Source organism: Fundulus heteroclitus, chromosome 12 (genome assembly GCF_011125445.2).
Source record: "Fundulus heteroclitus isolate FHET01 chromosome 12, MU-UCD_Fhet_4.1, whole genome shotgun sequence".
Classification (NCBI taxonomy): domain Eukaryota; kingdom Metazoa; phylum Chordata; class Actinopteri; order Cyprinodontiformes; family Fundulidae; genus Fundulus; species Fundulus heteroclitus.
In genome coordinates, this window is record NC_046372.1 from 31362376 (window position 1) to 31506554 (window position 144179).

General features: G+C 38.9%; 3 protein-coding genes and 1 long non-coding RNA gene across 6 annotated transcripts in view; 2 read left to right on the forward strand and 2 right to left on the reverse strand.

Annotated features, from left to right (window-relative positions):
• Nucleotides 1-1169: 1169 nt before the first annotated feature.
• Nucleotides 1170-94789, reverse strand: LOC105926805 (GDNF family receptor alpha-2). Of its 2 annotated transcripts, XM_036144440.1 has the most exons (9): nt 94099-94789; nt 92510-92854; nt 74441-74527; nt 50877-51255; nt 30225-30337; nt 27322-27462; nt 16545-16696; nt 16298-16336; nt 1170-2282 (listed from the first exon to the last, which is right to left on the reverse strand). In XM_036144440.1, the coding sequence occupies exons 1-9, from the start codon at nt 94148-94150 to the stop codon at nt 2160-2162; spliced, it is 1431 nt and encodes a 476-aa protein (XP_036000333.1). In that variant the 5' UTR covers nt 94151-94789; the 3' UTR covers nt 1170-2159. The 2 variants fall into 2 exon arrangements, with proteins under 2 accessions (XP_036000333.1, XP_036000334.1); XM_036144441.1 differs by lacking the exon at nt 16298-16336.
• Nucleotides 94790-104346: 9557 nt separating this feature from the next.
• bco2l (beta-carotene 15, 15-dioxygenase 2, like) lies at nt 104347-133130 on the reverse strand. 2 transcript variants are annotated; one of them, XM_036144443.1, is made up of 12 exons: nt 132938-133130; nt 120144-120321; nt 118613-118824; nt 115259-115374; nt 115016-115118; nt 113882-114022; nt 108839-108999; nt 107924-108094; nt 106574-106711; nt 105753-105935; nt 105519-105629; nt 104347-104903 (listed from the first exon to the last, which is right to left on the reverse strand). In XM_036144443.1, exons 3-12 carry the CDS (start codon nt 118800-118802, stop codon nt 104787-104789), a joined length of 1431 nt encoding a protein of 476 aa, XP_036000336.1. In that variant the 5' UTR covers nt 118803-118824; nt 120144-120321; nt 132938-133130; the 3' UTR covers nt 104347-104786. The 2 variants fall into 2 exon arrangements, with proteins under 2 accessions (XP_036000336.1, XP_036000335.1); XM_036144442.1 differs by lacking the exon at nt 132938-133130 and adding an exon at nt 122016-122091.
• Nucleotides 126210-132468, forward strand: ela3l (elastase 3 like). Its single transcript, XM_012863348.3, has 8 exons — nt 126210-126319; nt 126589-126677; nt 126896-126993; nt 127298-127426; nt 129986-130122; nt 130441-130586; nt 130947-131099; nt 132414-132468. The coding sequence occupies exons 1-8, from the start codon at nt 126280-126282 to the stop codon at nt 132429-132431; spliced, it is 810 nt and encodes a 269-aa protein (XP_012718802.2). The 5' UTR covers nt 126210-126279; the 3' UTR covers nt 132432-132468.
• A 4452-nt stretch (nt 133131-137582) lies between the features above and the next one.
• LOC110368591 overlaps nt 137583-144179 on the forward strand; it is an 8428-nt gene continuing 1831 nt past the window's right edge. Inside the window, exon 1 of the long non-coding RNA XR_002428212.2 lies at nt 137583-138064. This is a non-coding gene — a long non-coding RNA (uncharacterized LOC110368591). The remainder of the gene's footprint in view (nt 138065-144179) is intronic.

Consider the following 144179-nt stretch of genomic DNA (forward strand, 5'->3'; position numbering starts at 1 on the left):
TGCACGATGTTCTAATTGCGGTTGAAATGTTAATGAGTAAGCAACCATTTTGAGCTCTTATTTTTTTGAACAGAAAGGTTGGGTCAGGAGCCCTGGCTGTTTTTCTTCCCGATGTATTTATGGCACTCACCAACGCGGAAATACGTCATGTTTACGCCGGGCACATACACGCACTCGGGTCAGTTTTCCACATCATGAATAACTTGAACCTGACAAGTAGTTATTTGCATGTTGATTGGATTATCAATTGGATTATCAATTGGCATAAACCACCCCTCTTGATTTTGCTTGGGACTAAATGTGGATCAATCCCAGGTTTCTGTCTGTGTGACTTTATTTGCAGGAGCTAGAACAATTTTGATTTTCATGACAAGAAGTCTAACTTTGAAGTCTGGCCCTGCTACTTAGACATGAAAAGTTAGGATTGTGGTAACTTTAGATCCCCTATGCGGTATGGGCGAACTCAACAAACTTCAGGCAAATCAATCAAAACATCTAGGAGGATTTTGATTTAGCTGGAAACAGCCAAAACAAGATCAATATTGCAAATTTAATCCAAGATGGCTAACTTCCTGTTTTTAGTAATGTAGTGTATGGGTGCCTACACTACATTAAGTTCTGTCTCAGTCTCATTAAGTTTTGTAAGTGTGCAAAACTTCATACCGCTACAAAAAACATTGAAGTAAATGTTTTGAATATTGCAAGAAGGTGCCGTGGAGTTATTTTAGTAGTGACTTTTGCAAAACCAATAATATGCTTACATTTCAGGCACTGATTTGTGTACAAAATGATGAGTTTTTATGTTTAGGCCTCCAAAAAGTCAATTTATGTGATGGAAAAATTCAAATTAGAACAAGCCACCACTGCACTTTCGCTGTTCAGGCCTAATTATAATAATATAATGTTTTTCTTAATATAATGGACACTTTATCTGAAATAAAGGTTGATAATAAATCAGAAATCAACCTAGGACTTTATCCGTCCATATTTGAATTAGAACCTGTTTAACAAAACCCAATTTGTTTTCTTTGCTAACCCAGCTGCTTTTAGAGTGTGAAATATACAACACAATCTTTTGACAAATGGAAGGACTCTGTGCATTAACAATGTTTAAATGCTCACTATAAGGACTCACACACACTCAGTAAACATGATAAGCACACAAGGACTTATGGCTTTTAAAGACTGAGTTCATTTAATCTCATCGCTTTACATATTCATGATTAAACTTTAATAGACAAATATAAATGTAGATAATGAAGGCCTTCCATCAGTACCAATACTGAGCAATCTTAGCATACAATAATGTCCTTTTCAAAATACTAGATATCATCAAGTTACATGACAGAAAATGCTGTTTATATACATAGAGGCAGGATTATACACATTTGCAGGTGGACGTATGGCGAACACCCACAGTCAACAACATTACCTTAAATGAGCACAGAACCATTAACTTTTAACATTGTCAGCTTTACTTCTTTTTGCCCTCAGCTTGAGGATTATACTGCGGCACCCAAATGAAAGCTCTGTATGGTAGATTGATTATGGTCACAGATTATACCAACACATAGAACACTAAGAAGGCTTTACAGTCTGTAAGGTTTACACTAGAGCTGAAAAGACAGAATGTAACCATCCCACATCCACACCTATACATTTGTGTTCTGGTCTTTCGTTTGACGATAAGTCCCAATTCAAGGCAAAAAAGACAAATATTTTTGTATCCTTTGTTACATACACCTCATGGTCCTCTTTTTTCGCTCTGCAAAAATTCATCTTCTTTCGGTCCTTTCTTCTTGACATCTTCATTTGTTTTTTCCTCCCTCTTTAAGTGAGAGAGTGAAGAAGTCTAAGCAACAGCTCCAGTTTCAGGGAGTCAGCGAGTAGCAGTCAGTGAGAGGTCTTCCCTTTGCTGGCCTTTTGTACCAAAGGTCCTTTAGAAAGCCTTTGCACTGACAATGTGTCACATGAACTTCACACTCTCAGTTGTACATTTGAAATAATTTCCGCCTTTCCTGTTCGCTTTTACAAATTTCATTCAGGTTCCACTGTCACCAGAGATTTGGCCTTCCTATTAAGAGTCTCAAAATGACACCTCCTGCTTTTGGGATCAGCTTGTGGATTCATGACCTCTTTTTTTCCTCCTCCTGGCGGTTCTACAAGACAAGCTGAGCCAGAATCAGAGCCAAAGCTGGGCTAGGAAGCAGAGCCAAGATGTTGGCACACAGACAGGTATAACGATCCTCTCCCAGGGCCAGGCCACCGTTCCTTCCACTAATCTGTGTAGATAGGAAGACACAGAGAGGAGGAGAGATGTGAAAAGGTTAGACATGACTCAGACATGTGTTCTCTTTAATTCCTGTTTTGGCAATTGATAAGGGAAAGGAGAAGATAGGATGGAGTAGAAAAAAGAAACAAGTGATTCAGACTGAGAAGTTATATCTATTCATGGTTGATCATATCTCACATGGACATAATTTGTTTAATTAACTAAATTATTTTTTAACATGAAATTCAATGCTTTACAAACATTTTTACTCTCACATAGATTTCTACTATTTTTGCTTTTTGGCAACATTTAAACATTTAAGATCATAAAACAGATGTTATTGTCAGTCTAAATGAACCTGAATAAAAGCAAAATGCTGTTTTCAAATGTTGATTCTATTCATTAAGGGGAAATAGCTTTCTAAACTAACATGGCCCAAAGTGAAAATATATTTGCCCCACATATAAAATTGAGATTAAATGGTGATTACCCAGATCTTTTGGTTCAACATCACATGCCACACCCAGGCCAGTTTACTTCTTGTAAAATCAAGAAATAAATTCAACAGAAAATGCCTGACGACATAGAGTATAAGATTAAAAAAGAAATACTTCATGATCTCATATAAAGAAATTCTACAACAAATAAACAAATCAATTAACATTTATCATTCTGGGAAAGGCAAGATAAAGGTTTCTAAGGCTTAGGAACAGCAGGGAAGCACAGTGAGAGCAATTATCTACCAATGGAGAAAACATGGAACAGTGACCTTCCCCTCAGTGCCTAGTCTACCAAAACAGCTACCTCGAAGAACAGAGAAACGTTGTTTGTTCTCCCAGGGGTGCGAGAGCAAATTTAGTTATTGCAGCTTGCTTTTGACAGAGGTTTTTTTTCCTTGTAGGGTGTCAGGCAACTATTATATACAAATGTTGCAATAGGTGGGAACTAGAAGACTTTCTAAGAATTTTGCATGTGTATTCTCATGACGTATAGAATATTCTGGCTAAAAAATCTTTGTTCCTTTGTATGCTACCTTGCGTTAAGAAGACTAATTTATCTGTGCTTGCTGGGTATGTATTGGCCATAAGGCCATACAAGAACATAGAACAAGATGTAAAACACTGCAGGATTCATTTGCCTCAGTTAAGGTGGAGGAGTTCAAGTCTTAACAATGAGAGGCAAACAAAGAAAAGAAAAATAAGAAAAATTAACACCTTTTGGTCATCATTGCTGACCAAAAGAACACAAGGGGCTTTCTAACATTTGCTTAAAGATTCTGCTTGATCCACAAAAATATTCAGTTTACTGCCAACAAAAAAGTGGACTTTTTGGAACGTATATTTACAATTACATCTAGCTTTAAACTAACACCACATTTTAGAAAATGACCATACTAGGCGGCAGTGTGATGGTCAAGGGTTGCTTTGCTGTTTCTGGAGCTGGACAAGTCATTAGCCATGTTTCCATCCAATTGTCATGAGGATTTTAAGTGAACTTTCAAAATGTTGCAGGGGAAAAAAAGAAAGAACAAAAGAAAATGTGAGTTATGCCTGTTTCCATTTACTGGCTTGGAACAAAGTAACCAGGCTATGCAAAGCGTAAATTTGTCAGAAGTTGTCGTCACGCATGGCTGTTAACCAAGAAACTACAGGTTGCAAACTAGCATGAGCCACACTTCTGAGAAAAAGGAAGAAAAGTTTTCAGGAATGTTACATGCAGTCCAGAGAAGAAGAGAAAGAAATGCCATTTGATATGTGTTATGGGAATATCCAGGAAGATGCCGCTGGTGGAAACAGCTGATCATGTGAGGTAAATGTTCGCTATGTGAGAAATTTTTTGGCAAATGTGTGTTACAGGAGCTGGAGCGGGGGTAAGGAGAGGTGTGGCTTGTCATAAATCAAGCCCTACCTGGTGATAAAATGTCACTTATTGCTCCTTTAAGGAATTTGGATGGCTGTCAAATTCCAGTTTTAAATCATATTTAAGTGCTGTGGCAATACCTTGAACAGGATGTTGACAGCTGAAAATCATCCAATGTGGATGACTAAAAATTATTCAGCAAATAAGGGCCAAATCTCATCCACAGTGGCGTAGAAGACTCATTTCCTGTTATCAAAAAAAAGCTTGATTGCAGTTGTAGCCGCCAAGGATGGGACGGCCAGTTATTATATTTACGGGTAAGTCACTTTTTCATAAAAATTAAATGTTGGTTTGGACAGCTTTGTTCCCTGATGAATGAAAAGAAAACTTCACTCTTTGTCAGATAAAAAGCAATTCATTGAAAATCTGAAACATTTGGGTGTGACAAATAAAAATCAAAAACAGAAGAAGAGGGCAAAAAACTTTTACACAGCACTGAATATCTCAAGCCTCTGCAGCTTAGCATGATCCTTTCGTTTTTAAACAAATTGGCAACAAAGGAAAGCGCCTTGTGTGCATTTTGATTTTCCAGTTCTTTTAGCTTGTGCCAGGAAGTCTCCAAACAGTGTTTAAAGCTTTCATCACTGACTTTATTTACAAGCAAAACACGCTGCGATGCCAAACTTACATTACAGGAGCCAGCAACAGCTCAAGAATTTTCTTTTCAATATTTCATAAGGTTTACTTTACAGGATGTAGTGACTGGGAAAAAAAAAAAAAAACACTCAACACCATTTTATTTGACGCAGAGCAATCAAAGCACTTTCCGCTTATGTGCATGAGAATATTGTTGTTGTTTTTTGTTCTGGGTAGAAACTAGGAAGGTATTTTATAACATTGTTAACGTTAATGCAGAGAAAACTCAGAATGAGTTGAGATATTAAATTCTTCGGCCTCTGGAGTTTCTCTGTAATATCCACACAGCAGTGGGCTCCATTACGTGCTTTTCCATGAAGCTGTTAGCATTTTGAATATGTTTTCCTCCCATTTTCAGGGATTCTTGTAATATCAAACATTACCATGTGTCTTCAAGTTAAAGAAGTCCTGGTCAATTTGTTGAGGCACCATTTTCAGTCCAACAGAGCGTTACAGCAACACATCATAAGGAATGTGAAACATTTACTCCTTCTCCTCCTCCTCCTCCTCTGCAACCCTTGCAAAGATTACACTGGTCCATTTCTCGGTACACAGAAAGGAAAGAAAGAGGAAAAGGCTTTTATCCAGATGTTATCAACCCTCGGATCCTCTTACAATACAACAAGATAACTCCTAAATGAGAGAATAAATAATGATCCAAAAAAAATCCAATAACTGAATTATCATAATAAATTCATTTTCAGTAAAGGAGGAAATGGAGGTATTCAAAAAAGATACTCTTGTGTCAGTATTTGGGCTTGTGCATATAGGTGTATGTTAGTGAATAAGATAATTTAATTCAGTTGAAACGGAAAGGCCATATGTCCATATAGTCATATACAGGTCTCTCTTGAACATTAGTCCTTGGATCTCAATGGGAATACCTCTATAAATAAAGGTAAAAATATATATATATATATAATTTATGTAAATTCATTTCAAAGAACTATACATCCCAAGCATTTATTTTACATAGTTTTGATGATTATGGCTTACAGTTAATGACTTCATAAAATTAATTTTCTCGGAAAATTAACATTATCAGATTTGAGCAGTTGCACATAAAAAATTATAATTCAAAAAATATCTGCCTATTGAAAAGGATGCTGTACAGTAAATGCTCTCTTTAGTTGGTCAGGAATCCTTTTACATGACTGCATTGTGATCTGGAGGGGATCATTCATTGGCACTGCTGATGTGTTAAGAAAGTTGCTTTAATAGTGGCCTTCAGCTGATCTGTGTGTTTGGCTCTGATGTCTGTAATCTTTCTCTTGACAGTACTCCATAGAATCTGTGTTGGGTTTGGGTCTGGCCCGTTTGACAGCTAATCAAGCACAGGGATACCATGGTCATTAAACCAGGAATTGGTACTTTTTGCATTGTTAATAAACGTCAAGACCTGCTGGAAATTATTATCTCCATTAAGGTTGTCAGGAGATGGAAACATGAAGTTCTCTAAAAGTTTGGATGTTGGACTTTATAAAACACAGTGATCAACACCTTTTGATGTCTTGGATCCTTAAATCATTACGGCACGTATAAACGTCCCTCCAGCAACTCGGATCCGGTACCTCTCTGTGTTTCCTCCGGATTGTGAGAAATTGATTTCCAAATGAAATGCAAAATTTACTTTCATCTGAAAGGACTTTTGAACTGGGCAACAGTCTGTCATGGACTGGTATAGGAATGCCCTAACATAAGGAGCTGGACAGCTATAGCCCATGTCCTGGTTATACCTGGTCATAGGGCGACAGTGGCACAGGAGCTAGGGGTCTGTCCTGTAATCGGTGGGCTGCTGGTTCAAACGCCCACACTGGCTGTCTTAGTTGTTGTGTCCTTGGGCAAGACATTTCACCCGCTTTGCGTGCTGGTGGTCAGAGGGCCCTGTGGCATCAATTGTATGGAAGACCCGCTTCTGCCAGTCTGCTCCAGGGCTGTCCTGGACATTTACATTTTCCATCTGTGCGTAAATGGTAAATTAACCATTTACATCTGTGTATGCTGACTTCTAAAGCTTTTGCTCCAGCTACAGTCATCTCAACTGGTGAATCTCCACCAAAATCTTGACAAAGATCCTCTCTTACATATGGTTATCCCTATTGTTTGTGCATGTGTTTACACCACACCTTGTCCTCCCACTTAACTTTGCATTATTTCTTGGATACAGTGCACTCTGAACAGCCAGATTCTTTAGCAATGACCACTTTTAGCTTACCCCTCCGTGGATGGTGTCGATGGCTGTCTCCCAGACAACTTTCAAGTCAACAGTCTTCCCTGTGATTATAAAGGTGATGACCAGAACATCCTCAAAAGTAAAATTCTAAATTTCTATGGAACCTTAATTTTTTGGTTTTCAATACCCTCTTCTGTCATTCCACTTCTGTGTTATCGAACTGCATCGATCACAGACGATGCACACAGTGGTGTCTTCAGCATTTTCAGGTTTTTCACTGCCACTGTAGGAAATCTCGCAGTGGCCTCTGGGTCTTCTTCTGTGTGCTCACAAATGCTGGAGAAAACTAGGAAGGGTGGAGAGCTGCTTCATCCCTTCAGTGAGTTTTTTTTAACACTTTCCCCTGGTGTCTGGTTCTTAGCCGCTAGCATTGACACCTGTTCCTGGGTATATTCTAGCGATTCCCTTACGGCCTGGAGTTCCTTGTGCAGAATTTTTTTTTTTTACCAGGGTTGGTCTCGCAACAAGGCTGGTAAGCTTTTGGTCATTGCAGTTTATTGTCCCCCCTGGGAAAAAATTATTTTGCAGCTAGGCCTTCTTGTACAAGCTTACATATGTACATCACAACATAGATTTGCAACATCATAAATACAAACTGGTAAGAATGAATAAAGATTCTATTAAAATAAATCTAAAAAAGGAAAATCAAAAAATTACTCAAGCTTGGAGACCTGATTGGTGTAGGTACAAATGACTTCTCCCGTCTGTTGTTTTTTATCCTAGGAAGCCCAAACCTTTGCCCAGAGGGAAGAAGCTGGAACTCCACATTGAGAGGGTGGTCAGGAAACAGTAAAATCAACTTGGCTTTCTGAGTGATACGACAAATACAAATTTCATTCAGAAAAGATTGGGCAACACCGATTGTGTTATTTGCTGCCTAAACTATTTTGTTTAGACTACATTCACTTTGATGTTGGACTGGCCACCAGTTTTTTCTGGTTTTCCCATTATGACTCTAGTAGATTGTCAATGATTTCCTTGTCCAGGTTGTTGTTGATGAGGGAAAAAAAACACAGTGGTTAATATTTTAAGTTGCATTCGATATTTGGCTGGTTTTATTGACTTGTTTTTACCTTAACTGGAGAGCTAAGATTTTTACCTTACACACCACTCAGGTGAAAACTCAGCACATTGCACTCCTGTGAGAATCCATTCTCTTCACTACTGAAAATTTTTTATTTTTCTGTGATGTTCTAACTTATTGAAATGGACTTGTATTCATCTCTAGAGATATGCACATGAAAATAAGTAAAAATGTTTATTTAACACTCCTTCATCCACCTTATTAATATTTCATATATAAATGACTTAAAGCCAAACCCTATTATAAAGGGTTACCAAAGAGGAATGTATGCAGGGACAGCACTGGGTAACTTGACAATGCACCAAACACATCCTCAACTAAAAGCCAATTAATTAGCAGGGGCAGTGATGTGTGGCAGCAGCCTGTTGACATGAGTCCAGATCTCTGTCTGCAGCCAATATTCACACATCCATTCAGAGGCTCGGGAGAAGGGTAACACACACACACACACACCCACACACACACACACACACACACACACACTAACAGATTAACGGGTGACTGAACACGAGCAGGAGATGCATGCAAACACTGTGACAACACAAAGCCAGCTTCATTCGTTCATATTTCAACTACCACAGAAAGATAGGGGGTTTAAAACATTCACAAGTGCATGAAAAAAACTGCTCAGGTTGTATATGATTTTTCATTGAACCAGCTCCTCCTGTTGAGATCAATTTTTATTGTCAATCAGTTCATTTTCAAGTTTACAGTAAACAGGGCTCCATCTCCCAAGGCAAGTTATTGGGTAATTGAGTTATGTAGCATCTGTCCACGCTCTGTTCAATTCGGCTGAGCTGTAAATAAACAGAGGTTACATGGGAAAACAGACAGCTGCAGCTTCTCACTGATTCTGAGAGCATAAATTATGTAAAAAAAAATGTATTCAAAGCCATTAGGTTTCTGAGATTTTATCTGATTTATGAAGAAATTACAGATCATAGTTTCTTAAATATTATATAAATACAACAAGATTTTTTTTTCTTTGGGGGTACCCAACTTTCCTTAAACTCCATTGAGTTTCAATGTAAAACATCTATTCAATTTAGTTTATTCAGTTCAGTTTATTTACACCATCAATTTATCATAACACCAGCTTGTGGCACTTTACAAGACAAACAATAAATACCCCATTATATATAAAATGGCCTAAATTCTATTCAAATTAGGCCGATTAATTCCCATGCAACACAATATTGTAGTCAGCTTCAGGTATTAGAATTCATTCTTAGTTATATCCAAAGGTGGAAATTAGTGCCTGCTATTGGCCAGACCAAATGTATGTTTATGAAGTAGCAGGTATATTTGATCAACTCAGCAGACAAAGTTTCAGATTTACCGTTTAAACAAGGGAACAGAGTTCAACTTCTTATTTAGCTGACTGTTCCTGCAAACTCCTCTTTGTGCAAAGACGGCCAGCAGAGACAATCTTTTGGTGCCATTTTGGAAATAAATGATAAAGCTTAGCATGTTCTGCAAATAAATGTTGTCATCATTATTAATATTGCATAACAATAGTGATGAAATGTGGACATTTTGCTTTCATATCCTTGTACTGGACTCTCCTTAGACTGTTAGGTACATAACAAACACATGTGGTAATATTTACTTATAGTACCAAATTACTTTTAACTGGAAGGAAACTGTACAAAAGCATTTAATCAAGTATATTAATCTCATTCGATATATTTCTATGGATTTTTGAGCTTTTATTCATTAACCAAAGGATTATATAAACCTTTTGCATAAAACAAGGCATTGATATTTGTAAAATTAGGAATTCCGTAAAGTAAAATAAATTGACAAGAATCTAATGTCCACATGTATATTATGGTACATTGGGCCAATTCTGTTTTCTATGTGCTTCCAATAGGTAAAACTATCAGACAGCATGGGATACATTTCCACTGTTATGCTGATGATACTGAGCTCTGTTTATCCATCCTGAAGAATCCAATGTATTAAATAGATTACAGGCAGGATATTCTGCTCGGGATATGTCATATAAATCTCATATTAAACAAATTTCTAGGATTTCCTTCTTTCATCTCTGGAATATTACTAAAATTAGAAATATCCTGTCCAGGAGTAATGCTTAAAACTAGTTTATACATTTGGTACTTTGAGACGGGACTATTGTAATTCTTTATTGTCAGGAAGTCCAAAATATGCCGGCAAAAGCCCCTATCCCTCACTCTGCTACGTTCTACAACTCTGCTAATATCCAATTTCCATTATTTGATGTTATTTCAACTTTTAGCTTTATGTTCTCTCTTTGTTTGTTTTTTTCATAGTCGCTATATCTGACCTGGCGTTCTGTTTTGCCATGACACCGTCGTGGAGGGGATCATTGGCTGCACTACTGCTGTCACCAACTTCATTTTCTCTTTCTCTACATAATTCAATTCAATTCCACTTTATTTATAAAGCGCCAATTCATGATACATGTCATCTCAAGTCACTTTACAAAGTTAAATTCAATCAAATTATACAGATTGGTCAAAAAGTTTCCTATCTGAGGAAACCCAAGAGATTGCACCAAGTCTTGACAAGCAGCATTCACTCCTCATGAAAGAGCGTAGAGCCACAGGGACAGTCGTCTGCATTGTCGATGGCTTTGCAGCAATCCCTCACACTGAGCAAGCATGAGGCGACTGTGGAGAAGAAAACTCCCCTTTAACAGGGAGGAAAATCTCCAGCAGAACCAAAGAGCCACATACTTTTTCATCCTTTAGACTTGAGAACTGGCTCAGAGCTTATCTGCTTAACTGTGTTTCTTTCCTTGACGAAGCTACTAAAGGAACTCCTACTGCCATTACATTTTTACTTTGCTCTCACATAGAAAGTGCTATGAGATCAGTGCTTCCATGCTCTTTTTCTGTGTATGATCTGTCTTCTCATCGTGGCAGATGGCCATTCACACTGAGCCTTGTTTGGTTAGAGGTGTCTTCTCATTAAAGGGGAGTTTTCCTCTTCGCTGTTGCTACATGAAGCTCGGTTTGAGGGATTGCTGCAAAGTCAATAACACAATGTAAGCAAGTTGCTCCATGCTCATCCAGCGAGAGTAAAGGCTGCTAGTCAACTACTTGATACAATCTGTTGTGTTTCCTTGGATCGAGAATTTTTTGACTAATTTGTCATTATGATTCAGTTGAAATAACTTTGCAAAATGCCCTGAGATGATGTGTTGTGAATTGGTGCTATATAAAGAAATGGAATTAAAAACTGAATTATGTTCTTACATTTCCTTTACTGTATGTTTCTTTTTATTCTTAAGAGTAGGAGATGACAAATTTCTCAGTGAGCAAACTTTTTTTTTTTGTTACCAACAGAAGATTTACACAAAAAGTATGTTAGGATATTACCTTGAAAGATTTTTGAGTTTGTGGCAGTTTTTTGCAAGCTACTGTGGCTTGTGTAAAAAAGTAAAAATTTCCATCCCTGATCATAATACAATAGTCACTTTGGGAGATTATTTATGAACTAACAGTATTGGTTTACAGCTAACAGTAATCTTTCTAAGGAAGATTTATACAGTCCAACTATAACAATGTTGGAGTCTGTTGGTAGGCTGGTTACAGATCAGGAGTTGAAGGGTTTCACTTAAGATGCATTTATAGTTATAAACAAAAGAAAAAAAAATAGTCTGCATCAGTGTTTGAAGTTTTTCTCTTGCAAAAAAAAGAAAAAGACATAGCACAGAAATTGTGCGAGTCTCTTACACGTGAAAAATATGGAAAAAAAAAAGACAACGGAACAAGAAATTGAGCTTTACTCTAAAGTCTACAGCTAGAATTGTAACTTTTTTGCTTTTTGTATATAGATCATTAAATTATGACATATAAAAACCTTAAAGTGAACTCTGTCCAGCAGGAAAAAGAGGCTTAGTCATGCATGGTGGAAATCAATTGAAGCTCATTTGGAAGCACCCTTAAAATACTCAAAGGACCGAGCTTCAGCCCACATGTTTACTTTCTAAATGCAAAAGCCAACAACAACTGACACTGACATTTGAATAATTATGCAACTACATTGGCTGAAGATATTGTAAAGCATATAAAGGAGCCAAATGACTGACATGCACAGCCCCAGGCTGCAAATTAGCATGTACTCTGTAAAAAAATGATAAAGTCTATCCATCCATCAAACATCTGGCACGTTCTTTTACCCATATCATTTGTTGTCATGTGTACGCATACAGATGCCTTGTGTTATTACATTGTGCTTGCTGGTCGGTGTGAGATTTACAGCTTTGGACAGGCTTTCTTTTGCCAAGAGGACTCATACCATAACAACACTCCCCCAATTTATCTGCCATGGAAGTTTGACAAGTTTTAATTGCCAAGGCATAGTTGTCTGAGAATGTGGGGCCGCCCAAAATGTCCCTACTAGCTCCCTCTCTAATTATAAACTTCCTGCTTGAGTAATCACACGTCTTATTGTTTCCTAATTACCATTTTTACAATAAATTAAACACCATGCTGTTGTGAGACAGGCACTGAGCAGTGCATCAATACTGACACACACACACACACACACACAACCCTTTGCAGTAAGCGCCATCCATTCTCACTCTTCCACCTTGTCTCCAGTACATTTTCCCCAAACATGCATGCTGTTATTGTTATCGGAGGTGCTTGTTCATTAATTCTCATCTTTGCAAGGTTTTTAAGGTTTTAATTTGCTGTCGCACCAACAAAGAGGGTTTGTGTATAAAGTGAAACAATGAATGCCTCAGGTGAAGTGTGACCATTTAATGACTACGATGTGATATGTCTTAATGGGAGTCAGTCATTCAACAAACAAATTTGCATTCATCAACACTTCACACTGCTTGGATTTGGATCTGTAACAGTCACTGAAAAAACAACAGACATGAACAATAATAACAGCAGCAGAATGCTTTACAAAGCACCGTTTTATTGCACGATGTCTAATTCTGCCAAATTGGGTAAGAGGGACCCCTGCAAAGGTGAGCTGCGTCGTTAGTCAAACACTTGACGCCTGCACTACACATCTAAAATACAGCTGTGAAACACGACAATATTTCATTGTAAGAACGAAGCAAGACTGTCAGCCAACTCCTCATTGGCCTAAAAGTGCAGGTTGAAATATTTTTTTTCCCCGCGCAACAGGAACAGAGTGAGCAAGAAAGGGAGGCTGCTACAGACAATGAGCTGTTGTCATTTTCACATCTGTTTGGTGTGTGTGTGTGTGTGTGTGTGGGGGGGGGGGGGGGGGATGACGTTCAATTGTATTAAAACAAACATTTAGTTATTTGTGCAATAGTGCAATACGGTTTCGATTTTTCCTTTTCAGAGAACCCATTTTTAGTCGGTTTGATGTCTTCAAAGTAGACAGAATTAAGCTGAGAGCAAACCCTAAGCCACTATTTTAGAACCTATGAACCAGATTAAACCCTGTATCTGGCTTTTCTTTTTTACACTTTATATTCTTTGGCAGAAAATATAATATATTTTATTCAAATGTCATACATCATTTGACCAAACAATCTCATTATAATGTGGCAATTACATATGCCAATTGCTTTGATAGGATCACCATTGCAATGTAAACAGTGCTTCTTTTTGAAACAAAACACTGTATAACAGATTCATTGCAAAACCATACCATACAATACCATACCATACCATACCATACCATACCATACCATACCATACCATACCATACCATACCATACAATACCATACCATACCATACCATACCAAACCAAACCAAACCATAACCATAACCATACCATACCAAACCAAACCAAACCAAACCAAACCAATTTACTTATAAAGCACTTAAGAAAACATAAAATCTGCCCAAAGTGTTGTGAAGCCAAACATGAAAGACACACATAGAATATAAGAATACAGAAAATCTATGAACATTAATAAGAGAGGAGCAACAAACAGCTAAAACTGAAGGAACAAAAGATGGTATAAATTATTGATCAAAGTCATTTTCTAATATTGCTTCCAAGGCTTGAGAGTAAAATTTAGTTTTTAATTGAGACTAAAATTTATCAAGTGAAGTTGCCTGCCTTGATGTGGAATAGCAAAGCTTTCCATGGTTTTGGAACAGTTGCTGCACAGATCTATTCATCTCTGAGTTTGAATCAATTATTTGTAAAATGTATTGACATCTGCTGTGCTTACACGCATAAATAAGATCAGAGACAGATCAAAGGTGCCAAAAGTGTTAAGATATTTAAAAATAGACAGAAAATAGCAGAAAAAATATAGAAGTTAACTTGAGGTGAAGAAATACAAAAATGACCATTGTGTGGTGGCCCCTGAGGGGTGGCCTGGTCCTGGTGGTTGGGGGGATGGGGGGGGGGGGGTCGGTAGAATTGCCTCTGTAACCTCACTTAGCGTCTCTTTGTGTCACATTGCTCCTCTGTTGCATCTGTGCAACGGGATATCATGTAAATCTGTCGCTCGGCCGGACACATTTGCATTCAAGGTGAACACACCTTAAAACATTTATTATTGAGAGCATTTTCTGTAAATAATATAAAGATTCCCCTGCAGTAGATTCTTTTTGTACATTTCTCCACTTTTTATGCATTATTCAATTTGTTTCCTTTTATTTATTTATTCCCAACAAAATTATGTTACTAAAGCCGTACCTTTAACATGCCGGGCTGCTGAGACACATTAATTTCCCCCTATGGAGATGATAACGTTTATCTTATCTACATATTAATAATTGTAGGAATTGCTGAAGAAGTTTATATGCTCATTTCCTCCACTGTTTAGGTGGTGGATCAGCCAAACAGCTCTCTCTGTTTCCACCATGTTCCTTACCTAAGACACTTTTAGACTTGCTAAAAGTCCTCCTCACTACTCCTGACTTTTTTATTTTTTATTTTATTTTTTTACTTTAGGAGCTCTCTTAAGGACTAGGATGCTATGTGAATAACGTATTGAGAAAAATTCAAAGAAAAATATTAGAATAGTGAGATTCTGAGATTTTTCCTAAAATGACGTCAAGAGCTTCTTTTAATCTTGACATTGTTTGTGAATTCCGGCACTGGATGATTCAAAAGGAAATGGGAGACAGGCTCAATGTGGTCAAACACAGCAATACGGGGTATTGAAATAGATGGCTCCTAAGTGATGGGGGAAATGAGCGTCTCTGATTTTGTAACCAAATTAAAATGAAGGAAAATATATTACTCACTTCACGACAGCCTTCAGGGGCAGGTTTACGACCAGTACCATTAGAACAGAAAAAAAGCCTGCAGGGCTTATGAAAGTTAGAAGTAATTAAATCAGAATAGATTCTGATCTCACAACTTTTGCGGACTTCTGTTTAACTTGTGTTAAAATTTTATTCTTTAGTTAAAAATATAGAAAATATCAAGAGGTTGACAGTGATGAACTGTGAACTCTGGTCAAAATAGGCCAGTTGCTTTTTCCTTATAGCCATCTCCTGATTTAGGAAGATCATCAGACGTCTGCCTTACTTAAATGGCATGTTCTTTAGTCTTTCCTATTTTGAAGAGGGACTAACAGAAGTGAACCTTAGTTTTTGTAAAAATCTGAATATATGTACTCAAAATAAAAGTTGGGATTTATCTAAAATTACCTGAATCTACCTGAATGATGGTTACATATGTTTTAAGGCTTTTTGAAGAGGCCTGTATCTCTGAAAAAAAATTCTTGCAGAGGAGTGATGCACCTGTGTAGACACACCTAACAACAAAAAAAACTTTTTGCATTAAAACTTTAAAAATGTTTTATAGCTTAATTAAAGAAAATTCTACCTTATATGAGATTCCTTCACATCATTAAACAAATTTTGACATGATACAAACAGAGAAAAAGCAAAAGGAGGTTGTGATTTTAATTACTATGGGGAAAAGGTTCTCCATTTCAACATGGCCTTATGTCAAGTAATAGCCCCTAAACCCAATAAGTAGTAGGGCCACCATCAAGTTTTTTGGTTACTAACAATGATTCTTTAACATTGATTATGCAGTAAGGTTGGACATTCTTCTTCAATCCTCACTGGTAGAGAGCAGAACATTTGGACTCATAAATTATAGCAAGTCCATGTCCTGAATCAGCAAAGCATCCCAAGACCATCACACCATGATGTTTGACATGTATGACGTTCTGCTTCTAAAATGCTGTCTTACCTTTACACCAGATGCAACGGAACGGTGGTCTGATGGATCCTGAGGATTTGGGAAGGGGGAATGCATTTTATTTATTTTTTGCCCTTAATAAATTTAATGATCATTTGAAATTGGCTTCTTGTCTTTGGTCAGCCTAGCTTTGGATTTGAAACATTTAGGTTCCAGTACTGAAAAAAAAAATCTGTATATGGGGGAAATTCTTTTTCATGGCACTTTAAATTGCAGCAACCAATACAAAAATACTTACTGGTGGGAAAGAGGAGGGGTTAGGGTTAGGGTTTTCTGAGATGCCGTCTATCCACATGTTCCCCGCTTTCGATGTTACTGAGGGCTCAGAGACAGTCACATTTTTGATCGGTGTGTCGTCCATCCCATAACCATAAGCCTGGATAGCATTTCCTGCAGGGACAGAGAATAAAGTAATTTGTTTTTGACTACCATCCCAGCAAGAAGCCCGCTAGCAAACGGACAGTTCTAAGTCATCTTCTTGGTCCCCTGCCCAGTCGTTTGCATCCCAGGGAAGGAGGCTGGGTAGAGGAACAGATTGAAAAATAAGAAGTAGAAAAAAATAAGGACAGCAAGTTCAAGATTGTTATTATCTGGCTTGACAGGTGTGTGCCAAACCAATGTACTTTATGTTCGTGTTGGCTGGCCCTCTTTGGCATCCCGCAGGCTTCGGCATCTGTACTTACTCATTTATAAATGTTTACTTGGTCAGCTTCCTCGCTACTTACAAAAAATATATTTCCCAGAAATGTGCTTGTTCCTATCATCTTCGTGCCACCAACCTATTTTTATTGTCAGTTTCAAAGGTCCGATATGAGCTGGGAAAGAGGGGTTCTCAGTTTGCTGCTCCTTCTCCATGGAACCTTCTATAAAATGACTTAAAGCTGAGGGAGCTGGTTTCCTTTGAATCTTTTAAAAGACTTTTAAATGACAGGGATGCTGTCACATTATAATGCAGTTTTAACTGATTCTTTTTAAATATATTGTAAAATCTGTTGCTTCTGACATTTGATACTTTCACTAATTGTTTCTTTTGTATGTGTGGATGAATGTTGTAACTGACATTTAACCCTGCTGCCTGTCTTGGCCAGGATGCTCTTGTAAAAGAGATTTTTTTTAATGTCAGTGAGACTTTTCCTGGTTAAATAAAGGTTAGATAAATAAATAAAAATAATGACATCAGAAAAACGCTTTTGAAATGGACAGTCATTTAAGATTTCAGTGGCAAACAGAACACAAGTACAGGCTGTGGTTAATAATGTAAGATATTATTTCCACAGCCTTGTGTGTTTGACATGTTCTTTTAACAAGTAATTATCCTCCTATCAGATAATCCTGTGGAGGGAAAATTGACACGTTTATCGAACACAAACAAATATGGCTCGCGGTCATGGCTCATTACAAAATAGCTTTTATGTAATAGCTACTCTGAAAATTGTAACAAGCCACGAAAAAAGAGGATTCCCACACTTAAAATGATGAACAGTTTTTGTTTTGTCCTAGCACACATGTGGAAACCGAATTTACAGAAAGGGGCACATCAGTCAGATTCAGTCAGAGACCAGTACAATTATACAAACAGTTGAGTATATAAGCTGGAAGATACACTGAACAGACGTGTTTGTGATTGTGTATGAGTCTGTGTAGGTCTGCAAAAATGCGATAAATCCATGTACTATCAGCCACTCCAGCTACATATAGTAACGTGGGTCTGAGTACCTTTTCATTGTTCATCCATTTAAAATACAAAGCCCATTTCCTTTTGCTCAGCCAAAAGGAAGGCAATGCATGAAATTGCTCGGCAGCCATCTTCTTTATAAGGTCATCATGCAGAGATGAATTTGAATAGATTTATGTGACTGATCAAATTCAACACATCTCTAAATAAAGGACAGATGGCATTTGTTTCACCTCCATACAAAGAACTGATGAGATAGCTTGGTAATTCATAGAAATAATCCAGTGGCCAAACAGGCACAAAACACCTGACCCACTATCTATTAGGCTTGTTTATTAGGTTCCCCCCAGCTACTAATTATTACAGTGCATGGTAGAATTATCCATTGTGACACTACAGTCATATATGCCAAAATATATTATTGGAACAAGTTTTATAAAATTAGATCTGAAAGGTTTAGCAGGCATTTTTCCTTCAGCCCTTTTTACTACCCATTGACTTTTTTTTAATTGATGTCCACAGATTTTACCTGTCCAATTTGGCTTAGTTTGACCTATTTTGCAAAGAATAATGGGCACAAATTTCAGTCTGCACATGTAACTGCAGCAAAAGATGGTTCTACAATGTAAAAAACCTCAGGAGCTAAATGCATGTGATTTCCACACTTTTGAGAGTTCATATTTTTCAAATAATCTCTCCAAAGGTCCTTTTGAATGACTTGAATTGGCTAGATGGAGGCACATCACCCTCCACATCCTTCCTTAAACCTAAACTGTGAAGCGCAGGTTCCAATGAGCTGTGAAATTTGCTCTGATTGAGGTTGAATTATTTAATGATTATGGAAAAGAGTTTCTTTATCCATTGCAGTGTTCAGTCTACAGATATTGAAATGAAGAGATAAGATATTGTAGAACAAGAAAAATAGGAATTAAAGACGGGAATCAGTATTTGGTCTCTTTTTTTAACTCTGGCTTTTTATAATGATTTAAAATTTAGTTTGATTTTAATAACTAGTGGGTGTGAAAAAAAAACAGAAACCTGCATATGGAAACATCTTTTGTTGAAAAGCAAAATCTTTTGTACCTTTTGTAATCCAGTCATGTTTTAACCACTCCACCATTGTCAAATACTGCTTTTTGTCCATGGGCCATGAAATGAAACAACAAAATGCAGTTACCTTGAGCTGCTGTGTTTGGTTCTGTTTGATTTTTCGAGAAAATACAAAAATATACATTTTCATTTAACCAACACTTCTTTAAATTAAGACATAAAGAAGTTAGGTGAGATGGATGTTAACAAGACCATCGGCGTGAAATCTTCAGACTCTGGACGATTAATTGATCTGTTCAGGGTCACATGAGGAGCAACTGGAGCCGATCCCAGCTGTCATCAGGCCAGAAGCAGGATTCACTCAAGATAACTGCCGGTTTATTACTCCTCTAATCGATTAAGAGGCACCAATTAACACATGTTGTTGGACTTAAAGTAATTGGAGAAAATGCTTGTGCAGTGAAAACATGCAACTCAACATAGGTCATCATATAAAGCCAAAATATTTTCCAAAGAGATAGGTAGAGTTAGTTTACTTGAGTAGGCTGCTGGTTAAGGAATCAATGAAATGGGCGCTCTAATGTTCTGGGTGCTACACAGACAGAGTGTAAAAGGACTCTTAGTTTACAGTCAGAATTAAATTGCCTAAAACCAAACTTAGGGTCATTTAAAATCTGTATCTATAGGGGTATAAGGAGCTCTTGTGACATGAAACAAGCAGTTGGCATGACTTTGTCCAACTAAAGGAGCATCAAAATACGCTACACCACCTGTGAAAAACTGTTTGAGTTTTGGAATATTTTTTAGGTTTTGAAAGAGGGACAAAGTGGCAGTCAAGGATGTTTTGCAAACAGTCTAATACCCTTGTCACAATGTTGCAAAACAGTTTTTTATTTCAATGTCGCAGGAAGACATTAGGATGCCATAGGAAAATAATGCTCCAGCTCTGCCTGACCAGTCCTGTTGCACTGTAGCACACAAGTTAAATATTGTAACCGCATAAACAACACAGCTCTCACATGCCACAGGTAGTTTACTAGACGTGAGAGCTACAGAACTGACACAGCTGCCAATAAAAAACACACATCGAATGAGCCAATAACAACATCACCAAATCACATGCTATACTCTGCAGACACTTCACTCACCTCAGTACACTGGATGTTCGAAACATAAAGTGACATGGATGGCCCAACTTGCTTCATGATTAATTTGGCTGCTAATTATTTGACCAACTGGGGCCACTCATTGATCACCCACGTTTCGTTCTCACATAGTCAATTCTTACACCGTTTCTTTAAAACACAATTTATGATTGCTTGAAACTAGGGCTGGACGATATAGAAAAAAAAGCATATTGATAAAATATAAATCATATTGATTGATAACAATAATTATCAACAAATTCAAAACATATTTTAAGTGCAGCCCTGGCCATTTTATGCTGTTGCTTAGCAACCTATATTTACATACAGAACACACAAACACTCAATTCAAACTTAACCCTTTATTCAACCAACGTTTTACCAAAACTGCAAGTATTTAAAAAAAATTAAAAAGAACATGTGATCTCTGAAGTCTTTGAAGGGGCGGAGCTTGGGGTCGGAGTGTTCCTGGTTCTGCGTTGCAGATTGTTTAGGAGAATGCAATATTACCCTACATGATAGGCTGGAATGCAAAAGGAAGGAAAATGTGCTCTATTGAACTTTTTATTTAACTTTGTTTTTCTATCATCGACATTAGTCTATCAATCGATATACAGTATATTGTTATTGAATTATCATTCCAGCCCTACTTGAAACCTTTTGTAAATATAACAAATCTACAATATGAATGTTATTTTGCATATAGACTTCTTTGACATTTTAACATGTAATTCATAGCAGCAGTGAAGGGCTAGTGAACTTGTATAATTCTATACTGGAAGGGGATTCATAAAAACTAAATATTGTGATCTATAACAACTTTACTTGTGAAAACACAGCTACTTTTGGTGTTGAGACCATCTTAGATGGGGTACTTCTACAAACCTGCAAAACCAACAACAGGATCCTCAATTGTAATACATTAACATTTGATTCTCGAGAACATTGGTTCAATTATTTAAGAGTTGTTTCCTTCCATTAAAGTTTATATTCTATAAATTCTTTTGAGGGCTGATAGAACCCAGGGAAGTAATTAGATTTTTTTTCCCTGGCATGGTCAGGGATAAAAAGGCGGTGATCATTAGATAACTATAATAATGCCTCTGGTCTGAGTGGTGGTTTAATGAGATTTAAGGATGTTAAATTAACAGCATGGCAGAATTTACCTGCAGAGAACTCGCACTGAATATCCAAGTGTGTGTCTTTTTGAAGGAAATAGAAAGAGACAGTTGAAAAGGCTCTTTAAAAAAATAACAACTGTATCAAAGCAGCCCTCATTTCAAGAAAATTAAGACACTTTAGAGCCAAACAAGATAAGAGCATCAAGTGTACGATGTGACCTTTAGAGTGTGCAACCTGTTTTGTAGATAAAGAAAGGTTAAACGAGTCTAATGTAGTAGGAAGAATGGGAATGACAAGATATGAAAAATAAAGTCACCATGCATAGGCAACCTGTCATATTTGCACCAGTCATGCATAACATAATGACAGCATCTGAAAGTTGAAGCAAATAATGCTGATTTCTTTCTATGATGGCACCTGTTAGTAGGTGGGCTATATTAGGCACCAAGTAAACATGTGATTAAAGTTGGAAGAAGAGGAAATGGGCAAGCATAAGTATTTTAGACAGTTTGACAAGGGCCAAATTGTAAGGGCTGGGTAACTGGGTCAGAGCATCTTAAAAACTGTAGCTGTTATAGGGTGTTCCCACCCTGCTGTGGTCAGTATCTATCAAGAGTGGTCCCAGGAAGGAACAGTGTGAAATCATGGACAGGGTCATGGGCAGCCAAACCTCGTTGATGCACAGGGCAGGGAAGCCTGACCCATATAGGCCGGTCCAACAGCTGAACTACAGTAGCTCAAACTGGTGAAGAAGTTGAAAAAAAAAGTCAGAATACACTGTGAATTTGAATTGTCTATGGAGTGGCAATTAAGCTGCCCATGCTGATCAGCGTGACTAAGCCAAACTGTAAACTGCCTTTAAATGTAAATGTGTGCATGGATGTCTATCCTGTTTGTCTCAAACTACCTGCCCAGGGTGTGCCTGGTCCGTTGTCCAATGATCATTGAACACGGGTGCTAGTAGGTCAGACTGCCATGCCACTGAGGCCCCCCTCAATAATTCAGAATCTTTATGTGTAAAAAGAGCATGTGTAACATTAAAGTGATATTATTATGGGACCATACCAGCAATATTTGAGCAACAGTTACATAAATGTTGTATGTGCAATACGGTGTATATGGCTTCTCAAAGTTGTAACTCTCCTGCAATGGTATTTTACATGTTTGAAGTAAATCCAGTTGGACTTCGGTGGAGATCAAATTTATTATGCTACAGAATTAGATGGTTAGGGAGGCAAGGCTAAAGAGACATTTACTGAAAGCCACACACTTTTGTGTGCAGTTGAAACGCAAGGGGGGTGGGCAGTGTGGTCAAGTTAAAGGACACTTAGGACTTTGAATATGAAAGCGAAATGGATGTTACCTAAAATCTGTCTGTGTCCCTGTTACCAGTTCCTGTGGGGCCGTAATTAGTGTGACACACACGATTCTAACATGTTTTTGTCATGTAGGGAGCTGCATTTGTGCTGTATGGTGTTCGCCACTAACTGAACTCCTCTTGCTGTTTTAAAGGTTTGTTTCACATATTTTGTCATGAAATAAAAATTGGTGCTGCATTGCTTAAATGCTCATTTTATTATTATTATTATTATTATTATTATTATTATTATTATTATTATTATTATTATTATTATTTACTGTTTAAATGTGTGCTTTTTTGCACATTTATACTGTTTTTGACCATTTCATAGTTGTACATAATACCAGTACAACTCAATACTTTAAATGTATATTACTTTGGTTGTTTGTAATATATATATAAAAAAACTATTATATTAACCCGGTTGAGACGAGCAGCCACAGTGAGAGCTACATTTGTGCATTATGGTGTGTCCACTAACTGAATGCATCTTGCTGTTTTAAAGGGCATTAAATGATCAGTGCCACATCTTGCGTCTCGTCTCTGTGTTCTGGCAACCGCCATTACAAAGACAGGCAGCTCAAAACATCCAGAGCCACAGTCATTGAGCTGTTTTGTAGAGCATTTTTCCTCTTGAGTTGATCAGAAATCAAAATAACATCTTCCTTATGGTCAGCAATTGGCCTGTTATGAGTAAAAGAAATTGGTGAACTCAAAAACAACACAAGAACTGGCATGTAGCTTGTTTACTTTTTGATAAAATAAAATTAAAAAAAAATCCAACCACCAGATGGTTGCAAATAAATTGAAACTACTGGTTTTAAAAGGGGTAGAGGGAATAAGAGGAGAGAAAGCATCTTGTATTACACATAAATGGTTTATGGTATATTAGAATGTCAGGCAATAATTTAGAAGAACTTATTTTAACTTAACTTTTCTGTTTTTTAATAAATTCTATTACAAACCACCCAAAAATATTAACACATTTTTTTTGCCTGGTTATTGCAGCTTAGGCTAAAGATGTTTTTTTTTCTTGCATAAAATTTGATTGCAATTGGCTTCCAGGTTGAGAAAGCTTGTTGTGAGTTTTCCTGTGAGGAATCGTTCCTGGTGAAAGTGGAGGTTCAGGTCCTGTTACCCTCGACTGCAGAAACGAGATGCTGCATTTTGTGTTATTTTTCAAGACGCCTCCTCAGCTCCCAGCTCTCATCCCTCAGCCTGCACACTCAGCTAAAACGGTAACCCAGCAATCTATTGAAATGGTCTGAAAGCATTATCCACACAATGGAACATGTTAAAGCCAATGGTGTCCTGATAGGGCTGATGACACAGCTCGCTATGCCATAACAAGGAAGGTGTGAAAAAGGCATGAGGATATCTGAAAATAACCCCTCTGTTTTGCTGCACCCTGTGTTATGTTTCAGATGTACAAATGATTTGTATCTTACTTCAGCTTTCCCTACCATTTTTTTCATTTCCCCTTTTCACGACGACGCTCTTCCTACAAGGATGAGCTCTTTTAGATTAAAATGTGAAAATTACATGCAAATGGTTTCTTTTCTATCAAAGCCTGGGTCGATTTTGCCCACAGGAGCATGAGAAGTAATAAAAAATACTTGCCTTTAATAAAACTAAGTGGGTTTTACTCTAACTTTTGCACTGGATAAATGGGTGTCTGTGCAAAACTTTAATCAATCTACTGTATGTTGCAAATATGGTTTTATTGGGACAGATTGTGCACAGATTTCCACTTAATTAACCCAAACATTTTTTCACATTCTAATCCTATTGGCTTGATTTACTCCATAGTCAAATCAAATAAAGTCAATTGTTTTATATCTAAAAATCTTAGGTTTTGGAGTCTGGTTTTTCTTTAAAATGTGCGTTATTTAACACAGCGACTGTCAAAATTCACACTCCAATCTGTCAATCTGCACCCGGTCCAGTTGTGCAAACGACATCTTAGCACAGCACAGCACAGTACTACAACATTACATATTCAAAGGAAATTGATACATTTTTCAAGCAGGATAGCAACTGTTTTTGTCCACAAAAGGTTATTCAGGACCATAAAGAGAACAGTTATGGGACAAATTATCAATGAGCCATATTAAAACAGCTTTGACAGACTCAGCAGATTGAGATGCACCCTTAATGAGGAGCTTTGTAGCTGTTCCACAAACCAGAAAACCATAACAAGTAAATAATAAAGCTGTTTTAGGTAAGGTGTTGTTAGCACAACATACCAGCTTTGTAAAAACAAGAGATACATTTTATTAAAAAAATAGTTATGATGATTTAGAGGTAAATGTGTTAGAGCTTTACAAAAACCATCAGTTAACCCCAATAAATTCAGTTTCTCTTTGTATCTAACTCTTGAAATTGTATAAATGTATCATATTATTAAATGCTTTTTATTGTTAAACAGTTTCCTGCATAAGCTATATTTTGAAAATTGCACACAGAAAAAGTGGAATCTGTAAAAAGAACACTTATTTAAAGGGACCTAGATACTGATGGGTGATTTGAACCTAAATCTGTGTCACAGTATGCTGTGGTATTTATGGCAGTATTGTAAAAATTGCCAATATACTTAAAAAGATTAACTATAATGTTTTTGACAGCGCATCTGTCACTGCATACATTTAGAGCCAAAAAACACAAATACTCCTCTAACACTAAAACCTCATTAAATAGGCTACTGTTGTACATCAGCTATCGTAGTCCTATTTTAGACTGCTTTTCAATAGTTTTGCATTTGACAAGGGTCAGTGTTACTACTTGGAGCATGAGGCAGTACCTGCCCCGACGTTGTCATGCATACAGTAGAAGTACGAGGCCATACAAACTGAGTATCATTTTGAGTTGTTGCAATGATTGCTACAAATTGTTCATGCAGCAAAAGTAATGTTCAAAACTATACTTCCCTTTGTTATTGTTTTCAAATATCATTAGTTTATTGCAAAGGTGGGTAATCCAGGTTCCGAAAGTAAAAGCAGGGCCAGGGATTAACTCCAACCATTTGCATTTACAGCTCCACAGCAAAGATGAGGACTCATACAGAATACCCTTATAGAGTAAGGGCTCTTTAGCCAAAGTGGAAGTGCGTCAGCGGTCGCCATAAGTGCTGTCCAAATAGTGCAGTCAGTAAGGAAGGAGGTAGGAAAGGTATCCTGTATGCTCCCTCCTATGGCTAGTTTTACCTAGGAAGCCTGCTAAGAAGCCTTAGTTTATCACACAATCCTTTGTGTGACATGATGTATCAGCACAGCTCCCTCATGGAAATAAATAAAAATGTCCGGAGAGCAGAGAGCGCACACTTTGTAGTTCATTCTCAGAATGCTGTAGGCCTGAATTTGACTCACATCATCCATGTGCGTTTCCATCACGAAACGACGTTGGAGTTAAAGGCTGTCCGAACTCGGCCCAGCAATCTGAAGCACCTTTCCTCCACACAATAGAGCTCTTATTGTTGACCCCGTTCAAGGAGTAGGAGCTATTATTAAGGGTATTCAGATGGAGCCCCAGAATAAAATCACCTGGTTAAGTGAACGGGATGAAAGAAAACTAGGAAGGGTTTTCACATTCTGAAGCCGGATTCATCCACCTCTTTTTTATTGTTAATCAACATGAATCCAAATACTTAATTTCCATAATAACAGTGAACAATGTGATAATTACCTGTCTCTAGCTCACTAAAAGAGGATAGTGGCAATTCTTTTTTCACACCTGTTTTTGTCTGACTTTGGGTATCTGCAAGTTTTAGCTAATTGGTTTGTTGCTAGAGTCTTATTTAAAATGTCCTATAATATGAGAGAGTTCAGAAGTCAAACTATCTTTCTCCCTTGGGATACATGTTCTTAGACACAAGGATGAGCTGCACTATACCAAAAGAATCAATCACCAATGAAAAGTCCCAGTAATATTATTATTATTATTATTATTATTATTATTGTTCTTGTTGTTGTTATTAAAACTATTATATAGCAGCATCAGTTCATTAATATCAGTTCAAGAAAAGGTCATATCAAAACAATGCAGATCAACATAAAAAAGTAAAATATTTCCATGTCCCACTGTCCACCCCCCCCCCCCCCCCCCCAGTTCACTGCTGTAGTTCATGAGAGACCATGGATGTAGCTAGCCTACTTGTCGTCTTCCAATCCCAAACCATGCACTCATTAATGAGTTTTAGCAACACTGTGGCTAACTAATGTTTGTATCTGTTCATTAAATCAATTGGAGCTTCTTATGGTTAAAAACAAACAATTATGGGCATGAAGTGACATTACATTGCTTATAAGTTTCAAGCACATTTTGTAAAAGGGATTTGCTCATTGCTAGTCATTCTGGACCTTTGACCTTGTCAAAACATCAGATTAGGCCGCCTTGCCCCGACACCTGTAATATTCCCTGGCTCCGCTATTCACAATATTCGCAAACACTGCATCTTGGTGAGCAAAAGGAAAAAGCAGAACTTGACATGAAGTCATTAAAATTGCATTAGACTGAAGCTCATGGGTCCTATAGCTCAAGCACGTTTGCAGAAGTAACTACTGCATCACATACTTTGGCTCTCATCACTTTTACATGAATGTTGTGAACCTCGATCAGCAGCAAAATTACATGTCAGCTGCATGCAGAATGTGCCAGGGTGGCTTACTTAGGCATGTGTTGTCAGTGAAGTACTGCAGGAAGTTCTTGCATTCCTCCTCTTTGTTTCCACTGCCCGTGCAGTCACACCACGGAGAGATGGTCCAGTTGGTGAAGCTGTTGTCGACATAGTTGGGGGTCATTTCCGTCCCTGCATGGGAGTATTCCCACGTGAAAAAAAACCAAAAAACACATCCCCGCATGAATAGTTGTGGTCACTAATGGACAGTAATGGACTACATTTATTGCAAGTTATATGTAAAATAGGACACAAAATATTAGTTGCATGGATGGGTTTTCAATGCTGGAGTTTACAGGAAACGTTCTGTAATGCTTTATTTAGATATAAAGAGGCCATTAGGTATACAATTGTAAAGTAGTTGCTCTAGGGAGTGTATGCCCTGTTAGAATCCAGCACTCCTGCTACTAACATTTTACTTTTCAAATGTCTCTCTTTGAGTCAATGCTTTCAGCAGGAGTCATAAGCATTAGATGCACTTTGTGTAATATTTTATAGGAAAACCCAGGAAGCACTGTGGCATAACATCACTTCAGCCTACATGATGTATGACATATTGCGGTGAGACACAGCTGTGTACTGCATTATGGACACTTCAGCAACCATTAAGCAGGGAAAAAAAATACTTTTTATGTAAAATTTGCATTTACAAATCTTCTTAACCCATGCAAGGTCACATAACATCACCTTATAGATGCTCTACCCTGCAATGAGAAAATAGTCTGTCACTAGTCACATTATTTGCACAACATTTATTATGCTCAAACAGATGGTCGTCAAGTGTTTTAATTAACTACACCCTTTCTCACTGCCTCTGCTTCTTAATTTACTTCTGATAGTCAACTGTTGTCCAGTGTGCTGGCGAAGATATCAAACATGGAGGGAAAAGTCTACTGTCTAGTGATAAAGGGAGACTAGCCATGTAATATTTTATTTCAGGCTCTCATAATCACGCTTTGTTTAATCATGAATAGTGCCTCGCAAAATATTCATAACCCTTCAACTTTTCACCTTTTGGAAAGATGCTACCACAAACTTAAATGCATTTGTTGGAATTGTATGTGCTGTAGAGAACAATTATGAAATGGATACTGTGAGAAAGGATATACCGTTTTCCGATTAAAAAACAACAAAATCTGAAAAGACTCTCTAAATCAATGCTTTGATTTAGTTTTTGCAAGTAAGACCTTTGCACGTCTATAGACTTAATTTCCTTGTCTTTGCAAAATGACTAAAATTGGACGGAGAGTTTCTTGAAGCTGAGCCACAGATTCTCAACTGGATTCAGGTCCAGACTTTTGACTGGACCATTCAATTTGAAAGCTGTTCCTTTTCAGCTCTGATTATATATTTAATCACTTAGTTTTGTCCTGCTAGAGAGGGAACATCTGCCCCAGTCTTAAAAGTCTATTACAGCCTCTGAGGTTAACTTTTAGGACTGTCCTCTTTTCCACCGTTATATCAGCTGTAGCCAGCCCACTGTCCCTGTCGAAGAAAGGCATCCCCACAACCTGAGGCTGCCACCAGCAGGATTCTTGTTCAGGATGACGTATTCAGTGTGATGTTTGGTGTTAATTTACTGCCACAACTCAAGTTTGGCAAGTTGGTCAAAATTTTTACTATTTCCATTATGATGTCATCTGACCAGAGCACCTTATTTCAAACATGAGCTGGTTTCCTTGTTAGACTGGACTGCACATAGGACCTCCGTTTAAGAAGGGGTTTTCTTCTAACCACTGTTTCATAAAGGCTAGTGTTGTGCTGTGCACAACTAAAACATGTCATCAAAATTTCTCCCATGAGCTGTGAATTTTTGCAGCTCTGCCAGGGCTACCAAGGGACTCTTGGCTACGTCTCTGATTAACGCTCTTTTTGTCGGAACAGTCAGTCAATAACTTTCACTTGCACAATCTCTGAGGCCCGGCACAGCTAAACACTTGCCAAAGTGGGCTGGGTTTAATAGTTAGTTGACTTCTGAAGGCCACGGGTTTCATAGAGCTTTATTTAGGAGTATCAGAGTAAAGGAGGATGCATCCAACTAGACGCCACCAATGCTGATAATGAAAGCACATAAGCCCCTTTTCCATCGCCACTCAGAAGCCTGGTCCTTTTGAGAAGCTTGGGGCTTTTCAAATCTCTGGTAGCGTTTTTCATACACATTTACCCAACTAATTTTACTTTTCTGGGGTTTTGATTCCTCAAGCCACCCAGTACTTTGCTCCGCTTTCTCTGGGCTTGTTGAGGGGGGCAGGGTTGCGTACAGCAAGAAAAACTGTCCGAGAGGTAGCATCGGAGTGGTACTGCAGTTTTCCTCACAACTTCCCCAGATGTCATAACCCATTTTACATAAATGGCCCTTAGCAGATGGAAACACAGAAGCCCCCCCCCCCCAGCCCCCCACCCCTTTGGTTTACCCTGGGAAACCTAAGCCTGGGGCTTTAAATCCTGGGGCTTTTAATGGAAAAGGGGCTATACATTATAAAGCTTGAAAAAACATCTGAAAACCCATCTTTACTCTTAGGCTTTCAGTTCCAGTTTTTGTGTCTTATTTGTTTCAAGTAAATTGGAATAGTTATTTCAACATTGTTCCACATATTTTATCTCAGGATTTTTTTTTTGGTATATATACATTTTTTGACTTGTTTCATCTTGTGTTTCAGCCCAACCTGTGGTTTTAGATGTACTTTTTAAAATAAACTGACACTGATTTATGTTTCAGATTTTATCATTTTCCTTGCTCGTTACAGTGATGCACTACTGAGATAATGTCTCTTTAAAATATGTAAAAGACATTTTTGTTTACAACTTTTGACCCTTTATCTGATCTAAGATTTAACTGAGACGTTTTTATCACAGATTTTGAGCCACCATGTCAATCACAGCCATGTTCTCACCAATAAGCCTTGCGTAAGAGTTCAGACAGGCCTGGTGATTGTCTTGGTTGGGACAGGTTCCCACACTGTTCGGAGTCATCCAGCAGTTTGTTATGTAGTCAGCCAGTCTAGACCTAAAGAGAAAAAACAATGGCAGGAGCTTGAGTGCAGGAGAGGCAAACACAAACAAATGTACAATACTGAGTTGAATCCTAGACACCCTTTTCCATGAAGAGCAGCTGCCAGTTATGGTTAGTAAAATTAGAAGCAAAATCTGTTTTCTGGTTGCCACAACAGGTGCTCTGAAAAGACACCAATTCTCACCCGATGTGTCATATTCTATCAAGCTTACGAGCTATCTTCATATCTTTCCGTCGCAATCTCAGTTGTAGTATCTACATGCATCTGTACACAGGTGAGGCTGAATGAAACATGCCTTCAGGTTTCCTTGCTATCCTGGACGTTGTTCAGGTAACTTTATTTTTACCTGTCGGTAAATTTACTCTGAAGCAAGACAAAACATTCAGCATGGAACTTCAGCTCTAAAACAGTAAAACATAATGAAAAGAGATACAATTGTTATGGACATGCGATAGAAAAGATACGCATAACATTATGACTCAACAGATAAGCAATGTAAAACCTTTAAGTCAAAAGAACTTAAATATAACAGCTATAAAATCATAGGTTGTAATATTAGGATTCAAGCATCATCTTTCAAATTGGTACAAATATCTACACTAGGGCTATTCAACTAAATTGCTTCGGGGGCCACAGTTACTGAAGGCCAACAGCTCGGGGGCCAGACATTCAGCAATTCAAGTCATTATGTAAAAAGAAGTATTAAAACAATCTGTAACGTTTTAAGTTTTTTATTTTTTTATTTTACTGCATCAAATCATAACTGCAATAAACAGAGCCCAAATGTGTAATTCAAAGAAAGACGTCAAGTGTTGAAAATGCTTATTGGTGTGCATTTTCGTACACGATGTTGTCGGCTAAAACCTGTTGCAGTTTCACCTTTTTCTGTTCACACAGACAATAATAGAGACACAAAGCGGTGTTTCCATCTCAATTAGTCGCCTTAGATTAAAATCTAGTAGACAGCAAAGTTGCAGCTAATACAAAAACATTATAGCTGATATGGTAAACTCTTCAAAACAATGTTACAACACCGTAACATAGTGTAGTGACTTAAAGGGCACTCCTGAGAGAGACTGTAGTGTTATCAGGCTTGGGTTGAAATGGGACTGTTCACTTGTTCAATATTTTTCAGATCTGTTGGTGTAGGGGTGCTGGAGGGCCGGGGTTAAATAGAGACAGCACCATGAGTGAAGTGTCTGTTTCGTTTAGTGACACCCTCTGTTTGCTCTGCTTTCAGGTCAATAAATATGCCTACTGACAGCTCTTTGTTGGGCAATAATTGATGTGCAAAGAAAGGCAAAACATGTCTTGATTTAGAATACCCGACATGGCTTTCTACATGAATCTTACTCCAAGACTTAATAATGCCAATGGCAGTTTCTCTGTTAGCTGTGAGACAATCCTAATTGTGGTCGGCTTTAGAGAAATATTAAACCAAACTTACAACTGGCCACCAGAGGGTAATTGATTGTTCAACCACGCAGTTAGTGTGGGCCATGTTTCAGGGATTATTACAATGTTTGATTATTTATAATTTTATTTATTTATGTATTTATAACAAATAAGTCATTTGTGGACCGGTTTTGCATTCACTCCTGGGCCGGAAGTGGCCCACGGACCGACAGTTAAATAGCCCTGTTCTATTTAGCTCATTTGCAGTATCAAATCTGTTTTCATAACACTGTCTTCTGCATGTTGGGACAAGAAACCTTCGTCTGAACGTAGAGAGAAGGGCTGCATTCGAAAGGGTCTAATTAGTTACGATTCTTCAACCAAAGCGGAATCGCGTCAGCGGTCGCCATGCTAAGTGCTGTCTGAATAGTGGGTTAGTAAAGAAGGAGGTAGGCAAAGGAGCCTGGATATGCTTGTGATCATAGCTTCTTTAGCATAGGGAACTCGTGATGTCCCTTACCGCCGCCAAGTGGAGCTATAAGTATTCCCACAATCCTTTGTGAGATAGGACATATAAGCACAACCCACCTGACGGATATTAGCAAAAATGTCTGGAGAGAAGAGAGGCTGTAGGCCCAGATTTCACTCACATCATCCATGTACATTTCCATAACATAATGACGTTGGAGTTAAAGGCTATCCAAAACCTGTACCGCAGTCCAAAGCTCCCTTCCTCCCCATGATGGAGTTCTTAGTGTTGACCTTGTGAAAGGTCAAGTTGCATGAGCTAGGAACAGGAGCTAAGAGCCATAATTAGAACATTTTAGATGCAGCTTAAAACTCCAAATGAAAAAGAAGGAAGTCATTTCCCAAAACAGGTTCAGCTATCCATAGTGCCTGTTTCATATACAGGGATGCTGGACACAGCTGAGGCTCACCAATCAACCGACTACATTCTTTCCAAACTGTCTCCCAAAATTCACTCTCATCCACAAGGCAAAAAACGGTTGAGAAATAAGTTGTGCCTCAATGTGTTTGTGATAAGAGCGTTAAGCCTGTGTGGGCCCCCAGGGTGGCATTGCTAATCCACTTAGCTAGGTGTAGGGGTAAAAATGTGTGCAAAGTTGCCCTGCCTGTGCTGGTTACATCACTGCTGCTCACAATTAGTGCACATTTGTCACTTTTCTTTCCATGTGTCATGAGTCATTCACCCTGGCCTGGTGTGACCACCTTTTTTTTTTTTTTTTTCAGCCTGAAGTCCAAAGGCACTTTAAAGCTCCCCAGGTTGTTTTACCGTCAGTTAACAGGAGCTCTCAGACATCTTTGTGGAAACAAGAAAAGGTTTTAGGGATGGGTTTAGGTGAATTATGTTAATTAACATCATTCCAATGTTACTTCAAATTCAGTGTCAAAAAAATGGATCGCCAATCTAAACGTTTTAATAAAAGGTTTTCAGGTTTACTTTGCAGAGGAGAAGGATGATCTGCTTACATAAAAAAAAAAAACCTCTGGGTGGTAGTAACAAATGCTGAAAGCTTATCCGTGTTTGAGTTGACGTTTTTTTTTGTTTTTTTTTAGCATACCTGACAAAGCAGATTTGCTTCTTTTCACTTGTAACCGTTGCAGCTATCCATATCAGACACTTAACTATTCAGGCTTCTCTTATATATGTCCTGCCGTTGCTCCTGTTTTAGCTCAGTCTTTTGCTGTGCAGCCAGAGCATTAACAATGTAGAACGGAGCCTTTGTTTGTGTCTGTTTTGATGGTTTATTATGTAAAAATGTCCAGAAGATATTTGCTTGAAAATTCACAGAAAAGACGTCAAGTCCTTTCGATATATCAGAGCAATAGTAGGCAAGTAAGAGGGGAATAAGAAGATATTCCAAGTCTGACACAGTCACAAGCTAGTTAGTGCTGAACACTGGCTGGTGAGTTTACCACATTCTGTTTAAAACATTCATAATCAAAAAGCACCAACAAAGTGCTGATGTTGCAAGCGACAGTGCATCATAATTCTGTAAAAAGACAGAATATTAATGTAATTTACATATGCATGAAGCTTTGTCTACATATGCATTGCATCATGGAGACAAGGCTCAATCACCTATTCATCATTTTTCCACCATTTTCACGAGTTTCTGTCGTAATTGGAGAAGATGTAGAAGGCATTGCAATGATTGGAAGACTGTCCCTGCATGCTTATCAGCTAACATACAATCTTTTGCTTCAGTAGGAGGTACGCTGTTATTTAGAAATGTTACAGAAACAACATGTGCACACATAATATAATCTGTTAGAGACCAGCACGCTATTGCCCAGTATTTTATGTGGACCAGTATGAGCATTTGGCTAAAGGGTAGTAAAATAACAGTCCTCATGTCTCTGCCTGTCAATGTCTTTTTATTTATTTTTTTAAGTCACTGCTGGAGAAGCTTGGACAGTCCAGCAATAACCAATACAGACAGCCTGACGACATGGCAAGCTGCTCAAATAGCATGCAGAGAAAACTGGACACATACTTGGGTTTGTTGCCCTGTTGTTACTAATTGACCAAAAATCATTCTCATCCCTGGTGTCCCTGGCATGGAACGCGTCTTCCTGTTTAATGGATTAAAAACACCTGAATACAGGTTTGAAAAAACACAAGTGGTCAAACCCAAAAATCATAACTGACTGTGAAAACGTTGTGTCACTTTTTCTCCAGACACTGTGACATTGATTTGCAAAATAAATGGAAATGGAAAGTAAATGAACACTTACTTTCCAACAAAAAGAGAGTTTAGGACCAGTGAGCTGCAGTCCACTCTGTTCTTTTGACTTCATGTGAGAAGCTTCTGATGCTATTAGTGATTCAGGAGTGGCCTTAACACCAGGGGTTTGACAGTTGATACCCATATCCTGCTTATGTCTGTGTGTGCTGGCACAGTTTTTCCTTCCACTCAATTTACTATTAACTTGCTTAGATATAGCTCACTGTGAGCACCCAGCTTCTTTAATAATTACTTTTTGTGGCTCACCCTCCATATGGAGGGAGCCAATAGCTTTCTGCTGGACAACTGCCAAGTCCCTAGTCATCGCACTAATTCTGTGGGCAATAACATAACCGTTCTCAAATAAAAAAACTTTTTCATTTGTTTTGTGTATGTTTGTCAAGTAAAATGAAACTGAATAAATGCCCAACATATATTGTGCAGTGTGTATTAAATCTATATTTAAATATGATTCCCCTTTTTTAAATCAAATTACTGGAAAAAAAATGATACAGTGGTATTCTAATGTATTGTGATGGACCTGAAGAAGAAAATGTGCCTGCATGTTGTTTGTTAGAGACCAAAATGCTATCTCACTGCATTCTAAGCATGTATATAAAAATGATATACATGCTACATCATATAGCCTTGGGCAATCCACCCAAAACTGCCACTCATATCCATGTTAATTACTTCATCTCCAGCCATTATTTACAGATAAACCCAGATAGCCTATTGACATAAGTTGAAAAAACTGGACATATGCTTCGCTCTTCTGTCTTGTTGCAAATACTAATAGATGCACAGATGTGCATTCACTCATACACAAATATAGTGGCATAGAAAACTAGAATACACAATAAATTATACAATAAAAAAAGCATAAAAGTGTTCCTCTCAACTCATGCTCTCCCTACTCAGAGCCCCTTTCTCACTCATCTGCATTCAGAGTAAAAAAGCCACTTATGCCAACAGTAATGCAAAAGATGATAAAAAATGTAGAACAGGCAGAAGAAAAGAGAACATTTTTGCTGTGCCTAAACAAAGCAACCTTTAAAAGCACCTTTTTCCCATTTTTCCTATTATAAAGGGGAAATAAAACTCTTTAACTTTTGTGCGAACACAGAATGCAAATGTCAGATTTCTGCTGGCACAGAATAGACCACAAAGGATTAAAGTAACCGAACGAGCACAAGTTTCCTTTTAGTCGCAGAGCTCTTTCCGACAATGACGGCTTAAAAACAGTAATTTAAAGTTTAGAGAGGTGTCCTGCGTGTTCAGACAATGGCGTTCCAACACCAGGATTCGGTGCATTTCATGGCTTCCACGGACTTTCCATTATATCTCGGCAAAGCGCCTCTTGCTGCTGAAATTACAGGCTGTCTAGCTCAACGGAGTTTTATGGTCATTTCAGCCACTCAGCCCCCAGGGAAGTGGCAGGGGGAGCCCCCACAGAGGTAGACTTCTTTCAAGCAACCTGACACTTTAAACACAGTCATCCGGGTGAGCGCTGAGTGCCTGTCCATCGTGCTTGGCAGTAATAGAAAACTAATGGCTTTTTCTATGGATTCTTATTCCTATCACTGGATGGCCATGACAAACAATGCAACTTAAATCAGATGAGTGTCAGTCCTGGAAACCATTTCCTCAAGATGGAGAAGAGGCAAGAAGAAAAACTGTTATCAGACATCATTTAAAACAGTTTATTGGGAGCCTTTTCTCGTTTGGAGACCTTCCTTCCATCTACTTTCCAGAAATATGAGCTTTTCTGCAGATGATAATATCGGTTAAATGTTAAGTTGCAGCTGCTGAGCCTTATCGCTGAGCCTTATCACTTTTCTCAGTCTTCAATCTAAAGACACTCTACAACTCATATCTCATCTACATCAGGCCTAACAATATTCCCCCAGACAAAGAGCTGCACAATAGCACTTCCATGAAACAAATGGAAAAGAACAAAGCGGTTTTGTTTCCTGTCTGACCTCTTCCACATCCACTTCCCTTTCTTTCTTTTTCGTCTGTTCTCCTCTGACCTTATCTCTCCTCGCCTCCTCTAGGCTCTCCTCTGTTGTTGTCACTTTCGCTTCAGATGCTCTCGTGAATTTGACCCCAGTTTAGAAAACATGACCCAGTGGCCCCCTGTGTCCTTTTGTCACTGAATGTCAAATGGCAAAATAAATAATGGGTTGAAAACAGCTGAGATTTGATTTTTACTCTTTTTTGACATTGTTTTCCCTACATCCTGCATCGCGCTTTAATATGTCATAAACAATAAAAATCCAACTATCCTGACAGCATCGCTCTGACCTTGTCAGAGGAGCTTTTTGAGACTTTCGACAGTCTTCAGTGTCTTTTGCTCTATTTTTCCGCACCTGCGTTGTGGCTGATGACTCTGTGACTTTGGTCAGAGGTGACTGTGTTTTATCCAAAAGCTATTTTCACTTCAATGTTTCTGGACAAAAAACTGCCATCTTTGGCATCTCTGAGCTCCCTGGGATTCCCCGGTCAATACTTTTAAAGGGCATTGCACACAGAAGGAATTCAGTCCAAGAAGAAGACGGTTTAATGTATATCCCGACGTTTTCTTCCCGTACCCAGCTGGACCCAAAAGCAAATAAAAATAGGCTAAGTTTACTTTGTCATTACTGTAAAAAAAATTTCAATTAAAGAGTAACATAACAATTTCAAAGGGAAATTCAACTACATTTCATTATTTATTTATTTCAAAAAAATACTTTGCATGTATTCACAGTAAAGCTGGTGTCAGGCAGTTTCTTATCTTGGCTTCAACTCTTCTGGGAGACTTTTCACAAGTCTAGGAGTATATTTATGGAGCGTCTGGAGTGTTGCGTCTTTATTTAACTTGCTTTGTGTAATGTGCAGTCATGTTTGGTACTGGAAGGAGTTATCCCTAAAATGTTGCCACAAAGTAAAGAGCACCCAGTTATCTCAAATGTTTTGGTATGCGGAAGCATTAAGAGTTCCTTAGACTGGAGGTAAGGAGCCTGATTCCCTAAAAACAGCCCCACACCTGTGAACCAAACTTTACCCTTTACTCAAAGCAGTCAGGCAATTGCTGATCTCCTGGTACTGTAACTGCCAAACCCAGACTTGTCCATTGGACTGTCAGATGGAGAGGCATGGTTTGTTGCTTAGTCATCACTGCATCGGAGAGCTTGCACTGCATTTGGAGATGTAAGGCTTGGATGCAGTTCCTCAGCCATCAAGACCCATTTTCTGAATATCTACGCACTGTTCTTGAGCTAATCTGAAGGCCACATGAAGTTTGAAGGTCTGTGGCGATTGACTCTGGATAAAGTTGATGACCTCTGCGCACTCTGTGCTTCGGTATTCTTTGTGCACCTTATGTGACTTTAGGTGGCCTGCCACTTTGTTGCTACGTCGCTGTGGTTCTCAGTCACTTCTATTTAATATAATACCTATAACAGCTGGAACACTTGGAAAATGTAGCGACAAGGACATTTCTCAAATGGGCTTATTGCATAGGTGGATAGCTTTTCACAATACAGAGCTTAAATTCAGTGAGCTCCTCAGAGTGAATTATTCTTTCACAAGTTGTTGTAGAAGCAGCCTTGGTATGATGAAAAACAAATGTTACACAGGAGTATAATTAACTGAATTGTGTGAAATATCACATTCTGTCATGCACAAAGTATGGCTGCTGCTTCTATTCCACCCCTAGTTCGAATAGCAGGGATTTTTTGGTACTGAACAAAGTCACTGTCTCTTAATTTTCAAGTTTACTTCATGTGTGTCCCCAAGTGGTCAGGTAACTAAGCTGAATGAATCTAAAAGTGGGTCATACCATAAGTTTGACTCTCAGTTTCAAGTCATTGCCAAGGTGAGTGAATCATCATCAGCGCAGAGCCATTTACATCCGGTTGCATAATACTAAGTAATATCACCGTGTCATTGCAGTGACATTTGAATAGCAGTTCTGCAAATGCATTTGCAGTCGCACACATGTTTAACAAACATTTTCTGACATGTCCAAAACATCTGTGGCAGCCCGGCTTAGCTGGCGATCATACTGTGCTTGCTAGAGTGGTAAAAGCATAGGAACGTGATGATGCTGGACTGTTATTTTTCCAGTGCATCATGTCTAATAGATAATGAACATCATAGATCATTTGGCTATGCAAAAGAGCACACTGGCCGGTTAATTGTGTAGCCAAGTGTCCCAAAACACACCTACTGATGTTATAGAGACGAAAGTCCAAGGGCTGAATGGCTAGCTTTGTAAAAATAAATACATATTTTAAAAAATCTGTGTATTTAAGGCCTTTCTGAACTCCCTAAATATCCTCAACAAGACAGGTGTCTATGAAGCAAAGTATAGGAATGCAGCTAATGGGTGATATTCTCTTGAAAGGATAGGACAATGTTCCCATAAATTATGTATAACATTTACCAATGAAATAACTCTTAGTTACATAGATAACATATATAAAAATATATCAACATGTTAGACACTTTGAATACTACAGATTTCATTAATGTTTTAATCAAAATAATAAAAAATGAAAGATGAGGCCCCATTTGACACATTCACAACCACAAATTGACCTTTCTGTGGATAAGTAAGAAGCGCTATTGATAATGTTTCATTAATAATATATATGGAAGCACTGAAAGAAAAGACCGTAATGGAAAGTCCACGCCTAGTCGGAAGTTATTGGAATTTTCCACAAGGCCATGTTTCCTTTGCGATTACAGTTAGGAAAGTAAATAGGCATTTACTAATCTGTGTATTGAGATGAAAGGCACGACTCTTTTCCCTGCCTCATTCCTCTAACTACTTCAATTCCACTATCATTCTTTTTTTTTTTCATTTCATCCCTTTATACCACTCACATTTGTAGCCCGCAAGCTAAGCATGTCTCCAGTAAAGGCGATGCCCGATTAAAGCTGCTCACTGCAGAACACTGAAGTATGTATGAGGAAGAAAAAAGGTCACAATTTGACACACGATTTGCTTCAAAAACACAGAGCTCAGCACCAGTAAAAAACAACAAAAATTTAAACAAAACACTTCAGTACTTTGTAATGTAACCAGTGGAGGAGAAAGGGTTCTGGCACTGCCTTGAGCGGAGTCCTTTAAAGGTAAGAAAGGGAAACATCCTGTTTGTATGAGTGATTTTATTTCCCTGTCTGTTTTTGGGTTATTTTCATATTAAGTCTTGAGGCGTTTGGGGTGGGAACAATGGCAAAAAATAGACTTTGATGCTAATTTGCGGGACAGTTTGACCTGTCCTAGTTTCGTTAGGAGGGTATTTGTGCCTCAAGTTTGAGGTTTCTATCCATGAAGGCTGCTGAGTGGCTGTCGGGTTTAAACTGGAAAAAATATATATAATAAGTATAGTACAACAATAGAGCTGATTACTATGTTATACATTTTTTCTTTTTTTCTAATCAAGTTTAGAAAGATACTTTACATCTAGATAGATAGAGAAGATAGATAAGATAGATTACCTCTGATTAATCAGGAGTTTTTTTAATTGTAATTAAAACTCTATTTTTGCTTTTACATTTTTCATTTAACCCTGAAACCATCACAAAACTAAAACTGTGTGTGTCATGGTGTTGGACTTCTACTCTCATTTACATCAAGGTCCTACTTAACAGCTAAAAGTTCATTTTCTATTAAGATCTTGAAACATTATGGTAAAAGTACAAAAAAAAACAACAACATATTTTTCTAAAATGTTTTCTTGCAATCTTGACAACTTTGTTAAATTCAATTATTATGAAGATGAGAAGCAGCCATTGACATCCATTAGTCTGGAAGAGGTTACAAAGTAATTACTAAGGATTGAGAACAGTGAACCACATTGAAAGATATCCAAAACAGAGAACAGCAACGAACCGTTCCAGGCAACCAAAATTACCCCAAGAGACAAATCAACACAATCAAGACAAATCAACCAGGAAGTCACAAAACTGATATCAGCAACATTTAAAGCATTGTAGGCTTACACGAAAGAAAATGTGCAAAAATCCAATCCATGGGGCGACTTTGATCCCTTGTTTATAACTGAAGAAACCTTTTGTATAAGATGTGAAACATCTACAATTAACAAAAGAAAAAGCCCTGTTGCCTTTGAGTTAAGCACTTACAATTGTCTTGTTCTGGATAACTGTGAACCTGCAATGTAAAACCAACCCATTTCAGACAAAGAACATCATACCCACAGCTACATGGCTGCTCTGCTGGACTAGTAATAATTGATAGAAACAATTACTCTACCCCATCAAAAAATTCTATTAGAAAAATGTCCGCGTGTTGGTTTGTGTCCTTTAGCTCAAGGTTACCAAGGTTATGCAGAAGGACAAACCACCAAGTACACCTCTACAGGGCTAATAAATGACACAAAACCACAAAATTAAAGTTTCTGATGTAACGTTGATGAACTTTAAACCAAAATCTAATAGATATGGTGTGACATGACCTTCAATAGGTGGTTCTCGCTCCAACATGGCTGAATAAAACAATTCTGCAAAGAGAAGTCGGCCAAAATCCTTCAACAATCATGTAAAAACTTCTTGGCAGCTATTCCCCACCCATGATAGCAGTTGTAGCAGCCACAGGCAGAACAATCAGTGATCTGGTTTAGGTAACAATAACTTTTTTACACATGTTTAGGTTGGATTAACAAACACTTTTTTCCACAGCTATGATGCCACCTGTGCAACATTTTCTTTTATATCTGTGCAACATTTTCTTTGTGCAACATTTTATTTTATATGTCTGTCAGTATTATGATTCTGATGTAAATGATGTACATTTTTACATGCGACAAAAAGGTCATCCCACAACAAATAATATCTCTTTTATAAGGATATGAAGCTAAAATGGAAAAGTCTTTGAAAATGTAAATACTAACCCTGCATCTACTGTTTAAAAGCAGAAGAGCAGACTGCTGTGCATCAGAATAATATTATATAAAGATGGTGCTACAAGAACATGTTTGTGAAAGTATTTATGATAGATGGCTTAGAGATAATGAAAACCAAATAATCAGTGTCTCTGAAAAGTTTAACACTACATAGACAGTCTCTAAAAGTAGAATGGGAGGCAGATCTTTTAGTCATCAGGCTCCTGTCCTGTGGAACCAACTCCCAGTTTTGGTCCGTGAGGCTGGAGGACATCAGCGTCTATTTTTCTTACTCTGCTGAGTTCTCCTACCGTTCTCCAATTTGCATTGTTTGTTGTTATTTCAACTTTTAACTTTTTGTTCTCTGTCATTTTTTTCTTCTTAGTTGGTACACCTGTTCTGGCGTTCTGTTAGCTTTGACATCATCCAGGTGAGGCAAATCATCCACTATTACCATATAACATAGAAAGGATTCCTGGATCAATGTGTGCTTCTGTGCTTTTTGTTTCTCTGCTCTGTCTTCTCTAACCCCCAGTTGATTGAGGCAGATAACCCTCAACTGGAGGTTTTCCTGCCTGTTAAAGGGGAGTTTTTCTCTCCACTGTCGCTTCATGCTTGCTCAGTATGAGGGATTGCTGCAAAGCCATTAACAATGCAGAAGACTGTCCATTGTGGCTTCACACTCTTTCAGGAGGAGAGAATGCTGCTTGTCAAGACTTGATGTGATCTACTGGGTTTCTTTAGATAAGAAACTTTTTGACCAAACTGTCTGGATGATTTGATTTAATTTTACTTTGTAAAAAGCCTTGAGATATCATGCGTTGTGAATTACTGCTATATGAATTGAACATAACTAAAAAAATGTGCATATAAATTTTATGTAATGGCTATATTATGATCTACACAATCATGGGGTAGACTGCTGACTTGTCATTGACCCCCTCAACAAGGAAGGTATGCTACTGTACAAAAGGTCATTGCTAAAGAAACTGAGTAATGTATGCAATAATATTCTTAGAATAGAAAGTTGAGTGGAAGGAAAAAGTGTTGTAGGAAAATATGCAGCAGCAACAGAAATAACTGCAGCCTTGAGAGGATTGTCAACAAAAATCAATTCATGAATTTGGGAGAGCTTCACAAGGAGTGGACTGACGCTGGAGTCAGTGCTTGAAGAGCCACTAACCACAGACAAATGATACACATATGACACATTTCCTGTCCCACTCCGGAACCAGAGACATAAACGTATCATGTGGGCTAAGGAGTAAAAGAAGTGGACTCACTGATCAAAAATCCTCTTTTAAGATGAAAGTAAAGTTTGGAAATTAAGGCCTTAAAGTCTACACAGGAACAGTGGAGAGGAAGAGCAACCATGTTGACTTCAGTACCTCTGAAGTTCAGTAAGAAGGTTCCACAGTCAGGGATGGTCAGGGGGCCATATTGGTGTTGGCCCTCTGTGTTTTCTGAAGTCAACTATCATATTTTTTATTATCTGCCTTGATTTCTAAAGAGTATCTGAAGAATCCACTTTTGTTGATTCACAACCCCAACTTTGAGAACCAATGCACTGGACCATAATCATGCTTTGATTTACAAAGCAGTCCCCTCTTTTTGAAGTAATACGTATTTTATTATCCAATGAGGACTTTCCCGTGAAATCTACAGGGCCAATTTTTGGTTGATTATCAATAGCAAACCCATTTTTTAGAGTCCCAGCCATGCTGTATGTCAGACCCTGAGGTTGGGGCAGAATTAGCAGCCTGGGAATACTTCAAGGCTTCTCACAAGTGAAAAGTACAAACATGTCTGTGTGGAATGTATGTGAGAGCGAAAAAGTGATAAGAAACTGATGATAAAAGTGTAGCAGTCTCCAGATTTCTTTCAGCTTTATCACAGAAGCTATACAGAGTAATGTCATCTGGGCCAGTCTTTCTCCCCACACCGTCCCCCCTCAGTGGGGACTTAAGTTGTCAGATACAAGAGAACGGACTGTTGAGTGCGGGCAGCGTGTGTGTGTGCGTGCGCGCGCATGTGTGTAAGTAAGAGAGAAATACCCAATGAATTTTCAACAAGCACCATCAGCCTGGTCCTGTATATCTCCCAAACTGGGTCAGCTTACCTGTGTGCTCATTGATTATTTCTCACCTACCCGCTCTGAAAACCAGAGGCCAAATAACTTAATCAAAGAGCGCTCAGTGATCGTGTCGAACGGGGGAAATGAATCAAAGATAGAAGTGTTGCATTGATCTCCCAGAGAATCAATATAGCACAAGTACGAATACAGCTCAACGCTCTTTGGGTTTGTTTTTATCGGGCATGTCTTTCGCAAACCGACATGGGAAAGGATGGGGAGCGTCTGTGCTTTCATGCCCAAACACTCATTCGTGCACAAAAACACGCACGGCCAGTTCTGACAGAAAAGGGGAAAAAATAAAGGCGAAGATAAATAGGGAATTGGACAGTTGCAAACAGAGAAATGCTTTTTAGTTTGTGTAGGATTATGGCAGGCAGCGCTGTTGTAACTGAAGCAGAAGTACAACCAGGTGTAAGGAAAGTCTGCTGCTCCATTTAATACGTGTTTTCTGTCCATCTAGACTCCATGGTATGCCAACAATCACCTCCACAGAGAACCAGGAGAGAATGAAATATTCTAGTGCAATATGCCACCCAGGCCCTCGCCAAAATTATATAATTGAAATCTTTTCAAGTGTTTGCTCCATCTGGAGCAATCTAAACCTTCTCCAAAGGGTGAAATCACAGCCAATTTGGCAATCAATACTCTCAAGGTATACCAAAGGCCTTTACTCTTTACTTCTGTTAAGATGGTAAATAGAAGCTTTTTCCAAGTATGAAAATAATGTAAATAAAAATGGGATGAATGCGACAATCAGTCTGGGACATAGAAATCAGACAGTTTCCTCTTAATCTTGCTCTGATCTGTAATCAGCGAGTCAAATACTGAAAAATCTAATTTTCTCTCCTGTTCAATAAATGCACCGAAAACTATGAGGTCCCATCGTTTTCAGTCATTGAACCCATCGACCGACATGATGTAATTTGACGCATTTTTAAAAATGTAATTAAATTCAGATACATGTCTGATGCATAAATGGGACTAATCGTGTAACTCTGGGATATTGTGGATTCACAGTTTATGTCTTTATCAAAGATTCTGACGCACATGTTTTACTTTTAGGGGTTCGAAAAAAAGTGACTGGTCAAAAAAAAAGAAAGAAAGAAAGAAAGAAAGAAAAAAGAGAGAGAGAAAAAAAAACTGAAAGAAACCGTGCCGGCCACAAAAAGTTTGATCAGTGCATCTCTTCAAGTAGGTATGAATTTTAAAATCGGTTTCCACCGGGGAGGCTCTGGGCTTAGTGCAACCCCATCTCTACATGCATGTGTTGCACAGAGCAGTAATGTACTGTATAAAATAGCCTGTGGCGTCTATCGCAAATACCCATAGCTGTTTGAACAAACCACTGACCTCCAACTGACTGCAGTAGCCCACATTGATTCTGAGTACTCCCCCCACCCACACCCCATGTTCTCCTCTGCCTCTCTGTCTCATTATATCTCCCTTCCTCTTCCCATTCCCTCTCCTATCTTCAGTAATCTGTTGTTCTCAAATAAAATTGGTCTGACAAGCTGTGTATCCCCTTTTTTCTACTCAGACAGGTGTCTCTAGGGGCAAGTAAAGGCCTGTCACTAAACAATCCCCCTCTCTGCTTATACCATCTGAGACTTAAAAAAGGGGCCATAGAACGTTTACACAAATCTTGTACGTTACTTTGCTGAAATTTAAAGTTAAATGATGCCCTATTGCTTATATGATCCTGATTGTTCAAAGACCTTTTTTTTAAATTCTGCCTGTTTCTAAAACAGGAGTTTACAACATGATGAGTTGCTACAATGCCTTGTACAGGTGTTAATATCCCCTAATTCTTTAACATTTTGTGACAGAATAATCCCACATTTCATTGTACTTAATAAGTGTTTTATGTATTAGGCCAACTGTAAGTGTTGAATTCATTCAGTTCATTTATACAATTCAATTCACAACGCATGTCATCTTAAGGCACTTTACAAAAAAAAACCAAAAAACAATTGTACTGAAAAGTGTGCATATTTATTCAGCCCCATTTACTCTAGGACGAACTCTTGGGACACCAAGTCCCTTCAAATATCCCATAATTAATACATAGGATATATACTGTATGTAGGATATGTTATCAGTATAATCTGTTCTTTGAGTGTGCGTTGAAACAACAAATATTGTGAATTGGTGACATATAAATAAACAGAATTAAATCTTAATTGTTTGTAGGAGAGAAATAGTGATCAAACAGCATGATGAAAACCAAGGGAGAAATTACAGGGAGAAATGATGTCTGAAACGTGTGGTAAGCCCACTCTGCAGTCTGCCACAAGTCATGCAGGGCAAAAAGTGGAAGACGTCTGGATGTACATTGTCCAGATGAGACCAAAACTGAGGTTTTTTTGGTCTATCAAAATGCAACGTATGGTGGGAAACTAAAACCCTTAAAACACAATCTCGAACATAAAACATTGTGGTGGCAGCATCATGCTGTGTGAAGGCTGTCTTCAGTAGTGACAGGTCAGACATCAGAAATGATGGGAAAATGGATGGAGCTAAGCATAATCCTGGAAAAAAAACGTGTTGGAGGCAGCAAAAGACCTGAGATGTGGGTTCAGGTTCATCTTCCAGCAGGACCACGACCCGAAACATGCTGCCTGAGCTACAATGTAGTGATTAAGATCAAACCAAATTCAGAAGTTAGCATGCTCACAGAAGTTATGTGTGCTCTTAAACCAAGCTGAGTGAGTTTAGGCTATTCATTTAAATATTACATTTCATATAATAAATATAATAAATAGTAATTTGAATCTCTAGGAGTCCAAAGCTGATAGAGACATACCCTGAAAGACTTGCAGGTGGAATAGCAGCGAAAGATGTTTTTGTTAAGTATGGACTCAGATTGGCTGAATACCACTGAATGCCAGACCTATTCAATTATCATATTGTTCACAAAAAAAACAAACAAAAAAACAATAACCCCATAATACATTAAATGTAGTGATTGTTACATTAATTACTTTTCAGTTTTTGGTGTAATAACACTTTTGCAAGGCACTATAGAAACAATTTCAAATCTGGTAAAATTAAGAGACAAAAGCCTGGTATGAGTGCTATAAAAGTGTTGATTGTAAACACGAGTTGAATGATAAAATCATGACCCTCAAAGCAGCTCAACTCAGCTCATTGAGTCTAAATTGTGGTGAAATTCCCTTGCACAACAGCACCCTTTGCTACTGAAGAACACGCAAAAAAGATCCAAATTGCATTCAAGCTCGAAGTGGTCGATCTAGAGCGGCTCCTGAGTGATTGTTGGTCCATCGGTGCACGGGCAAGTCTGTCTCGGCACGGCTTGAGCCTACACACACACACTCATCGAGCTGTTGACCTCAGCGGGGCCACAGATAATGAGCTTTAACGTTCTATTTCATCTTTCTCAATAAGGAGGTGCACTGCAGACACCGCAGGGCCTAAAGGTCAAAGAAAGCAACTCGGACTGAAAAGAGATAACACAATGCAGGCAAGCAGGTAATTATTGAGACAATCATAAATTGTAGGAGGCCTGATAGAGTTCCATTACTTTGGCTGAGAGGAAGGTGAATTTAATGTTGGGGCAGAGGAACCATTAACACTGAGGGTGCTACTCTCCAGGGAAAGCATATGAGTGGACTTAGAGAAGCACCTGCCTGAACAAATGGCTGCAAGACACCAGTCAGAATGTTTATGTACAGTGTGTAAACCGAATTTGAACATACAAAAAGACTAGAGAAAGCAAATGATGCTTTCTGAAGAGGAGGCATTTTGCAATTCTGAGGCAGTTGTTGATGGTAAAAAATATATATCTATAGAGTGCCTTGCAAAAGTATTCACATGACTTGAACATTTCCCCATTTTGTCACAGTACAACCACCACAATGTGCACTATGTGCTAGAGCAAGGGTCACCGACATGGGGCCCGCGAGCACCAAGTAGTCCCTGAGGACCACATGTGGTACCCACGAGCCTGTTCTAAAAAAAAAAGCACAACCCACCAGTGAGCTGCATCTATTTTTTTCCATTACTCTTCCTGTTTATTCACACTAGCATTCATATAGATTAAAAAAACAACAATATCTATAACAAAGCATGGAAATATGTTTATTTTACAGTTTAAAAAAGGTTGGTGACCCCTGTGCTAGAGCAACACAAAGTAGCACATATTGACAAATGACATAATTGTTCAACAAAGATTTGAAAAGTGTGGCTTGTGTTTGTACACCCCCCCTCCCCCAAAAAAATAAATAAATAAAAAAATAAGATAAAATCTCCTATTGTGGCTCTAGCTGTAAGTTCAGGGCCACTGTTTTGCTGAACCTTGTAGGGTAGGAGAGAAATATTACTGGCAAAAGCTCACAAAGAATTAATGTCCAGTCAAAAAAGCACGTAGACCTGTTCAAGACTGCCGTTTGAAAATTACAGTGTCCTGCCAAGCCTCTAAGTTCTCTGACAGATAACATTCCTGTGTCAAGCTGACCCAAGCTTTTGTGCAAAGATAACAAAAGTGTGCATGACTTTCGAGGAGTTCAGTCTAAATTTCTTGGAAAAATCCCATTTAAAGTGCCAGAAGACGAAGATGGAGCCAGAAGATTGGAGTTAAGCATGGACTGAGTAGAGATTGGTCAGAATGATTCACAGACATTAATGGGATAATTTATCATAAATACACCCTCTTGAGATTAGAGTTTTGGGAATTTTTTGGGGGACTTTGACGATTTCTAAAAAGTGTATGTTTGTACGCTGTAATAAAATCCTTGTCGGCTTTCAAAGAGGGAACGAACCAATGTCGGCCTGACTGTTTCTGAAAGATATTCTGCACTGCTGCAAGTCTCGTCCATTTCCCAGCCTCCACCCGTCTCTTGCAGACTTAAAAGGCTTTCCATAAGGACTGCCCGGCAATTAGCTCCACACAGTTTCACAACAACTCAACACACCAATTTGCCTGTTTCCACTGAAGAAAATCATCCCCATCGCATGATTCCACTCTTCCCATGTCTCACGGTGGAGTGGGTGTTTTCAGGGTAATATGAAGTGTTAGCTTTCAGTTCCTAGTGTTTTGCATAAGGGCTAGATTTGTGACTCATCATTATAAGTACAGGTTTGTACTTATAATGTCAAAAAGTCCAAGACATATGAATGGTTTTGCAAAGCACTGCAGCAGCTCTTTATTAGCACCCCTTGTAAGGAAAATTACTCTTTTTGTGCGGCAGCATAATGTCAAGGCAACTTTGGAAAAATACAATGTCATATATACAGTCTTCTCATGTTCACTGCCTTTGTATTCCTGTGGCCTGTTTGTCGCCACAGTGCCCCAGTTCCTCAACACTTGACGAAGACCTTGTTTGACTGGGCGACATCTGAGCGGGTATGGTTCTCTGTTTATACACTCTCATCATGTATATTATGAGGAAGGCAGTTAGTCTTAATAGTCTTGCCCAAGGACCAACACTGGATGATGTTGAAAACCCATGATATATATGCCCCATGCAGGATTTGAACCCAGATCTCCCAAATGGGAGTGAGTCACCCTACCAGCTGAGCGATCCAGCTGGCTAGCTAGCACAGAAGCACTGATCATGGCAGCACAGGAGCAGGCCTTGAGAACCAGAGCAATAGAGGCTCAGATCTACCATACCCAGGTGCAGAGTATGCAAAGAGGACCCAGAAACCATCCAGCATCTCCCAGCAGGGTCTAAGATATTAGCAGGGAGGGAATACATGGAACGTCATAACCAAGTGTCTGGTATAGTGTACAGAAACATCTGTTCACAATACAGACTGGAGACCTCCAGGTCAAAATGGGACTCACCTCCCAAGGTGGTGGAGAATGACAGAGCTAAGATCCTGTTGGATCCTCCAGATACAAACAGACAAAATGGTAATGGCCAACCAACCAGACATTGTGATCATTGATAAGCAGCAGAGGACAGTTGTGATCGATGTGGCCATCCTGAGTGATGGAAACATCAGAAAAAAAAGAATATGAGAAACTGGATAAATACCAAGGGCTCAGGGAAGAACTAGAAAGAGCCTTGAAAATGAAAACAACAATAATGCATGTGGTCATCTGAGCACTCAGGGCAGTAACCCCCACTCTGCAGAAGTGGCTTCATCAGATACCTGGAGACAGCTAAGATCCTAAGAAGAACCCTCAGGCTCCCAGGTCTCTGGTTGAGGACCTGAGCTTGAGGTAAAAAGGCACCCACCCTGTGCGGCGTGGTTTTTGTATTTATTCCTGTGTAATAAATATAACTATAGCGTTGTAATAATTTACTTTTTTCAAGTTCATCATAGCCTCTAGAACTTCTTATAAGTTATCCATGACTTCTTGTTCCCTGGCGTCTAAATAGGACATGGCAAAGAGGTCAAATTTCTTATCCATTCTTCAAAATCGGAAAGAAAGTTAACACGCTTTTTATAAATGAAAGATTTGTGTTGATCTTCATAAGACAGCAGGTGACCATGCAATAAAATAAGTTTTTATCCAAACAGTTAAATTAAAACAAAAAGACATCACTCAGAAAGACGACAAAACACATGATATATTTTGTTATTATACATGTGTGCTATATTTAATTTCCTATGCCTACATGGAGACTGGACACTGCCTGAACCTCAAATGTCACTGGTAGCAGCTTCATCCTCTGCCACTAGGAGATAAAAACATTTGTTGAAGTTTTACCCTTATGTTAATTTTTAAATCTTGGATAATGTTTTTAGTATTTGTTTTCCTTGATCTAACATTTGGGTAAACTCCTTTAGTCTCAGATATCAGCTCAAAAAGCTCCTGAGATCATTGAAACGTAGCTCATTTTTCAAACTAAAACGACAAGAAATTGCAGAGTGTCAGAAGCATCATGAAGCCCCCTGATGGTCAGTGCTGGGACATGGTTCTCGAGTAAAAGATCTTGACAGCTGGTTTGGCTCCAGACACTGTGTTTCACCTCCTGCGAGCAGAACTAACACAAGGAAACATGTCACGGCTGGGTAGGTGTGAATTGAATCTGGCTGCTGGAATCCAATAGAGGGCCCATGCAGCTAAAGTGATCCACTAATGTTTTGTTCAGCTTAATTGAGCGTTGTCCCTTCAACTCAGCCTCACATCTTCATCTTGCATCTAATAGCTGCTGCTTTCTAAACGTCTAATTACCCAAAGTTACAATGGAGCAATTATCTAACTTTATGATGGCATAGGGGGCATTCAAAAAGTGCTATTTCATTGTTCTAGTAAAATGTAAAATAAAAATTATTTTAAAACGATAATGAACCACTTTTTTTCTACACCAGAACTTATGGATCAAACTGAGAACTTAAGCACATAAAAACAGACATAAAGCCACATATTTTCACTTTACTTCACCTGCAGAAGGTATCCGTGCGACAGACCCTCCGTAGCTCCAAACAGTTGGGCTTCTCCTTATCCCTGTAAGAGCAATCAGGAACTATTGTCTGCCTGCGTCTCTCGGCACAGCCCTCAGACTGGCAGGGACAGAAGATCAGCCGGTGGCTGAGCCCTGAGGGCACGCGCTCTATGAAGGCCCTCAGGGTCTTGTGGCAGCGCTTCTTGTTGCAGCTCTCCCCTTTGTTGGTGTCCTCCTTGCTGCAGGTGGTGATATAGCTGCTACGGTATCGCTTGCAGACGGTGTTGAGGTTGCAAGCTTTAGTTGCGTCAAGGCAAGGGTTGCAAACTTTCTCCGCTTCAGGACACTGGAAGGGTTTGGGGATCGATGACTGCATCCCTAAAAGTAAATACAAGGAAGGGAGAAGACGAGTGAGAACATACTGTAAGTAATGTAAAAGAGTCTAAAGGAAAAGGGAGATCATACTTAGTTGCAGCACTTCTGCACTTCTGTCAATGGGTAACATTACTGTCAATAGAAATATTCTGAGAAATAATTTTGTGTTTTAGTTTGCTGAAATGTATAAGAATCAAAATTGCCAGAAGTAAACACTTGGAATACATTGCTGTGTGCAATGAGTGTCACAAGACAACATCCCCACGCCATTACACCGCCAGCCCCAGACTGAACTGTTGATAAAAGGCAGGATGGATCCATGCTTTCATGTTGTTTACGCTCAATTCTGACCCTACCACCCATTTCAGCTGAATCTGGGACTCATCAACTCCGACAACGTTTTTCCCAACCTGTTATCGTCACATTCTGTTGAGCTTGTGCGAACTGTAGCCTCAGCTCCCTGTAGCTGAGAGAAGTGGCACCCCATGTGGTCTTCTACAGCCGTAGCCCACCTGCTTTGAGGCGCAATGTGTTGTGTGTTTAGAGATGATATTCAGCATACCTAGGTTGTAACAAGTGCTTATTTGAGCTCCTGTTGCCTTTCCATCATTTCAAACCAGCCTGGCCATTCTCCACTGAGCTCTAACATCAACGTGCTGTTTTCATCAACACGGCCGACGGTAACTGGATATTTTCTCTCTTTTGAGAGAGAAAATATCCAGTCTCTGTACAAATTTCACAAATCAAATTAGTATTAAAGAATCTTTAATATATTTGTAATATTTCACTCTAGATTTGGCAAGTTTATATGTTAAGTTTGTTTTATCTTGTCTATTTCTATGGTTGTCCTAATACTAACTAAAATACTGTGAAAATGCCCCATTTTAGTGTTTTCACAAACAGCCTAAATGTTTCATGAATCTAAAACTTTTTTTGGTTCTTAATCTTTGTTCAGTGTAGAAATATTCAGCTCAAATTTATAATAATGGCTTAAAGTAAAACAGCAACTAGATCAGTGGCGACTGGTGATAAAACGTTTTTAGGGGCTGTGTGGTGCAAGAGGTCACATGCCTACTTCTGGGTTTTTAAGTCTGGTGGGTCTGGTCCAAATTCCTTTATCTGCTTTTTTGTCCGTAAAGCCTAACTTATAATTTTGTTAAAAAATGACCTAATTTTCTTCCGCTGCACCATCCTCTCCTGTGTTGCTGTTGTCTGTCTCTTCAGTTTGTATTTGTACATTCTGTCTGGCGCATCTAATCATTTGACAGTGGTGTGACTTTGACAGATATCATGAATTAATCAGACTGAAGATTGACACAAACTGGCTAGAGGAGAAGCTTTAAGTAACCAGTTAGAGACCAGCATGAAATTGCATGGAAGCCAACGTTTAAGAAGATCATCAATCCTATGCAAAAAAATAAAAATAAAAAATTAAATGGGAATGCTGAAAAATCAAAAGTCAGACACATTTTATGAGTGAACAGATATGATAAATACTGTTTATCTCGTAATTTAAGTTTACTGTGTCTATAGTATTTGTCTGCAGATTTTATGGGGACGGCGCCCTAGCACCACTTATTAAGAAGCTGCCACTGAACTAGACAGCACTTTGTGAAACAGACCATAAGGTGAAAGGAAATATTGTGAGATCTCTTTACGTCCCTACCATATTGATATAATTTCAAGCCGCTAACGTTGCAGTACTTTAGCAAGCACAACCTGTGCCCTACATTGCTGCTGAGTTTCTGACTTATCAACATTGACCTCACATGATTTCACGAATCCCTGGTAGAGAATCTGCAAGCTCACCTTCGCCTCTCTGCTTCTTCAAGTAGCTGTAAGGCAGCAGAGGGATGCCTGCAGCCAGGCCCATCCACTCCAGCAAAATCGATCCAGTCTGTTTCAGGCCTTGAGTGATTTATGAATAAATTAAGCTAAGATTTCAGATTAAATGTTAATGAATTATTCATTAAATGTAAACAGCTGACGTGATTACCATAATATCGGGGTATTATCAAGTTGTCAGAGAGAGTTACTACATATCATTACAAATAACATTTACATTTTTTAATGTTTCGACATAATGAAGTTAAGGAGACAGCTTCTTTCATTTTTCATTTGTTTTCTAGAAACAATGGAAAAACAGAAGACCTTGGAGATGGAAAAAAACAGCTTACTGTGTATAGCGTCGACACAAAATACTGTTACAGCTGCCCAGGACGCGCTGAGGTCAGCGAGACATTGTAGTAACACTTACAGTGTCGTGTGCATCATTGTCTGGGTGTCTAATGCCCAAGATCCAGTTGCACTTTCTTTTTTTTTAATTCTCGAGCGACAACAAAAACTGAAATATCTCACTTGCCCATCCAGCTGCTTATCATAGCTGAGAAAGAAGGTCAAGTTATTAAATATGTCTGGATGTTCCAAGATGCTGTGCCGCCCCGGTAATAAGAGAAAAAACTTTTCTCGTGAAATATACTTGTAATAAAGAAGCTTCGTGTTCACTGGTGGCACCCCTCTCTTGCATTCAGGCTATATTAGAGAAGTTAACCTCCTTTCCCCTGTAGATAATGATATTTCAGAGGTCGTGGCGGCACGGTGACACTCTGAGAGATTCATCTCTTATTCAACAGAACCAATCTCCCTCCATGTCTATCAGATGGCCTGGAGCAGCAAGAAGACCATCTTTTTTTTTACAGAGGCTGTGCAAGAGGCACAGGATTGTTTCCCCATGGTACATTGCATGTTATCAATCCTTGAAATTGGGCGTGTGAGCGGATCAAACCCCAGCAGAGGGATAAAAATAAGCAAATAAGTAAAATTAATGATTTTGTGGTTTCAGATTAATTCAGGGGAGGCAAAACTTACAGCCCCTTAAGACTAACAATATGTCAGACGCTCCTCCTGGAGGGAAGGAAGCACATTTAAACGACCTTCCCTTTCAGTATTGCTTTTTTCAACATGTCTCAAGGTTAATTTAGTAAGAACACTGATAAGCGGGTGGGATATAAGTAATATGTCTTGAGCGTCTTTGTTTAAACGTTATTTATTTATGTGATTTATGAAGCAGTGGATTCACAAATCTCTGCTTCAGAAATCCCTGTGTATGGAAAGTGAGACTTGATAGGCTCTGTGTTTGAAAACAGTCATGACCACGCCCAGATTTCGCCATTTTATCAGTGGCCTCGGCCACAGAACCTGCAGCATGGACGAATGAAAGACAGCAACAAAGGTGACAGTCTCAAAGAGGTTTAATAATGCAAAATCTGAAATGGAGTTTTCCATACAAAATACATTTTCTGCACACTGTGTTATATCTTGCTATTTTAATGGTAGGTCTGTCAAAATAGGGATAATGCTTGAGGAGGTCCTGTTGCCCTCTAACAGCCCTCAGTTTTTGTCAGTATGCCACGCTGCAGAGCACTAAACAAAACCCAAGTGTACAACTCAATGTTGTGTAAAATATAATTCAGTTCCACCAGCTGACCCAAGGCAGGCCCATCTTCCCTTCAGTAGTATCAATCCACCATGGCCTGTGTTTGAATGGGTATGTCTCCAACCTGCTGCTGAAAAGGCCTGCCAACCCAGAGTGGTGAGCATCTGCACTGTTGTGTCTTTGGGGGTCTCTGGTTTCCCAGGGCAGTTCTACATTTTGACATAACTCTATAGTTAGATGCCTCAGAAATCAAAAGCCAATCATCGGCATAGAAAATTTGATTAATCTAAAACAATCTGCACCTTCCTGAGTGCAATTATGCACAAGACACTGCCAACATTGACTGGGGGGGGTTAAATCTTCCATTAGCTGGCCCTGGTCTTGTGATGTTTTATGTTCTGTGCAGAAGGTCAGCAGTTTGTTACAGACACAGCTCAGACTCATTCAACAAAATATTATTTCAACAGCCATCTTCCTCAGAAACCCTGAACCCAGTTAAGGCTGCTTAATACAAATTTCTTGCACTAATATGAACCACCATTTATCCAAAATGGCTTTATATCTTTTCTTGGATTGCAAGTGCTAACTAAAATGAACTTCCCTTTTAAAATGTATTCAGTTTAAGTTGGGTAAACTTAATTGAATTACTTGCCAATTAAAGCAATTCATTTAAGCTGGAGCTGTATTCCCTTTTTGTGGTTTTACACAAATAATCCAAGACCCAACATGATTTTTAAACGTATGCTACACTCACAACTAAATTGATATATAAACCAAAATTTGTATTGAAATAATACTAGTAGATGAGTGTTGCCCAGGTCACAGCTAGGGCGGCACTCAATTTTGGGACAACAAGAGTTGTTAAGATGAAAAGTTATCTGTCAACTGTGCCTGAAAAGAATTTTCTACTTCTTTCTGTATATGCAGTAAAGGGACAGTATTGTATCTGTGTTGTGCTTCGCATAAGAAATGTTGGAAAATATGGCTGTAAACTGCAGGTGACTATTCACGCTAAAATAAAGGTTTTAACCACAGCTTCCCTTTTTGGCCCTAAAATTAACAGGCTACTTAAAATTAAATTAAAACGCTGTTTTACGGAACCTGAACTGCATTTGATCATTGCTATTATAATATTTAAATATAACTGACTGATAAAACCTGAACTGGATTATTTCCACTCTGCACAGATTTTATTTCAAATGCAGCTTGAGTTTAATGCGGTACCGCGCGCGAGCTATTTTTAGAAACACAACGTCACGATGACGTCACATCACGTGGTACGCAGTGGGGCAAACTCCGGAAAAGCCGCCGTTGTTTCGCTGTAAAAGAGACGTGCGTTAGCCTAGGTTTTACTCGGTAAACGACTGCTTTTTCCAAATCTAAGACCATGGTTTTTAAACATTGTTGCTATGGAACGGGCAACAGCGACTCGAGGTACGCTGATCGGCCGCATATGAAGGATGTTTTCTTCAAGACTGCCAAGGAGAAATGTGTGCGCTTGGAACACCGGGGCGGTCGGCCTACACAACAGTTCAACCCGGAAAAAGTTACCAAATTCAAGTACATATGTAGCAAGCATTTTGTCGGAGGAAAGGGCACAACCGAAGAACATCCTGACCCAATTCCAGCGACATCAAGTCAAGGTAAGAGTATTTTGGTGGCCGACATGTTAATAAAGTAGCGCCTGCTACCATGACAGCATATAGGCTATCATGGTAGCAGGCGCTAACATGATAGCCTGCTACCAGGCTTACTCAAAAACATTTCAAATGAGACAAACATTAAACATATACCCATTCCTGGACGGTGATTGCAAACAACAACAACAAAAAAAAAAACGGCCGACGCTGCCATGATCGCCGCGCAGGAAAAAAAAAACAAAGCTTACCGTTCATCAACTCGGCCAGTTTTCCAGTCTTTTTAAGCCCTCGAACCTCAAGCCATCGTTTGAGCTGAAGGTTGGTGTGTTCTTCGACAGTGCGACCAGTAAACCGTGTGCCTGGAACATCGTCTTGGGAAAGTTTAACGGCTGTAAAGTCGGTCATATCTGTTATCCGTGCGTTCTCTCCTGTATGCGTTCTCTCCTGTATGCCCTACCTAAGCGGCAAAAGGGGCGTTGCTCTTGAGACGGTGACGTCACGTGCGCGGTACCGCATTGAATCAATATTTTATCTGTAACAACACAAGCTAGGAGCTAAGGAGGGTTCTGGAAGATTGGGGGTGCAGAAGGAGGGATATACCCATGCCGGCATTCAACCAACAACCTCCACTGATAGCCCAACAGCAATTATTCTGCCATATGCATGTTTGATAAATGTAAGCCCTTGTGAGAGAATTAATCAACCATACTAGACAGGAGCAAACTGGCCGATGCATTGTTTCACTGAGAGTTGAAAAAATAGCTAATTTTAACAGTCTACAAGGAGGCCGACGCACGGCCCAAGTTTTACTTAAGTGGGCCGAGCTCAAAGCAGGGCCAACGGAGAGCAATATGGTCCAGCTGGTGGAAACGTTAGCAGGGCGACTGTCCAGTAGTTCAGGCTGCATTACATTGATGGATTGCAGCTTCTAAATCTCCCCTGGCCATCTGCAGCTATAATGTGGGCCACTGGGGGGGTCTAAGATGAAAAGAAAATAGGAGAAGGATGAGCTCCTACAATTTATCTGACCAAGCTGAACTGAGCCCTCAATGGAGGCTGCAGCAACGGATGGATTTTTACTACCTTTGATTGGGAAACAAAGATTGAATCTGGTACTCGAACCAAAAAGATGTCCTAGAGCGGGCATAAGACATAAAGCCCACTCACTAGCTCTAATGTTATTACACTCTAATAGGATGGCATGCAAGTGCAGGAGGAGAGAAGGAAGGAGGCAAAGATGTGCAGTTGAGAGGGGAAACATTTAGTATTGTGTTACAGAGTTATAATTGATTTTCCAAGTGCATCACAATACAGATTTTCAGCAAACATATTGTGCTGTAATGTTTGGCGCAAGTGGCTGATAAGCTGATGAGATGAGACGTTTAAAAATGGAAAAAGCTTTAAGAGCATCACGGTGGAGACTTGTGATGGCTGATTACTGTAGCTGATCATGTTGGACGGATGAAGTGAGAGGACACAACCAGATTAAATGGCCACTCACACGGACAAGCTGGAGAGTTTTCTAATAATGGAGCCTAATTCAAGAAAAATGCACAGTACACAGAATAATTAACACGACTCATCAGCAGTGTAATCAACTGCTCTCAGCATACATAATAACACACCTATAAACATAGGAGTTGCAAAGAACAAGAAAGTGAAGCACTGATGGAGTGAAAGGCTGGAAAATTAGAAGGATGCACTAATTGACTATTGGACGTTGGGTCAATAAATACCAAAAGCTATATAGGCATGTTGTGGTTACCAAGGTCATCCAATAGACTGAGGTTTTAAAAATCAAAGTCTTTCAAATGCCAGAAACAGAATCAAAGCGATCATCTTTTTAACTATATGTGGTGACCCTTTTTATCCGTGAATGCTGAGCTAATTTGTGAATAATGTCATGACCGTTTTTTTTTTTTTTACTGTATTTACAGAAAACATTATACATAAATGAGAACTAGTTCATGTTGGAGCTTTGAAGTTATTCCAGAATGTTTAGATAATGAACCATGAATGGGAATTAATTCATTTTAACCTGCTCGCACTAAATTTAGAACTAGTTCTTGTTAAGGAGGAACTGGCATAACTCTTGCAGTCACTTTTTAAAGCCCCGCGAGGTTTGCTTTCATCATTAATAAGAATCTGATTCTGCTTGGGCATATAAGCCAACCTCAAGGCAAAATCTTCAATCATATAAATATGTTTTGTTAATCAAGCTACCTGGTGGATGGTCTGACAGAAAGCTGCAACTTATTTCTTTTTTTTTTTACAGCATTAATCTGTATCTGTAATTTCACTGCCTGTCTTTGCTGTATTTCCCACTCAGAAATATTAAAATCATGCCCCAAAAACGACTTTTTAAAATCTATTTTGATGGTTAGAGCATGCACCTTCAGCGTAAGCGAAGTTTAAAACAAAGATTAGCATTTTAGTAAAGTTTAATAAGGGGAGAGAGGCACACATTATCTATATTGACTGGCAGGGTAAACACTGTGCATGCATAACAGTTCTGCATAACATACCCACATTTTCCCTGTAAAATGCAGTTTAAACATTTTGCTCAACCCTGTTTATTGACATCAGGATGAGCTAAGCTTACTTCAAGTTTGTCATGAAAAAAAAAAAACAGCACCATTCTGTTTTCCAAAAAGTGAATGCCACTCATGACAATTTTTCTGACACCCAAAGTAACCAACTGAGAAGCTTGTGGAATGGAGCTTTAACATCTTTAAAGTTCTCTTGAAGACGATGCAAGTTTCACATAATTACTAATCTAATTCCATGACTCTTTTGATTGTCTGCCTGTCCAGGTAAAGGGACCTGCTCAAGCCTTATGCTTATGAATGTTTAATGGCTTCCGAAACCCATTGTGAACGAGTACCAGGACAGAGGGGTAAACTAACTATGTGATACACTTCTTTTGGTTTGACTCAGCATGTTAAACAGCAAATACATAAATGGCTTTTATGTTAATTCTATTTTCTGTTATCTGTGAAAGTGCCATTTCCATAGACTCAATTAGCCAGAGAGACATAATAAGAAAAGCCGTTTCTAAGAACAGTTCATCTGAAACTTCAAGCAAGCTTACTCTTCCACTTCCATTTTATCCTGTAACTCAGTAAATGAGCAAGTAGAATTAATTTACAAAGTATTTACCAAGTTTCAAAAATCGTTGATTAGGTGGCTCCTATTCAGATGAAGGTTGTCTCTAGTAAAAAGAAATCTCTGTGGAAAAAAAGTTCGTCAGTAAGAAGTGAAAACAGGGAGTGTTGAAAAGCTGATCAGAGAGAGCGAAAGGCTGGACTCCAGGTTCACTGTGACGTCTATAAAAAAAGACTTCAGAGATATAATTTACAGCCGAAGAATGCAAGGGAATCCTTCTGTTCTGGAGTCGTCAACAAAAGCTAACTAATAATTATCATTCTTTGTTTAGCCCTCCTGTGTCTGAAGAAACTGAACTCCACTCTACCAGGACCTGCAATGGATTTGCAAACTTCTTTATAGAGAAAATTCTTCAAATTAAAAGGGTCATCTGTACATCAGTATCAAGTCCAGTACCGATGCTGTGTAAAGTAAAAACAGATTTGCACAAAATGAAACAATTCTACCAAGTCACCTACAACATTTAGAATAACTTAAACATGAATTAAACTCTTCCTACTGCTTCTCCTGTAGACATCCCATCAACAGCTTTCTTTAACAGCGTGTTCACACTGAACGCGGTGTCTGCATGCACATACGGTGACACCGGCTTCACTACGAGTAATTTTTACCAAGGTACTGCAATTTAATGGGGAAAGCCAACAACAGCACCAGCCTCCCTGCTATGGAGCTCAGACAGAAGCACCGGGGAGCAGCGGGATAGAGCAGAGTAAAAGGCCGACAGATTACCCGACCCGTCCACAGAAGCCGCGGCTCGCTGTTCCAGTTCTGGAGCTACAAGAAGAGGACGAGTGATGAATGATTTAACAGTCCTTTTACGGGCTAAATTGAAATTAAAATTAAAGCAACCAACAAACCTCTAAAGAGCTTTCCATACTTCATAATTTTTATATCTCCTATTTTGACTGAAAAACAGCTTTGTCTCCGCTGCGCTCCTTCACTGTGTGTCACAATTCGAAAGTTTTTGCCTGTCAGTGTCTGATTTGATTTAAACAATAAACTAATCCCTTTTGTCCTGTGTTATCTCCCAGGCCTTATAAGCAATTATAAAATCACTGTAGAAAAAGAGCAATCTCGACAAGTTGTAAGATTACAAGATTACAGGCCCATCTCAGATCTTCTGCTCATTTGTAAGGTTATTGAAGAAGCTACGTTTCAATAGCCAAATACATTCCTAATAATGACCTGTCAGTTTTCCCACTCACCACAGTATTAAACCCATGTGGAGGACCACAGTATTGTTAGACCTCGGCGCAGCATTCGACACTGGTGACCATTGTATTACTGGAGCGCCTGGTGAGTCACTTAGCTGCAGCCAATGCAGAACGCTGCTGCCCACGTCCTCACTAAAACTAAGAAAGTAGAGCACATCACCCAAGTTATAAAGTCCCTACACTGGCCCCCTGAGTGTCAGAACAGACTTCAAAATATTTCTGTTAGTTCATAAATCACTGATTGACTTAGCACTAAAAAATATGTACATTAAACAATTGTTGTGGTACAAACCTTTCAGACCACTCAGGTCTTCTGGTTCAGGTCTACTTTGTTCCCAGAATCAGAACCAATCCTGGAGCAGAAGATTTCAGCTGCTATGCTCTACTAAACTGGAGCAAATTCCCAGAAAACTGCAAAAATACTGAAACCCTGAGTTCTCTTAAATCAAGGTTAAACCCCCATTTGTTTAGAGTTGCCCTCGACTGTTCTTTTTAAACTTTTAATAGAAGCATTGTTAAGTTTAGTCTGTAGTCCAACTTTTCTTTACTTTCCTTCAATATGCCACTGCAATGCCCTCTTAATGTTTCCTTTTCCTATGTTTTTATCATGTAAAGCGCATTGAATTGTGTTCTTGCTGAGACGCGCAACTACACATGACTGAACTGGATAAATAAGAGGTGAGTCATATAATAACGTATTTATTTACAATTTAGTTTGGGGATCAGACAGCTTGAAATCAAATGGGAAAAAGCATAAGCTTTCTTAGAAATTTAAATAATTCTTGTATGTCCCAGAAGAATTGGGTTAATGGCACTGCTTTTGAGTGGTCTTGCCATTTTCCTTTTAAATAGACCACAATAAATGTATCTACTCTTCGTGCACCATAAATCAGAGTTCTCTACGGGTGATGTAGTGGAAACAGCCTACTATTTTTGGCAAACAAAGGGAGAGGAGTCAAGACAATGAGGTGAGATAGAAGTAGTTACCTGGGGAGACAAATGTGAGAAGCAGGCCGTGTTGAAAAAGAGGGACATAGTCAAAACGAAACTGAACAAAATATGCAAAGAGCTTGTAAAAACAAAGAGAAGCAGAAAAAATGACCATGCTCTTTGTATTAGGATTTGGATAGTTTTTCCCAGCGAGTAGAGCATCTTCTTTCTTAAGTAATTGCTCTGAGTCAGCCTAATTTGAATTCAGGATTTCATAGATCATCCCATTCTCCAGGGACCCTACACTGCAGAGTGGGGGGTGGGTTCAGGCCAGGTTAGGAGTATACGCTTAACTCCTGGTATGTTCTCAGTAATTAGGAAAGGTGCCAAAGTTTGGATTTAATACAGCCCAGGGTGAGCGTGTGAGAGCTTGTTAGGAAAGTCTTTAGTCTGGACCCCGAGGAGTGTGTCAAGCATTTCCGTGTCAAAGGCCTCATCAGTCATTAGCTCTATATTCTGTCGCAATGGGGATTTCCAGAGGGGAGGAAAAGGAGCCGCGCTGAATCTACAAAATCATCTCTTTAAGCTTTACCGAGCGGGTTATGTGAGTGGATTTCATAAAAGGCAGGCCAATGGAGTTCAGAGAATCGTTGGGTTTCTCAGCGATCAGCCACATTTTACAACTGCATATGAAATAACTCCAGCAAATCGAAGCAGCACGAGATCGAGAGGCAACAAGAAGTCATGGACATTGTGAGAAAGCGAAATATTTTTACATGGAGAACTCTTTAAATGAAATTGGAAATGGGCTTCCAGAGAAGTTATGAATCATTACAAACACAGGTATATATCTTGGAAACAGGTCATTTCAAAATTGCCTTTATTCAGCTTTCCCTTCCCTCATGATCATTTGGAAAACTTCAAAACAGTCCACAATGTGCATTTGAAGGCTTGCCTATTGTTTTATTGATAAGCCCCCCTGTTCATTATTAGCCTTCAAGTCAACTGAAACAACACGTTCTGCTCCCTAATGCTAACTTTCTACGCAAAACGCTGACTAATGCAAGAGGAGTTGGAACAAGTCTCATTACAAATCCACTGAGGGACAAGCTAAGGCTTTACTAAGAGTGAACTGATTAGGAAATGCACACAGGATAATGAAGCATATTAGCAAAAGCAATATGAACACACATGGGGACAGCTGCAGGCATACACAAAACTAATCTTGCACAAATACATGCTAAGCTACTCTTGCACCCTAAAGCCCTTTAGACCCTTAATGTACATACGTTAAGAAACAAAAAAAAAAAAAAAAAAACTCTGTGTTTGCCCAAGTAATAAGAATTGTTATGACAATGGCGTGAAAATGTCAAACACTTGCAGCAGCATACTTAGCAGGGCTGGTGCACTGTTCCGTCTCTTCAGCTGTACTACAAGCAGCCTTCTGGATTTAATTGGATGGTGGACATACTCAGCTGAGAGGTGAAAGGCTTAGAGCTGAGAGGTAGAGGGTCTAACTAAAGGATGTTAAACCTAATTCCAAGTGGGAACTCTGAATGGCGGATTCTCTGCTGCCCTCTGCTCTCAATAAGGTAATCAGCTCAGCTCTGGGTCAAGAGAACAGAACCCACTGCACCAGGCCATGTTACAATTATTGTCCACAATAGCTTTGCATCCTGTGTATAAAAATGACACTTATTTGAGCTTTGATAGAGGTGACTAAAAAAAAAAAGTATCATTCACCCCACTGTGGATGTTTCTTTAATCCTCGCTTTCAACCAAGATTTTGTTTGTTGCTCTAAGTTTTTATATTATGGAACAATACCAAGCAGTCTGAGGCGGTCGAATGGTACACTCAGAAATTATGCAATGTTTTTTTTTTTTTTACACAACCAAGCAATATTTCTAGAAATACTTGAGGTGATTTAGGTCAAGCTTGACTCTATTCTCACTGCAGGTTGTTTATGCAGAGAGCTCCATGCTCCAGTAAATCCATGCATTGCTAGCGAGTGTGAAATCTACTTGAAGGACAGAAGGGGAAGAAAAAAAAAAAGCAAAGTAAAACAAAAATAAGCCTTAGGTTGGCATGTTACAATTTTCGATTTGGAGTTATTCCTAAGAAAGATTATGATCAGATCTCATTTCCTACTGTTATCTACACACTCCCCCATAGTCATGCACCTAAAACTGTCTTGCCATTTAATTTAAATAGCAGTCAATATATTCATTGGTGAAATGGCATACATATAAGCTGATACATCATCAGATGTGACCAGTTTATTTCTCGTAAGTAGATGCCATTTCAATTTGCCGATGCAATATTTACCAAGGAAGCAATTATCAGGCCTGGAGACGTCTGTAGTAGTGGTTTAAAAAGATCTTGTGATATTATAAAACCTCCAACAAAGTGAAGTCTGTCTCACAAATCGCTATCCAGTTACTGTCAGAATGTGATAACAACTCTAAACCAATATTATGAAATCCACATATGAAAGTGAATGCTTAACAGTTTGACATCCTGCATTTAAATTGAGACTCTTATTTTGAAGTGCAAAAGGAGTTCTTGAGCAAAAGAAAATAGAGTCACGGATAGGATGTAAAAATGTTCTAAGTATTAAAACAAGGCAGTTGGTCATCTATTAATCTGACCTTAACAAACCTCAAGTTGGCTGCTTTGTGACTTCCTATCGGTGCCGCACTAAAGTCCCAGAGCGCTCATGTTATTTATGATTCTGAACTGCATTTGATAATTTCTAATTTGAATTATAAAACGATTATTTCAAACACAGTTTGTGGTGCAGAGAAGCATTTTTCTGTTTACCAAAAAGGGAGCAGTTTTAATGCATGTTTGGAATTAGAACCACACCTTGGATTTGGGCAAAGTTAAAACCAAATCCTGTGGAGTAGTCAGACGTGTACTGGAATATTTAAAGGAGCTATAAGTAATATATTTACTGTAAAATCAATCTAAATCATTCTCACTTGTCACCTGGGATGGAGGTATCATTCCCCATAAACAATCCATCCTCTCCATCAACAACGTCACGTTTTTCTCCTTTCAAACCTAGAAGTACAGTGCGGAACTACTCCGGTTCAGAGTGTAGCCCTTGTTTACTTCCTGGTTCCTCAGCCAATCATATTAGAGTTCACAGGGTTCCCGAAACAGAGCGCAGCAATTGGTATTTTTTTTTTAAATGAAAGAGCAGCAGCCTGCAAACGTGGAAGCCAGTAAGAGAAGTGGACCAGAAATAGAACAGAATACAACATCATAGACCTCTCCTGTGGAAGTAAAAATTCAGTGGAATTTCACACCAGCAACAAACTATTGAGAAATGACTGTTCTCCATGAAGGTGTTGAGTATGTGTTGTTCCAACTTTAACCACTAGGTGTATTTTTTTTAAATAGTTTGTGAAAACTGTACTACATTTTTACATCAAAGAATAATATTCAACTGGTGTTACATCTTGTCTTGTTCTTAAAAGCCTGAACTTGTGTATTGTTTGGGCTAGTGGCCCTTAGTTAGTTTGCGTCATCGTACAACATCTAGTGTTTATTTTGGAAGACCAATAGTATAATACTAAATGTGAGAAAATTAATCCAGGCACAATAGTGTCTTGTTGCTGTCCTTGTTGAGACAGCAACAAGACACTATTGTGCCTGGATTAATTAAAACACTAAACATAATTGCTGTGGTTTTCACAAATAAATCCAAGCTTGACTGGCTCAGTAACATGAACCTATTCTCAGATCTGAGCCGTTCTTTTTGTTTTCTTTTAGTTTTTTGCTGTGTTGCACCCAGATAAACAAGCCTCCTCCTTTGTTACTCCACTGAAAGTCAGATAAAGACCAGGCATAAGGGGAGGTGTGTAAAATAGTACAATTGTTTGATATACCAGTTCCCTGAACACCGTCCTGTGATTGCCTGGTATTCAGCAGTCTAAGAGGGAGAGATGGACACACTTCATTTAGCTTGAGTGGCTGGACACTTGAAAAGCTAAAATGACTACTGTGAGCCAAGAAAATGCAGCAGCATTCGGATGTACCTCTGCTGAAAAGCACAGCCAGAAAAATACATAGTTGGAGCACAAGTCAACATATAATTTAAAAGAATAAACATAAAACATCAGAGAATAGTACACAAAGTTCCCCTAAAATCTATATTTCAGTGTAGATAATTCAAACACAGATGCCTGCCCAGCTGAATGGATTTTTGTGAGATATTTAGCTTTGAATGAATCTGATCCAAAACTTGCATGATTATTTCTCCCAGTGATATTTTCTGATTATTTTCTGGATGAAATGAATTACTCCCTGACTTCAAACTTTAAATAAAGAAATACATGTAAAAATTTGCCAGTCGTTTGAATGTCTCCCTAAAAGGAACAAATATGCAAGATCTGGCTACTGTCAAAGAGCCGTAATTACTGTTAAAAATATTATACATCGGTACACAGATAACTATACATTTTATATTGGCTGTTGTGATGATAGCATATGTTCAATTGAGAAATTAAAAGCTATTTTTGTTATGATTATTATTTGCTAGGATTAAGAGCAGCTAAAACTACCATTACTGTGATGTTATGCAAGATATTTTAACGGAAAATATGCATGGAGTATTTTAAACAAAGTGTTTCAAACACAATCTTAGGTTCTTACCCGACCCTTACATCATAGAAACAATCGCATTGCTCTCCCCCAGCCATGAATGTAAAACCATAGAATAAAGGCTAACAAAGACAGAGGAGGGGATGCCATTTGGTTCGGCCCAAGTCTTCATGTGATTATTGATGCTTAAGGGGGACAGCATTATTTATTTTTTTTACTTGTTTATACCGTCATGGAACCACAAGCAACAATTCACATTTAGTGCTTAGGGTTTATCCAAAATTAATTACAAAAAAAAAAAAACATCAGTCAGGGCAGCAGTCAAGCAAAGGACGTGACATACTGAAAAGATACAATTACATGCAAAACACTGCAGGTCTTTAAAGTTGGTTGTTAAACAAAAGAATCTTTCTTTCAGTCTTCGGCAGAATTACATTATTGGCTTCTGTGACTAAAGTGGGGGTTTATTGCTTTAGTGTTTCTATAGCCCAGAAGCACACAAAGAAAACAGAGGCAAAGTTGTATTTGTTATCATTATTAATAACTCCAAATTCACTTTCTGTATGCTCGCAAGGTAGTAAACATTGGAACATTGACTGTTGTTGCCTTTGTTTTGACGTGCAAAGGTGTTATATTTTGGACTGTCTTGTTATTGCAGAAATTACTTTTGGCCAAAGTTTAATCATAATTTTAGGTTATTAAACTACTGTGCCCCCTTTCAAATGTCTTCTGTTTTTGCTTTGTCGTCATCCTTAAATGCTTCATATCAATACATTTTATCATCAGACAAAGATAAACTGTGTAAAAATAAAGAGCTGTTTTGAACTGATGATTTATATTTCTTTCAAGAAACAAGGTATAAACACCAAGAGGACCTTAAGGGTGGAAATAACTGCCATCTAGTGTCTGTGTGACTGTTAATAAGAGTTTTGGATCACAGTGAAACAGCTGTGAGCCATTTTTCTTCACAGAATTGTTTTCATTCCACCACATTGAAGGGTTTTTAAGCACGAAGGTTGTGTTTAATGACGTGCAACATCAGTTCAAATATATTTGTGTCCTGGCTTTGACTAGACCATTTTTTGAGCCATGCAGGACTTGGCAAATCTTAAATTTGCAAAGCAGTCCCTAACTATCACATTACTAGAAAAAAATGTGATGTTTTCTGGCAAATGAAAAACTGACCTTCGTGTTCCTTTTGGCCAAGTTTGAAGACATTTCGCTTCCTATCCTGAAAGCTTTGTCAATTCAGAAAGTCTGAAGTAATGTGGAGTTTCAAGCTTTATAGTACTGCCCAAACAAAGGCATTGTAATGGCTTAGATAACATGCAAATTGAATCGATACAGGTCCAAAAACTTAGTAATGGGGAGTCGGTAAAATCATTGTATGCCTACAGATTGAACCAAAACTGGTCCGCTCCTGTGCCACAGGGAGTCGTTAGGGTCGTTATTAGCCTGGCTTAGAGGAACGATGTTTTGATCACCAATATCCTCATATGGGTGAGGTTTGGTTTTTCTGTTTTAACGTAGATGGCTTCCTTCACACCCCTTTCAAACTATCTGTCTTCTTTGTCCAAAATGTGGACATTTTGGTCAAAAGAGTGACCTTTGTGGTGTAGGTGGACAGCAGAGTCTTGACCTGAGGAGGTAGCTCTCCTGTGTTGAGCCAAGTGTCTGTTGAGAGGTTGTTTGGTTTCTCCAATATAAAGATCAGAACATTCCTCACTGCACTGAACTGCATACACCACTCCGCTCATCTTAGGTTTGGGGGTTTTGTCCTTGGGATGTACCAGCCTCTGTCTGAGGGTCCTGTTTGGTTTGAAATGTACTGGGATTTTGTGTTTGGAGAAAATCCTCTTGAGACTCCAGCAACATATGGAATGACAATGTTTTTGCGTTTATTCTTCTCACCATTATGTTCTGCAGCGGGTCTTTTGGATTTTCTTGCTGATTTGACAATAGCCTAGTTAGGATACCCACAGGTTTGGAGAGCATCTTTGATGTGTATCTGTCCTTGTGCTTCTCTTCTGTTTTAGTAGGGACATGCTCGTCCCGGTGTTGTAAGGTTCCGATGACACAAAATTTGTGCTCCAGTGGGTGTTGTTAGTCAAAAAGAAGATATTGGTCTGTGTGTGTGGGTTTGCTATACACTTCAATGTTGAGGTTTCCAGCTCCTTCCATGCTCACCAAACAGTCCAGAAAAGGTAGCTTGTTGTCCAATTACTGAGGCAGGCAACAAAGCAACCAAAAAGGCTGATTAAAGGAAATGCAGAGCAGCTGTGGCAGAAAGAAAGCAGGGAAGCTGAGGGCGTGAGACTAATTGATATAGAGAAAACTTAACTAGGGCAAAAACTAACTTCGTCCACGGTCACTTGCCTGGTGCATGATTTTTCAGTCTGGTCAACCCAGTCCAAATTCCTTTATCCACTTTTTTTCACTCCGCCAAAATGTGTGAAAGTATTATTTTGTAAATAAATTACAGTTTTTTTTGTCACTACACCATTCTTGTTGTTGTTGTTAACTGACTGTTTTCATTTCTATGTTTGAGTGACATTCACACCTGCACATCGAGCGTCCAGGGGTGTGATTAACAGGTTTCATTAAATAATCTGATTGGATGAAGAATGACACAAGAAGCCCCAATTGACCACATGCGCAAAAAACTGCGCACACAGGTGAGTTTTAAACGTACTTATGAACAACTAGCATGAAGTCACATGGAAGCCAGAAGTTTAAAAACATACACAAACTCATTTGGCATCCCTCACCATTTAAATGTATGTATGTAGGCCGACACAAAAAAACAACTAAATAAACCAAAAATAAAATGGGAAGGCTGAAAAACCAAGTCAGACACATTTTATGAGAGAAACAGATGTGATATTTATGTTTATTTAATTATTTAATTATGTTAATTTATGATTATGGTTTCTATACTTTTTTCCTGCAATTTTGATCGTTGAGGCACCCAAGCACCCTCTATTCACAAGCCAACAATGCTTTTAAATATAAAAACTGCATTTTGAGGAAAATCAAAACCAAGTAGCTTTGGCTCCCATGTCCTATCAAAAGGAGAAACAATGTGTCTTTATGTTTCACTTATTTCCACCTTAGTGAGTGTGCACAATGTATCATAAAATTCCCTGTCGTCTCAATCCAACCTTCTGAACCTTAATCTTCATTTTCAGACAGAAATTTAGCAGAGATTACTTTTCAATTTTCTACAGCTGCTCTCTGAGAGTACATATTCCCCTGGCCTCATCAACCAACAACATATCACATGTTCCCCAGCTTCTCATAAAGCAGGGTTTACAAACATGAATATGAATGCTTCCAAGTGCCATGGCAAACGCAGGGAGAAGTGCATAAAATGAGTGTGTAATTACTTATTTTGTTTGCCCGTGGTTTACTCTCAGTGCCACAATCAATTACTCTGTCCTCAGAAATGATAAATAATGAGCAAAGCTTGAGGCTAAAAAGATTTTTGGAGAGCGAATTCAATACTTCACCTCCGAGAGAATGGGAGAAACAGCTGAAGTAAAATGGATACAGTAATGAGTCCCCTGTTATATCTTGTTATGTCTAGATACATCCTAGCGAATTAGTTCTTTTCACCCAGGCACATACTGTATATTTTTGCTTCCACACTGCTAACGTTTTCATAAGATACTGCACTTACAACGCTTCTGAGTTTTTATTTTGAGCACTTAGGGGCTGAAATCTTAAAGGAGAGGGCATTCGTTCACAGTTTTTAATGGTGGGCTTCATCGCCATCTTTCAAAACTATTGACCCTAGCATTATCTACTTTATTGGGTCACAATTTTATAGTAAACCTTTAAAAATAATAGTTTTTTAAGCCAAAAGGGTTGTGTTTCCTTATCAGTTATGAAAAAATAAGCAATAAATGGTAATACATCTCCCAGATGAGAAGAATAAATGCACTGTGTTTGGTGTTTGTGGATTTCTTTTGGCTAAAAGAGAACAGAGGAGAATCCTGTGGAATTTTCTGCCAGCACAAGATGAAGGAAAATAACTGAATCTTCCACGATTGCAGTTAAGGTTTAGATATCCCTTTCTCCAACCACATTTATTACACAGCTCACAACTCTGCTGTGCGTTACATATTGTAGCTGGGGTTTAAAAAATGTGGGTAGCTGCATTGATTTGTGACACCCTGGCAATGGTAACCAGCAGATTAAATAGCAGGCTATAACTCTGCTGGGTTGTTTAATTAGTAAACCAAAGAAGAAATCAAACTAGAAGCAAAATCAATGGTTGGGGAAAATGCAGTATGGTGCACATACGCCTCACTTCCCAACAACCAATGTATATCTGATGACAGATGAAGTAATCACCGCCTTGTAAAGCAAAAACGAACTGCTCCCTTGAACCGTCCAACATTTTGTCACATTACATCCTCAAACTTTAATGCATCTGATTGGGCGTTAAGACCGACCAGCACAGGGTAGTGGATAGATACCAAGTCAAACGATACATGGTGTTCCACGTTTTCTTTTATAATAAACTGGAAAATTGTGGCATGCATTTATATTCGGCAAACTTCCTTGAGTAGGACGCAGGTTTGCTGTAATCAACGCAGTAACTTTTACACCAGTTTTGCACATTTTCAGATTGATATTTTTCCCAGTTTCTTTTTTGTAAAAAAACATCAACAACAACAAAAAGTCATCACCAACAGCATCTGTAAACAGCAGTTATCAAGTCTTGCTACGGTTTTCCAGTTGGACTTAGGTTTGAACTTTGACTATACCATTAAAACGCATGGATATGATTTGATCTAAACCGTTACGTTCATAGTCCTGCTGGACGTCCCAAGTTTTTTTTGCTTCCACGATTGCCCTGTATTTTCCTTCATTCCTCTTCCCATCAAGTCTGACCAGCTTCCCTTGCCCTGCTATAGAAACAAATCCCCACAGCATGATGCTGCCACCACCATGTTTCACTTTGGAGATGGTCTGTTCAGAGTAAATTGCAATGTTAGCTTTCTTCCACACACAGCATGACGCGTCTAAGCCAAAAAGTTTATTTGATGCGATCAGAGTACTTCTGTCCTTTACATGGCTTGTAGCAAATTGTAGATTCCTATGGCTTTACTGTAACTTTGTCTTTCTTTTTGCGTTTTTTTTTTCTCCATGAAGGATAAACTTGTGTAGTTCAGAACTTATAGTTTCTTTCAACAGATAGTTCTCACCTAAGTGGTGGATCTCTGAGGCCTCTCCATAGTGTCCACTCCTCCTTTTGGCTGCTTGTCTGATTCTTTCACTTTAGCAGGATGGTGATGTCTAATTAGTTCTGGAATTGTGCCGTATAGTCGCGTAATTTTCAGATGGGCTCTTCAAAGTTTGAGAAAGCACTTTAAACCTCTCCACAAACTTCTTCCTGACCTTGTTTTTTTCATGGTCTTTGTTTACTTACTAATGTTCTCTAATAGACCTCTGAGGCTTTCACAAAACAGCTGTATTTATACTAAGGTTAAATTAATCACAGGTACCATACCATACCACTTCTATTTCTAAAGCACTTTAAAATAACCTAGGTCAACAAAGTGCTGTACATGTACAACTGACAAACAATACATTTCAAAGATACATGTAAGACACAGACAAGCTAAAATAGACAAATAGGATAGTTAAAACTGCTAAAATAATTAAAATAGATGCAATCTCTCAGGATGTGCAAAATGCTTTGGCAAATAAATGTGTTTTTGAGTCTTAAACTCTGAAAGAGAAGATACTGCCTGATGCAGGGGCATGCCTCCGGTGTCCATTATAAAATAACTCAACAACTTCTAAAAGTGGAGCAGGATCTTATTTACAGGTATCAAATTGGTGGGGGCTAAACATGCATGCCACACTTTTCAGATTGCTGTTTGCAAAAGGAATTTCACACCATGTATAAGAAAAAAAAACACAAACCATTTCAGAAAATCGAGCTGTGGTGGTCCCTCCTCTTTAAACATGTGGGGATCTGTCTTTAATATTGTTTATCTTTTATGTTGTTGTCTTATTCTTTTACGAGGTGCACAAGAAAGCCCCAGCTCAATCCGCTAGGGCCCGGCACCTCCTGCTGTTTAAAGCACCATGCTTCTGCGTGCATGGGTTGCTGCTCAGCGCCGCTCGCTCCACCTTGTCTCCTTGCAGCCACGCAAGTCGGCATTGGCCGCAACCTCGACATGCTTAGTTAATTTCAGCATCGTTATGACTACCTAACATTCCATAGCTTTCCTCCATGAACATATGCCACGTGCAACTATTGGCATGACTGATATACTAATTGCACACACTGATCATTCATTGTTGTTTTGTTGTGGTTCAGTGGTACGCTTTGTTTCGGTGCATATGTGCCTCCCCGTGCTTTTGTTATGGCTAAAAGAGCTGAGCGGTTAAAAGGTGGGGGCTTGTCAGTGGAACCTGGTGTGTTTGGGCTCAAATGTTTGTATCCTCGTGGCGGGGTTCAGTGTTTGGGCACAAACCTGTTTGGCCTTCTTAGGGGTGGGGCACCCCACTTATCGTCAGCCTTTCCTTTGAAGTAGGAAACGTACTTTGTCAGAGACACGCCTTGGATTTTTTTTTGAGGCGGTTCATCTTGGTTTTGTCCGGTGTGGAGCAGTGCTTGATGGGGTCTTCTATCGTTACAGGTGAACATTATGTCTGTCTCAGAGTTGTTGTTTTTTTTCACTGTCTCTCAGAAGAGTTGTTGAATGATTGCACTAAAGAGTAGTCATTGGAAAAAGGTAAGCTGGAAGGTGGTGTTGAGTGCCCTCTGAGGTTGCATTAAGTGGTGTCTTTATATATACGTACATCTTGTCAATTGATTGTGTTGTACCTGTGTTGAGACCTTTTTTGCTGTGGAGAGGTCAGCCCACTTTTGTTTGAATCATTTGTTGTGTGGCTGGCTGTGTGGGAGCAGTGACTTTGGGTATGGTACTGGCAACCCAGTCTCACTGGAAAACGTGTAAGCGGGAAACATAGTATTGTCACAATTTGGCTCATCAATACATGTCAGGATTATGTTTTATTTGGTCTATTCATTCATTCATTGGCTTGCAACCAGGTCACACGACTATTAAGTTTTCCCCAGTAAAAAAAGAACATGGCTGCCGTTGCCTGTGGAAAAGTAAACATTTAAGCACAACGTCTGTTTGTATGCATTTTGATTACATTTTTAGTGAGAAGTATGGATATTATTTTCATAATGTAGATAACCTTTCCTTTATTAGTTATTTGAAAACAACATTTAAGCAAAGCATTTGCAGTTATGTGCATCTTGATGACATCTCTAGCGAAAAGTATGCATACTATATCATAAGCTTCATCCAGGGAAGGTAGACAACTTTTCCTTTATTCATTTCTCTGAAGATTTCATTGCGTCTCAGAAAGATGTGACGCAGTCATGTCACGTTGGCAGCCACTTACGTCACCAACGTATATGGACTTCTGCCTTCATAAAGATCAATATTTAAGAAAAACATCACAGTTCTACACATTTTGCTGTCATCTTTTGCAAAAACGTATGCAAAATATGTTTATAATCTTCATTTAGGGGAGGAAGACAATTTTTTGTATCGTGGAGGGTTCAGTGTCACGTGTTTATATTCATCCGCCGTACTTATAACCCACGCTTTGTGACCAGGAGCGTGACGGTCCCTCCTCTTTGAACATGCGGGGATCCGCCCTGATTATTGTTTATCTTATACGTTATTTTCTTATTCTTTCACGAGGTGCACCCAGCTCAAAGGATCTGCCAGGGCCCGGCGCCTCCTGCTGATAAAAGCGTTGTGCTTCTGCACGCATGGGGTGCTGCTCGGTCCCACCTGCTCCACCTGGTCTCTGTTGCATCCGCGCCAGCCGCAGTGGGCCGCAGTCTTGACATGCTTATTTGATTTCAGTCTTTTTAGCACTACCTAATGTGCCATTGCATTCCTTTACGCACCAACATTTGCATGACTGATATACTGATTACACACACTGAACATTCAGTGTTGTTCAAGATTTCGTTTTGTTGCATCCGCGTGTCCCCGTACTTTTTTTATGGCTAAAAGAGCCGAGCCGTTACAACAGTCAACACATTTCATTTTATTCCTAGTAGAAGCCCTTTTGTACTTTCTTTTGAAGGTCCAAAAGGGCATGATGAGCTCAGTGTTGATCTTAGGGCAGATCAAAGGAGAGATACCTGAAGAGATGGAAGCCAAGCCAAACGCGTCAGGTTGCCGGTTGGGGGATACAGGTTCATATGGAGATGAGTCCTCCATATCTCCACCTGAAACAACAAAGGAATAACATTCATCACCAGAGAAGCAGCTCAACTGACTCTAATCATGCTGCAATGTAACATGGACCGCATAAACTAAAGACAGAAAACAGATGTGGTCACATTTGCAACAAATAACATTTATAGTCTTGTGCTGGTGGGCTAAATGGACGTATGCAGGGGATTTAATGTGGACATTAAGTGCTAATAACCTGTTTTATTAAGTTCAATCAAGCTCTTACATCCTGATCAAATGATTTCCTTTTGGTGAGCCACGCTGTTGTTTGTCGTGGTCTGAATCAGTGAAACAACTGGGAAGCTAAAGCACAAGCAATGGATCTTCCCCGCTAACAATGTTTTGTACTGTAGGAGCAGTTTGTAAAAAATCAAATTAGCACTCCACTGACTGTGGCTCTCCCATGCGCCCGCTCCTCTGTGGGCTCTAATCCCACATTTAAAATTCATAGCCATTCTGTGTGATTGAGACAAACCCTCCAGTGTGTAATAGCTTTGCATTCTGATCCTGACAGAAACACAGTGCAGGTGTTGTGAGGGTGGCTCTGAGGCCTCCTGCTAAGGATGAGGAAATCTGGAATCTCCTGGTACCCGGCTACACGTCCACAACAACAAATCAACAGATGAAATCGATGCATAAGGTACAATTTATCAATATAATGGCCAGAAAGTTTAGAGTAAAGATGAAAGGTGATAGAACATTTCTACAATCTGCTTTGACTTCCTCGTTGCTTTGACTGTGCGTTGTAATTATAAGCTTTCTGCATGCATTAAGGAATGACCCATGGGGGTCATTTTTGTTAATGAATGACAAAGTGGTGAAATATTATCACAAGAAACAGGAGAAACAGCTGTTTTACAGCTGAAGAAATAAATCAGGAGGCAGGGGTCAAAAAGGAGACAGGATGAAAGAATCTGAAAAATTGACCCTCACAGGTGGGTGAGACCTCCAGAACTAAAGCCGCAATGGCCCGGCTCCAAACGCAGCTAAAAGCCCAAAGGTTCTGTCTCCTGGCTTAGCGGCCACAGAAAGCATGAACAGCCAACAGCATGATGGCAGCAGTTATCTGGATGCTGGCCAGAGTCAGGGAGGTGGCACCAGAAAAAAGTCCTGCTCCACGTGAGCAGTAAGCAACAGACAGAGCACCATAAAAAAGAGGCTGGAGAAACATAAAAGGGAAATTTACTTGCTTTTATGGAGGTATGAATCTAGACGAGGTCAGGCAAAGAGAGTGTTAATCATAAAAGCAGTCAAAAGGGTCATTGTAACTCTGGAGGAGCTGCAGAAAGACATAGATTAGGGGGCAAATCTGTTGACATGATGACTGTAAGTGGTGCATTCAGCAAATTTGGACTTTATGGAAGATTGGCAAGAAGAGAGCCATTGTTGAAAGAAAGCCAGTTTGCCACAAAGGCACACCACAAATCTAGAAGAAAGTGCTCAAGTCAGAGGAGACAAAAATGAAACATCTGGGCCAACATGCAAAACGTTAACACAACACCCTCCTAGTTAGATGTGGCAGTCGTAGCATCGTTTTGTGGGGAAGAGTTTCTCCCATAGGGAGAGGTGGGCAGGTCAGAGGATGATGGACAGATTTAAATGCAGGGTGTGATCAAAGTGAGCTACTTCTAATCAGTTGAGAGAGTTAAATAGCAAAGCAGTATACCCAAAACTATGGTTTGGTACATAACCTTTCGGTTTTAAAACAAAATGTGATAAGATAAAAAAAATCTGAGTTCCTTATTATAAAAAAGGTAAATCTGAAAAGGTTCACTGTTTGGGACCCACCAAATGTAAATATGTTTACTTCTTGTTTGTAAATCAGACAGACTGAAAAACTATTTTGTCCCTGCAGTCACTGGCTTTTTAAACAAACTGTTGAGTCACTATCTAATTGCTGCACAGCTTTCATCGTTAATTTTTACTTCAAGTCTTGACTCCAGTGTTTTATCTTTTGCAAATGTGTTTTAGATTGATCTCCTTTAACTTTTATAAGTCGCTTCTTATCCTTGTGTCTTGTCTATTGGCGGTATTATTTGTGCAATTTTGTGATGGCTGCTATTATTACAACTATTACTCGCTGCAAACGAATTGCCCTTTGGGGACCTAATAAATTAAAGTCTAAAGTCTAAATCAGTTCTGTTTCTGAAGCAGTTCCTTTGTAGCAAATGTGTTGCAGTAAATCAGTCCCTGTTTATGTTGCAGATCTTCTCATACTGTGTTCATACACTGATGGACATGGACCTACTTAGATAGGCTGTGGTATCTAAACATGAATTGGTAGGTACGAGCCCAATGTGTGCCAAGAAAATCCCCCCTCACCATAGTGCTACCACATTCAGCATGAAAAACATGGATTTATGTTTTCATATACTTTACACCAGGCCCTGCCATCTGATTGTTGCAGTTGAAGTCGAGTCTAATCTGACCAGGTAACGTTTTGCCAAACTGTTATAGTCCAGTGCTGGCGACCCTGTGTGATATATGGTTGGTTTTCTGCTCTTCGCTGAAGTGAGGTGCACCCCATCTGGTCTTCTGTGCTGTGGCTCATCTGCTCCAAGGTTTAACGTATTGTGTGTTCTGAGATGCTGTTCCTGCAGACCTTGTGTAATGACTAGTTTGCAGAATTACTGTTTCCCTTCTTTTATCTCAAACCAGTATGTCCATTGTCCTTGGACACCAATAAGACATTTTTGTCCACCCAACAGCCATTTATATAATATTTTTTGAATTGGTTGTCTTGTTACATCTAAATACTAAAAACTAGCCTGTGGCTTAATAATCACGCCACATTCACAGTCAACTAAATAATTTTTGTTTACGGATCTAATGTTCAGTTTGTAATTCAGAAGTTATTCTTTTCAACATCTAGATGTTGCTGATTGAGTTTCTGTAACAACATTGGTTTATTTACTGTTTTTGTTACAATACGATTTAACAGGTGTACCTTATAGCGTGGTCTGTTATTACATATAAGAAATTCATTTTATGTTTTTAGTGAAATCACTGAAATAAGTGAACTTTTTGATGAGATCCCATTTAACAACATGTACCTGTACGTGCTTTTCTATTGACTATATAGAATTGTTGCACAATGAAGACATTCAGTTCTACCAGCAGCGAAGTGAAGACTGAAGCATGCGGACACACGCAAACACATACATAAAAAATTTAAAAACAAAACATAAAAATAAGAGCCTGTACAGTAAGGGAAAATTTACGACATAAGTAAAATACGGCATAGTTATACTGTATAGTATACTGTATAGTTATTAAAAATAGCATACTCAGATTAAAGAAATGTGCAGCTGAGTGTGAATGTTCAACTTAGTTAAATATTTTTCTTTATAATACTTTCTTTATTTCTCTTTTTGTTTCTTTCTGTCAGTAAACTTGTTTTTGCATGCAGAATACTTCATTCGAAATATTACCATTACCTACGAATTGACATGCTAGTCTTTATATTTCTATCACAAGAGAAGCTGCAGAACTTGAAGATGCTCAGTTTGTCTAATTACACCAATTACCCCTGAAAGCGATGATGCTTTGAAGCCTTTCAGTTCAAGACTACCACTTATTCAGCAAATAACCACGCAAACTTTGTTCTATGGCTTTGTTTTCAGCGGGACCCACCGAGGTTAACTACTTCAGAAAAGAAGCAAAAGACTCAAAGAAAAAAAAACAATGTTTTTTCTTCTGTAAGAACAGTTTGCTCTTTGCAGAGCAACATGGAAGGAAGGATTTCTGTAATTTGTCAAAAGTACACCATCTTGCTATGTTAGTGCTTACCATTTGAACAGCCGGTTTCTCACTCTGTGGTAAAAACCAGCACATATTTAGTGTTAAGACTCACCAAATGTAACATGTTGAACTTTTGAGTGTGCAATTTGGTGAAACAAAAGCACTGTAAAGCCTGAAGAGTTGCTATGGTTGGGGATTTTAAAGGCTTGCATACAGCTGTGTTATAGGCTTCACTGAATCACAAAACTACAAAACCCACTTTCAATCACATATACCCAGAGGACATGAAAACATATGCAACAGGGGGGGTTGTTACATAAAAATGCTCTGTGACAGTCAACCTGGACCCAATTATGGATTCATCACGTCATAGAAAATTCCTTTTCAGCTGTTCAGTGGTAAGATGTTTAAAGCCGCAGGGCAACAACTTATCGTTGTAATTAAGCTTCTATTTGACTTCATTGGCTTCGACAGCAGGAAGCATGACCGGAACCACTCGGAGTGGGCCCACTTTTGTCTACCTATTGCATAAGAACACTTTGTTACTGCAAATGCTGAGTTTTTAAAAAATTAATACCAATCCTAAACACTATCAGTAAGATTAAACCTTTTTAATATGGAAAATGTTGTCTTAGAGATTAATTTTTACATTGTTGGGAAATAGCTTCTGGATGAAAGTCAAAACCAGTTAAAAAAACTGTCATCCGTCCCTTTATTTTTAAGTATGACCTCCTGATTCTCCCTCAGTTTCATATTCATTTAATCTCTTTTCTTCCTTTCATCTAGCAGTGCAGAGGAACATTCTTCCAAAACTGCTTATCCATATTACATTTTAGGTTCCATTCACATGATAAAACTACAATGCAACATTACTTTTGTTATATCAGTAGCAGAAAAGGCTTTGCATTACCTAAGCTTAGCCGGGGGTCCTCTGCAGGTGCTGTGGGTTGTTGCAAAGACTCGACTGCTAACAAAATCTGTTGATCAAGTTGGAGCTCTGAGCAGCTTACTTTTTAAACCACAAGTAATAACACACATATTTAACTGGAATGTGACTAATAGGAAGCTAGATTATAAAAAATGGTAAATTGTATTAGATTTGTAAACACACAACTCAGTTTCAGATCAAACTCTATATGCGCACATAAACATTCCTCTCTATAAAGTGCCACAAAAAGACTACGCTTCACACACCAAGGTAGAATATGTCTATTGGTAACGTCCATTTAAAATAAACAATTCTATAATTTTTTTGAAATAGATATTTAAGCCCAACAAGCCATGTATCAAACAAAATACTCGACTAACTGAAAAGCAACTCCATATTGTGTAAATAAAGAAAAGCATGCATCAGGAGCAGTGTGCCCTTTCAATTAACATGATCTGACAGACTCGCTATGCTGAAGTGTGCCAAGGCCAGGAGCTTAATACTGGTACAGCATTCTGGGGCCTGTGCAGAAACCGTCTTGCTGGGCCCTATGCACGCTTGAGCAATATTTGTCAAACCCACATTTCCTATGGTACAACACAAAGATAATACATATAACCTTAGTTTAACACCTATATTGACAAAATGTCTCATTGTTGCGTTACACTTGGCTGCTATCCACCCCAGTACAGGCGAAAAGCAGAGACGAGATCCACTTGTCCACTAACCAGACCGCTTCCAGCCCTTGACTGTGCCTAGAAATCCTGTTCATAAAACCCTGTAGAGGGTGCATGGTTGGTTTGATGTTCCACGACTTGGACAAAAAACACATTTTTGCTTCTAAAGCTTAGGTACGACTATCGTTTGGACTCTCCTCTCCAGCACTCTGGCACAGGCTGAGGACTGTGAGCCCCTCTGTAGTTGAAACACACCCTCCAGTCTCCCTTCTTATGTAGAGGTACTGACACGCTGTCTGTCAATCCAGGGTGGGAAGCCATGGTTCCTGACAGAAAAAGGTGGCTTGAATCGGATGCCCCGTTGACCCGGTCCCGGATAAGTGGAAGACGGAGTACGGAGTACAGAGTACAGAGTACAAGTACGAGAACGAGTATGAGTACAAGCTCAAATGCCAGCTTAATAAAAGTCAAATGGCTAGACTTCACAAACCTTAATTTTCATATGCAGAAATACATTAATGCTTTATTTGGAAAAGTGTTTGAACAATTGTGAGAAAACTAGTGGAACACTAGACACTGGTATTTATTCTAGAGTATATACTCTCTGATGAGACCTTTAAAGTTCTTCTTTTTTTTTTTTTGCTAAATGACTTTCAGTGGGAAGAAGTGTGAGGCTGTCCACTCCTTCCATTTGGTTCACAGTGTTAAGCTTTGCTAATACTAATCTATTACAGTGTTGAAGTGGCGCTAAACAGTTGAATATAAATATTTGCTTTGCAATTAACTATTTGACAGGCCACCCCAACAAAGTCTTCTTCTTCTTTTGGCTTTTCCCTTCCAGGGGTCGAAACAACACTCATCTGTCTTCATCTAACCCTATCTTCTGCATCTTCTCTAACACCAACTACATTCATGTCCTCTTTACCACCATCCATTAATCTCCTCTTTGGTCTTCCTCCAGGCCTCCTGCTTAGCAGTTCCAGCTTCAACATCCTCCTACCGATGTACTCACTATCCCTCCTCTGTCCATGTCCAAATCACCTTAACCTGGCTTATTAGAAAAACAAATGTTCTATTTCAGGCTTTTAGACGAGCCCTCTCTTCGATATGTTTTGGGTAAAAAGCACCCTTTCCTTCTCCTGGTCTGACTCCTCAGGCCAAGAAAAAGCAGGCATACTGAAGTTTAGATGTGTATATTTTTATCAGCAAAAAAATGAAAGCTTCTAGAATGGCTTTGAAGATCTCAGCAGGGTCTGGCACCTTGGAGTGTAGACTGACAAACATAATTAGCAGGTAATGGTAGTTTAATTGAAAGTAATAGCGACGTATACTTTGCCCTGCGACATATGCCGTCAGTATATACTGCAATTAAAAAAAACAAAAATGACAAAAAGCCATTAAGTCTCAGATAATTGAGACTTAACATCTGTAAGATAAGACAGAACTAAATAACTTGTCTAAAAGTAGCACCACGGATCTGGCAAGACCTCACCAGGTGGAACTTTGTGCGCCCTATTCAGTGTCACGTTTTAATGTTAGAAGTGACTGGCACAGCACACCACTTTAAAACCAATTTCTGATTGTTTTTTTGCATTATGACAGAGCAGGGCTGTGCCGGGCAAAGCAATGCACAGAGCGCAGTGCAGCACGTCGAGTGTGCCGTCCTGTGACATATGCCCATATTAAAATAGATTTTCTTTAGCACAGCCCTAGGTAATGATGTCTGAGCACATCAAATTGAAGAACGTATGCAACCAATACCTAACCGAGTTTCAGAAATCTGAAGTTGTTTTTTTCCATAGCCTTTTAATGGAAAAGCTGCCATACTGCTCTCCCTTTAGTTTCAGGTAAGCAGAGAATAGGTTGTTGTTTAGGTTTAGCAGCTGAAGAAATTTTAACTTTACCATAGAATATTCCCTGGTTCTTTTTTTTTCTCCCTCAAACAATTCACACCAAATAGCTACGTGCATTGTTTAGATGACAATCTAAAACAATCATTTCTTTCTTTAGAATAAACATGGTTGTGATTTTGAGGTGTGGGTCTTTTTCCCCAACTTCAATACTGATTCCAGCGGTAGATCAGTATTGAAGCTGCATTCGCAGCTTCCTATAGGCGAGAGGCCCCTACTGGGATTATTACATCCCTGGTGGCATATTCACCTGTCTTATTTGACTTTATCAGGCATTGCAATGCATGATAAAACATGATACAATGGCTCGCTACAGGCACACAAACTGGTCCTCACTGAGCCAGCTGTATTACCGCAAGCCTGAAAATTATTGCACACTGTTGATTAAAAAACAAGCAAGTCCTAAAGCTCCTGTAAAGTCATTACTAGCCATTCTTGAGGTGCTGTTAGTGTAAAGGGAAAGGAAGGCAAGGCGAGACTATTTGTACATGACCATTCATACACCAGGCAACCCAAGGTGCTTTACAGAAAAAACAGAGGAAAGACATCAAACAAAAACCTTTAAGCTATGCTTGAAAACAGAGCTTATTATGTCAAATACTTAAAAGCATTGGATAAAAAGAAGCAAATGCTGAAATAGACGTTTTAAACAGATAAAAAGCTTTAAAAAAAACTACTAAAAATCACTGCCTGGAAATTATGATGCTGTGTAAAAACAGTACAGGCTGTCTTCAATTTTAGTGATGATTGATTGAAGAGCATTTTTGAATCAATAGCAACATTTTAAATCTATGCTTTTGCAAACCAGTATGTCAGTAGCACAATTTAAGAACTGGTGTCATGTGATAATTTTCCTAGTATTGGTCGGCACTCTAGCAGCAGCATTCTGGATGATCTAGCTGCAACATAGACATTTAACAATTATGAGTAAAGACAACATTGTCGTAATCTAACCCACTGAAAATAAAAGTACACACCAGTTTTGCTGTATCCTGTTTTGTCAGGCAAGTATTCATACATTGTTTTCTGAAAACGATTGTGAAAAGCTTTAGAAAATAATTTCCTCTACTCATTTACTGCCTCGTCTCCTAACACGGCGCAGTAAAAGCAAATGTCCACATCTTCTTGTGGCTGACCTATCATCGAGTGACGTCTGTGTTGTGATGGTTCGGTATGAATACATCTTCTAGTACATCCTTCGTATTAATGCCTCCCCTCCACTTTTCCCTTTCATGTGGCCATTTTCACAAAACCAAGATAATGAAGCATGACACCACAAATGTATCATTTCTCTTTCGAAATTGTGCTTAACAGAAAAAACAGCCGAGTGCATAAATACAGGTAACGGCTCAGCTTTTGAAGTGTTATTGACATTTTAAACTCAATTTCAAACCTTACAAATAGAATATTGGATTAGCTCAGAATAATGTTTCGAGTCACAACTCCACTCCACCGTGGCGTGATGGGCAAACACAGCAAGAAATGAGTTTCAAAATGTCCCACCTTTACCTTTGGCTTTATGTAAATATTAAGATTGTCAAACTAGTTTTAACTAAATTGGAAGCGTCTAGTTGATGGGTAAAGCCAGTGGATGTAGATTTACTCCCAAAGGAACAGAGCTATTGGAGAACACAGATTGACAAATGTTCCAACAGTAGATGGTAAGTAATGTTCATTACATGCCTACTCTATGCATGATTAGAAATGCTTACACAAGTGCAACTCACCAAATCAGAACATCGTTCAAATGTATATTTGTTTTGGTAATTTATTTCAAATAGTAAAACTTCTATAAAGATTTATTAAAATAGGTGATATATTTAAAAAAAATACTTCATTTATCTTTGATGTTTTTGGCTTGCAGCTATTGAAAAAAAACAAAATTAGATTTCTCTAAAAAATTGTATAGTACCTGTGAGTGAGAAAATAAAAAAAAATAATGTTATTCCCATGTTGTGGCCTAAAGAAACGTGGGGAAGACTGTTTACTTTTCCAGCACACAGTCACCGACATCCTCCACAAGGATGGTGAGCCACAAAAGGTCACCACTAATTAAGCTGGCTGTTCACAGAGAGCTTTCTCAAGCATATTTATAGAAGGTTCGGTGGAAGAAAAAGGTGCGAGGGACAAGATGCACACGTTACATGAACAACCCCAGCCTTGAGACTATTGTAAATTAAAAGCCCATTCAAGAGTTTGGGACGGACTCACGAGACATGGAGGGAAGTTGAAGTCAAGAACCCCCCACATACAGATGTAGCCAAAGACAACGTCAAAAGCATCTTACCTGGGCCAAGATCAAAAACGAACGCTTGGTCCAAAGTGCTTGTTGCAGATAAAATTACTTCTAATTAGATATCAAAGTCCCAGTGTCTGGAGGACGACAGGAGATGTACAGAATCCAAGTTGCTTAAAGGTCCAATGTCAGGTTTTTTTCAGCCACTGAAGATTTTTGGGGCAAATCGGCAACTTCTTCTGCCAGTGTTGTTCCAGTTTGCTGTATTTGGTCCAAAATCAGCAAAGCTGTCTACCACAAAATTTTTCTGTAGCACTAGTGGCCTTTCATAAAAGTACTAAAGCAGAACTGAACCAGGACAGCTGTGACGAGGGCTAAGGCCCCAGTACAAGGGTCACAGTGCCGCTGTGCCACCAGGGTGCCCATCTTCCAGGGAATATTAGAGGTCTTCATGCTTCCCTTTGCTGACAATCTTTATGGACATGTCCACACTGTCAGAGGTGGCAATAACTGCTTAAGGCAGGCATGAGGAATTGCTGCAAAGCCATGGAGATTGCAGACAACTATCCCTGTGGCTCTACGATTGTATGCTGCTTGTCAAGACTTGATGCAATCAACTGGGTTCTCTTAGATAGGATTTTTATTTTTTGACCAATCTATATAGTCTGACCCAATCTGTATAATCTGATTGAATTTGATTTTGGAGAGTTCCTTCAGATGGCATGTTTCATGAATTGGCCCTACATAAATAAAACTTGAATCCCCAAATGGGGGACCTTGGTCCGAATCCGGACAGAGTGATGGCTCAGTCTGGACCTGTGCCCAATCTGACAATTTCCTGATACAGCATCTTCTTTCCAGCACAGAGCAAAGCAGAGATGTGGGTGATATGCTTTGGAGGATACCTCTACTCCAGTTACTACGACAATTGACTCAGTTTAGCCAATCAAATCCTTTCTTAACCCTGCGCAGCCATTGAATGAACTCAGTAGAGCAGAGCAGAAGACGTAGATGACAGCATGGCTCGCTCCAAAAGAAGAAAAGTTGATACAGAAAATCGCTTTTTTAAAGATGAGCGGACAGATAAATTTATGTTCATTCTTCCGGTCGGCAGTTCCAAACCCGCATGCATCATATGCTCCAAAACGGTTGCATTAATTAAAAGTGTCACATTAATTAAATGAAACACAGCAGTTTTAAGCAAAGTTATCCGCTGGAGGCCGAGCAGAGAGCACACAAAATGACCAACCTACAAGCCCAGTATGACAGATCTACCAGACTCATCACAAATATACTTTTACAGAAGAAATTTCATTAACTGGACCTTAGTCTGTTTAAATTGAATACCCCTGTCTGGTTTAAAGGATTACTCTGTCACTGTGCTCGACTTTCCAGGAAACTTCTCTTCCCCCCTTAGACACCTCATACATAATCTGTTGAGTATTGTCAAAAGGAAGATGAGAGACACCAGACCCAACAATGCAGAGAGCCCCAGGCTGCTATCAAACTAACCATTATACTTTTGCAGAACCATAAACTGATCACCTCCAAATCACCATGCAGTAGTTCAAGCAAAAGGATCCAATCAAGTCTTTCCAGCATATACTCTACCGCACATAGACATACTCCACATTTTTAGTAGATTTTGGAGTTTCACTGCTTGAAGCCATAATAATTGAAGTTAACTGATACAATTGATTGAAGTATATCACTCAGTGTACAATAAATCTATATGTATGTTTTACTTTTACATATTGTTTTTAAGTAAATTTACTTCCCTATAATATTCTTATTTATTGAGGAGTGCCTGTAGATGAACTGCAATGCCATAGGACGAATGGATTGTCCTACCTGCATTTGAAATTACTCCATACAGAACCTATTACACTCTACTGAGAGAGTAGCAGGGAGCAACACAGAGAGAAAGACCACCGGGCCCAGAAGTTGACTTCAATGATGCACATTCGTTCAGCCCCCCCCCGTGCACCTTTCTGCCAGGAGTGAGCCTTAATGCTCACATCATGACGGTATTCAGTGAGCAGAATGGTCCGCCACTTCTTCTCACCTCTGATAGAGTGCCTGAGAACTCACTCCACTCTAAAAGGCTAATCTAAAAAACCCCACCACCCGGCCCTCATTTCAGCTGCACTGTCACACTCCGCACCAGCTGCGTATTGAATGGGTGTCTTCCTGCGCAGCTCACCTTACATTATAGGAAATCGTTAGACAGATTTACGGGGACAAACAGCGTGGGGTTTTGTCATAATATTTCACCGATCCTTTTCACATTTTGGGGATGAAGGATGAAAGGGAAGGCAGCGGGTATAAAAAGGACATGGAGCGGAACGGTCTGAATGATCCTATTGATCACGTCCAGAGGCTATTGACATGTCCCTTCTTCCGATTATGATATATTCACCTGGTATGGGCCAGATGGGTTGCAGGCAAAGGGAAAAGCAGGGAGGACATATTCAGCATGCAGGAGCCGGTTCCCCCTACTGAGCCTGTGTGGCCTGACATGCAGGGCAGGCTGGAAAAATGTTCTGCTTATGACAGTGGATGGCTAAGGTAATGACCAGTGACTGCTACCATTGCTCATAGTAATGATGGTTTCACCCAAGAATACTACACACATTTGCAACCCCACTTCACCTTTTGCCATGATGTCCTCCAATGATTCTTTTTTTTTTTTGTCTGTTCATTTTTACGTTGTCCAGTTTTCTCTGAATCTCTCTTAAATATCTATTTCTCCTTATCATTTAACTGCGTCCCTTCCTCATTTCCTGTGTCACTTTCCCTCGCTGGCTCCATTACGCCCTTCTCCTGCCTAATAATGTTCAAAACGTTTTCATAATGTCCATTTTATATAACTTCCTTCGGCATTAGGAACCCAGGTTATGAGCATAGAATAATGTGGTAATATCTTCAATGGGACAAATTTACTGTGCTGACCTCAATAAAAAAAATTAGAAAAAATGAATAATTTGAATCAATTCTCATTTAGTCTTAGATATTTCTACAAGCACAGAAGGTTTTATCTTCTTTTGTTTCAACAGTCAATGTTTTCTCGGCTAATTAAACTGCTCTGAAAAGCCCTCCATGCAAGATATTTGATTCCTACTTAGAGACCGAGCTCCCCACTTCAGACCAACAGCTGTAAAATAACATATGTTGGAGGTGGGGAGCTTATTGTTTAAATTGCCAATTCCATTGCAAACCTACAAGGCCATATTCACAAGAGACCTAAGGCACAACTGAAAATGAAATGCAGCCAACGATATAATATGCCTACATCAAAAAGCCGATGTTTCTCTCTTATTAATTAATTCCTGGAGAGATGCTATGTAGCCCTCCCTGCCTCCCACCACCCTAGTCAGAGTACAAATCACTCATTATCCATCAAGAGTGGATGCACGGGCACACTGAATTCAGCTGACACTTTGTGTGAGAAAACACAATTAGCAGGTCATCAACATTAATGATTTAAGGACTGGAAGTAAATACCTCTTTATGGAATATTTTAAAGCAAATAGAAAGATGCCTTTAGGCTCACAATAGAAATCGAGAAGGGACACAGATCATTCTTTCAAACACATTATTCATTTTTTGTCTTCTCTAACTCCCAGTCGGTCGAGGCAGATGACCGTTGATAGTGAGCCCGGTTCTGCTGGAGGTTTTTCCTTCCCGTTAAAGGGGAGTTTTCCTCTCCACTGTCGCTTCATGCTTGCTCAGTATGAGGGATTGCTGCAAAGCCATTGACAATGCAGACAACTGTTCCCTGTCCCCTGCTCTTTTAGGAGGAGTGAATGGCGCTTGTCAAGACTTGATGCGATCTATTAAGTTTCCTTCGAAATTAAACTTTTTGACCAATCTGTATAATTTAATTTAATTTGACTTTGTAAAGTGCCTTGAGATGACATGTATCATGAATTGGCGCTATATAAATAAAACTGAATTGAAAAAATTTAATTGAAAACAGTTGCCACCCTTGTTCCATGGGAAGAACTCTCTGATTGGCCAACAACAGACTTTCTTTGGCTTAACCGGCTGGATAACACCAGACAACTGCCAAACTGCCCGGAAGTCTACTTTTGATCGCTTGGCCAGACCTGAACGATTTGTTCTGGGGAGAACTGGAAGTCCCACTGTGGCAGCGGTCAGCAGAACCAAACTTAGTGAAAAAGCTGTCATCAAACTAGTTATAGCAAAACAAAGGGTAACATACAACTCTTAGTTTTCACCTAAGACTCCTGCAAGATACTCTTCATGACATGTTAGCAGGACCAGAATGTGAGTTTATCGCAGACTAGGGGTCTATTCATCAAGTTAGATAGAGCTTCAGTAAAAAAGGAAGACGTTATGCATTTTTTTGACCATGTCTACTCCTTGTTGAAACAGCATATGTAGGCTGACCCATTGAAACCTTGGTTGGACTAAATGAGCATTGCTGACAGAAACAAGATTATACTGAAGCGTCCTGAACCTCTTTGTAAGAGAAATGAGTGTCAAACAATCAAAATAACAATGCGGACCATGCAATAGCGATGACATATATTGTGTTATTACATGTATACACATGTAATGGGTTGATTTTGAAGTAGCAGACAGGATTTATATTATATATCTATTCTTGAAATATTCAAGTCAATATCAGAATAAAAATGCCTGGATCTGGATGTCGCTAGTGTCAAATTTGCTAATGAAAGCAGCTGAAACACAGAATGTTGGACCTCAAATATCTTTAACCTTGCTTGCTATTAAAGTATGAATGTCATCTGAAGCTCAAGAGCCTATCCACCAGGGCAGTTTACACTAAATGTGATCCTGCTCAACTGTTAAGAGCGAGCAGACTACAAATTGCTTTAAAATATGTGTGACATTTTCACTTATCAGACTGGGAGAGCAGTGAGAATCACATGTCATGCAGTTTATGTAACAAAAAGGCTTAATGGATGAGCTTTACCCTATTCCATGTTTTCTTTTGTTGCCAAATTAAATCTCACAGAGACAAGAACTCTGCTCTTCACACATCATTATTTCTGCACTATGAGGATGTGCTTAAAAATCAGCAGTGTAAGTAAGCTGGATTAAAGTAAATCTGAGCAAGTCATGCTTTGTGATTTCTGAAAGATTTTGAATAATATTTAGAAAATCTATTTTTATTAAGACATGAAAAATGCTTCACTATGACAGTCCCAGTTTCCAGCATCATAAAGACATGTTTATAACCTTCTGTAAATGTAATAATCACCCACTAATCTTTCTGTATTTTCTATCACTCTCTGAAGGGCTTTCTAGTCGCTATTAGACTTTGACTTAATCTGCCTGATGTATAAACAAGTTATTAGTATGAGATCGACAATGACGCTGAGTACTTTTTTAAAAGTTTGACACCTTTTTGGCCATACGTTTTAGGAAACTGGGGCTCTTGAGTTGTTAACTTCACTTTGGACTACAATAAACATGACTTGTGTGTGTCTCCACTCCTTGATTTTCAGTTTCAGTTGCTACATTTTCTCTGCTCTGTCAACAGGACTGTGGACAATTTACAGCATGTTAGAGGCTTTTGACAAAATCTCTAATTCAATAGTGGCTAAGCACAAGGAAGGTATCAGGTGGCTGCAAGGCTATAAACAATATATGAACTTTACCTTTTAAATTTAATAACTGAAATAAATTGCAATTTTATCAGTATTCAAAATTACTAAAATTGCCACGTAGTAAAACCTTTTTGGAGCGTCTTTTTGTACAGAAATTAATTTCCACTGGTGATGCAGTTGAAGTTCATTGCAACGTACCCCCACTCTAGTGCTTTTAAGCCAGTAGCGTAAGTAACTGAGCTCCCATTTTAAGGGCCACCTTCAAACACATTTTAGAGTCTGGTGCAATAAGTTGTCCAACAAAGATGAGATCAGACAGGTCAACAGTTAACATCAGGTGTAAACAGGACTTAATATTATTGGTTCAGCTTGCTTCCAGCACTCATATTTTAGATCATTTTAAAGGAAGGTTTTTTTTTTTGTTTTTTGTTTTTTGTGCAGCAAACTTTGTTTGTCTATGAGTCTAAACCTTGGGACAGGTCATGAAAAACCACCCACAGGTTCCTTTTTGGAACACGTTTACACAAATCCTAGAAATTACAAAGACTTTAAATCTATTTTTTCCCTCTTTTCAATCCCGAGTCCTTGCATCGCTTCATCTTTCTACCCTGCACACCATTCATCTCTTTACCTCACTTTACAAGATCTGTATCGGCAATGCATAACACCTTATCTTGAACCCAAATTAAATCTAAACCTATTTTTTTTTTCTCTCTACAGAAGTGGCGCAAATACTATTTTACAAAGGTCTACAGGATTCATTCCCTGTGCTGTTGGTTTGAGATAGATGTTGTACACTAACCCAAGCCTGCTTGACTGCACAATGGATTGTGATTAGATTAAAGCTGCATTGTAACAGCTTTTCACATGCATTTAAGAGGGTCTTATCGCCGAAGGTTGACACGGCCAAAATGGGGCAGTGCAGAAGAATTTTCCTCTGAAAAGAGGAAAAGGGCGGCACACAGAGACGCTTGGCTGCCCGGATGACTTGCAAGACACGTTCAAGTCGAAACGCTCCGACTCCCGTCGTCTGCGTTAAAAGAAAGAAGAAGAGAGTTTGAAGGAATAACTTACTTATCATTAGTCAGAGTAAGAAATGAGGAGGAAGATATGAAAGACGGAAGGCCTGGGGAGCATCCATGTCACTGTCTTTGCTTTGCGCTTACATCAAGAAAGCCACTGCTGTCTTCTGTCTATCGAAGTGTAACTGGTGCTATGAGCAATCAGCCTGGTGAATCATTTCACGGATCAGCAAACATGAGTCCAGAACACTCAGGGGCTCTGCGACATTTCCACCATTACCCCATGTGTCAAAACAGCTGAGTGCATTATGTCATCCAAATTGACAATGTCGCCTGATACCATTCACAGACACTCAGACCACACGCATATAAGCATCACAAAAATGCCAGTTCTGAGTTAGGGTCCCCTCTTCAGGCTACTCCTCATGGTGCAACCTCTCCAGTAGATGTAGTTTTGTTAGACTGTCTCCTCATAGGAGCCATAGCATATTTTATGACTCTGTGTCTGAATATACACTTACTTGCCACTTTATTAGGCACACCCATTCAACCGCATGTTAACACAAATGTCAAACCAGCCGATCACATGGCAGCAAATCAACCCAGTTTAGGCATCCAGACGTGCTGAGGATGCCTTTGCTAAGGTTTCGGGGATATGAACGTGGCATGATCGTTGGTGCCAGATGGGACGGACTTTCAGAAACTCCTGAACTATGGCAGAGAAAATATTGATACTGTGAGGTCAGAAATCGCCACATGAAAGCAGGGATCCATCCTGCCTTGTATCAAGGGGGTAAGCTACTGCTGGTGGTCTAATGGTGTGGGGGATATTTTGTGGCACACTATGGGTGGTTTTTGAACCAAACTGAGCATCATCAACACACCACAGCCTGAATACTGCTACTGACTATATCCATCTGCTCATGACCACAATTGTTCCATCTTCTGATGGTTACCTCCAGCAGATAATGCACCGTGACACAATGCTCAAGCTATCTCACACCAGCATCAACTGGCCTCCTCAGTTATCAGATCTCAGTAGAATGCAATACCTTTGGGATGCGGTGGAACAGGGGATTCTCATCAAGGATGCACAGCTGACAGATCTGCAACAACTGGATGAACTAAGAAGGTTCTTTGAGCTGCCATGTGCTCTTAAATGAACGGTAGCGTAAAAAAAAAACCTGAAGGTTACAATGTTTCAAGAGTGCAGTCTCTGGTTAAGTGGACACATAAGGACCACTGTGCTCTACAACAATAATCTAGTTACAAGGTAAAATGGAACACTTTATGTGAAAAACAATAAGAGGTCCACCTAATGTAATCCCATTATGCCTCCATCATATTCGAGCAAGATTAAAGTTGCAAGGTAAATGTTTTTCAATGGAGGGGTGGGGGTAGGGTGGTGTTTTGGGTAGCACTGTAAGGGGACATAAGAGAGTACATTGTGCGTTGCTTTACTTTTCTCATAACACACAATGATGTTGGAGATCTCTGGTCTCTGGGATGTTGTTCTGCACACATTATTATCGGCAGTGCAGTACACATGTATATTCCCGCATAATTTACTGCACCAGCAAAATTGCGTCTTGTTGCAAGGCATGCTATGAGGGCATGTTATTTTGTACTTTACCAACAGGCTCATGCAGAGCCGTTCAGTGCATCCTTAGTTAGAAAATGACTGATGATGTTCGCTGAATTCACAGCCAGTCACAGAGGAAGCATAAAAGCAGGCAAGAAGCATTAAGGATCGAGATTGCTCGTAAGAAGCTGATGGGCTTGAAACTTCACAGAAAAGCCGCGTAATTATCACCGCATAGTTATTGCTTTACGGAACCTAATATTGCTTTCTGCTTTCTACCTTCATTGAGTCCCATGTGGATGGTCCAGTAGTTCTGTAGGCACTGCAGCTCGTTCTTCATGGCCCTCTTGCAGCGGCAGTTATACAGAGAGCTATTATGCAGAACTTCCAGGGCAGCCTTGCAGTCCCGGTTGTTATCCAGCATGGCATCCTTCTCCTTGCCCACGAGGCACTGGCGCATCACCCGGTACCGAGGGCTGCAGCGAGCATCCTGGCTACACATGTCACTGGCCTGGATGCAGTCTACCCACTGTGACTGAGCCTCACGTGTAGACCTGGAGCTTGGAGATCCCTGGGACACATTGGCCAAGGGCACTAACCAAGCTGAGGAGCCTTCCAAGGAACCTAGGCAAGGAGGAGAAGGTTGATTTGAAGATGAAAAGGTGAATATGGACATATGTGCATTTATATGTAGAATAATTCAAAAATAATGCTTTTATACACACACACACACACACACACACACGTAATGTTTCTGATTCAAAGATTTAGGATTTAAAAGCCTCTGAGAAGTTTAAATTACATTAGGGTTTAGTCAAGGTGAGCAGGTAAGTGGTTACCTTACATATATATATGTTATATATATATATATATATATATATATATATATATATATATATATATATATATATATACATATATATATATATATATATATAGCACATAAACTTGCTCATCAATTAGCCTCAACTCCATATTCCTTGGAGCTGGTAACCACTTACCTGCTCACCTTGACTAAACCCTAATGTAATTTAAACTTCTCAGAGGCTTTTAAATCCTAAATCTTTGAATCAGAAACATTACAACATTGATTAATCTCATGTCTGCTCAAACGTTTCTCTCATTTTGAACTCAAATAAGCAGAAAATTAGGTTTACAGGGATCCTCAGAGCAGAGACTATCTGACTTTTACGAGACTCGGGATGCGAACCCACGTTTACATGCAGACTAATCAGTGCCGTGTTTCTGGTGAAATGACAAGAGAGACCCCTTGTGATGACATTGTGAATTGAGCAGCCCAGAGCGAAGGCTGTGCTTTATCGATTCTAGGTGCAAAGGCTATGTTACATAAAAGTTCAATAGCAAAATTGAATTTGTCAGTTGGAGGATTTCAATCCGTGCACGTTATTGTTACGTTTATTATAAATATATTGGGAATGGTAAATATCAATGTGGAGTGAGATTTGAATGCTTTGCATTTCAAAATTCATATAAATGTTTTACTTTGAATGAGGTTCGCTATTAAAACAATGACCTCCTTGTGTCCTTTGTAGAAGCTGTGGAGGCTTTAAAAGTACAAGTTAAAGCGGTTTCAGCATTTACCTGCTCATACGTGCATGCGTTTTTAAAATGTGTTGCTATAATTGACATCAATCATTATATAACTGAGTCGATCAGCTTTTACCATTAGAATTTCATGGCTCACAGTAAGCACATTAACTTTTGGCAGACAAATAACTCTAGCTTAATAAAAGCGTCCGGATTCCAGAAATATCATTCCTTTACAATTCGTATGCTTTGATAATTTATTGAAGAAAAAAATTCTATATATACAGACCAATGTTAACATATAATGTTCCACTTCTTACCTAAGAGCACATGAAAAATGCAGACGCACATCCATAGAGTGCCAGACTTCATGGTGAGACGATTAAGGCTCCAATTAGACTAATATCTCCAGTTCTTGAAAGTTTAATTCCCCTTTCCAGATTCTTGACAAAGTCTAACTGAGGACAACATAAGAATAAATATCCTAATTTCCCCCAAGACTAATGCACATTCCCCGATAGAAAGATAGAAAAAAATCCTCGACGCCCAAAAAGATAAAAAAAGAAAAATCCACAATCCTTTGCTTCTTCTTTACTGAACAAGTCGGACAAATTCCCTCAGACTGGGGAAAAAAATCAAACGAAATCAAATGCAATCAATCAGTCAGTGAATCCATAAAAGCAGCTTCTCGGGGTCCGCTGCGCTGCGTTCATACCGAGAAACAACTGAGACTTGGTGTGTCCGCATTATGGGCTCAGGCTTGCCGCTTCTCTCTTCCCTTGCAGGCAGTTTGTCCCATAAACAGTTCCCAAACTGCCACACAGAAATCTGTTATCTACGCCAACATATTAAAGGAGGTCGAAATAACTCGTCTGAAAGTGCTTCAACCCGATGACTTGTATTATTATTTTGTTCTTCTGTCTCCCTCCACTGCGTTCTTCGCAAAGCTGCGCGCTCCTCTGGAAGGAGCGAACGCGTCTTTTTCACTGACTGCACGCGTGTCGAGGCATCCACAACACTTTATATGGATGGAGGAGGAGGAGGAAGAGGAGGAGGGCAGGTGGGCTCTATTAGCCCAGCAGAGGGCGCTGCGGGGAGGCGCCCTCATTGGAACGCGCGGCACACACGGCTCACAGAGATGCCCAATAATAAATGTTTCTCTACAGAATGTTGCAATTTTCCCGCATCAGAGTATCTTGGACTTGGCATGTGAAATTATACTGAGCTCACAAGGCCCCTGAAGTAGCTAGGCTATCTATTTGATTTCATGTGACACTGTTTTTTTTTTTTAGGATTTCCAGGGTAATTTTTTTTTATAAAAAAATAAAAATTCTATGTGTATATACATACATACATAAATATATATATATATATATATATATATATATATATATATATATATATATATATATATATATATATATATATATATATATATATATATATATATATATATATATAAATGTGTGTGTGTGTGTGTGTGTGTGTGTGTGTGTGTGTGTGTGTGTGTGTGTGTGTAAAGACAGACAGAGAGAGCTAGAGAGAGAATAAAAACACATTCTGTGAATGTTAAAATTGTGGAGAAGTTTAAAGCAAGAGTAGGTTATAGAGCAATATCTCAGAGTTTCAACATCTAATAGAGCATTGCTCTATCCAGTCATCACAACTGCACACCTGCCTAAGATTGCCATCTAAACTGACATGCATGCTAAGCAGAACATTAGTGAGAAAAAGCAGCCAACATGGAGAAGCTCTAAATATCTACAACTTAGGTGGGAAAAATCTGTTTGCACAACTATTAGTTACACTCTCTGCAAAACTGGCCTTTTTGGAAGAGATAAAAGAAAAAAGCTGTTTTTTGGAATAAAGACGTGTTCCTATTTGGTGTTTGCTGCTAGCCATGTAGAATACATGACAAACATGTTGTTTGACACTCAATAAAGCGGACCAGTGTAGTCGTCCACTTCATGCTAACATTTCATTTCCAGTTCACACATAAAAATGGTGTTTGTTGGGTTAAAAACAATTATGTAATCTTTATGAGAAAAAAAATGGAAAAGAAAGGTTAGCATAAAGTAGACAACTGCCCTGGTTCTATTTTCCCTCTTCTGTGCTCTGTAGCCATTATTTCTCTGCAGACTGGGACACCCAAGTTTACGGCTTGGTCTCACTGGCTAAAAGATTACGTCTTCAAAGAAGTCTTGGATCCAAAACAAGTATCGTCTGCTGTTTGTGTACCTGGTGACTGTAGGACTAGTTGCCTGTTACCAGGTTCTCTGAGCTCCTGCAGAACTGAATTATAGATTCCCAAAAACAAGACAGAGTGTTTTTAGTTCTACTGCCCTAAAGAAGACTGCTCTGAGCCACAGCTCTGCATACGGTCCATCTGCTCCAGTCCGAGCAGACCTTCCCATAAAGCTGCCAGACCCAGAGCAACAGCCCATGGAACGTCCTCCACTGTTCATCAGAATCAGAGCAGCGTCCGGACAGTCACTGTGATGGCCAGTTAACACATGAAGAATCAATTGCCCAAAATGCTATTGATTTCTAAGTTAGCAAATTATTTTTAAAACATTAAGATATTATTAAAACTATGCTTATTTCGCTTACGTCTTTGCACTGGTAACCGGTTGTTTGAACATGTAAAAAGCATTCTTTGTAAGCCTTAAATCTGATTTGACCTCATTCAAAAATCCTCAAACAAACCTTGCTTGCTAAACATATAAATTCACACTGAACTATGGCATCCCTGCAATGTTTTATGGGCCATTCGTTTTTTTTTTTTTCTTATTTGTTCCTTTTTACTGTTTTTTATAGTTTATTGGTTTTCCTCATTTTAATTTTTATTTAAACGTTTAGCTGAATGTTTTTAGTCTGATTTAAGCATTTATTGACTAAAGTATTTAAACTTGAAGTATACTGTTGATAAATTCTTGTTTTTTGGAGAGAAGTTGTATGCACATATGTATGTAGGGCTTGCTAATTGAGAATGCTACTGTGCAAAGTCACTCTTTCCTCTTTTGCTCTATAATACCACGCTTCACCAGGTGTTCATAAAACAATAATTGGCAGAGACATAGAACTGTGTGGCTATTCATTTTGAATAATCAGGTGGAGTCACAGTGTGGTAATTCTAATAACTAATAACAATTATTAAATTTGAAAAAGGTCCAGGTCATGGAATGATCATGACCTGCATGACTGAGAATCTTCACCAGCAATTATTAAAATTGTTAAAATTAATCTTTGGCATAATCATCCCCAAACCCAACCTACTGCTCAACAACAAAGATATGTATAGCTGGTAGAGAAATACTTCAAAAGACAAAAGGGGTTCTACAGAGTATTAACCCGAGTTAACATATAAACAAAAGAGCACAACACACTTCAGAACATTTTAAGTAGGAAAAAAATGTATTTTATATTGCAAAATTCCTTCTAAAATTCATTCAGTGGTTGCAAAGTCACAAAGTGTGAAACGGTTTAAAGGGGTTCTAGGATTTTGACAAGGTACTTTAAGGAGCTTCAAACCAAGATTATTCAACATTCTATAAATTAGTGACAATTTTTTTTTTAGGAATTTGGTAAGGACACTTGGTGTATTCATATTTCAGGCTAACATCAGGATCTTTCCTCATGTACTCACATCCGCAAATGGTTTTAGGTCTAGAGGTCAAAGGTGGAGGCAGCAATAATGATGAGAATGCCACAATTCATTTTGAAAATAACCAAACACTTCATTTTTCGTCTCTGTTGCCACATATCAGCAGAATGAGGAAAAGGAAAAAGAAAAAAAACTAATACAATGTCTCAATTCATAGAGCCCATACTGACTCAGAGGAAATAGCGAAGCCCACAACCAGCTGAATCTGCTATTTTTCAGCGTGGCTTTGCATCAGACAAAATGACTTTGTTGCACATCGTTGCTTAAATCCTGCCCAGAATGTCATAAATCTTTACAAATCTTGAAGACAAAGTCTCCATTTGGATATCATGACAGTGACAAACTGCATGGCCACTGTCTCATAATGACGTTTGACTGTCAACCCGGGCTCTCGTCCAAGAGGGAAAAGAGCTCACCATTATAATGCCAACATTAGCCTCATTCTGCCTATATTGGCCCTGGCTTGCAGTTATCCCCTGAGTTTGAAGTCACTGCATTGTGAGCTCTGTGTAAAGCATCTTCCCACCATCATGGATGTCCTCTAAATGTCGTGAAATAGTGCTGCAGTGACGGGTACAGTCTATTCTTTAGCTGAGGTAAAGCAGAAGTGCATAATTATCTCCGAAAACATCAGTTTTATGTACAAGAACACATTTTTATTGGGAGAGCACAAAGAGTTGCTCACATAATTTCTCTTTTTTTTCTAGTTTTAATGGTTAATGTGAAAAAAAATGTCACAATTGTAAACTTGTTAAAAGTTGCAGGGAATGTAAAATCCATCCATCCAGATATTGTTTCCTATGTCCAGCTGGTATTGGGCGCGAGGAGGCATACACCTTGGACAGGACACCAGTCCATCACAAGGCAACTTAGACACACAGGACAAAACCATACACACACTCACACCTAAGGGCAATTTGGACAGACCAATTAACCTTAACAGGCATGTTTTGGGACTGTGGGAGGGAGCTGGAGAAACCTGAGAGAACTCATGCATGCACAGCAAGAATATGCAAAACCCATGAATAAAGACCCTAACCCAGGACCTTCTTGCTGAAAGCCCTCATTGCTACTACCTGCACCACTGTGCAGCCATGGGAGTAAAAAAATGACAAATTAAATTGTGTTGTAGAAAAGGTTTTGGCTACAAGTTCTTAGACGTAAAAGAGCATCATTTCCATTGCAAATTCTCAACAAAGCTTCAAAACACAAATCACAAAGCCTTGTAAAAGCATTTCTACCACTTGAACGTGTTCTCATTTTATCATATATATTTTTGATATTGTATGTGATTGATAAAGTGGTGCATAGTTGTGAAGAGAAAGAAAATCAGTGATGTTCACATATTTGTCACCGGTGAGCCTCCACGCAACTCTCAAGCCTTTTGTTGCCTCCACAAGTTTTCTTTCAGGATTGCCCTGTCTTCAGCTCCATCAGTCTTTGCAGAACGTCAGACCACCATCCCTGAAGAAAAGCCATCTCACAGCATGATGCTGCCAACACCATGTTCCACCTATGGAATGGCTTCAGGATGATCTAGAGTGTTACTTTCTCCAGTTTTATAGTTTTATAACCCAACCCTGCTTTACATTTCTCCACAGCTTTATGTCTGGTCTGTCTGTTGTGTTCCTTGGTGTTGAAGATGTTTCTTCTCTTACGTTCTCCAACAATCCTCTGAGGTGTTCACATAACAGCTCATACTGAGATAAAATTACACTCACATGAACTTTAGTTATTAATTAAATGCCTTCTGAAAGCAGTTGGTTGTCTTGGGTGTATTTAGGAGAGTTAAAGTAAAGGTAGCTTATTTGTAAAAAAATAAATTACAAAAAAAAGTTACAGCCAAGTATCATTTTCATTTTACTTGCAATTATGTTATACGATTTGTATCGCTAAAAATCCTTTGAAACACATTGAGGTTTGTGGCTTTAACATGACAAAATGTGAAAAAGTTCAAAGGGTTAAAATATGTGCGTTGGTTGTCAGTACTTCTTTGGCTCAGTTTTCTACAGCTGAAACCTCAGCACCTACAGAATCAAACCCTTTGTTCTCTATATTCAAAACAGTGCAACAATGATTAATTTTCTCCTCACATTTTTCTCCCTTTTAGGTCCAAGGTCATATTTTATTCCTGTTGACTTGCACAAATCATGCTCTCTGTGGGTATTTAAATGTACCATTCTGACTACATTATACATTTGCCGTTTTTTTTTTTTTCTTGTGCAATTAGAAAAAGCCCACTGGGGCACACACACACACACACACACACACACACACACACACACACACACACACACACACACACACACACAGAGTTACATGGCTCCCCTACTAGCATACTCTTCAATCAATAAGCGTACTTATGAGCAGTGGCGAGAGACAACTGCATCGAATACATATGTCAGATATTCTTGTCAAAATAAGATGGCTCAGAGCCGTGACAGTTGGGGATAACAACGCTGGATATGGAACTCATTGTTCCTGCTATTGAGAGTAATCACTCCCAGCTTCTGAGCAGTGTGGCTAATATGGTGAATATACATGGTGTCATTATAAATTCACAGAATATGAAATAATGATTCAGATAAGAGTCAAAGTTAAAGCTCAGAGCAATAACTTGTGCTGAGCGGAACAGCAGGGGTGCACCATCGAGCTATCGCTTGCTCTCAGGGGTCGAATAAGGGCTTAGTCAGTCTGAAGCTGTCACCTTGAAAGCATGACTGACAATCCTGTAGTTTAAAACATTTGTTGTTTATGTTCTCATAAACGCCGTTTTAGAGTGTTTGTGATATTTTGCTAAATTTTTCATAGACAAAATTTCTTATTTGGGTTTAGATTAGCTTTAATTAATGGGGTGTTCACAGAAATAACAGCAGGATAGTTCTATGGCAGCAAAGTGTAACCTGTCTCTTTCTGTTGTACGCATAGAAGAAAATATGAAATAACCTTGACATATAGTAGCTGCATAGGTGTGACTACAAGCTGCTGAATTATATAAAATAGCCTTCTCCATTGTATAAGTGAGCTTAACCATTAGCCACAGTCATACCCTTTCATACCCAGACGTCCATGAGAGAATGACCCTCATTCTAAGTAACAACACATCTTGTCACGTGTATGTGTGTCACTTTTGAATCACATCCCAACATTTATACAGGGGATGTGTATTTGTTTTCCCAAATGAGTACCCCCAAGTGGTTTGATAATTATTAGTTGAATTAATCCGTAAATGGGTGCCCTGCGGTGGTGCTGTAATGAATTAGTTTTCATCAGTGCAGACAGAGTGTCTGCATAGTTAAGCGTGAGTTTGATCTGACTAGCAATTGCATAAATTCTGCAGCAGTGCTACAAAATATCTGTAGTTTAGTTTTTTTTGTCACACTTAAATGTCTCAGATCATCAAACTGATTTTAATTTCACAAAATGATAACCACATTGAATATAAAAAAGCTAATTTTAAATAAGCCAGTTAAGCAGTCCCTATTTACATCACCAATTCCCTGTGATTAAACTATTTTGGGTGGTTCAAATTAAACAGCCACATCCAGGTTTGTTTATCGCCTGACCAGCAGTATCAAGAAATCTCTTAATTGTGTTATGTAATAAAATTGCACATTGGACTGTGGCTCCCACCATGCAACACGATTTTGGACCCCAACCCATTGCACTGGTGACCACACTTTCCGAGGTGATAAAACCACCATGTGAACAAAGGCTTGTTACCTTTAAACGGCGCCAGCTGTGTCGAAGAGAACCTCATCTCAGCTGAAGATTCATTCACGTTTGGACATGTGTAGGACCCCGGTGATTGTTGTTTTGGTTTGACAAAACACCTACCCTTTGCGCTAGGATTGACAGAGAGGTCCTAGGACTTTAATCAGGTTGTAGCTTACAACTAAGGAGGAACAAGGAGTTTCTTCCCTATTTTCTGTCGACAGACGAGCGGTGTCTTTTTCCTTTTTTGGCCGTGCAGTTCATAAAGACCACTGAGACCCGCCCCCCCGCACAGAATGGAGGCCGACAAATCTTCCCCGCCGCCGGAGAAGGCGAAATGCAGTAGTGAGCCGAGTTATGGCCCGACGGCTCCCTCCACGGGAGCTGCACCAGGACAGAATCCTCTTTTATTTTTTATATAGAAACTGATATTTGCCTGGGCAGAATTTATTTAGAAATAGTTTAATCCTGATGTTTTTACTCCAGAAGGAATTGTTGGGCAGTCTTTGAATGCTTTACATGCTATGACTGAATTCTGGTGATAAGCTGCTGACTTTATTTCTTTTTATATGGTTGCTGTGAGACCACTACGCCAACGGTTGGTTATTATTGTGGATTTTAGTGTGTTCAAGTAGTATTAGTATTAAACCGAATAATTGTTGTAACAGGGAATCAATTAATTAATTAATTGTAACAATTTTGATCGTGGTCATCTGCGCCTTTTATATCAGTGATCAAGTTGATCTCTAAGAGTGAATCACCCCCTTTTTAGACAAGCCGAATATACATAAGAGACATTATTTTCCTTTGCTTGTGGTTAATGATTGGTGATTCCAAGTGCAATTATACTTAAAGGTTATTGACATTTACTGTTGGCAAGACTAATTCAGTCTTCCAACTGCCTATACATCCATCTTTCATGGTAAATAAGGTTAATAATTGTTAATTAATAAACCCAATTGCTAGTTATAATCATTAAAGGCTGGTAGCCGTTAATCACAACCATTTGGAAACATTTTCGTTGTCATTCCCTTAATTAGAATAACAAATTATCAATTATAATATGCAGTAACACAGGTTAAATTGCACAACAATTAAAACTTGTCTGACAACATGCAAATCTCAAAAAGCAACACACCTTTTATCCCTAATCTAAAGAAGTCATTGTCATTGACATCTATTGGTCGGCCTGTCATTTCAAAGGCTTTGGGACTCCAGTAAACCACAGTAAGAGCCTTTACCCAAAAATCGAGTTGTTAACCCACCAAAATCACTCCAAGAGTTAATTCATGAATTATCCAAGAGGTGATACAAAAAATACAACTGAAAACAACATTTACATCATTGTATGCCTACTTTGCTTCAGTTAAGATCAGAGTTCATGATTCAACAGTAAGACTGCGAAAAAATGGGATCAACAAACCAATGCTGATGGAAAAAAAAAAAAAAAAACAGAAATGTCTGTCTCACAAAAAAAATGTTTTGATCCAGAACACTTTTGAAACAAGAGTGAAATCTTTTGGAAGCTGGGAAAATTATGACAGAAAACCTGGTGGTGGTGGAGTGATGGCTGCATCTTAGGCTGCTTTGTCATAATTGATAGAATCATGAATGATCCTCTAGCAGATCATTTAGACAAGAATGCCCAGCTATTAGTTTGTGACCATAAGATCAAGCATACTTGGATTATGTAGCAGGACAATGATATGATGGACACCACCAAGTCCTCTTCGCAGTGAGTTGAAAGAGGTTTTGGAATGGTTTAATCAAACTCTGGACTTAGATCTGACTGGAGTTTTGTAGCCTGGCCATAATGCTTTGTAGTGGCTGCCCATGTTTAAAAGCCCTGTGGCTGAATTAAAATAATTAAGCAAAAAGAGAGCCCAAAGATTCCTTCACAATGAGGTAAAAGACTAATTGTCAAGTACTTAAAATTATTGATGGCAGTTAAGGATGGCACAACTACATATTAGGATTAGGGAGCAATTATTTTTGTTAAAATAGAGTTAGTTTGTTTTAATTTTAAAACCACACATAATTTTTTTCATGTTATAATTCATTTGCTAATCTGAAACAAGTGTGACAAAAAAGCAAAAATAGAAGAAATCTGCAGTAGGTCGAATCCTTTCACGGCACTGTATCTCAGAAGACCTAAAAAACCCCAAGAATAAACTTGATTTCAGGGTTTTCCTCCAGGTACTGTAGACTTCTATGACCCAACCTCAGATATAATAGCCAGTGGATGAATATATTACACAGAAAACCATCCCTCATGCACGAGCAGTCAAACGCCCAAAGAAGTTAAACATGATTGATTAGATCAGGAATTATGAGCTAATTAATTTGTATCACGGGAGACCCGTAAAGCAAATTCAGTGGCAGAAGAGAATAATGACATAAAAACAGAGGTTTTGTTAATTCCCTAGGATGATATGAAGCTCCAATGTAATTGGTAAATCAATCTAAATATTATATTATGGCCCTGTTCCATCCTGTTTTATGTAGTTTGGAGTAGTAGGGCTAGGCCAAAGATGAAACCTCTGCACAACCTGGATCTGTTCATTTGTGATTTATTTAAATTTGGGTCTTGTCATTGTAAAATAGATTTATATTCTATCAAAGACTTTTGTTTAGTCAGTTTAAAAGCCATAAAAGTACAAAGTTCATAACACATTCATATTTATGCATCATGACATTTTTGAAACCTCTCAGCTGTAACGCCAAGTGCCTGCAAAGGGTGCAAAGTTCCTTCAAAACACTTCTGGAATTTAAAAATAGGATCAGTAAAGTCAATTCAGAAGAGGATCTGAAGTGCAGCTTCTCATTATGGGTTGGACCTGTGTTTTTTACTCAGCTCAGTTCAACACAAGCTTCTTTTGCTCTCATATGAGGCTCTAAATGTCACTGTGTATTTGTCCAACAACTTTGTTTTGGGTTGTTTCGAGCAAGACAACACAAAATTGTAATGCAACCTCTGCTAGACTCTCAGAAGGCTATTGACCAGTTAGATCCATTTGTTGTGCAGCCATTTCAGACGTTGTTCATTTTTATCACATTACTTTGACAGAAATTGAATTTCCTCTGATGCATTTTTATGTTTCCTAAGTGCTGTTTTCTTCTCTCTGGGAGTATAGTGTTTCCTATGGAGTGGTGATGCAAAACACTTTAAAGGGGAAAAAAAAGTACCAAATTTTATTTTCAAGTATGCATTGATTTTAATGTATTGTTTTCTAGCGAAAAACGTAAGCCCTTCCAAGTGCCTCAGTCCTTTTTTTTTATTTAATTTTTTTTTTTTTTTGAAAGGGGTGTTGCAATTTTTTTTAGAAGAGAAATTAGCAAAAACATAAAACAAAATAAAAAGTGCCTTGTAAGTCTCCAAAAGATTACAATTCGTACAACTGATGTGCTGGGATGCAGTGAGGAAGTGCATCAATCTCATTCAAAGAGGAACAAACAAATACTATGAGTCTGCAGTTTTTGCCTGCTCTTACTTCTTCTCCTTGTTGTTTTTCATCACAGGAGTGTTTATAGGCAGTGATATCAAGAGAAATATTCCATCCCGTGGATAAAGTGGCTGGTTGCCTGGTTTACTTTTAGCAATTTGCAACAGAGCTTCAAAAAGTGGCACACCTAGCCCATCTTGTTAAACACTCCATGGGTCCCATATGGGATATTGACAGGGACCTCCGCTCGGCCCAGCTCGGTGAAGGTCTTGGCATCCAGAACGAGTAAGAAAGTACTTTTTTCCTGTAAGCAGATACAGAGGAGATAAAATGTGATGTGTTAAAAAAAAGAGGGTCATAAAAGGAGTACAGCCTCAGTAAAAGCGGCAGTGCATTTGTCTTTTCCTTTTACATTATTAGTAAGAGCCCATAAGTGGCAAAGAAAGTTTAAAGACTTAATGTTTTTTTTTTCTCTACACACCTCATATTAAACAAAACAGATCAGTCAGAGTAGATAAGAGTGCTTACACTGCCTTGCAAAAGTAGTCATACGTCCTGTTCTGGATACCAAAGGGAAAGTAAGGATACATTTTGTAGAGCCACTTTGTGCTGCAGTTACAGCTGCATACCTTTGTTTCACTGTGTGGATGATATGTTCAAGGTTTAGCTGGGTACGTCGCTGCATAACCTAACTCTGCTGTATTTTCTTTTCATTCAAGCCCGTTTGAACAATAAAGTTTTTAACCGCATTTTCAAAGTGTCCATTGAGTCGACTAAATGCAGCTGTAGAGGTAGACTGTTCCACAGTCTCTGCATACACTAAACTGAGCTTGTCAAGAAAATGTGAAAAAGTTTGTGAATACTTAAGAAAGGCACTGTCAGTTCACAATAATGGTGGCAGCGTGTTTTGTTAAATTACCTTCCTCGGAGTGATAATGACTGACAGGACCACTCCATCATCTTCCTCTGCAGCATTGGGTGAGGCAACGAAGACAGGCTCAGACGGGTACAAGCCTGGATGGCGCCACACCTAAACAGGGGGATTGCAGACCTTTTATCTGAGCAGTTTGAAGTTGGAAATCCAGCTTACATAGTTCTTTTATAAAACTGGTCCGTGTAACCATGAGCTCCATCTAAGCAGGTAATAGAGAACCTTAAGCTCCTTGGTGTGGACGTCCATCTTGAGCAGCGAGTCGGCAAAGACGTGCCCAAAGCCACATGCATAGAAGTAGCGGTAAGGTCTGCCATTGTACTTGTCATAATTGATCTGAGGAAACTCGAGGCCACCATACTGCAGCAGCTCATCACTGTGAAGCTCCTCGTGGGTCATATAAACCTGTTGGGTCAGAATTCAATGCAGATGAGTGTTGTTTTTTTTACCCCCCTAAAAGGCCTAATTTACATCCCATTGCTGTCTTGGGATGTGGAAAAAAGTCAATTACTGCCTGCTAAAGAATGGATAGACACCTGCATTAAGTAATTCCTCAAATATAAACATATACATTTGTGCATAAACCCACTTCCAATTAACTCGAACTTGCAATATCTGTTTGTTCTCAGGGGCAACCAGCAGCACATTTTCATCTTTTTCAGCTGGATATAACACAAGTCTATCTAAGAGCCAATACTGAGAAAACTATTGCTCAGGTAGTCATGACAACTAAAACATCACATTTTCTTTCTTTATTGTGCCATAAGAAAACGGTGCACAAAGCGAGTGTGTGTGGGGGCCTCACAGAAGCTATTAAATGGCAATTGTTCACTGCATGGTGGACATCATTTTCAACTGCGATAAGTCATGAAATTACTGTCTTGCAGAAAGTAGCTTATCTCATTATGCTGGGTAATTGCCTGGAATGCGTGGGAGTGAATTGCCTGTATTTATCATGATTATAGGTCTGATTCTTTACACTTAAACATATTACTTTGGAACTGCAATGACCATTCAGAAATGTGAATACTGTATAATCCCACCTCCCCGGAGTCGGCCTTCTTTGCTGTGGCTTTACAGTAAGGCAGCATGACAAGGTTTTGGTCCAAAGGTGTTTGTTCATCCACGTTTAAAGGCAGGACGTATCTCCTTGGGAGGTTTCTGCACAAGGAGTTGTAAAACTGCCAAAAAAATGAATAAATAGATAAAATCCCTCAGATACCAGAGATGAAAAGCAGCAACATGTGTGGCTTCTTTGAATAAAGATGCTGTCTAAATGACAGCAATCAGAACAAAACAGTATGAAAACCAGACTTTGTTTTGATTAAAGTTTGTGTTGATTAGACACAACTTTTCCCCCTTTTTTAAAGACAGACATTTTACCAATACAAAGCAACCAGAGACTTACAGTTAAGGGGGAAAAATTCAAAACCATTTCATGTACTTTAACAAACACTGCCTGAGTGCTTTGCAAAAATATTCACAGCCCTTGAGTTCTTCCACATTTTGTCAAATCACAGATATAAACTTTTTTTTATCATGGTTATTTATGAGAAATGTCAGGAGGAAAGAAAATCAAACATGATTTTAAATTCTTTTACAAATAATTGCACACAGTACGTGTAAATATAATCAGCATCCTTACTATAATACGCCTTGATAAACTCCAACGCTCAGGCTCAGGTGGGAAAAAAAAACTTTGAACATGATGGCTATTATGCATGCAATCCACAAATCTGGCCTTCATGGAGATGTCTCAAGATTGTTGAACTGTTGAAAGAAAGCCCGAAAAAAATCCATTCTGCAGCATTCCTCGAAGCTAACATGTGAAAGATGGTGCTCTCGGGTCAGATGAGATAAAGCTGATCTCTTGCCTAAGTGCGAAATGCTATATGTGGCGGAAAACTAAACACCTTGATCACACAATCCCCATTGTGGCAGCATCCCTCTGTGGGGGTGGGCTTTTTTTAGAAGGACAGGGAAGTTGGTCAGAGCTAAATACAAGGCAAACATGGGAGAAAACCTCTTAGAGCCTGCAAAAGACTTGGAATTGGATGAAAATTCACTTTCAAGTTGAACAACAACCCCAAACATGCAGGCAGAGCCACAGTGAACATCATACATGCCACGCTTTAACAACCATGTCTACTTCTATTTCAGTCATGGGCTGCTTTGTCTTTGTCTCTCACATAACATCCTAATAAAATACATTCAGGTTTGTGGCAATTTGACAAAATGGGAAAAAAGTTAGAAGAGTTTTGAAACTTTTGCTTGGCACTCACTATAAACGCCCACAAACAACACAACTGGATTATCCAAACATGTGTGTCATAGTTTTGGTGAGTCAGCACATCAATCTGAGCTCAGATTTTAAACTGAAGGCACGGGTCAACCTTGTCCATGTCTTCTCCCGACTCCCGCCGCAGGTTCTCCAGAGTGAAGTCCCCGATGACCACGCCATCGTCCCCGCAACACATGTCCATCACCAAGAAGCCGCTGTCCTCGAAGGCGTTGATCTGATGCAAAGTGAACATTGGTGCTGCTCTGTACTTCACCTGGCTCACCTGTTGGACCAGTCGGAGTCATTAAAAGGTGGGACATGCCGGTAATGTGAAAATTCTTCAGGCAGACACGTTGCGGGAAGTGGACTGATTCTGTTAAATATTTGAGGACGAGCTCCGCCTGACGTTCTAATGCACCTTCACATTTTCCGGAGTGTCTCTCCTTTAGTTCATTGGGTGCGCTGTGTAATGAGACGAAGAAATTGAGAGTAACATTGTCTGAGGAAAGGCTCCAGCATCCAAGTGTGTCTTCATCAGAATAAATAAGGAAAAAAATGTAACCGTGCATGCATAGATCTATGCACAGCTTTCTTTTTGTTATTACTTTTTCAGCAGCTAGGTGTGACTGTGGGTTTCATGCTTTGCACTTCATTGTAGTCGTTGGATTTGATTGCACACAAAAGTTTAGGCTTTCCAAACTGCTTAAACAGGGAGAGGAAACGGAGGTCCAGAGATTAATGAAGTTCTTTTTGTATATTTAAAGCTAAATTTTAATCTTTTCTGGATTTAAAATGAAAACTATATAAAAAAAGAACATAAAAGAAATCGATTGAGGAACTGCTGTAGCAACCTGACTCAGGAGCGTAAAGCTGCAGAATATTTTTGGGATGCTGTAGTAGGTAAGTTTTCCTGCAAATTTTCCACAAGGGCTGTGGATGGCTTAAAAAAACTTTTTGATGTCTGAAATTATACAAAGTTACGGTCCTTTACATAGTTTTTAGCAGTTCAGAAGCTACTGTCACACACCTTGCCTGTGTGCCTGTCGACCAGGTGGAAAATGGTGTCATACTGTGGCTCCCAGCTCAGGATTTTGTGGAAGCTCTGCCCCATGATCTTGTACAGCATGAACTTCAGCACATTCAACTTTATTGGCTGCTCCACGAACACAATGTAGTTCTCCGACATGACTGGGGAGGAATTGGAACAAACAAGGGGAAATGTATACCGTATAGCATTTAATAAACAAGCTGCAGAACTGCTCATGTCTGTGTTTAAAACACGTTTTCCAAGCTGTAAACCAAAGACAACATGAAGAATATTTAACTTTCCATAAGATTCAAGTGAGAGGATTACACATCCTCATCACTTGCAGCAATGAGTGAATAATTTAGGACTGAAAAGTAAGTTTCAAAGTTGTTGTAAGTAAGTTGGCAAAGTAAGTTTAATCTAGATAGGGTTAAATAAATACACACACCCCCAGTAATATTTGATCAAATGCCCCTTTGCAAGCTGTAGAGAGCCATCTTTTTTTTCATTTTGTATCATTCAACTAGATGTATAAAGATTGCGTGAACTGAAAAAAACCCAAGGCTGAGGTTAACCAAAGCGAGTTGCTGATAGTTTCCATCACATTTGTATCTATAGCTTTAACTTCCTTTTTAAATGTGGTTTCAACAGGTGCTGCTCTAAAGACTGGCGATAATTTCACTTTCTTCGGTTTCACGGGGGAAAAAATGTAACCCCCAAATTACCCTAAGAGACTGAAACAATCCTTTAATTGAGTTCAATAAACAGAGGTCACAGTACTGAACCCTGAGGACCTCCTTGTTCTGGGGGGTAAAAAGATAACATGCTAAATATGTTTTTGTAACTTTCTACATCTGACAAAACAAAGTGACCAAGTCAGATAAGGTGAAAAAAAGAGAATTTACATACTGTAACTGCAGTCTAGTCAACTTTCTAAACATTTAAACAAATAAGTTAGGTTTGGAGTTAAACCTAATCGTTTATTTCTTTATTTCCATTCAGAATTACTATTTCAACTTTTTTAATTTGGGGGTTGTTTGATGAAATCTATTCTGTTTTTTTTTCATAATAATTATATGAATGCTTTGATGTGTATATAAAAGCAAACTAAAGACATCTATGGAGTCTAGGTTTAAGTTGAGTTTATAGCTGTTTAGTATCTACTGTTGTTTTGGGTTTTGCTTTATTTTACTTAAATTCTTCTGCAACTCTTTTTCTTCTTTTTTTACATGTCGTGGTGGCAGTGACTATCAATAATTGCTGTCTTAAAGCCAAAGTGAGTGCAACAGATTTACTTTCATAAGTGGAGCCTTACTGCTTTTGCCATAGTGCTCCACTTGATTCATATATACAAAAATCGTTATTAGATATTATTTTGGGATTATTTCAAGTTCAATGGACACAGAAACGGAAAGGTAAAATAGAAAGGAAGGGAAGAGAAAAAGATGAGGAAAATGTTAAAAGGTAGAAAAAGTGACAAAAATAGAGTAGAGGGAAAAAGAGCATACAAGATAACATCCTTGGAGTCTGCTTCTATACTTGCAGGAAGATATATAAAAAGAACAGCAAAACCAACTAATAAAGTATCACAGGTACAAACAACAAACACCTTGATAACATAATGGAAAAATACATTAATTAACATTAACATTTAACACAAGATATATTTATTGACAGCCAAAGCCAATTATAGGGTATTTCTGAATAGAAGTGAATCTGTACGCACCTGGATCCAATATAATGGACAGTATTTGAATGATTCTTTGGATGATTTGTCTCTTCCAAGTAGAATATGTTTATATCCCCCCCCCCCCCCCACCCCCCGCACCCAGCAGAGAGACATCTTGCTTTTTGTTTCCGAAGTTGATTTGGATTGATTTTTATTTCCTGGCAAAGACCTGGTTTTTCAGAACACACAATCTTAGCTAGGCTCGAGGAATGGGCCTTCCGAGCATCTTAATATTAGCATGGTTTAGTATATATTCATAAAGCATTTTTACATGTGTTTTGTATCAAGCTCCAGTTAGAATACCAAGTTGTGTCGAACATTTAAACCATGTTGTCTAAACTATCCACCTCAGATAGGTTAAAACTGGTGAAAATAAGCAAGAACAACTTAACAAACACTGTCACAAACTGGAAGATGCTGAAACATCAATGTCAACTGTGAAGCAAGTTTCGCAACAAAGAAACACTTCCACCAAATTTTGGAGCTGCCTTCTAGAGAAAACCTTTACAATCGGATGAGACATAGATTGGCCTAGTTGGACACAGTGACAAAACAGAATCATAAGAGTCAAACTAAACTCTTCAAGCTACTTAAGTAACTGTTACACGCTGTAGTGGCAGCACCATTCTGTGGGGCTGTGCTACTTCCTGTTTCAGTGTTGCAATGGAAAAAGTAAATTGAATATTGAAAACCAAAGCCAACCTCCATAGTCTTCAGCAAAAAAACGCAAATACTTAGACACAGTAATACTATAACCTTACAGATAGTCACAAAAATGCATATAGTTCTTCTTACTCTCACCTGCCCAAACTTGAAAAAAGGCTTAACCTGGAAGAACTCATGGGGCTTCAACAGATGTGTATATCTGACTCTAGTTTTTGAGAAAATACACATTTTTTTTATCATTAAAGATTTCCATTGTATCATCAATCCACTGAAAAATGTTGTTGAAATTTATCAGGAAAAGGCCAAACTTAACTCAGCACTCTTGTTGATGATTACAGCATCTGTACAGTCACAAAAGAACTCTTGTTTTAAAGCAGTAACTAACCCTGATAAAGTAATACACTAATGCGATGAAACAGACCTCAATTATAGCAAGGCCATGTGATCCATCAAAACCATCTTGGCAAGGACTTCCGTACCTGCACATACGCCCGTCAAGGAGCCGCACTCTGTTCTTTCCCTTCCACCATCTAATTCTGTAATCTTGTTATTTCTTCTTTGAGCCGAGGAAGCCACATGGATCAAAATCAGTTTACAAATTGAATATTTCTGGTCTCGGCATTGACGTTTTCCGTGTTACACTTCTGAGGTAAAAGTTAGGACCAAAGTGCCGCTCTCACACACGGGCGAAGAAAAGAGCTGGAACACAACCTGGAACTCCTCTGACAAATGTAATATTAGGTTTGTTGTACAACTGCACAACGCTTTCCGGACTTGTGGGATTTCTCGGTGCCCTGAAGTCTGGTAGGACAGGGTGGTCCGCCAGAAATATAGACTGAGATGTGATCAGGGAACAAATGGAGCAACGCTGTGTTAAATCAGCCAAATAATGGAGTCTTATTTGCTTTTGCTGACTGGCATTGGTCCAGAGCTTGATTTTTAATGGCTACTTTGCTGCCCCTGTGGGTATCAGCTGACCTGTGATGTCCAATCATACCACTGTACAACCATTGAAAACGGACTCCTCCACGTTTTACTCTGCCGAGAGCATTTTCCACATGCTGCAGCAACTTGCCGCGCTGCCCCAGACTCCTGCTGTGTATCTAAGCTTCTGATACCGCTGAATTTACTGAGATCCGTGTTCTTGTGTTTGTTTGTCTGTCAGAGGGCTTATTTCTCCCACCCCAAATCTTCTTCCTGCTTAGGTTTCCTTTTCGATTGTTGAGGATTCCCACAAAGAGAACATATAAATCTAACTGTATGTGAGCGTCAATCTGTTGATAAAAAAAGTAATCATACGCAGACAAGTAAACTCAAGTTACAACCAGATAAACATTAACGTGAAGATTTTGTAAAGCATGGGAACTGTGCCCTTGGACTCAGGCCAAGAATGAAACTACATTAAAATCTTTACTTTGAATATGTTTTAGATTTCAGAGCTATACCAAAAGGGGTACTCAGTATTCACCTTTGATGCATTTTATTAGGTATTTATGTAATAGACCAGCAGAAAGTGGAACATAATCGCAAAGTGGAAAGATAATGATACTTTGTTTTCTTTTCTATTTTTCTTTTTCACAAAGAAAATAAAATGTGGCAGGCATTTGCATCAAACCCTCTCAGTCAAAGTTAGTAGAACTGTCATATAGTGAAATTACAAAGTTACGTATTTTCAGGTATGTCTGCCACAAATAGAAACTGATGTATTTAATTTTTTTGTCCAGTACGTTTAGTCAGACTGCACAGGGTAAGTCTGTGAACGGCAATTTTCACAGTTTTCTGCTAATTTGATTTGAACTATTCCGTTGAAGCTTCTGCAGAATGTTTAATGGCGTTGTCTTAAACATACTGCCCATTTGGTCTGCCATTACCCTCTCTAACATAGAAAGGATTCCTGGATCAGTGCTTCTGTGCATTTTTGTGTCCCTGCTCAGTCTTCTCTAACCCCCGTTCACGCTGAGCCTGGTTCTGCTGGAGGTTTTCCTCCCTGTTAAAGGGGAGTTTTCCTCTCCACTGTCACTTCATTTATGCTCAGTATGAGGGATTGCTGCAAAGCCATCGACAATGCAGAGGACTGTCCCCCGTGGCTCTACGCTCTTTCAGGAGTGAATGCTGCTTGTCAAGACTTGATGCAATCTGCTGGGTTTCCTTGGAGAGCAAACTTTTTGACCAAACTGTCTGTAGGATTTGATTGAATTGACTTTGTAAAGTGCCTTGAGATGATGTGTTGTGAAATGGTGCTATATAAATAGAATTGACTCAACACATAAAATCCAGTGAAATACAAAATAATCTAAGCCCTTTGAACTTGAAGGGGTATAAATATATTTGGAATTGGCACTGCAGATTTTCATGGGTGCCAATGAAATGTGAGTTGTTTTCGTATGATTTAGGGGTAGAATTATGGACAGAGGGTGCTTAGAAGAGCTAGAATATAGACGGGGAAGCTCTGATGAACAAAAGGCAAATAATAGAAGACAAGCACTTAAAGGAGGAATTAAGTCATTAAAAGCATACGATTGTTTCATTGCAGCAGAACAGCTCAGTCATCAAAGCAATGTCTCTGCTGATCTCAGTTCAGTGTGCATGTAACCTGCAGACGAGGTAAAAAGGGGGTACTACTTGTCATGCCAAAGTGTGCATCTCACCAAAGCTGTGATAATAAGAAGGTTTTCTGGATTCAGCTGCAGGGATGGAGCAGATCACTTCGGCTCCATTGAGGTCTGCCGAGTCCTCCTTTGCTGCCGCTTTCTCAGAGGGAGGGACGCGGATGATGGTGTAGAAAAATCCTGGAAGAAGCCCCCAAAAACACATTTTGTTGTTGTGCTGCTGTTCACGCAATTGCACAGACAGCGTAGAGTAAATCGCATACAGTAAATATTAGGCAGGCTAATAAATGACAAAAGACACAGACGGGATTTCAGGTCTTCCGGTTTGTAAATTACTCAAAAGCAACCAGAGCAGATTTACAATGCCTGGCATTTTATTCATACCCCTTGAAGTGTTTGTCATGATAGCAAAAACATTATTGTATGTTACGTGGAATAAAGAAGTGCCTAACTGGGAAGTGGTAGGAAAATAATTCATGTTTTTTTTTAATTTTTAACAAATAAAAGTTTGTTTGCCACAAGCTCTGTAGGGAGCATAGAAAACATGAGGGAACATTTCTTCAGCCTACATTCAAAGCACTATAAAAACTAACCCTGCAACATCCAGCAGGATAATGGTCCTAAACATACAACCAGAGCTACAATTGAACTGTTTAGTGCAAAGCGTATTCATTCATAGAATGCATTAGCTAAGCCAAGACCTGCATTCAACTGGGAAACTGAGGCAAGATTTAAAAATTGATGCTTATAGAAGCTCCCCATCCAGCCAGACCGAGCGAGAGCTGTTTTGAAAAAAAAAAAAAAAAGAGGAATGTGCGAAGCTGATAGAGAGCTGTAACTGCAGTGAGAGGTACTTCTACAATATTGACTCCAGGGGGGCCACTGTTGTCAGATTTTTACTTGTGAACCATTTTGTAAACCATGTATAATTTTCCTTCCACTTCACATTCATACACTACGCTCCGTCGGTCTATCACATAAAATCCCAATAGCAGTATTTGAAGATTGCATTTTTATGTGATAAATTATGGAAAGGTTTATGTCCATTACTGCAAAACATTGTACCTATGTGTTTGAAAAGCAACATTTAAAGGATTAGTACCTGCTTCTGTTTATTGTTGACATTTAAAGGTTAATAAGGTAGGTTATTCAGACAAACAAAAAAAACATCACCATCTCTGCTGTAGGAATTGCCCATGTTGTATGTAGCTCCCTCATGGTCATAGTGTGGGTGTGCTGTAGCTGAGTTAACGGCAATATATTGACTCCAGTCCACCTGAATGTGAAATGACAATGAAAAGCACATTGTAAACTTCTTCCTTTTCATAGCTCTTTTCAGCATCACATGTTAAGTTACTGACTTCTTATCAGCTCTCTGCGTTAAACAGAGACTTTGTTCGACTTTTAACGGCCCACCTTCTCTTTTGTCTCCAAGGTTTGCGGATCCACTCTTCTCATAAAGTTGGTTTCTGTGCTCACATAATAGTCTCCCTTGTACTTGACAAAGTTCACGTTTGCGTTATCAGTGGGCTCTGTTCACACATGTGGATGACAAGAACATACAGTGTTTAAAAAAAGTCACATCTTTGTCACATTCGTCACAGAAAATAAAACTATTCTCCTCCAGATCTGTTGATTTTTCCCCCCTACATTTCCAGAAGCTTTAAGTCAGAATTATCATCTCTCCTTTACAGTATGCATTCACACGTTTTTCTTTTTTTTTTTTTGCTTTAACAGTAACAATAATACTGGATACACACACACACACACACAGACTGGCTTTTATTAGTATGTAACAGCCATTTATTATACATCTGATGAAATCAAGGACAAGAACCAGAGCAGTAAAATCTAAATGCATGTTTTTATTTTCTCTGACAAATTCTTTGATTTCTAAAAGGCCTTTAGTGATTTGTCCCAGTAGCTAAATGAAAGCTCTAAAACATGACCAAAGAATGTGTCAACCGCAGAACTATGTGCTTATGAGTTGTTTTGATGCCATTCATCATGCACATTCCTGGGCCTGAACACTCCCCACACCCAGGGGCAGCCCGGCAATCTCTCACCACTATCCCACTTCACTTCACAGCCTAAGTCAAAAACCGATACTTTCAACATATTTTTTGTTTCTTTTTGTTGTAAAAAGTAAAAAAAAAAATTAAAAGTTTTAAGAAAAGAACTGTTCTGCACTGACACCACCACAGAGAGCTAAGATAGTGGAAGTAGCAGGAAGAGGAGAAAAAACAAATCGGCAAAGCACCAGACGAGAGTAAGAATCAGGCTATGAGAAGAAATCAGGATGCACGGCAACGTAGTTTGCAGCTAGACACAAAAATCAAAAACTGATCAGCTTGCATGTTTGCTGTTGGGTAACATTTGATTTGCTTTTCTTTTTCTGTAAAGTTGGCAGCTGAAAGGTTTTTGATTCAGTAAACTAATATTATAAACTGATTGAAATTCAGCAGCTGTTACAACAGCCAGAGGTCATTTATGTTAGTAAACATAAGCAGGTTGAGAATTAGAGAAGGCCAAAGCAGGAAACAATCTAAAACCCATGTAATGAAATACCATTCTTCCTTTGCAAAGGCTTCATTGCTGCATATTTGGTCACCTCAAATATCAATTTAATGAAGATTCATTTAATCCTCTGTATAATGACCATCAGGATATCCAGTGAAACAGCTACATGAGTGTTACGAGAAATCAAAATGTAGGTTATATAGGCACACACACACACACACACACACACACACACACACACACACACACACACACACATATATATATATATATATATATAAACGTGAATGTACATATCACATCATCTGCCTACTCCGATTTCTTTTGTATTTTTATTCTTACTTTTTTTTCATTTTCTGTTTTGATCCACTGTATATATGAAGATACACTGCATATAACTGATGCACCTTTTCCTACTTTTGGCACCTTCTTCTGACTATTGTTTGACTATTGAGCCGATGTGACAAGTGAATTTCTCCAACGCAACATCAATAAAAGCCTATCTTATCTTATCTTACATCTCAAAGAATTAGAATAGCATGAAAAAGTTCAATATTTTCTTGTCATTCGTTTCAGCGAGCAAAGCGTGTATATTATATAGATTCATTAAACATAGAGTAAAATATTTCACGAATTAATTTCATATAATATTGATGATTATGGCTTACAGGTAATGAAAACAGGAAGTGGATCAGAGCCAATCCTTGATGTGGTCTCACTCCCCCCATGAACTCATCTGTCATACTACAGCACACCTCACCACCATCTTACAGCTGTCATACATGTCCTGCACCACTGTTACATCATTCTCTGCTCCTCCATATTTCCTCATAAAATACCATTGCTACCATTTTGGCACGTGTGCTTTCTCTAGATCTACAAAAATACACACAGCTCCCTCTGATCTTCTTTCTCTATCAACCTCCTCAAGGCAAATAGTTGGAGTACTTTTTCTTGGCATAAAAACATACTGCTGCTCACAGATGCTCACTTCTGACCTCAGTCTTGCTTCTACTAGTGTTTCCCATAACTTCATTGTGTGACTCATCATTTGTAGTTGCCACAACTCTGAACATATCCCTTGTTCTTGAAAATCGGTAACAGCACACTTCCCCAGTTCTCTAAGATCTCACTGAACAGCCAAGTCGAAAACTCTGCTGCTGCCTCTCCTAGATACATCCATACCTCCACAGGTATATCACCAGGATTAACTGCCTTACCACTCTTCATCCTTTTCACTGTCTTACTTATTAATTTTTGCTACTTCCCGATTTACAATTGTCGCTTCTTCTGCTCTTTGTTCTCTCTCATTTTCCTCATTCATCATCTCTTCAAAGTGCTCCTTCCATCTTCCTTTCACACTTGTTGCACCTGTCAGTACATTTCCAGCTCGATCCTTAATCATCCTAACCTGGCGAACATCGTTCCCGTCTCTGTCTCTCTGCCTATCAACCTATAATCGCTCATATGCAATAGTAAAGTGATTTGAAACCTTTAAAACCTTTAATTTCTTTTGTATTTTTGAAAATGTACTTGTTCTAATCAGAGGAAAATAGTCATTTTGACATTAAACATTCCTGATTGAATTTCTCCAAATTAATATTTATTATTAAATCATCTCTCTGTTGGAGACATATTTCAAACACATTATAGTGAATCACTCAAAAATAAATAATTTCTGTGTATGCTCATAAGCACAAACAGTTAAACTAGCCCCTCTTTCTACACTGCAACAATGTAGTCTGGACACAACTGGCACATCAAATGATTACGTTTTTGACAAATAATTCATCCACTGTTGTTAAATCAATAGATAATTAATCAATCAATCAATCAATCAATCAATCGATAATCAATCAATAGATAAAGTGAATAATATCCCACGAATTCAAAATATGATGCATTTGTTAATTTAACAAAATAGGTTATGGCGAATGTTATTGCAATATATTCTGTGCTTTTTTCTGTATTCTTGTTCAGTCCTGGAACATTAACATGGTCTTTGAGATTTTAGGTGGATTCTGATGGTGTCTGTGGTACCCTCCTCAGCATGATGACAAATCTATTTTTTTCTCCATGGCTTACTTTGTACAGATATGAGGAAGAAACTTTTCAATTACAGCAATGTCATAACCCAGAAGTTCAAGTAATTTATAAGACTCCCTATCGTTGGTATAATACTGGAGTGACCACTGTTAGTGAGGCAGGTTTTAAACAGAATTACGCAATAAATAAAAAAGTGACACATACGTGGCATCTGAAAGCGGGAAAAGAAGCGTGCAAAGAAGTTTTTGCAGGGATCAGGCATGGCTACTGTCCCAAATTCGGAAACAACAATGCGGTTCTTCTCCGAGTTGAGGATGTATGAATCACTGCATAGGAATCGGCTGCTGTAAGTTACACGGCCCTCACAGATGTGAAATCGGTGCATCAAGGCCATGCCATCAAACCAGTGATTGTATCTGAAAGAGGAATAAAGATGTAGTTTGTTGATTCTGGTTAAATGCAACACCAAGGTTTCTCTGTGCAGAGCTTAAAGACAAATAATACCATTTTAAGTAAAATGAAATTAGGCAGTGAATCACTGTATTTTATCGGCCCAATTAGACACTCACCACTCGCCACTTTATTTGGTATGCTTTTTCAGTTTCTCATTTAGACTAATCACCTGGCAGCGACTCTAAGCATTCAGGCATCTAGACATGTTAACGATGACTTGCTAAAGTATACGCATCAGGATGAAGAAAAAAGAGGATTTAGATTTATCTGTACATAGTCTAATTGTTGCTTCCAGACCGACTGCTCTGACTATTTTAGAAAAAGTTGATCCACTCTGATTTTTACACACATCGTGCCTCTTGAAATGGAATTGTATAGTGCATAATCTCTGGATTACAGGATGGTCGGAGAAAGATAAAACATCCAGTGAGCAGCAGTTGTGGGATGGAAAATGTGTTGATGTCAGAAGTCAGGGGAGAATGACAGACTGAGTCAAAATAATAGAAAGGCAGCCGTGGCTCAAATAACCACTCATTACAACCAAAGTGTGCAGAAGACTAATCTGCTTAAGGTTGCTTGATTTGATAATTCTCCATTACAGCTGAAGCATTCCTTCGACAGTCAGAATGTTGTGTAAATAACATAAACATGTGTCCATCCTATTAACAGGAAGGAACATTTGCTTTCCACACTTTGGGCTCTTTACCACATTATTAAATTACCACAATCTTTGTGGCTATTGCAGCTGACCATGTCAATCCCCTTATGACCACATTGTACCTATCCTCCAGCAGAATAATTTACTATCTAACAAAGCCAAAATAATCTAAGGCTGGCTTCCTAAACATGACGATGTGTGTCCTGCACTCCGATGGCCCTCCACTGTCACCAACTCTCAATCCAGTACAACACATTTGTGATGTGGAGGTATATTCAAATATGCTGGTACGGCCGACAGTGGACCACAAGGAGAAATATTTGTCATATTTCGAATCTATACAATGAAAACTTAAGGCTGTTTGACAAGAAAATCAGGGTCCACCCTGTGCCTAGTAAAGTGGCCAGTGAGTGTCATCTCAGTGCCTGATTGCTTCCTCTGGTTTCATAGGCAAATACAACAGCATATCATCAACATACAGGAATATTGTGTATCTTGTTTATTTTTTTAAACACATACAGAGAAGGAAAACCTTTATTTCGATCGACGGTGAAGTGTTTATAAAGTGCAATGCTTGTCAAAATGTGGGCATTGCGTAACAAATTTACAGTGCTGAGTAAATACCTGTCTTCTCCAAACTCAAATTTCCCAGGACCATTTCTCAAAAAGCTCCCATTGATCCAGGCGGGAATAATTCCCTTGATAGTAGTGGAGATGGGGTCAGGGGTTTCCTCCCCTGAATGCACCAAAGGTGCCACACTCTCTAGTCCACTGGCCTGTGGACATCGTTCCCTGCTGGATACTAGCAGAGTAGAGATGAAGAAAATCAATGACAAGTACTTCAGAAAACCTGTGCTAGAGAACACAGAAAAAGCCCAGAATGGCACATTGTTCTAATAATGTTTTATCACCGGTTGTGCAACTGGTGTATTAAATGATGGCGTGTCAATGTCAAGATTTCTTTGATTTTTTTTTACTTTGAAGTGTTGATTAGAGCGAAGTGAGATCATATGAAAAAAAAGCAATTTGAGGACCGGGTAAAACAGTGTAGAAGTGTCTTTAACATCCATAAATGAAATCCATTTAAGAAATTGGCCTAATTGTTTAACAACAACCACAACAAATGTGTTTTTTTCTTTAGCTTTACTTTAAAGATTCTGATTCAAAAAATTATAGAGTTTATGAATCGTTTTTCGCTCAGATGTAGGTGACAGTTCTTGCCAAAGCCTGTGCTTGTGTGAATTTACATCTCTGTGAGGTGATGACCTGAGAACCGCATTTGAATTGTCTTTTGTTTTTCACTTTCCAGTTTTTACCATCGCATTGCTTCATACGCCCTAAAACATTGGAACAATAGGATATGTGCAAGCATTACATGATTAGCAATTGCAAAACACTGAGGACAAACCAAAGACCCATGCTGGGCGTCGGTGAGAATCTTTTTTCCCTGACAATGTAAATGTTATTGCAACCAATCATGGGCTTTTGTTCATTCCGGTGCTATGAGTAAAACAGACAATAACAACGAGAGTATGTAGGAGAGAGATAATAGGCTTGAAAGTCTTGTTACGTGGACTTGAGTTTGGAGCGTGATTACTGCAACATTGCAAATGATGTGTGCTGCCATTTTTAGGGAGCTATTCCTGCAGTTTCCAACACTAAAAACTGAGTTTATTATGAACAAAGTGAAGACAACCTCAGAACTCCTTCTTAAGTCATTTTATATACAGTTTATTATTATTATTATTATTATTATTATTATTATTATTCAGAGCTGAAACACAGATTTATTGCAACAATTCTTTTTTTTTTGTCTCTGTCTCCTCCACACCAACTCTGTTTCTCTACAGCCTTCTATCCTGCATGTCATTTTCTTTCTGGTCTTTTCATTTTTTATTGATTTGTGACCTGACAGTGGTTCATTTTTGGCGAACAACTGAGAATGACTAAAAGGTCTTAATGAGACATTGTGCAAATTCTTTTACCAGCTCTGATTCAGCAGGAGTCTGTGGAGCAGGAATGAAAGAGAAGTGCCAACATGTCTTATCATGACTGCAGCTTTATTTATTTATTATTATTTTGGGATTTTCAAATGCAACAAACTAGCACTGCGATGTGCTAAACAGTCTCAATATCCGCCTGTTTGTGTGCTCCTTGTGAAGAACTGAAAAGATTCTCACATTTTATGTTGCTTTATGACCACTTGTTAACTGGAGATAGATAGTTGATGGGATTCTCCATTTCTGTATTTTTTATTATACTTCAGTTCTGATTGAGCATGAATCACTCAGACCCGCTGTCTACTCAAGATCAAGACATAAAAAGGAAAGAAAATTAAATTGTACTCAAAGAATTAATTGTACTTTTTAGCAGTAATGCAAAAAATCTCTTCTTTTAAAGTCCAATACAAGCCAACAAAGGAATAACTGAATCCATTTGAGTAAATGTCTACAAAGACATCATCTTGTTAATATTTAGAAATAAATATCTACTCACAGCTGCGAGTCTGGGACTCGGTGTTTGCTGACATGGCTGCTAGCTCTGTGGATTTCATCTAAGAAGCACACAGGAATTACAAAGGCTGTAATGAGAACCTTTGAACCCTCATTCCCAATCCAGGAAGTGATCCAGAGCACTAAACAGCACGAACACTGATAACACATTTAGACCTCCCACAAGAAAAGGAACAATACTGGATTTCACTGCAAGTGACTTTTATACTCTACGTGTTTGTACAACTTGGTGGGGTTTATTCAGATTTTCAGGTTTTATCTAATCTCAGAATGTATTCTGGCTTTAGTCATAGGCAGCCTGGAAATACAGTACTTGGGCAGACTGAGCTGGGTTGGCAATAGACTTTACTGTGCCTTGTAAAAATATTCATAGTAAAATAAAAATATATTTTCACATTATTTTGTTGCATTACAACAGCAAAATGAATGCTTTATTTGGACTGTATGTGACAGACCAACACATATGGTTAATAGTAATGAGTGAATAGTTGTGAAGTGAAAGAATATGAAAGTAGATTTTTCAATCTTTTAACTTACAAATAAAAATCTAAAAAGTAAACTGTGAATGTAAATTTAAGCCCAAAATTATTCATACCCCTGCTTCTGATAGCAGATTAGCTTCTCTCAAATGTAGAGAGAAGTCTGTCCAGAAATAGTTGTGCCAAACTCTTCCCACCCAACGATTGGACAGTGCTCCGTGATACGTTCAGTATTTAGGATGGATAGTTCTCTAACTTTATCCTGTTTTAATCTTCTCCATGGCCTGTCTACAGTGTTCCTTGGTCTGAATTAAGCTGTTTTTTTTTTTTTCGCATATATCTTCTAAAAAGCCCTGGGGTTTTCACTGAAAAACTAGATTTATTCTGAGATCAAATTACAGACATGTGCAGACATCAGCAAGGAGCTGTTTACCAGTTGAGTGACTTCTCTTGCACTAGTCATTTGAGAGGTATCAAAGTAAAGAGAACTGAGTACATATACATTTTTTCAGATTTCACAAACGTGCTCTTACTTTGTAGCAATCTGCCCAATAATATCCCAACAAAATACACTGAGGTTTACAGTTGTAACGTGACAAAATTACTTCTGCTGAGGGTACATGTTCAAGGGGTATTTATAACTTAGCAAGACACTAATCTAATGTGTATAATTCTGACATACGTGAACGTCATGTTCCAGTTAAAACAGGTTTATTTTTTTATGGATGCATATCGAGGCAGAAAAAAACAACAACATTAAAATCTATGTGGCGATCACACCCAGTCATTATACTTACTCCTCTTGTATGTTCTCCCTCATACTGTGAAAGAGACATAAAACCTGGCAAGTATGCACAAGACCTCAAATCGGACCAGTTGAGTCATGATAAGTGCTTATAAGATGTAATGAAATAAGTGGTTTGAAACCTGACAGGGGGGTAGCCCAGAATGAGACGGCGAAACGAAATAAACGCGCAAAGGAACAAAGACAGCAGGGAAGGCATTCTGTTAACATTAGCATTAGCCGACCAGTGATTGATTTCCTTCAGCCCTCTGGCCTTACACATGCAGGCTGTGGTAAACAAGGCAGCTGCTGTAAAATGCAGCTGTGGCGCAGGAAGTTAAACAGTGTGGACGTTAGAGCCCCACCGCACATTAGACTGTGTGGTGGGACACCAACGACTGAGGCATGCAGGGGAAATCAGTAGGAGAAAAAAAAAAACACACACACACAGCTGGAAGCAGCAAATAATGCTGGCATGCCACAATAATATTTACACATATTGCAAAATCTTTCTCTTTTGCTCCACATAGAAAATAGCAATGACCTGTGCTGTGTTTATTGCTTCAACATGATATAAACCAACCATGAACGGTGGTGTCATTCAGAGTTCAGCTGCTGTTCTGATAGGGAAAACAGTCTGAAGTGTACCTGCTGCAACTTCCCTGGGGGGTCCGGGCTTCAGTCGATGGGCTTTTCTGCCTGCTAAGCCATGAGAACATGACAGACTGCCTCTCATACAAACATATTTCACTGATAAGTAGCAGATTTACGAGATCAGAGGTTTTGAACCCAATAAAAGGATTTAGGAGCTTTGTCAGCTCAGGCCGACATCTTTTACAGCAAAAAAAAAAAAGTATTCACGGAGATCATTTTCAGGGGCCTTTTTTTCTGTTGAGTTCACTTTTCACTTCATTATCTTGTGTCAGTATCAAATTAATGAACACAAGAGCTTTAATCGGAAAATAGTGGTGAAAGGCAGAGATGTGCGTTGGTCACTGTCCTGTAAAAGGTTGGAAAATGTTTCAGACATCTCGTTTTAATTAGTTTTTAGTAAATTGCATGTCACATTTGGAGACCAGAATCTGGCTGCCAGTGTTTTGGACTATGAGTTTCCATAAGTTTTGTGCAAGAGAATAACATTTGTGCCCATTCTTCTTAGCAGCACATCTCACAGTCAGGCAAATTGGATAAAGAGCGTCTGTGAGCATAAGTGCTTTACGTCTGGACTTTGATTGGGCCTTTCAACTGAATGAAAACACTTTGATCTAAACAACTCCACTGAGTTGTTGTCCTGCAGGAAGGTGAATCTTTGCTGCAACAGGATTTCTTCCAGGATTGATTTATATTTTGATTCCTCAGTTTTCTTATCAGTTCTGACCAGCTTGTAAGTGCTTGCTGAAAAAAAAAGCACTCCCACAGCATTATGCTGCGATCATCTTGTTTCACAAGAGGGTGTTGCGGGGTAATTTGGAGCTTTACCGCACAAAGCGCTTTGCACAGCATAATGCTGCCAAGCCTCCAAGAAGACACCTGCAGAATGCGCTCATAATCAGCTTGTTCGGGTTGTTTGACTGTTTCCCTTTTTCTCCCTTTAAAGTTTCTATTGAATATTTGTTTTACTCTGGAAAGTTTAAATGCCTCAGTTCTATGAATAAATAAATAAATAAAAGGAGATGTTGCTGTCATGAATTCTGTGTTTTACAGTGAAGACCCAGTCCCTCGCATGATCACATGATCATGATTTTAAAATGAGTGATTTTGCTAAGCGTGTTTAGTTTTTGCTCATACAACAAATACAAATAAATACAGCATAGCTTTTGCACAAATTAACATTTGACAGTAACTGAATATGGCATCAAAGCAGACGAACTGCCCCATCTAGTTGTGAACGGGCAAAGGTCCACTCTGCAGTCTGAAGTGATCAGACAAATTTCTTTTTTTAGATAAAATTGCTTTGATTACAACAATCACTTTGATCAGTAAAACAAGCGCTGTCATCAATTATAGCTGATTTTGGAAGATTGTAAATCAGTCTCTACCAACATTGTCTCTTTACACATTCTTACTGCTGCTTTCTATTAATTCTGGGTGGGAATGGGGGGGGGGGGGGGGGTTCTTCAAGAGAGCCTTTTAAATCTATTGGTAGAGCATGTTTTCACACAGCCCCTTATAGATTTATTAAGCCTGCATGCTCTATCTCCTTGGGCTTGTCATACCATAACTCTTACCTTTAAATTTGTGTCTTTTTTCTTCTGGTCCTTTCAACCCACATCATTAAAACAACAGCGCAAGGGTTTAGGTCAGTGTATTTTGCAGAAGATTTAAATATATGCTTCAGGGAAATTAATGTACGGATGTGAAATCTAATGAGTGCAAAGTCTTGCCACACATATGGCGTCCTGGCACGGCAGAATTCCCTGCACCACCGCATGTATTAAAATACAACACATTTTCTGCATCACTAAAACCATCTGTTGTTCATTGTTACTGTGTAATATTTTAGGGACACTTTTTTTCATAATGCAATTCCAAAAAAAAAACAAAAAAAACAACAACTTTGAGCCAAGAATCCAGATGCTGGGTTCCCGTGCTGTTATGTAAGCATTTAATTCCAGGTGTTTCAGGGGATAAAAGCCAGTCGAATACAAAAACTTGTATTTGGTGCATATAAAGAGCCAGCTGCATTTTAAAAATAAACATAACATTCATATATTCGCGTCCAAGTTCCAAAAAAAAAACTTTACTCATGAAAAAGTTTTCGATGTACTGTTAATGCAGCAGGAAGGTTATGAGAAATGTCGGGGAAAACACACCTGTGTGATATGAACTCCGGGCCCTCTGTGATTGGTCCATGTACCTCCTCAGGAGGCCAGCACAGACCAATTGGAGAGGGTGCTGCTGTGTTCGGAGAGGGAGCTGCCTGGGGTGGAAAGTTTAAAAGAGAGTGTGCTTCCTGCCGTCCCTCAGCAGAAGCATCAATCAACATGATCCCCATTGTGCTGGCCTCGGTACTCATTGCTGGCGGTAAGAACATCTGGTATATTCTATTTCTGTGGTTAATTGTTTTGCTGTGTTGCTGTTGTTCACTAGCACACAGTTAGCAGAGTCCTTTGTGATTCCTTGCTGAAGAGGAAATGTGTTGCACTGTGCTCCAGAATATGAATATATATATATATATATATATATATATATATATATATATATATATATATATATATATATATATATATATATATAGTGCTTCTGTGTGTGTGTTCGGATATCAAAGTCACCTATATCTCCTCTTCTTTTAGCCCTCGGGTGCGGCACCCCTCCCATTGAGCCCCTGACGTCCCGTGTGGTCAACGGAGTGGATGCCAAGCCCCACAGCTGGCCCTGGCAGGTATGCTGATGCACACATCTGTCTGTGTTTTTATGCTCACTTTGATGCCCCTCTGAGTTCAGCATCTGGCTTGTGGCTGTCAAACCCACTGTCCGTTGAAAATCCTGCAATTAAGTTTTTTTTTTTTTTTTTTTTTTCAGAAGCGAGAATCTATAACATCCATCTAAAGAAGGACAGCCCACTTCTTTACATGTCTTCCCTGTTATCCATTTTTTTAGATCTCCCTGCAGTATGAGAGGGACGGTGAGTGGAGGCACACTTGTGGAGGATCTCTGATTGCTGCCAACTGGGTCATGACTGCTGCACATTGCATCAAGTAAGAACAGCCGAATCGCATAAAGAGGCAGGAATACAACCATCACTTCACAAAGCTAGCTTATTCTGTATTTATTTTATGCTATTTATTCACTGCCTGCTTATTTCAGCCCCCAAAGGCTTAACTCTCCAACAGGGAAAAGAAAAAAGATTTTGAAAGTTGTAACCGCAAATTCAACTCATCATCGCAGTTTCTTTTAATCCCACTCTCAAAAGCTCAATCAGACCAAATTAATCAAATCATTCAACTGTTTACTGAAGCCTCTGGTTTGCCTTGGGCCTCAACAGTCTACTTTCTCCCACAGCACCCAGCTCTCCTACAGGGTGTTCGTGGGCAAACACAACCTGGTCGAGGAGGAGGCTGGCTCCAAGGCCATCCTGCCTGAGAAGATCATTGTCCATGAGAAGTGGAACCCTATCTTCGTAGCCTTCGGGTAACAAAATAACAGCAAAGCAAAAGAAACACAAAGAGTAGAAAGAGAGATGATCATAAACTCATCTTCTTTTGGTCAATGCAGCAAAGAGAGCTGAGGGTAAAACTAGATTCATTTACTTAAGGTCATCTTTCTCAAACTCAGCTCAGATACTACTTTTATCATAGATGTATCTCCACTAATGCAGTCGAAACCCAGCGTGGCATAGATATTTAAGCTGCCTTATGAACATGAAGCTGGACTTTCACCATAATTTCATGAAATTAGGTCATTCTCTTCGCACTGACATCAATGGGGCAAATTCAGATGCTGCAATGTCTTCTTCTAATTCTTTCGTCTGAGCTCAAGTTTAAACATTACTGAATGTACCACACATTTTTGAATCTTTGGATAGTGCTAATAATTATGTTTAATGACTAAAAGATACTTACATTAGCCAGTATAATTCCCAAAAAGTCTTAATTTTCAGGTTATTCTACTTTAGGCAAGACTGGATTTGCTGTCTCCACAAAAACAGCTTTTTATTTACTGTTCTGGGTTGGAGTTTCCAAGTACTTCCAATAATCACGTAAAGTAAACATACTCAGAATACCGCTCTTTATCTATTTTCTTCATTCCTGTTAGCAGCATAGCTGAGGCTTATTGCTGTGATTTTGATCCAAACTAAACTGTATTTGATTTAGCTGGAGATAGGGGGACCTGTTTTAAATCAACCAAATAGTCTCGTTAGGTAATGTTTTCAAGAAAATGTATTCCAAAAATGTATTCAATTCATTAACATTTAAACCTTGGACTTGATCATGGCATGTAAATCTTTTCCCTGACAACCACGGCTAAGATGTGGTATTTATTGGCGTCGACTGCCTTAAGGTTAAAAAGCTAAGCTTGCTTCAAGCCATGCTTGACTTTATTAGTAAAGTTCTAGCTAAACTACTGAAGGCATACAAACATTTAAATAACCTTTTAAATCAATGTATTAGATTGACATGTAAACCTTTTCTTGACAAACATAGCAACCATATGCTATTCATTACTGTTTTTATATACATTCATTGTTAATGAGAGCCTTTAGCACATTGTTTTACACATTAAACACAAATGAAAAATACAGTTGGAACAAAGTTTACCAATCACTTTTAATTTAAAATTTTCAAGCCCCTCTCTCCTCCTTCCCTCCCACTGCCCTCCTTCCCACTTTACTCAAGCTGAACCTAAAGGACAATCACAATAAAACACAGATTATTACTAAGGATGTGCATTCCCTTGGAAAGTGGTTAAAAAATGTAAAAACTAATAAGAGGCACGGTAAAGTAAATGAACTCCAAAAGGAAAAAAAATTATACATACATACTTATGAAATGGCTTCAAATATTGTTAAGAGGGAAACTGAGAGGGTAACATGTCTAGTTTGCTCAAAAATGACATAACTGGGGCCCAAACAAAACGGAATAAATACTTATCCTGTGAGGCCTACCACACCAAATATGGCAATTGTTGCATTTGGGTGAAAAATAACCTTTGGTGTGTCTGACGAAATTTATATGAGGCAAGTCAAAGACTCGATGCAATCGGTTGGATTTCCTTAGAAAACATTTGAACCAATTTGTCTGGATGAGTTGATGGAAACCTAAGATGACGTGTGTTGAGAATTGGCACTATATGCACGAAATTAATTAAATTGAAAAAGTTTTCAGGGCTGCCAATAATTATTAGCGACCACCACAGTGTTAACCCTTGAAAGCCCGATACAGGTAACTTCACATTTTTAAAAAGGAAAATCTTTTTGGTAGCTTTAAATAAATAAATAAAATGTCAGACTTTCTAATTTTCTTTATGTGGTAATTGATACATTAGACCAAAAAATACATTTTCCTTATATTTTCTGCATTTTCATATAGGGTGTGTAAAATGTATTCATGTGTATGTTATAAATTGTATGTTCAGAAAAACGCTGAAAATACTGACTTTGTTGACGAGGTAGAGGTCTCAGAAATATTTGTATCAAAAAATATAAATTTTTTGATACAAATACATTTTTTTTGATACAGTTATAGGGTTAAGAAGCTAAACTGGCTAGCAAGTTTGACTTTAGCATTGGAACAGTTATTTAGGGCATGACATTTTACTAAAATAGTAATAAACCTTTTTAAATGCATTTTAACCATGTGGCATTTAAACCTTCTCCCAAGTGCCACAGGCTAGAACAGGATTTAACAACAGCATTTGTTACTAAACTTAATAAATCTGGATACAAACTTGCATTTTTGCTCCAACCAGCAAACGTTCTCATTCGCAAAGTTATGGAGCTTCTTAACTATTAGTAAACTAATATATTTATTCATAATATTATTGTCAGCCTTTTTGTCAGCCACATTTCAGACATCCTACATCTTCAGATAAATTCAAATCAAAATGTTTAATTAGCATTCAGTTGCTATTACAGTATTATTGCAATCTACTGTTGCACTTATTCCCTTATCTCACCCTCTGGTGTCTTAGGTTGTGGAAGAGTCTCCCTAAGCCTTTGTCTCCCTCTGTCTCTGTCTGCTATCCTTGCAGTAACGACATTGCTCTGATTAAGTTGTCCGAGCCTGTGACTCTGAGTGATCAGGTGCACTTGGGATGTCTCCCCGCTTCTGGCACTGTGCTGTCCAACCTCTACCCCTGCTACATCACCGGCTGGGGCAGGCTGTACAGTAAGTTCCTGCTGTGTTTATGTTTAGGGTATATCTTTGCAAAGTCCTTCTATCAGCTCCATCAGCATTTTTAGACAGAGTTTAGCCACAGCGGCTGTATTCCAAAACAGTGGCGGTTAACCCGGGAAATTTGAGAAGTTGGGAAGAAAATCACCTGCAGAAGATTTGAGCTGAAACTTTTCAGCAGGGGGGATTACTTCTAAATTGAAAATTTGGGTCAGACTGTGAGTTTGGCTCTCGGGGAGCTCCTGTAAAGCAGCTTTGACAGCCAGCAAGTTTATGTGTATGACGGTAATAGACTCTGCCTGTGTGTTTTAGCTGGAGGCCCCATCGCTGATAAGCTGCAGCAGGCTTTGATGCCTGTGGCTGACCACGCCACCTGCTCCCAGTCTGACTGGTGGGGTATTGCTGTTAGGACCAGCATGGTGTGTGCCGGTGGGGATGGAATTGTGGCTGGATGCAACGTAAGTGCGCACCGTGCTTGAAAGTATGCATGAGGAGGGAGATGGTTATTTTACCAGTGAAGCCATTTGGGCTGTTTTGTTTATTCCTTCTAATTGCCTGGCCAGTAATTAGACAAGCTGGGTTTGAAGACATGCAAAATAGACCTACAAAGCGATCCCACTGTAATGAAATGGAATCATTTTTCTCTCAAACAATTTTTTTTGTCCTGTTGCCAGGAATCAACAAATGCTGTTTTTGTGTCCCTGTGTCCTGCAGCACACTTCATGAATCAATTATTTTGATAGTAATTTATCCTTTCGGTCTTCTAGTAGCTCTTTAGGTTGAATAAAACATCAATTTTTTCTCTGAATCTACTTCAGGGGGATTCTGGTGGCCCTCTGAATTGTAAGAATGCCGAAGGTGTTTGGGAGGTCCACGGCATTGCCAGCTTTGTGTCTGGCCTTGGCTGCAACTACAAGAAGAAACCCACTGTCTTCACCAGAGTCTCTGCTTTCAACAGCTGGATTGACCAGGTAAAAAGATGGCTGGTGTGGACTTAAAAATATAAAATGTATTGGTTTTTCTGGAAAAACTGACACAAGTATTGATAAAATCCTTCATTAAAAAAACTGCAAGGCACAAAGTCAGACCCCCCCCCCCCCCCACACACACACACACACAAATACTGCCCTTAGATTAAAACCTATTCAGCATAAATAGACTTCTTCAGTACACCAGTTACATTAAGCATTACTAAACAGAACACAAATATTGTGTTGAATCACATTTTTTAATCAACTGACCTTTATTTATACTCTAATGGAAGAGTGGAAAAAATAATTAAAAGAATAAAACACACAACTCCAGCTATACTATTAGTGTTTGGGCTTTGCAAACATAATTAAACAGAGTTGATCAATGCGACGATACATGAAGATTTTTTATCATTATAATTTTTCCCCCCTACAGAAATGATAAACGATGTGGTAATTTCCAATCATTACTTGTTAGACATGCTTGAGAAAGCATTTCAAGTGTCCTTAAATGGGTGATTCAGGGTTTTCGAAGTGAGCTTTATTTGATTCTATATATATAAAAAGGTTAAACTCAGTTAATATCTTAACTGCAGTGGACAACTTTCTAAGTATCCGCAGTTAACATAAATCCAGATCAGTTTGTCTGGGAGGCTGAAGCTAACGGCTAGTCCAAGGGGGGCAGTTTATACTGACGCTGTTGTAACTATTGACAGGTTTGCATTTGGCGGTTATTTAGACACAAACCAACAAACCTCTTCACAGGAAATAGGTGTAGGAGGGGGTGGGCCACCGAAACAAATGTGTTTTGCTTCCAGTGCAAAAGGCAATTGTGACACACCCAAACTGAGAACAGAACATGTAAAGCCTTCTTTGGTCTAATAATAATAGAAAAGCAACATATTAACCATATATATATATATATATATATATATATATATATATTTATATATATATATATATATATATATATATATATATATATATATGTCTTATATATTTTATATATAAGACAGTTACTCCAACTGTAAATCCTGGTATGTGTTTCTCAAGACTGTTTGTGCAGCACTACCTCTTACCTTCATTTCCTATGCAAATTGTTACTAACTTTCAGTGTAAATAACCAGTCAAAGTAAACAAGATGATGGTTTAAGTTAATAAGATAAAGTTGTAACTTTTTACACCCCCCCCCCCCCCACCACACACACACACACACACACACACACAGACACCCGGAAGGGATTTTGACTGCTTATAACCTTCAACCAGTTCTACCACTGTAATGTTTTAATGTTTCTGTCTGTGTTCTCGCAGGTCATGATGAACAACTGAAGAGGATGACATATCAATAAAAGTACCCCAAAAACTGTCTTTGTTTGGAGTGTGTTTTTCAGTATACAGAATGTTTAGTAGTTGAAAATTCAAATCAGACAAGGCCTTCTGCATATTGAAATATGTTTTGTTTTAGTATCATCATTATATCTTTTGTATTCATATTAAATTAACTAAGTAGTTGTTAGAAGCTGAAACAGTACCAAGAGCTGGCCAGCAGGTGTCCTCACACACTCATGATGGAGAATTGCTTCTGACAGCTTTCCCAATCTGGATTTTGTGCATAATAACCAATGTTTCTGCATGGAAAAGCAGCACCAGCACACAAATGGGACTCATATAATTTTTTTAAGAGTAATAAAAAGCAGACAAAAATGAAACCCGAGATTCAAATTAAACTGTCAAATAATGCTGAGTTGAATGAGGCTGAAATGTTGTGAACATCAAAAAAGGGGGGGGGGGGGAAGAGAAGAGATACACATCTAATAATCATGCATGAAACTGACCTGCTTTGCCTCTGCTCCCTCTCCCATTTCCACAGCAAGGGTGCAAGGTTTATGAAAACCATAATATTCTACCGCTGAGGAGAATATTTCCTCATGATGTCTGCAATCTAAAAAGGCAGAATCCCGATATGACAAGGTCTTGATTAACATTTCTATCTTTTCTTACTCTTTATCTCTGCCCATATCAACGCTGTAATGAGATGTGGAAGAAAGAGTAAGTGGGGTGAAGACGAAAAAAGAAATGAAATTGCCTCTCTCTCTGCTTTCTTCTCTCTCCCCCCCCCCCCCCCCCCCCCCCTCCTCTGTCTTCTCTCTGTTACATTCGGCAAAAATACACACAGGAACACTTTAAATGTACTGGAAGCGAGGGAACATCTTCGCTGACATGAGATGAATTGATCACACATGACACGTCCAATTTGAGTGAGTAATAATGATTCTGAACGTGCGCTGGCATGCATGCGTCTTTACAGTACACTACATTAGGAGCAGCCTGAAGAAGACGCATGGGAGCACCGAGCTTCTCTGCATGTCCATTACAGTATATTCCCCGTCTACTTATACAGTACATGAACCCATACATCTTGGGTCGATAAATCACATGTCAGAGGGAGCATTCTGCGCAGCGTCAGCCTGTGTCCATGGGATGCATAGTCCATCTAAACCTACCGCTCGTGACATGTCTGGCTTATATCATTTTATTACTGGGATGCTTTTAAAAAAATTAAAATAAATGAAACACTGAGTTTAGAGCGCCTTCCAAAAGTGTTCATATCCAAATTTGATTTTCACATTCTTGACACAACAACACAAAGTAACATATGACTGGGAAGAAAAAATGATCCATGGGTTTCCACATGTGTTGCAAGAAAAAAAAAACATCTAAAATATATGACCTTCATTTCTACCCTGTCCCCTTTAATCTGATAACCCTAAATAAAATCCAGGGAAACAAATCGCCTTCCAAAGTCATCTAATGAGTACAGAGAGTCTGCCTGTATGTAATTGAATTTCAGTATAAATCCTGCTGTTCTGTGAAGGCCTCTGAGGTTTATTATGGAGCGTTTGTGAACAAATCGCATCCTGACCAAGGAAGGCCGAGAAGCACAGAAGACAAGTCATGGATTAAGTTGTGTATAAATGGAAATTAGGATTACATTGGTGAAAAAAACAACAATATGACAAGCTTTAACCAGCTCAAAGAGCCCAGTTCAATCCATCATCCAAAAGTAAAATTGTTGTGGCAATTAGGAAAACGCATCTTAGTTTCTTTCTTTCTGATCCCTATTACTCACACCCCTACATCTACTCTTCCTGGGGTCCACACATTTACCATAAACAGCAAAAATCCACTGCATACACAAGTCACACCATGACAACAAAAAAGGTCATGAATCCCTTCCTCGTCAATCTGAACACACCGCCCCCACTGTTAAACCTGGCGGTGGCAGCACAGTGCTGTGGGGATGACTGTCAGGGTTGAAGAGAAGATGAACAGAGCTAAAAGCAGGTTAAAACAATATCTTGGAGGCTGCAAAAGACTTGAGACTGAGGCAGAAGTCCCTCTTGAAGCAAGAAAACAGAGGAAACATACGCCAAAGCTATGCCGGACTGGTTTAGATCAAAACGTAATGTATCCGAGCGGCCCAGCCAGAGTCCAGGTCTGAATTCAACTGAGAATTTGTGACAAGTGATAGGCACCATTAGTCATTTTGCTGTTCCATCTCTGGATGTGTAAAAGTCAGACAGATACAACACTAAGAGAGTTTAAAGCTTTTAATGAGACAAAAAGAGGTTCAGCAAAGTATTGACTCAGGGAGGTGGAATGCAAAAACATAGCATCTCTCTTTAGAGTTTTTTTTTTTTTGTAAAACCAAACAAACAAAAAACAATAATTGCTATTTTCTTTCTGTTTCCTAGTTATGTGCCTTTTTGTGTCGGTTTATTAATCCTAATATAGCACATAACCCTTTGTGGCTATGATGTGACAAAATGGAAGACATTCATTCAAATACTTATGCAAGACACGATATGTTGAACGTATTAATGATTATAGTAAATAATTTAAACTCCATATAAGTTAGATGGATTAAAAGTGGTATTAATTCCAGTTGGACAATAAAACATGTAATTCACCCACTTTTAAAGTAATTATGATGATATATAATACAATAACCAACAACAATAGGTATAATGCAATAACTACAATAGCCATAAAAATGACAATATTCATTGAACTTTAAATACAATTCATTGCAGTAACTCATGATACGCTAAAGCCTTGAATTTAATTAGATATTTTTAATTTTGTACAGCATTTCATTTCATTTATTAGGTCACTCTGTCACCAGGCAGCAATTAGAAAGATAGCCGCCACATTCATATTTAATTGAAACTTTTAAAATATTCCGAACATGTGGGGTATGTGAGCCTCTGTGATAAATGTACAGGATCTGTGCCCCAGTGAGGCGTCTTTCTGGTGGGAGTGCTGGGAATGACGATGAGGCCTTGAAGGAAGCTTTGTCTCTGCCTGAACTCAGGGTCATGGTACTCCCCTCTCCTTTCACACTCACACACATCCCTTTATCAGGCTCTGTGAGGACAAACGGGGCTTGCAGCCATTTATTCAAAATTAAACCCCCAATACAGCTAAGGCCTTCGTCCATGCCCGACCATAAAACTGTTCAACCACAGTTGAAATACTTAGATTATCCAAAATTGTCTTATTTTACATAAACACCCAGTACCCCCCGGTGTCTGCAACTAAAACGGGACCTTACAAAGATAGAGGCACAACTACACACACACATAACAAACAAGGAGAGGGACAGAGCCGAATCCCCGAGGGACACCCTGCTGTTGTCCTGAATACCAATGAGGAAAATGGGAGGCAACAAGTGTGGAATTTCAGCTGCAGCTATTCAGCTTTGGGGGCCTTGTTTTGGATGATACGAAGCAGAGAACAAGATAGAAGTTAATGCTGCTCTGCTTGCGCATTACACTGCTTACTTTAACATTTAGACAATTATTTTGCAGTTATTTGGGCACAATCACAGCAACACCAAATCTTTATTCCTCTTTAAGAAAGCTTAACGTACAGTTACATTTGCAGTTAAAAGGCATGGCTGGAAATAGGAAGAGGAAAAGTAGTATTTCTCTTTCTTCTTAATACGTCCAGTGGTGATTTCTGATGCCAGCAAAATGGTTTTATGTGTATGAGCACTTCAATTATTTATTGATGATCGGAATACGCCAGCTTGCAGACTATTGCTAATTTTCTGTCGGCAAATTGTCCCTCGGCAATAGTTAGTGGAAACTTATGACATATGCACATAATTTGGCAAATATATAATAGAGGTTGATTTAGAAATGCACCCAGAAATCCTCAACATAATCCTGAATGTAAAGATGATGACGACATGATGATTAAAAAAGTAAAGTACAAGAGGAAACACACTTGACACCCAGGATGGCAGAGTAGATAAAGACCAGTAGGGACATATATGCATACACACACACACACACACACACATACACACACATATATATATATATATATAAATAGATGTGTGTGTGTGTGTTTGTGTGTGTGTCTGTTTTTAGTATTTCTGTTTAATCAAGGGACGTCTTAACAGTTTTGAAAGGGATGGTGAGATGGCTCCATTGACACCCTTGTTACCAGAGCTAAAGCAGGTGATGGAGTTGGAAGTGTGGGTCGGTGCAACTCTCTGCCAATTCACATCCCCATGCAACTGCATTTTGCTTCTTATACTTCCATTTCTAAATCACATTTGATATGCAAACACCAATAAACAAAGTTTAAGTAATTATATTAATCATGGAGATATGTAGGTATATATATATATATATATATATATATATATATATATATATATATATATATATATATATATATATATATATATATATATATGTTTATATACATATAGATCACTATGTATGTAAATAAGACAGCATATGCCCATCCCTATTTCTTTTGTATTCTTTTGTATCCTTTTTGATCCATTGCATATACGAAGATTCACTGTAAATAACTGAATGCACCTTTCCTACTCTGCACCTTCTTGTATGAACCGATGTGGCAAGGGAATTTCTCCATTGTGAGATCAATAAAGCCTATCTTATCTTATCTTATATGCTGTATAACCCTAAAAAGGCTAAAATCTCACAAATAGCTTTGTTTAATTTTACATCATCCTCTGAACACTTTTTAGTTACATCCATAACAACCCCTGAACAAAGACACTCACACACAAATGCGCACAACTCGTGCTGTTTTTGTGTGTGTGCGTGAGTGTGTGTTGTGGCTATAGTGGGGTGGCTGCTACATTACAAGGACGGGCTCGCCCATGACGGCGTTCCTGTGGGAACCGCCCCTGGACGCTTTACCTATAAATGTTGTTAACCACTAATTTTTGCCCGAATTGTCACATTGGTTTACGCCTGGTGTTCATCCGCCCGTTTGGAAGGCAAAAACAACACCTAAGGCGCTTTGTCTTAAAGTGATTAGGCTTGTTTTTTTTTTATCTACCGAAAGTTCCAGAGAGATATCCGTTTTCTCTACATTATTGATGCTGATTGTTTGGGCTGTCGCTCTGACCTTTGGTCATTCAGAGGTGAGAGGAAAAGCTCCTGATCGGATGTTCCAAGAGCGTCTGTAAATAGAAAGTCGGTAGTTAGAGACTAGGGAGGGACATAGGAGGAGGAGGAGAAGAGGCGAGGGGATACTGATGATGATGATGATGGTGATGATGATGATGGTGATGGTGGTGGTGATCAGCCTCGGTGACAGCAGCTTCTCCGTCTGCCATCTCTGCGCTAGCAGACAGGAACTGACCGGCGGGGACACCGCGCCAGTTTTGACCCGATTAGGACTCTGACAAGCCGGCGTTGGTGTGCCGAGGTCCTGCGAAACGGGCGCTCCTCGTTAGCGGCAACTTGTTCCAAGCCAAAAGTTTCTGCGCCTTAAAAGTGGAGTGGATGAACCTCAGCGTTCGTCTGTGTGTCTGTTTGTTTCTGTGCTTCGGTAACATGATCTGAGCCCGAGGAGGGTGCAACAGCCAAGTCCCGGACTCGTGGAGAGGAGACGTGAGAGAGGACAGCCGGGTAAGCTGTGGAGGGTTGGTGGGCTTTCAGTCTCAGGGCGCTCCCTCATCTCAGAGCAGCAAACATACAGCGACCAGGAGACCCACGAAGCAGACAGCGTGGAGTGCCGAAAGTGGAACAATATAAATAAATAAATGATTCAGAAATGATTTATACCATTCATGGTGAAAATGAGAACAATAATATTTAACTTTATTACATGTACAATATAACCATTTAAATTTAACGTAATTAAACTGTCGATGCATTTTACAATCATACATAATTAATACAATGTTGCTTTAAATACTTCTTGCACCATGTGCTACAAGTCAGATACATACCACTGGCACACATGACCAAGAGAAAACTGATGAAATTAATTAAATCTGCTGCTTATAAGTAAGTATTATAGTGCCATGATCTGATAAGCATAGATTTAATAGATTTTGTATTAATTTCCAATTTTAAATAATTTATGACACACTTCATACATTGTTGAACTGTTGACCTTTTAGACATGTTCATATTACAGACTCCGTGTGTTTAGTACCAAATATAGACATTATTTCAATAGAAGTTGTACAAACTAACAAAATACTTCTCTATTTCTTTGTAATCAGTTTGTAGTCTGGAAAAAGACTATTTATTTAATTGTCTTCTTATTTGACAGCTGTTTCTTTTCAGATAAAGCCGCAATGCAAGCTTTATTTTATTTGCCTTATTACAGTTTCAACCAAATGAAGCTGAAATCTGCATACGCTGAGTTGTGAGTTCTCTGTGGAGTAGCTAGATGATGCAAGGTTACCTACGCGCTCTTAACCCACATGTTGAAAAGTTTAAATCCCATTAAACAAACTCTCTTTGATTAGAGTCTGTCCTGTGTTTTTAGTCTTATTAGAGATCAAATATCCTTTGAAAATGTACTGTCCTGCCATTTTTACTTTTAAAAACCACTACGTTAATTATCATCTTTATTATCTCAATTAATGAAAAATAAAAGCAATACGGTAAAAAAGACTATAGGGGCCCATACAAAGAGGGGCGCCCAGCCACTGTAAAACAGATCGTCCACTGCAGGTGAAACATTGATATGCACAAGTACTCAGCTGCTTTCCATGTGGTCACTGTCAACGTGCAGTGCCTTTGCATGCATATCCTAAACAAGCACATGGTTGCATTATAGGCTGGATTTGCATTTGATCATTTACATGTGTGCACATTAGAATATTATTATCAGACGGTGAAACATAGGCTAAGTCCTTTGCTCTTGTTGAACTACAATGTTTTGTGTTTCCAGAGCCAGACGTTAAAGGCTGTTGCTGCAGCAGAGCACAAAGTGATTGCGTAACACTTGATCCTATCTTTGTAATGACTGCGGCTTTACAAAGGGAGTGTGTTAGCATGTGTTAGCGGTGGCTCGGTTAAATGTTGCGACCTTTAAACCTTTAAATCAACCGCTTTAGCATTCTAAGGACTTCTATTTCTGTTTCACTTAACTATGAGATTGACACATGATTTTAGGAATGAGGAGATGGTTGGAGTGAAGCTTCGGCAACAATGTTTAGTCTTTAACTTTTGATGATTACAAAGAACAGCCACTCACTTTTATTATCAGCAATATAAGACAAGCCGATTGAAAAAGGTTCATTATTTTAATCTCTGAATTCACTGTCTAATAAATTCACTTACACTGTAAATCTTGCAGTGACAACAAAAAGTATTTATAGACATCTGTTGAGTTGCAGCAGTTTTTATCATTTTAATGATACTTTATGTGGTAGTCCACCACAAAGTAGCAGATGAGTGTAAAAGTGATAAAAAGTTTTCAGTATTGTTTTTTGCAAAAGATTTCTTAAAAGTGTGGAATGCATTTATATTTTAAAGTGACTTTACAAAGTAGTGAGTACTTTGTAAAACCACTTTGCCCTGCACTCACAGCGGCAAGTCTTTTTAGGTATTCTTTTCCAGCTTTGCACATATAGAGACTGAAACCTTTCCCTATTCCTGCTTTGCAACATACTCAAGGTCTGTCAGAGTGGGTGGAGAGCATCGGTGAATGTCACTTTTCAAGTCTTACCAAAGATTCCCAGTTTGACTTTGGTTTGAGATTTCTACCTCATGAATGCGCTGCCTGGCTGTCTGCAGCGGGCTTAAGAGGAGAAGAAAAAAGCTGTGTGAGATAAAGCTTGACTGCAGTACAGTGGAGGGGCAGGCCCACAGGTATGGAGAATAATGCTGATTACAATGGAGCAGGGGAGCTATACCAGAATACAGACAGCAGAGAGGCCAGATCATGATCATGACTGTATGTTTAGCATCGTTGTCCTGTTGGAAGGTGAACTTCTACCAGTCTCTCTCACCGTCTGTTGCAACAGGTTCTTCCATGATTGTCCCGTGTTAAGAACCATTCATATTCCAGTCAACCTCGACCAGCGTCCCTGTCCCACAGCATGATGCTGCCACCACCATATTTCATTGTGGTGCGTAGAGGGTAAAGTACAGTGCTAGTTTTCTGTCAGACATAGTGCTTTGCATGGAGGCCAGAAAGTCCAGTTCAGTCTCATCTGACCAGATGGCTGTGTCTCTTACATGGTTTGTGGAAAACTCCAAACATTAGATGTCATCTCTCCCCTCTTCCATAAAGGCAATGACGCACACAAATAATTTTTCTCCTGTTGACAAAATCTGAGCGGTGGATCTCTGTAGCTCCTCTATAGCTACTGTGAGACTCTTGGCCGCTTGGATTAATGCTGTCCTTGCCTAGCCCGTCGGTTTTTGTCTATGTTTGGAAGATGTATTAAACAAGTCTCTGTGAGATGTTCAATCTTTTGGGCATTGTTTTACGACCTAACACTGCATTTAATTTCTTTTTGACTTTTCCCCTGATCTATCTGCGTTGTCTGTTGGACTCTTTGATGTTGTTTGTTCAATAACCTTTTCTAACAAACCTTTCAGGCCTTTAAAGAACAGCTGGATTCATACTGAGAATAAATTACACACAGGCAGACTCTATTCTCTGAATACAAATGCATGCCATTAGATTGGCAATATTTCTAAAGTTGTTGATGACGTATCCTTTTGCAGATCTTTTATTTACTAAGTAAACGTGTTCGTCCAACGGGTTGCACTATATTTTATTCAGGGGTATCAGAGTAAAAAAGGTTCAATAAAGATGCACTCCACTCATTGTCTTTGTAAGGAAAAACACTGAGCCATTTGTCAGTTTCCTTCAACTTCAGAATTATGCGCTAATTTGTGTTGGTTGATCACATCATTTTTCATTAAACACACTGAAGTTTGTTCTTAATGTAACAAAAAAGTAAAAAAGTTTAAAGCGGTTGAATACCTTTGCAAGGCTGAATAGTAATGTGTCGTTTTTTTTTTTCTTGCGAGTGAAAGCTAATGAGCCTTTTAATGATACAAACATGAGCCACCATTACTTTGGGAAGTGTGCATTTGCAAATAGTGCTACAATTTGAGATCACGAATAACTGTGGGACTCGCCTTGTCATGGCCCAGTGACCGTTCAAAATTAAAAGTGTGCAAACAGCCACCCTGTTTTAATATATTATTCAAACTCATTTGATTTCTCTCACCTCAACGCTAAAATGCAAACCCTTCCTCATCATCTTCCTCTGTCTGATATATCCGACACATTCCTCAAACCTTCTCTAATTAAAACTGTTTATGCCTCAATCTTTAATGTTGTCTCAGTTGTGACCAAAAAGGGCCTCAAGACATTTTAAGAACAGGCTGCAAAACGGTGAGGGCAGTTTTACCGTCAGTAATGACAGGTAGCGATTATGGGGGGGCCAATTTTCCCTCCACAATAATGCCACCAGCATCCTGAGAGGGGACCCATCTGCTCCAAACAGAGAGCAAGTTTAGGAGCTGGCAAACAGATCAGATGCATCACTGCCACATTCTACAGCTTAGTGATCCATCTTTATCTGGCTTGGTCATAAAATGCCTATAAAGGGAAGGATAACTTTGAAATGACTCCTCAACAACAGGGGACAACTTGGGCTGTTGCTATATTGCCACCAGTTGGGGAGAAAAAGGAAATGTGAGATCTCATTAGAAATGCATTAGGAGGGAAGGGAGAAGGGCCGAGGACTGGGAAGATGAGCTGGAGGGTTTGGTTTTTTTATCTGTTGAACTCTAAGTAGGGAAGCATTCACACTTTTCATCTCATTGATGAACCAGCCTCTTTTCTCTGTCATCGTATTGTTCTTCCTCACCATTACACCTCGCTTTCCGATTTAATATCAGCCACAAGACGAATGTATTCCCACGTGTTCGTCCTGAAAACTTGCTCATTGTGATTCAAAACAATTTATGAAGAAAAAGCGGCATCTTTTTTATCAGTTTAATAGCTTCCCTATTCTCTGCTCTTATGAAGTTGTAACTGAAAGGTACTCATATAGCCGTGTGTTATTTTACATTTTTATAAGAAGTTTCTTTAGGGGTGTGTATTTGGTCGCAGAAAAACTACCTTTCCCTCTCAAAATAAGCCTTGGTAACATAACCCACTTTTACAGCCGTGAAACAGAATGTAGGTTGCTCCATATAAAGTACCTCTTAAGAATAAAGCCCCGGCGCCTCGTGACTAACCCGTTAGAGAGAAAGTAATCTTTACCTGAGGACTTAGTGCGTCCATGTGACAGGCAGGTTTACTGTTGTCAAGTGTGTCACTTTCAAACAGTGCCTTCAAAGTATTCATACCTCTTTGGCTGTTTGCTATGCTGCAACCACAAAGCTGAGTGTATTTTGTTTGGATTCTATGATTAACTAACACAAAGTAGGGAATAATTGTGAAAGAAATCGGCAAAAACGATTCATGGTTTCACAACATTCTTATAAATACGAATCTCAATGTGAAATACGTCATCAGAAAATAGCACATAACACAACCTCAGACATACCAACCTGAGACCGTCCAGCTAAACTGACAGACTGGTAAAGAAGCGTATTAATAAGAGACACAGCCAAGAATGCCAAGGTAACACCAGAGAAGCTGGAGGGATCTGAGGTTTGGGTGAGAGAACGTGTCTACAACTATTTAATGTGCTCTTGACAAATTTGATATAGTGGCTGAAAGAAAACCATAAATTAGGGACTCGGTAATTATGCGGAAGAAGGTGCTCTGGTCAGATGAGACTAAAATAAAACTTTTTTAACCAAATACTTGAAATTGGAATGGCTATTGTCAGAAAACGTACTGATTACAAGTTTATCTGATTTCATCATAGCATGTCTCATGTTCTATGGGTGTGGAAACTTGTCTGACCGTTCTGGAGTTTTGCCACATGTAAATGTATTAACTTTTCCAATGCAATAGCTTCTTCTGTTAATGCTGCTTAGTTTGAAATGTCAGTAATCTTAGAGTTTCTTAGTTTAAAAGCATGGAATAGACCCCCAGGTAACAAGAAAAACTGGAATTGACAAGGAGAGCCAAAAATCCGAGGAGCACTGCACTCGTGAAGATTGCATAACTTACCAGAACAGCTCAAAGGACCACTGCTTTGAGTGTTGTAAGAATGATTACTACTGATGTTGCTCACTCTTGCATAGTGGTCTTGTTTGCAGTAATATAACGATCTTAAAAGACATCTCCAGTCGTTTTTTTTTTTTCTTTTGTATTCCAACAGAGGTTGCCCTTCCAGCAGAACAACCACCCCTAACATACAGCCAAAGCTACAAGGGAATGATTTAGATTAAGCAAAATCAAACAATAAACACTAAAAGTCCAGATCTAAATCCAATTAGGAATCACCTGTACCACTTAAAGGTTGATGTCCATAGATGGTCTCCTTTCAGCCTGACTGGGCTTAAGCTATTTTGCGGAGGTGAACGGTGAACAACTGTCTAGTTGTGCAAAGCTGCTGGAGACTTGAAGCTGTAACAGCTGTAAAAGTTGGTCCCACAAAGCATTGAGTCAAAGGGGGTTGGCTTAATGCACAAGGCAAGTCTTTAGAATAAACAGAGAAAAGGAGAGGGCCGAGGGAACCGCCCTGAGGCAGACCATAGTTGATCTCACAAGTATCAGACTAGAAGCCATTGTAAAAAAAACAACTTGTTGACTTCTGTCAGTTAGATAGTCTTTGATCCAAGACAAAGACTTGTTTAATAA

Coding starts and splice junctions, on each gene's coding strand:
- ela3l (XM_012863348.3), top strand. CDS start 126,280: ATGATCCCCATTGTGCTGGCCTCGGTACTCATTGCTGGCG. Junction 126,994..127,297: donor ACTGCTGCACATTGCATCAA/GTAAGAACAGCC, acceptor TTTCTCCCACAG/CACCCAGCTCTCCTACAGGG. Junction 127,427..129,985: donor CCTATCTTCGTAGCCTTCGG/GTAACAAAATAA, acceptor CTATCCTTGCAG/TAACGACATTGCTCTGATTA.
- LOC105926805 (XM_036144440.1), bottom strand. CDS start 94,150: ATGAAGTCTGGCACTCTATGGATGTGCGTCTGCATTTTTCATGTGCTC. Junction 92,855..94,098: donor CATTTTTCATGTGCTCTTAG/GTAAGAAGTGGA, acceptor CTCCTTGCCTAG/GTTCCTTGGAAGGCTCCTCA. Junction 16,697..27,321: donor CACTGACAACACATGCCTAA/GTAAGCCACCCT, acceptor CTGTCCCTGCAG/GAAATGCTATCCAGGCTTAT.
- bco2l (XM_036144442.1), bottom strand. CDS start 122,073: ATGAAATCCACAGAGCTAGCAGCCATGTCAGCAAACACCGAGTCCCAG. Junction 120,322..122,015: donor CGAGTCCCAGACTCGCAGCT/GTGAGTAGATAT, acceptor CTACTCTGCTAG/TATCCAGCAGGGAACGATGT. Junction 104,904..105,518: donor TCATTATCACTCCGAGGAAG/GTAATTTAACAA, acceptor ATCTGCTTACAG/GAAAAAAGTACTTTCTTACT.